Source organism: Panthera tigris, chromosome B4 (genome assembly GCF_018350195.1).
Source record: "Panthera tigris isolate Pti1 chromosome B4, P.tigris_Pti1_mat1.1, whole genome shotgun sequence".
Taxonomy (NCBI): Eukaryota; Metazoa; Chordata; class Mammalia; order Carnivora; family Felidae; genus Panthera; species Panthera tigris.
This window is the reverse complement of record NC_056666.1, coordinates 2,070,058-2,214,236: the sequence shown is the minus strand read 5'-3', so window position 1 is coordinate 2,214,236 and position 144,179 is coordinate 2,070,058. Positions and strand designations below refer to the sequence as shown.

General features: G+C 43.3%; 3 long non-coding RNA genes across 5 annotated transcripts; all 3 read right to left on the bottom strand.

Annotated features, from left to right (window-relative positions):
• Positions 1-35,409: 35,409 nt before the first annotated feature.
• Positions 35,410-85,818, bottom strand: LOC122240552. Its single transcript, XR_006220333.1, has 6 exons — positions 85,732-85,818; positions 83,448-83,567; positions 81,016-81,070; positions 37,061-37,317; positions 36,076-36,158; positions 35,410-35,439 (listed from the first exon to the last, which is right to left on the bottom strand). It is a non-coding gene; the product is annotated as an uncharacterized LOC122240552 (long non-coding RNA).
• An 802-nt stretch (positions 85,819-86,620) lies between these two features.
• On the bottom strand, positions 86,621-101,448 carry LOC122240196. The gene is made up of 5 exons (XR_006219567.1): positions 101,110-101,448; positions 100,659-100,845; positions 93,051-93,131; positions 87,732-87,821; positions 86,621-87,339 (listed from the first exon to the last, which is right to left on the bottom strand). It is a non-coding gene; the product is annotated as an uncharacterized LOC122240196 (long non-coding RNA).
• A 15,649-nt stretch (positions 101,449-117,097) lies between these two features.
• Positions 117,098-142,881, bottom strand: LOC122240195. Of its 3 annotated transcripts, none has more exons than XR_006219564.1 (8): positions 142,616-142,881; positions 142,271-142,342; positions 119,978-120,117; positions 119,713-119,885; positions 118,918-119,091; positions 118,620-118,785; positions 118,117-118,253; positions 117,098-117,252 (listed from the first exon to the last, which is right to left on the bottom strand). It is a non-coding gene; the product is annotated as an uncharacterized LOC122240195 (long non-coding RNA). The 3 variants fall into 3 exon arrangements; XR_006219565.1 differs by having other exon boundaries at positions 119,718-119,885; XR_006219566.1 differs by having other exon boundaries at positions 120,006-120,117.
• Positions 142,882-144,179: the final 1,298 nt, after the last annotated feature.

Genomic DNA, 144,179 nt, shown 5'->3' with positions numbered 1-144,179 from the left:
GGAAATACCTCACCCTAGTCCATTTAGGCTTCTGTGACAAATGCCAGAACCTGGGGGCTTACACACAACAGTCATTTGTTTCTCCCAGCTCTGAAGGCTGGGGGCCCAGGGTCCGGGGTCTGGCAGTTGGGTGTCCAGTCAGAACCTGCTTCCTGGCTCGCTAAGTTTTCTGGCTGTGTCCTCACATGGTGGGAGGGGTGGGGGGGGCGGTCCCTGGGCTCTCTTATGTGAGGACACTAACCCCTTGGGGTGGGCGGGGGTCTCACCTCCTAATACCATCACCTTGGGGATTCCCTTTCAACATAGAAATTTTGAGGGGAGGGGCACCTGGGTGGCTCAGTCAGTTAAGTGTCAGAGTTCAGCTTGGCTCAGGTCACGATCTCACGGTTCCTGGAAACTGCTTCAGATCCTGTGTCTCCCTCTCTCTCTAAAATAAATTAAAAAAAAAAAAAAGAAATTTTGAGGGGACACATTGAGACCATGGCACATCCTAAAGGGACCTAAGGAAGTAAAGGCCACCAAAAATTCACCATTCTCCTGGCAAGTCTTTTTCAAATTGGAAAAATATACAGACACTTTATAATTTTAGAAAATTACTGTTTTGATGTTAATTTAAATTTTTTATGATTTTTAAAAATTTTCCATGTTTATTTAGAGAGAGAGAAGGTGAGCATATGTGGGGAGGGGAAGGGGCTGAGAGAGAGAGAGAGAGAGAGAGAGAGAGAGAGAGAATCCCAAGCAGGATCCATGCTGTCAGTACAGAGCCCGATGTGGGGCTCTATCCCACAAAGCATGAGATAATGACCTGAGCCAAAATCAAGAATCAAACACCCAACCGACTGAGCCACCCAGGCACCCCTGTGATGATCTTTCTTGATTAGTCATACAAATGAACATATATATATATGGGAGCTGTTACTGAACTACAAAAAAAGAAGTTAGAAATTGACTCTAAAAGATGTTCCCTCTTCCCTTCTCTTCATCTATTGAATAATTCTGACCTAAGCCACGAGGCAGGACAGACAGAGAAGCCTGGGCACAGGGAGGGTCAATGGGTCGCAGGGCTGGGGCTTGGGGGAAATCCATGACAAGCCAGAGCATCACCCCACAACACGAGGAGGGAAAGGAGGGCCCCCGGGCGGGCAGCCACCTGTTTTGGGAGAAACAGCCTGAGCGGGAAGAAGCCAGTGTGCTCCCCATGGGGTGAGCAGCCAGTGTGGACGGTGCCCCGGCAGGGGGGCCGCTTTCCTACAGTCACTGTTACACACTGCCACAACCGGCTGCTGAAACCACACAGACGTTTCCTCCTCCAGCTCAGAGGCCAGGAGTCTGAAATGACTCTCTCTGGGCAGGCAGGGCACGCTCCCTCCCGAGGCTCCAGGGAATATCTGTGTGCTCCCTTTTCCGAACATCCCCTGGCCCCAGGGCCTTTCCTCGGTCTCCAAGTCTGCAAGCAGCATCTCGCAGAATCATCCCACCTTCTCTTTCTGGGTAGAGTCTCCTTGATGACCCCCAGGGTGCCAGCGAATCTCTCCAAGTGGCGATCTGTCATCACGTCTGCAGAGTCCCCATCACCACGTAAGGACCTTCATCTTCACAGGACCTTCTGTCTTTGGGGCTCATGATTCAACCATAGCAGCGAGCAGCTGGGGTGCCCCCCGCCCCCTCCCACTGCATCTTAGCTGGTCATATAGGATTTCCCAATCATACCACTAACAATAGCAACACGTGCTTTTAAATTCATGGCTGATTGAAGATATCTTTCCTAATATCTGTACAAGAAGTGCCTTCCTCCTCTGGACACACAGCCTGTAGCTACTTGGGCCAGGTTTTCGGGTGACGTGAAGGTATCTGCTGTGTAGCACGATCCTTCGTCAGAGGTGCCCGGCAGATTTCTTCTTCAAGGGAGACAGGACAGAATAAAATGAAACACTCACTCTTAAAACTAAGGCAATGTCTGTTCAATAACACTTACTGAGTGAGGAGACACATTTGCAGTATTAATTCCATTCTAAGGATCCTGAATTTCTTGGGATGCTCTCATCCACCTACTCCCGAATACCGGGGGACGCGCCAGTGTAGCAGAGGAAGAAAAGAAGCTGTGGCTCAGGCGGAGGAAAACACAGAGGAGGGGAAATCGGATTCCCGTGTCGGGGACTTCACTTAAGGCACGGCTCAATGGGGACGGTGATGACCTGTATCACCCTTTCCTCGGGCCCTGCTGCCCACCATCTGGGGTGAGGAACACTTCATTTCTGGTCATGGATTGAACCTCCACGCCTTCTCAGATGGCATAAACTCAGGGCTTACAACAACGTACTCCTTACGGCCCTCTACAGTTTGCAAAGCTCTTGCAAACAAACACATGGTCTCATCAGCGAGGCATGTCTGAAGCACGGTATGTGGTAAAGCCGAGATTCAAGCACATGTGTTCGTCTCCAAATGTCGACACTATAAACGATGCCAGAGAAGCAAGAGACACACAAACTCACATCCTGCTTAGAAATCCCACAGTATCCTGAACTAGACCGGGGGCCATACACAAAGTCACCTTAAGAAGAAAGCAAGCCCTCACAGAACCCAACTGAGCATAATCTGATTAAGAGGATTAGCATAGCAACAGAAAGAATGTGTCAATAAGAATTAAGAGATATGAACTGTGTCCATTCTTCCAATCCTTGGGTTCCTTCTGGCTCTGAAATGATGGGTTTATGTGGCACATTCTAACTGCTGTGGGGAAGCGTCTCAGCCTAACCCAATCTCTTCTGTTGAAACCTCAAACCACACGGTTAACTCCCTGTGTCCTGATCCCATCCAAGGAAGAAATCATCCAGCATTTTGACTTCCCACAGCAATTCCTCCAAGGATGGGGCATTCAGGCGGACTCCCTGCCCAGAAAGACCACCGCATTTTGCCTCGTAAATTAGCAAAACGACTCTGCTTTTCTGTCAGTCCTCGGACAAACCCGTCACCTTCTAACGTCTAGAGTTGCTTCCATTATTCCACAGCACCCCACGGTCTGATGTGCACCCACTTATTATAGTTATTATTATCATTTTAGTTTGGTCTTACAAGATTTAATTTTGTGCTTGTGAAATTTTCCACTGATGTGATGGAATTGACTCAACCATTACCCTTCCAAATGTACGTTAGACCCCACCTGGTTTACTGCCTTTCTAAGTATAAAAAGACATCCTTTAACTTCTGTGACATCATTTCCAGAAGGTAAGTCCCCAGGGGAGGGATGAATGCATCCATCATGTACTACCCCATAGCTGCCATAACATCAGCTATTGCTGCATAAAGCATTGCACGGAGTTAGATGTGTGGATACTTCATGGCCAATTCAGGCCCCTTCACCTTGCTGTCTTCAGGCATTATCATTTAGCAAATACAAACCCCTGCCACCGGTGTACTTTTATCTTAATTTCTTCAATTATTATAGACGATTCAGTTTTCAGTTTCACCTTGTGTGGATTTTCTGTAGCCTTTCAAATGGCCTCGTTACTTATTTGACCAGATTTCTGAGTACTTGGATAGAAGCATGGCTTGAGGCAGAAATGATGCAGCTGTTATAAGTTCCACGACACAGTGAAGATGACAATGTGGTTCAGGGACTTTACTGAAGTCTTTACATCCTTCTCTGATCACAGATTGAAGTATTTGGAAGGTCTGTAGGTAAATCTCTCACGGTATTATTTAGGACGGCAATGTTTTTGCAGAAATGATCCTAATTCAATGTGCACTGAGACAAATGACCAGAAATGCCAGTAAAATGACATAAAACCACACCAATGACATTGCATACCCTTTTATTAATGTTTTATTAATTTATTTTGCATATATTGATCAGAACTTGGAACTCTACACTTACGTTGATAATCCAGTATCTTCTTATAAACTGGAAAGGAAATTCTTTTTCATCTTTTTATGGCTTTTTCCGTAACTTAAAGTTAAGTCAACAACTTAACCCGCTTACTTGAGTCTGCTCACATGCTTGGGAGCTTCACAGAGTGTTTCACGCACCTGACTGAGGTCTCAGAGACTCACCTGTGGGCTGTGCCTTCCCTGGTGCCTCCTGACCTCCTAGGTAATTACCCACCCCCCTAAACCCCCTCCACTGGACACGGTGTCCTGTCCTCTGGGCGGGTTACCACACACACAGTGAAAAGTCTCTCTTGGGCACAGACAGATTACATGTACGGTCTCTCCTGTGCAGACCTGCCCCTTTGCTACGGAGGGAAACTAAACTGCTCTGGCACATCCATCCCTCCCCGAGCACAGCTGACTATTCTCCACCACCTCACTTTCTTCCAGGTGATTGCACACGGATTCCTTGAAGGTGTGTTCCAATTCCTTCCCAACTCTAGAAAATCTAAGCTGACCAGTTTATCATTATGAGGATAAAACTTCTTTAAATTTATGGGGTGCTTGGGTGGCTCAGTCAGTTGAGTGTCCGACTTCAGCTCAGGTCATGATCTCACAGTTTGTGAGTTTGAGCCCTGCGTTGGGCTCTGTGCTGATGGCTCAGAGCCTGGAGCCTGCTTCAGATTCTGTGTCTCCCTCTCTCTGCCCCTCCCCCGCTCATGCTCTGTCTCTCAAAGATGAATAAACGATAAAAAAAAAAAAAAAAACATTAAAAAAAAACTTCTTTAAATTTCTAGAATGAGCCTGTCATCAGTGCCCCCTGTGGCTTCAGGGACTGTGATTGCTGTGGGTTATCAGACACCTGCTATTACCTGAGAGCCTGCGGTCAGGGCTTAGCGTATGGGTCCCCTCCCTGTAAACACTCTCTCGTCACTTTCTCTTTGCTACAGCCGACTGCAATCCAGCACGTGGCCCTCCATTGTTAGATTTTCTTGTCTTTGTTAAATGTACTGATGTTCGCACATAGAGAGAATCATCCATCTGATACCAAAAAAAGAGGGGTCAATTGGAGGAGTTAAGAGCTTTTACAGCTGAAATTCTTTCAGGCACTGGGATAGAATATTCACGTTAGAATTGTGCATATTTTTTTCCAGCGCTGCCTGACTTCCCAGATGACTGCTCAATTGACTACATATGTTGAGATTCAGATCACCAAATAATTATTCACAGATTGTAAGGAAAAGACTTGCAGGGTTTTTATAGAATCTGTGATGAGGTGTGATGATAGGATTTCAGTTGTGTGATAAAGCACTCTAAAGTCAACAAATGTGTTCAAAGTAGTTAGCCAAATATTCTTGAGAAGAAGGCTCCTCTTGGATTTTTGATTAGGGACCTTGGGAAACCATATTATTTTTCCAGTCTGTTGCCATCCAGCGGCTGCACCAGGAATAATTTGCTGAATGGCACATTTGCCTCCTGAACCAAGGGAAACAAGTCACAAAAGCACAGGACATTCACTACTCCCCAGGAAGGGTGGGACCACTGATACCCTCCAGAGCCAATACAAGCTACTGATGTGGTTCCCAACACAGCACAGCCCTGGAGACCAAATGGTCTTCAAAACCTACATCCTTGCCAGAGTGGGATCTGAAAAAGAACACGAGTTTAGCGAGTAAAATCCTGCCTTATTCATTTCAAGGGCAAAATATTTCCATCATCTCTGAATCCAGTGTCTAACATGGTCACTGAGGCCTGGAAGACCTCCCTGAGAGCAAGAAAGCTGTGTTTGCACACAACTGGCTTCACCCAGGAATAGGCACCACCATTTCTAAGAAAGCTGAGTTACAAGGCCAGGATGGGTGGAGACATTGACACAGCAAACAGGGAGAAATCTTAATCACAGTCCATCAGCAACTGCTCATTGTGTATGCCACTCCCTTCTTTCTGTGCATTTGGTGGGAATACATTACAGAAAACCCAAAAGCACTCTGTTGACTACGGAAAAGCTGAACGGTCATGTTTTTTTTGCAGGGGCATTTGTCCAACCTCTCCTTTGATCACCAGTTCCTGCCTCATTTGATGGGTTGGCGGTGAAGACTCAGCCTTCGACCCTGAGAGCAAACAAATTCCAACCAACCCAGTGACCAACTACACGCCCGCAGGCGCACACACACAGCAAAATCAAGAGAAATGGACACTAAGAGCTAACAGGTGTTGGGTGGTCAGAGAAGCTGCTTTTGAGGATGCACTATTTCAGACTAACAGTAAAGTTTATGAGGAGTGGACTGCTGAGTCGTGGAAGTGTTGTGTAACTTGGACAGAACCGCTGACCGTTTTCCACCTCCACTGTGCTCCTCAGCATCCCCACAAGCAACGTGGGAGAGACCCAACTGTTGTGCATCCTTGGGTCATTTGCACTCGAAATTGTCAGGCATGTGCTGTGTTGTTTGTCATCTGTCCAGGTATACAGTGGCATTGCATCGAGGCTTCATTTGCATTCCCCTAAAGGCTGACAAAGATAAGCAGCTTTTCCAGTGCTTATTTGCCATGTGATTCTCTTCTCTGCTGCAGTGTCTGAATTGTTTGCCTTTGTTTTACTGGGTCATCCATTTCTTACAGGTGTATAGTGAGAGAGTTTTGTGTACTGTCCACACAGGTCCTTCCTCAGAAATGCATTCTGCAAACACTCCCAATTTGTAGCTTGGCAAATGGCATAGTGTGTGTTTTCATATGGTTCGCTGTATCTTTGAAGAGCAAAAGTCTTTAATTTTGATGAACTCTTGTGGCATAGGAAATACTCAACAAATATCTATTAAATGGATAAATAACCCACTATTTCAAATCAACTCTTACCATTGATTTCCACCATTTACTTATTAAAGTTTTCCAGATATGGGTCGTGCTTTTTGTGTTATAGAAATTTTTGCCAAAATCCAAGGTCATAAAAATTTTGTCTTAGGTTCTCTTTTCAAAGTTTTAAAGAGTTTTTAGTATTTTGGGATTTACTATTGTGGAAAGTATGTGTTACAGCTCACTTGCTTTGCAGATGGCTGTTTTGTTGTCATTGTCCCACACCATTTATTGACAGGGATATCCTTTCTTGGTTAAACTGTGTGTGCGTCTTCGTTGTAAATCAGTTGACTACGTATGTAAACACACATGTAGCCATATTTGAAATTCATGTTTGTGTCTCTGCCTTCATCAATATCACATTCTCTTGACGACCGTGGCTTAATAGTAAGTCTTGAAACAAGGTATGAATGATCTACACATTTGTTACTGTTTTTCAAAGTTCTTATGACTATTCCAACGTCTTTGACTTTTTTTTTCCATATGCATTTTAGAACCAGCCTCTCAGCATCTACTCATCAATCATGCTGGAATTCTGACTGGTATTGCTGTGAACCAATAAATCAATCTAGGGAGAATTAATATCTTAACACTATTGAGTCTTCCAACCCATAAACATGACATCTATCCATGTGCCCAGTCAGCTCTCAACATAGGAGTGATGTACATACTTTGTGGGATTATTATCTAAGCTTTAGGGGTTTTGGTGCTATTGTAAATGGTACTGTATTTGCATTTTAATTTTTTTCTAATTTCTCACTGTTTGTATATAGAAAAGATATTGGTTTCCGTATATTGACCTTGTATCCAGTAACTTCATAAACTTACCAGTTCTATGAGAGTTTGCAGATTCTTTGGTAAGTACTATGTAGTCAATTATGTTGTTTGAAAATAGAAACAGTTTACCTCTTCTCCAGACTATTTAAATTTCTTACCTTTGTCTTGCCTTATTGCACTACTTAAAACTTTAGGCACACCACTAAGAGTGATGAAACAGACATCTTAGACTTGTTTGTGATGTGTGTTTTCATTTTTACCCAACACAAAATATTTTTTTAATTTTCTTTCTTTCTCTTTGACCCATTGGCTATCTAGAATTTATTTATTTATATATTTAATTTATTTATTTTTTTAGAATTATATTTCTAAATTTCCAAATATCTGTGGGCTTCTCAGATACCTTTTGATTTCTTCATTTTTCTTGTCGGAGAAAATACTTTGAATGATTTCAAACATTTCATAGTCGCTCTGGGTTGTTCTCTGTGACTCATGATAAGATACTTTGGTGAATGTTCTGTGTGTCCATAAAAATAATGTACATTCTAGTGGGGAGGGGCTGAGTGTTGTATACATGTAAATTAGGTCAAGCCAATAATTTTTTTGTTCAGATAGTCTTAATCCTTGCTGATTTTTCATCTGCTATTACTTGGATTCCTGAGACAGGAGTGTTAAAGTGTTCGAGTGAAATAGTGGATTTCTCTATTTCTCCTTTCCACTGTGATGATGATTGTTTCTTTTTCAAAATAATTTGGGGATAACCATTTGCTTTGTTCCTTATTAAACAGGGATATTTGTACTGATGGAGAAACTGATTTATACCCACAATTCCTTCTGCGAAACCCTGGGGGCCAGATGACTTCTGAAGCTCAGAATTTTGGGTGTTTTAGAAAGACGATATGGTGCTGAAACAACTATCTTGTAAGGCTTGGAATCAAACACATTAATATCTCTGCAGGGAAATACACAGATATTGGCACTCAGTGGGTACAGAAAGACGTTCATAAACAGCCTCATTTAGCTCAGTCCATGAGTGTTCCCAATGAATTAAGACAAAACTTCCAGTTTTCAAAGATGTTGGATTTGGGAATTAGAGATAAGGGACTGTGGGACTGAAGCAGCTTATATTTATAGATATTAATACTATAAATTATAATTAGATTGCTTGCTATTTATTAAAAGCACAGGAAAAAACAACACAAAATAAAGATTAATAATAAAATGATTGTATCAAGGTGGCTGATGGGAAATACTCATGAGCCTGTCATATCCATGTGCTTATATCCAATATACATATATATACTTTTTTTTGCCTTTATTATGCCTATATATCAATTCAAACCTATTCATACCTCTTGTTTTAAAGTGAGAGTTGGGTGTCCAATAATGGGGCTATTAAATCTGGTCAATATTAAATTTTCATCGATCATTAAATAACCGGAATTTCCTTTTAGGCTATTAGGGGCAAAAATTATTTTTGTAATTGAGTTAGTCTTATGAAAGCAACCAAAAATCTTTTATTGTTTTACCAGTCTGCCAGTTTATTATGGGGAAACATTTGATTTAACTACATTTAATTGAAAACCACTTTCCAAAAGAAGAATTCTTCGCGCTGTATGGAAAGGAGAATCAGGTCTCACCCATGCACCGCCCTCTTTAGATATTTGATGCTAATGACATTCCCTTACCCCCTTCCTTACTGTCAGTGCCAAGACTGGCTGTTTCTTGGCCTGGTCTACTGACCTTGTAATTTGCTTTATAAATGCAACTTCTGTTTCTTGCCATGTTTCTGTGACATTTGAAGAGTTGAAATGAGAAGGAAGCAAACTGATCTCGTGTAAATGCAATTAAGCATGTACAGATTCTCTGCTCTAATGAAAGTATATTGCCAAGTCAATCTCACGTTACGTTTTAACCTAAAAAGCAATATTTTCCCAAATCTGTTTAATCTTCAATTAATCATTCAGAGAGTCTGATAGACTTAAGGCTTAATCCACTCATACGCTTGTTACCTACAAAATGCCAGGTTCACAGGATCTTATTGATGACATCGTACAGGTTATTAACTAATTTAAAAGTTCTTACAAGTTAAAAAGTTTCCCTGATCTTCGCTCATGTGGAAGCTAAACACTCAGAAGTTCAAAAAATGTTCTTGTTGCAACACACACACGCACACACACACACGTGGCTATGCACAGGGTCATACAGGCACACGCGTGGGCACACACACACACCATGAGGATTAAGTCCTTCATGTTTTCTGTGAAAATGAAATACCCACATTCTTCTGATTTCTATACAGGCGATTTGGAAAACAGTTTAAACAAACAGCTTTTTCAAGAATAAGAATCCCTGATGATTTAAAGCTTCCGAAATGCCAAGAAATGACTTAACACTCTTCCTGCACTTAACACGTATTAATTTTTTCTCAAGATTTTGGACTGTCACTTCTGTGACATTTTAATCAAGTTAATGTAAAACCGAAGGACCAAAGAATGCTTTCAGGAAAGTAGATCTAATATTAGTATTTGGAAAATAATTTATTTTCTGTTATTTCTTCACAACGGGTCCTAAGCCTCCATGAATTATTCCTTACCGCGTAGTTGTGACAACAGCACTGTGTCTGAGTGTCTGTTCGTCTGTGTCTCTGCAAGGGTGACGACAGACCCTTCTTTCTCTGCCAACATGGGAAAAGAAAGCTCAGCAGCTTCGAGAGAAAAAAGACGTGCGTGCTGAGCCACATAGACGTCGGATCATTTCCTCACTTGCACACAAAGCATTTTTGCCACCTGAAGGTAGCTGACCTCGCAAGTTTTCCGTTCTCCGATCTTCTCCACGTGCAGCTAGAAAGTAAGTACCTGATAAAACCGACCCCGACGGCCTCCATTTGCTGTGAGGACCCCATCCTCGCCTAGGGCGCAGATTCCCCGCCTCTGGGGCCAGGAAACCGAAGAGGGATTCAAGCGATGCTCTCCAGACCTCCAAGGGCCAGAGACACCTGCCGGATGGATTGTAATTTCCAGGCCAGAAATCTGCCTTGGGCTTCCGGAAAGTACACCAGTCGTTTCACAAAAAGCATTTCAAAGCCATGATTTTTAAAAGTAAAAGGAGCATCTCGTGCCAAAGCCCGGGATTACAGAGATTAAGTAAAATAGTGTCGTAGAGCAGTTGGCACGGGTAACCAGAAGCTGGTACCAGAACAAGGGTTGAGCATCGCGGCAGCGATGTCATCGCGATACTAATGGCAGCGACAGTCGTGCGTGAGGGCGGTGGCTTCTCCCTGCCCTGACACACACAAGGGCGCACCTGTGGCTGGGGGGAGACACGCGGGAGCCCCATGCCCGCAGTCTGCGCTCCCCAGCTTCCAAGTTTCTACTCCTCAAGCCCTGTGTGTTGCTCTATTCTGGATTCAGCGGGTTGCTGCAAGTCTGGGCCTTTTTTTCAGTGTTCTAAAAAAAGTTATTTCTGACAGTTTCTGCTTGTTTTCCGAAATTTCTGTGGAAGGATGTGTGTCTGAGGCTGTGAGCTGTGCCACGGTGCTAGCATCCTCCTAAATTTATTTTTAATGCCTAGTTTATAAAAGGAAGCTTCTCCTGTACCCCAGGCCCTGCCACCCACTACCTCCAAGTGTGGTATTCACGTCCTAAGTGACACTTCCTTGTGCTCCCAGAGGAGGTGACACGATTCTCGATTGGTGCCACACGAGCCTTTGCAAACCGCTTTGTGGCATCAGTCACGCTGCATCAGAATTACGGATTTCAAGTTCTGTTAGCATGCATGCCCCTTCGGCTCCGGTCCTGTGTCTTATCCACACGTCCCTAACTTTGCCAGACGCAGAACACCTGCTCCCCAGATATGTGTTAGGCTATCAATACATGGAAATATGCTACATGTCCTTCAATCAAAAGCATCCTGGTCTTAGTTACTTTTGCTTTTCTAACAGATCCAAAGGAATCAACCAGAAATACGTTACCCGTAATGATATAATTCAATAAGTTGTCCATAATGAAGGTAAACATATGCAAACTGCTGTTTCCTCATAGGAAACTGAGGTTTAAAAAAGTTAAGAAATAACTCTTTACACATGCAAACAAAATATAAGAAACGTCTTGTTAAAATATATATTAAAACTATAACCACAGGGGCACCTGGGTGGCTCAGTTGAGTGTCCGCCTCTTGATTTCAGCTCAGGTCATGATCCCATGGTTCATGAGTTCGAGCCCCACGTCGGGGCTCTGTGCTGACATTTGCGGAGCCTGCTTGGGATTCTCTCTCTGCTCCTCTTCTACTCACATGAGTGAGTGCACTCTCTCTAAAATAAAAAAATAAATAAACAAAAAAACCCTATCACCACACTAGTAATAGGATGATAAAGTACCTAAGGAATATGCTTCCTGATTTATAGGAAATACCTGTATGAAGACAGTTGTACAAACTTACTGAAGAGAAATGAATGAAAAATGTTATGTCTTCCTTGAGGGTAGGACACAAAATTTAAAAATAAAAATTCTTCCCCAATTCACACATTAATTCCAATTAAATATAAGCATACCTTTCAATTAAAATACCATTTTTATAAAGAATGTAAGTTTGAGAAACATTTCTTAAATTGAGCTATAACTTAACAGCATGAGAACAGTATTATCTTTACAGTATTCAGAACTATTATTAATAAAGTTTTCACCACAAAGGAAATGTGTTTCTTCAGTATACCCCAAAAGCAATCACTTAACATTTTAAAATTATTTTTGAAGTTGTTACCTTCCCTTCTGGAAATAATATCAATACTCCTTGGCATAGCAATTGTACATCACCTATGATAGAAAAGGAATCAATTAAATTCCCTTTCCCACCAATTTCAATCATTTTATTATTTTGTCAGCATTTCTATTTGATCTCTTGTATGATACTGTGAGCATCTATCACTTCTTTTATGAAATTTTGATTGTACCTATTGACTCTCTACTGTGTAATACAAGAACTTTATTATCCTTGGTCTTCCTTCCACATTCTCTATGTAACAAAAGTTGTCTGCTGTAACTGTGTTTACGTTGTCACAGCAGATGCCCTCTTACTCTAACAGCAGTAATTGGCACATAATAAGCCTCGATAAGTGGCATGTACTGTTATGTCAGAAAAGTTTAGCAGGGAAGACAGACCTTCATCCCGATGACATAGGAAGTGTCGGAATGTAAACGGTTAAGAATTCCACAAAAGAAAGCAGGACAGGGACACACGTACAAGCAATTGGTGGTGCCACACCTGTGAGGAACAGTGCGGAGGGTCCTCACAACATTAAAAGGAGCACAGTCATAGGGCCGGCAATCCCACTTCTGGGTGTCTGCACAAAGGAATGGAATCAGGATCTCAAAGACACACTGCCCCCACCCCCCCATGCTCATCACAGAACTAGTCACAGTAGCCAGGACATGGGGCAACCTGAGTGCCCATGGGCACGTGGAAATGTGCAGAGAAGGAAAAGTCTCTCTCTCACACACATACACGAATACTATTCAGTTGCAAAATCTTGCCATTTGCAATAACATGAATGGACGTAGAGGGCATTGTGTTCAGACACGGGAGAGATATGGCATGGCCTCACTTACATGTGGATTCTAAACATGTCAAAGTCACAGAACCAGAGAGCAGTATGGTGGTGCCAGGGGCTGGGGGAGATGCTGGTCAAAGGGTGCCAAGTTTCAGGTAGAGGATGGATAGGTGCCGGGGAGGTACTGCAGAGAATGGAGACCAGGGTTAATAACACAGTGCCGTGCACGTGAAATGGGCTAAGATGGTGTTCTCACCACACATACTCACACACACCTACACACATGGAGAACCATGGAAGCTGATGGATGTGTTATCTAACTTGATTATGGTGATCATTTTCCAGTGTATACAGATAGCAAAATGTCACATGGCATACCTTAAATATATACATTTTTTTTTTGTTTGGTCAAGCAGATCTCAACAAACCATTAAAAAGAGAAAAATAAGGGTTTAGAAAAGTAGGGTGTGGGAGCAGGGGAATGAACATGTCCAAATGTCCTGAGGTAGTAGGAGGCATGAGGTGTTTGAGTAACAATGTGATGATGCATGGCTGGATGCCAGGGACAGTGGGGATGAAGGTGACAATGAGAGCCTGGAACAAACCAGCCAAGTCATGGGAAGGGTTTGACGCTCACACGACGAGCACCGAGCGGACACAGGAGATCACAGCCAGGCTTGGTGGCAGAACAGCACGCGGGCTCTGCTGCGGTGTGCTTGGAGGAACAGGAACGTGGGCACTGGTGAGCAGGCAACCGCAAGTGAAAGGAGCTGAGATTTATCTAGAAGGAAAATGTTTTTCATGTTGTCAAGACCCGAGATCAACTCCAAGAAGCAGTAGACAATAGTGACTACATTGACTCTTCAGGTGAATCCTGTTTCATATACAGCTGCTTGGTGAGGTCTGGTTTCCTTCATGAAATTGATGCCACTTAAGTTCCCACAAGTTGTTCAAAATCCTGATTCATCTTGCTTTTGTTTTTGTTTTAGAAGACATAATGACCTGTTCTTTGTTTCTGGAGCTCTGTGTGGTCCCCTAATGACCTGCCTTTTATGTTTATTCCCATTATCTTTGCAGTTCTTACTTATCATCACTGTTGCTTGGACTGTATTTCATTATTATTTTTGAACTTATTCTTTTTAGAGAACGTTGACACTTTTTTTCTTATTTAGATCAATTGCCTCTCAGGCCCACACACTCCCTCATACCAAAGTTGCCTTTCATTGGATTCTTGTTATTTCTACAACTTTTTCTATGTCACTTTTTTTTTTATTGGTTTTCTTTTTCCACCTAGCAGGATCAAGTCAAATTTTTTGTTATTTATTTTTCAGAAGGGCAGCTTGTGAGCTCATATTCCGAGCCCTTACATGACTGAATACGAGTGTATCTTTTGAACTTGATAGGTTTGCTTGAGAGAAACTTCTAGAAGAAACTATTTGCTCTTCCACATTTGAGGGTCAAAGTCCTCCCTGGTCCAGAATTTATTATTATGTGTGAACACCTTATCCCTTTTCACTGGTAAGGATATTTTCCACCCCTAGATGCTTTTAGGGCACTTCAAACTTAGCGTTCTTTAAACTCATAATGATGGAGCCCAGGGATTTCTGTTTGCTATTACTACAAAAACGTTCTGTAGCAAATCTATCCAGAACTTCAGTGATTAAAAGGGCAATCATTATCCTCATGGTTTTGAACGTTGAGGGAAAGGTCCTGTAGCCTCTGCTTGGCTACATGGCTCTGCTCTATCCTCCTGGTGACTGGTGACTCTCTACGCAACCCCAAACCCCTGCCGGACAGGTGCCTTAATGCACCTGGAGGGGCACACAGTAGCAAGTGCAATCGCACAGGTGTTCTTCAAGTCATAAGACGTGCCTCACACTCACCAGGGCTTGACCAGCCACAGCAACTCACATAGCCATGCCGAAAATTAAGAAGGAAAATACGTTCAACCCCTTTCGCGGGAGGAACTGCAAAGTCAAATGGAAAATACCACAGACCCTGGTAAGGGTGAGGATTTGAGGCCATGACAATACCCCACTGGATAAGGTTTCCCCCACCTCCACCCATGAACCTAAAAACTACCCCATGAATCTGGAAAAGCAGATGTTTCTAATGTTCAGCGTTCTCAATTTCCACATTTATGGATGACTCCTTCAGCTTGGAGTAATTTTCTTGTATTTTTTTTTTCTGTATCATAGGTATTTTTCTTCTCTGTTCTGTAAATGAAGTGTATCATAGTTATTGACATGCAGATATTGAATCATCCTTGCCTGTAGGGATGAATCCCACTTGATCTTGGTGTGTGATCCTTCTACTGTGCTGTGGGATTCAGTTTGCTGTGCTTCTACTGTGCTGTGGGATTCAGTACTGTGCTAGGACTTTTGCATTTATGTTCAGCAGGACTATCAGCTGGTGGTTTTCTTGTGTCCTTGTCTGGCATTGGTATCAGAGTAATGCTAGCCTTGTATGATGGGTTTGGGATTGTCCCTCCTTTATCTTTTGAAAGAGTTTGAGATGCGTTGGTGTTAATTCTTCTTTATATGTTTGTTAGAATTCACCAGGGAAACCATCTGGTCCTGGGCTTTTCTCTGTTGGGAGATTGTGGATTACTGACTCAATCCCCTTACTCATTACTGGTTTGTTCAGATTTTCTTTTTCTTCACGAGCCTCCTTTTCATCCATGAATTAAAACATATTAACGATGTTGTTGTTTTATCTTGAAATATGCCTCATTTTGGAAAGTGCTATAAACCAGGTCTCAGAATCTCCTGGAATCACATGGCATCTCGCCTCTGTCCCAGATGCTAATCAGGCAGTGCACTGAGTTTCCAGAGAACATGTGTCTTTTTTGTCACTATGGTGATGTTGTCAGTGGCATGGAAAAATAAGATGAGAAAAATGAAATAAATGAGAAAGAGAGGATGCAGGAAGGAGGGGGGAAGGGGAGAGAGAGACAAAGCTACCGCCTGGTCTGGTCCACAACTGATGTTTATTCCAAGATGCTGGCACTAGTAGTAAGTCCCAGGGAGTGATGAGGTGAGGGAATGCAAAAAGTAGACCCCTACAGATAAAATTTGACTAATAAAATTAGCTCAGAGCAAAACGGTTCTTTAGAGAAACCAAAACAGATGCATAATTAGAGATGGAAAAGTACTGCAAAGAGAGAAAATCAACTTGAAATAACATCATCTCTAATGGGTTGTGTTGATGTTTATAAATTGGATGTAAGCTATTTTAAAACACACACACACATTTTGTGACTTAGAGTAGCTAAGTGCCCTAAGGAATTGGGCACACAAATGGAAATATCTACAGTGCAAAATACTGAACACTAAAAGCCAATTACTTCACATTTAAAATAAACACATCTTAAACAGACTGCCTGCAAGCCTATCAGTTTGGTGCATCTGACGAGTCATGTGTGGTGTGCAGTTAGTTACTGAGAGGATGTGAAGATTCATGGGGCAGTTTTTAGGTTCGGGCCACTTACCCGCTCTCTTCCCAGTTTTTGTACTTTGTTAAACAGTGGAGAAAGTTCAGCCTTACACATTACAGAGCTGCATTAACTCATATAGCTAATAATCTCAACTTACCTTCTACAATCCTTTCTGCTCAGTGTTACGTGCACTTTGAGGAAACTTTCTGAATACTGCTTATGAAGGTGCAAAGGGCACATCAAGAATTTGAGAATAGGGGCAACTGGGTGGCTCAGGCAGTTAAGCGTACGACCCTTGAGGTGGGCTCAACTCATGATCTGTAAGTTTGCGTGTTTGAGCCCTGTGCTGGGCTCTGTGCTGACGGCATGGAGCTTACTTGGGATTCTCGCTCTCTCCCTCTCTTCCCACCTCCCCCCCATCCCCCGCTTGTGTGAGCTCTCTCAAACATTAAAAAAATTAAAAAAAGAATTTGAGAATAGAATTGAATTCCACATTCTGCTCTTCAAGAACCTCATAACATGATGTTACTTTACTCATCCAAATTATTTCCTAATTTAAATTGTTTCCTCCTCAGTGCCAGGATGACCACAGGGGTGCTGTGCTGTTACACACCTCTTCCCTGGAATATCTGAGGCCCAGTCGTCAAGGCCTCACCTGTTTGGTAAACCTCTGGAGCCTCTGAGCCCCTAACGATTTCCACGTCCATGTTACAAAGATAAAGAGGCTGAGAAAGGCAACCCGCCCTCTGTAAGTGTAGGAACTATTCAGTTGGAGGACAACACAGAAAAGTAAAAATAGTATTGAATGTATAATAAAAAATATTTAAGAGCTTTGGGATTTCAGATATTTCCACCGTGTGCACACCTTCCCAGTACATCTTAAAGACTAACCCAAATAATGCAGTTAGTTTTGTCACCCTATTTTACAAAGTAAAAGTGCACACTGGAAGATTTTTAATCTATTGATGAAAAAGGCGGATCACTTATTAAAACCCAGACACATGTCCTTACAAATGATCTTGCCCTCTGGAGTGGTGCTCACGATACTGTTATAAGCCCAGGTGGGCTTTACAGAAGAATCAACACAGACAAATGTCATACACGATCTCTTGTTTCCACAAGGCAGCACGCAGTTTGAAGAAACAACTGACACATGAGTAGAGCCTTTCACTTTTTTTTTTTTACTTATTTTTAACTCAAACCAGTCCATTTCCCTGATAATCCAAAGGTGTGGGGAGAAAACAGCAAACGATGAGGTCACCAGACACCATGGTTAGCCTGGAACCCAAGTCCATATAGCACTTGCTATTGCTTCCTTTTTCCCTGTGGAGGGTTTCAGAAACCACGTCCCGCTGCTTAATTAAATGTAGGGAATTTTAGTAGCTAATTTCTTCAGCTTACAGTACAGAGAAAATATATATTTACTTCATTGGTGACAACATGAAATTTGTGGGTGGAACCTCTTTACAAATTCAAATGTGCACTGTGGAAAGTTCAGTTGATTTAGCGTCTGAGATTGGGAAGACTCTGGAAGTTAGGGGAAGCTAGCATGCCTTCTCCTGCTAGGAGGGACCCTCCCCTACACACATGTGCAAGGAAGGGAGGGAGGGAAGGAAAGACAGAAGGAAAGGAGGGAGGGAGGGAGGGAGGAAGACTAGGACAACTTTTTTTTAATGTTTTTTTTTTTTTTTTTTTTTTTTTTTTTTTTTTTTTTTTTTTTTTATTTTATTGTTGAGAGACATCAGAGGAGGGGCAGAAAGAGAGGGAGACACAGAATCTGAAGGAAGCTCCAGGCTCCGAACCGTTAGCACAGAGCCTGATGCAGGGCTCGAACTCACAAACCGTGAGATTATGATCTGAGCCAAAGTCGGATGCTCAACTGTCTGAGCCAACCAGGCACCCCAGGACAGGACAACTTTGAAGCAAATGCCGAAAACCTAGCCACTACACCAAATCCACAATTACTGCCTTTTCCTCATTGCTCTCCAGGCTTTGTCCTCTTGCCTGCATTTCATCACCCAGCTGCAGGGACGCCTTGTGATTTCTACAGGCTGGTTTTCACTAGAGTTTGTGACATAACCATGACCTTCTCATGTTGCCCCATTCACTCAACCCTGGTACACGATGGTGAGGATTTATTTCCGTTTCCTCACCTGGCGTAGCAGATCAGCACATTTTCAACTACATCTGTGGGTTTGTATGTATGGGTGGCATCCTGCTGCTTTTAGGGTTCGAGACCTACTTCTTCCATGGGGTTGGCTGGAAATTTGAACAGATAGGAGAGGGTGGTGGAAGCTGCCAGCTGCTGCCAAAACCCCGGTCCTCTCGGCATCCAAGCAGCCAGCCCTCGTTATGGAGCCTCACCGGGGGCTCTCAATGGCCATGGAGTTAAGCTTCCCACCACAGACCATGAACTAGAATGATGGTCCCCACGTCCACCACACTTGGGAGGAAACACCAGCCTGGACTTCTCTGCCCGTTCCCCACCCTGAGCCCCAAGAATGGCAATGACTAAAGCAAATGGAAAAGGCAGCAGTGAGCGTGGGTAGGTGGTGGTCCACTGGGACCTGTTGTATCTGCACAGGGAGGAGCCACCAGCTTCCTCATCAGAGTGTCCTTGCGCCTTGGGTCCCAGAAGCTCACTTCCATGTAACTGATGTACAGGGCCAATAAACGTCATCTTTGGGTTGAGTGTTTGACAAAAATTATTTGTAGTTCTTTCTTAGGATCTGCCTATGAACCCATCTAAATCTCAGACGGATGTGTCTATTGTCAAATCTGGTTGTATTTTCCTCTCACCTGTGTATTATTCTCTATCCCCCAGGCACAGGCTAGAGAGAACATGAGGAGGAAAGACTGCTGTAGGTGGCTGAGCACCTCTCGGGTCCCAGGTGCCATGTTTGTCTGCAGGAATGGGCACAGAACAAATGACCACCTCCCCCACCTCCCTCATTCCTCAGGTTTGTAATATTCTTTTACCATATTTTATTTTATAAACAAATGGACACATATGCACATGTTTCTAATTATATAAACAAAGTCCTATCAACTATGTATTTTTCATTTTTCTTTTCTGGTTGGGCTTCCCATCTGCTTCTTGCCCACACATTACCCTGAGATAACTCACGCTAATAACCAAGCATTTATATTTCCCAATATTGTCTTTATGTTCATACAATTATGTAAAATCTTGTAACAATACAGATAAACACACGCATACATCCACAGTTTTTGTTTTATGAACTTTCCTATTTTATACACTTTTCTGCATGTTTTTTTTTTTTTTTTTAACATTTTTGAGACAGAGCACGAATGGGGGAGGGTCAGAGAGAGAAGGGGACACAGAATCTGAAATAGGCTCCAGGCTCTGAGTTGTCAGCACAGAGCCTGACGCGGGGCTCAAACTCCGGACTGCAAGATCATGGCCTGAGCCAAAGTCGGACGCTTAACTGACTGAGCCACCCAGGCGCCCCTCTGCATCCACTTTCTTAACACTGTCCTGAAGGAGGAATTCTAGGAAATTTTAATAGGTCTAATCAATTCCTTTCAGTGACTGCAAACTATTTTACCCTATGAAATCTCCGTAATGTGTTCAACCCACCGCTGTTGATGGGAATTTGCTCTAGCAGGTTAGCAAGTGCGGGGCAGTGGGGAAGTGGAATTTAGGAACAAAGTAAACGTGACTAAAAGCTGGGCTGCTTCTATGCTGACGACGTCTGCTACTTTCAACAAAGCTGGTGACAAGGACCTCCCCTTGCTGGAGGTGACAGCTGCCACCACTGAGACCTCATGGTTGATCCTCACTGATGACTAGGTTCAGAGCTGAATAGAGTGTGCTAATCACACATGGTCACTGACAAGTCATGCTGGCATGATTGCAGCAGAGTGGGACTGTCAGGTCAAAGGCGTATGCATTTTCTATAGATCTGTTAGAACGTCCACACGCACTAGTTCCATTTCAGTGACCCCAACCAACAATGGGAATTGTTGTTTTAACTTGGGCCAGATGGACAAAAAAACTACTAAAAATTTAAGAGCATTTAATTCCCTACCAATGAACTTGAACATGTTTTCACACATTTGACGGCCATTTATTTGGACTTGCTTGATGATTTTTTTGTAGGTGTCAAATTTACTTTTAAATTTCACATTTGGTTAACTATTAAGGTGTAACTGATATGCCAAACGACACATATTTAACGTGTACAGTTTGATGCATTTGTACATATGCACACATTTGTGAAGCCATCAGCACAATCAAGGTAATAAACATATCCATCACTTCCAGAAGTGTCTCCTGTCCTTTGGGGGTGTGTGTGTGTGGTAAGAACACAACACGAATTCTACTCTTCTAAGCTTTAGGTAAACAAGACGTATTGTTAACTACAGGCTTGACTTCATTTCATAAAGATTGCTCCCAAATCTATCACGTTTCTGCTTTGTTGATGATACATTTTGCTAACCCAACAGGTTACAGTTTTTCTATGAATATGTCCACCTTTTCTGGTATTTCTTCTGTGTCTCCAGTCTTGGTCTGAAAGTTCCGCACCCTGAGATTGTCCATCTTGTCCCTTACGTGTCCTCGTAAGAACATTCTCGAACTACTTCTTTTGCCTTTAATCCAACTGGAACGTCTATTAATGTAGGTCATAAATTTTTTTTTCCTGGCGATCAGTTGCCACACCACCTTATAAATTTTCAATCTCCTATAAATAAATGTTTTGATGCATAACTTACCTCCAACAAAAGGCACCTGTTTTAACGAACGATGAGTTTTGACAAATATTTTCAGGATACCATGGCCACAATCAAGGTACAGACCATTTGCCTCGGGCCGAGCCCTAACATTCCCTTGTTTGTGATTTTGTGCAGCCAATCATCCCTACCCAAGGTCTCGGGCAATTTACTGATGAGATTCGTCACTGTAAATTAGAATGGTTTCTTCTAGAACTCCATGTAACTATGTGATGTGTAATTCATTCTTTTTTATTGCTAAATGGTCTTCCATGACCTGACTAGATCTCATTTGTTTTTAACCCCTGCTACACTGCTAGATATTTGGGTTGTTTACATTTTTGGCTATTATGATAAAGCTTCCATAAACATTAATAAAAAGAGTGTCTAAGTGGACCAATGTTTTCATTTTTCTTGGGCAAGTGTCTAGAAGTCCAATTGCTGGTTCATACGTCAAATACGTATGGAATATCGTAAGAAACCACCACGCTGTGTTCCAAGGTGTCAGATCTTTTCACCTTCCCTCCGGCAATGTGTATCAACCCCACAGTGTGCAGCGGCATCCCACCAACATTTTGATCTGTGCTTCTAACAGGGTTAAAGATGCTAAGTATCTTTTTCTGCTTATTGGGCTTCTGTATATCATTTTTGCAAATCATCCATGTGCTGTGTGTATTCTGAATAAAAATCCTTTATCAGATACATGTCTTTGCAGACATGATCTCCCTATACGTGGTTTGCCTTTTCAGTTACTTGATATTATCCTTCAGAGAACAGTTTTTATTTTGATGAAGTTCAATATAGAACATTTTAAAAATGAATCCTGCATCTGTATAATACAAACCACAGGTTTGGCTCACTTTATTTTTCATTTGGCTATCCAATTGTTTCTACACAATTTGTCAAAACATTTTTCCCCACTAGGTTACTCCCATATCTTTGTAAGAAATCAATTAACTCTGTATGTTTGGATTTCTGGACTTTATTCTACTCGATTCATCTGAAGACCTAAATTCATGCCCTTTACAATCTTAATAGAGTTTTGTAGTGACTCTTGAAATTAGGAATTGTAATTCTTTCAATTGTGTTCATATCTTTCAAAATTGTATTGGTTATTCTAGGTTTTTTGCAGATTCATATGGATTTTATAATAGACTTCTCAGTTTCTATCAAAGGATTCTGAGATATTTTGATATTACATTGGATTTATAGATCAGTTTAGGGAGAACTGATATCTAGGCAGTACTGAGGCCATTAATCCATGAACATGGTCTTCCCAATTTTTAAATTAAAAAAATTTCAGCAAGGTTTTGTAATTATCAGAACATAGGTCTTATACATGTTTTGAATTAATTGTGAAGTATTTTATGTGCATAGATACTATTGCAAGCAGATATAAAAATATATTTTCCAAATGGTTTTAATAATATTTATAAATAATTGGTTTGCGTATGTTGGGTATCGTGTCACAGTAAATTCACTTGTTATCTTGGCAACTTTTTGTTACTTTTAATTTTCTGTGGCCAATAATCATATAACTTGTAAATAAAGAAATCTTTATTTTTCATGTCCAATCTATAGGACTTCTCTTTTTCTCTGCATGTCATAGGCTGGCCCATCCAGAGCAATACCAAGCAGACGTAACAAGTAGATAGGACTGTCTGGGTCCTGATCTTAATGGGAAAGCATGTAATCTTTCACTCTGTAAACTGTGGGGTTTTCATATAAGACTTTTATCATGCTGAGGACATTCTCTACCTTTCCCCATTTTTTAAGAAGAATGGCTGTTGAATCTTATAAAATTGCTTCTGTTGAGATGATTAAATGATTTGTATTTATTCTCTTAATAGAGTGAATTATATTGATTGATTTTAAAATGTCAAAGCAATTTTACATTTCTAGTATTTATCCCACTTGGTTATAATACACCTTTCTATTTATGTGGCTGGATTCTATCAATGAAGGTTTTGTGAGGGGGAATCCTGTTTGGACTCACAGGGGATGTTTATCCTTCCTTTGTGTATTGTCTTTGTCCTATGGAGTCAGGATAACACCAAGCTCATAAAACGAATTAGGAAGTATCCCTTCCGCTTTTTTTCTGAAAGGGTTTTTTTTTTTTTTTTTTTTAATGTACAATTTAGCAGGAAATCAATGATGTTGAGATTTTACTTGTGGGAAAATTTTAATGATGAATTCAGTTTTTCTAATTGACTTGGGGCTGATCAAGTTTTGTATTTATTATCCACTTTTATTAATCTATATCATGCAAGAAAGCCTGCTGCATGTAAACTGTCAAATTTATAGAAAGAAAACGGTCTTAAATATTCCCTCAGTCTTTTTCCAAGTCTTTAATGTCTTTATTGAGGATTCCTCTTTCATTCGTGATCATGGCAATTTGAGTTTTCTTAAGCTTTTCAACGTAACTGAAAGTTTCTCATTTTATGAAGTTTGTTCAACATTTGAGTTTACGTTTCCTTGATTTTATGTTTCCTGTTTCAATGTTTTCCAATTTTGTTATTATGTTATCCCTCCTACTTACTTTGGGCTTAATCTTCATTTCATAGCACCGTTATGTGGAAGGTAATCTTACTGGGTTTCATTAGATCTTTCTTCTTTTTGAATGTAAATATTTGAACCAGGTTTTTCAAAGTGTGGTCTGGGGTTTCCTGACAACTCTCTGAGGGGTTCTGAGACACCAAAACTATTGTCATGACAGTTATGTCATCCGCCCCATCGTAGAATTATTGACTCTTGTACCTCTGGTCCAAAAAGAAACTGGCAGGTGAACTGTTGGTGCCTTAGCAGATCAGATGCTTTACAATAGCATCACTCAGTGCAATGCACCCACGTTTAAAGAATGACAGTATCAGTTAAGGTTGTTCTTGTAAGAGCAGTAAAATTACTTATTTTGTTAAATGCCAGCCCTAATACACATCTTTCCAAATAGTCTATGGCATGAAATGGGACGTTTGCATAAACACTTGCTGCGTGCCAGAGTGAGATGGTCTTGAGAAAAGCAGTGTGTACTTGAATCTGGGGCCAGACGGGCAGAGATTTTTTTCACCGAGCTCCATTTGACTTCAACCCCTACAGAGCTATAGTTACTCAGGCTTGGCTATTTTGCATTTTTTTTTCCAAAAAAGAGCAAAATGAATCTGTCACTCCAATAATAAAATTAGTGTCCAGTGATGAAATTTTAAAATTTGAGTGCTTGTCAGCTTCTCAATATTTAAAGTCTTTCCAACAAGAACATAAAGGGTATTAGCGACAATGTGTCAACATCTGGGAGATCTCGGTGACCCTGAACAGATGTTAACTGACCTGTGAATGAAGTTATAGGACCAGATGCTGGGAGAAGACTCATTTCTGGAGGTTGAGGGTCTCTCCCCGCCCCACCCACCTCACGGCAGCCTATTTAGTGCCCTTCACCGTGACTGCGACCGCGAAAACACAGGGTTCTCAGTCTGTGCTACCAACTCCCGTGGTGCATCCGAGGGGGGCCTCCGTGGTCTGCATTCTCCCCCAAGCCCAGAGAAAAGTATTCTCTTGGTGGTATTTAAGTGACAAAACAATAACCCCTCCCTACATACACTTCTGGTTCCTGAAAAAAAATCTAGTGTTTGGCAGCTCAGGAGTAAAGATTTACAATCTGTTTAATGAAATCTTCTAATATAGGGTGTGTTGTGTCCAATTTTTTTTCTTAAGTAAACAAGCAGATTAATTAGTTTTGTGATCAACAAAACGATAAATGCCAAGTAAGACCCTTACGGAAACAAATATATTATTCTGAAGGGGGCAGCCAGTTTTTCCCCCTATCATTTTAATTTAAAATTACATAATTATTCATTATTATAATCATTCATCCTCAATATGTCATCATTTCTTTTGTAAATCCTGTCATCAAAAACTCCTCCCGGTCAGACTTCCTACCAGGAGTGTATTTGTGTATGTAACTCATGTGACAGAAAGTTACTTTTCAGGAATATGGAAAATGAGAATTTGACAGTTATACGTGATTGTCCCTTCATCTTGTGCATATCGATTTCTTTCTTCTGCAAAAATACAAGAGAAAAAACATTTAAAACCTAATAAACACTGCCTATACTTATGTCTTGGCCATCTTTTACTGAAGAAATTTGGGAATTAAAAACTAAAGACCAAAATTGAGTTTTAAAACACAGCTCATCATTTTGCACAAGTAATTTATCCATATATACCCCCTTAATGTGCATAAACTATCTTCATATTGTATTTTTGTCACAGAAGACAATTCATTCAGTTGTCCTGAGTGCTAAGAAAGCCACCTCAATCCCTCTAAATGGCCTTTGCCACAATCATTCCTCCCTAATCATTCTCTTCTCTCTTTCCTGCATGGAAATTTGTCAGTTTACATCAATGTATCCCACACCTCCTAAAAATGACCCTCGAGAAAGAAGAAACAACAAAGCAGAAAGGTGAGGGCGGGGTTACAAAGGAAGGAGGTTTTGAAGGTGTATCGCAATCAGGAAAAAGCAAGTGTTTCAAGTGAACTTTGGAAAATCGCCAGGGCAGGCTCAAGGGACCTGGAAAGGCTTCTATGAGAAACACTCTTGTTTTTGTTTTTTTCAAGAGAGTATAAAACTAACATCTGGAGGCTATTAACAGAGAAGCGATGCTCCATCTGATTTTTTCTTGTCCTTCATTCACAGAAAACCAAAGTGGCGTCCCTCGGGTGGGCACCGTGCCGAGGACAGAGTTGTGGTCTGATGTTTCTGGTCCCGTCCACGCAGGAGAATACTGGGATTCACAAATACTCATGTGAACACACTGCTGTCATCCCAGGGACTCCACAGATCAGATTTTCTTAGGTCTCTTGAGGAAAAGTCCAACCACGGCCAGGTTTCTCCCGGGTCCGTGGTGAGAGAGCACGTCTGTACCCTGGCAGAGTAGATGTAGTCAAGTGCCTTGTCTTATCCTGGAAGGTATGAGCAGAGCTGGACAACGTCAGAGCAGGTGCACGATCTTCCACACTTTCTCTTCCCCCTCTGAGGGCGACCAGAACTGCTGCCGATGGCATCTGTGACGGACTCGAGAAGTGAGGGAGAAATCAGTGCTGTGCTCGGAGATGGTGAGGTTTTAGGGCATCCACTGCAGCACATCTAAGCCTATCCTGGTGGCCACAGAATCTGAATCAGGCGGAAGGTGCACAGACTCATGGCAAACTCGCCTAAGATCTCGTCTTACCCCATTAGTCTGAACACCTGAAGAGATCGAGTCACAGAAGAATGAAGTGGTTTCCCCGCCCCCCCCCCATTCATCCATTTTAATTCTGGTATTTGGGATTGTAAGCAGATTCTTTTGACTTCCATCCCAGCTTGCTTATCTCTCCTGGTGATACTTCTCACACTCTTGGTAGGAAGCTATAAGCATGAGCGGCCCGTCAGCTGTCCATCTGACACGCCATCAACTTCCCCACGACCCCCAGTTCTCCCGGAGCTGGGTGGACTCCCTCCGACTAGTTTCAGCCAATGAACTCCAGTTAGAGGCGACGTGTATTTTCTTGACCCTCCAGCCTTCTCTTCCCACTTCATGAGCACCCAGGTGCAGAAAGGAAGTGGAACATCGGTGAGCCTGGGTCCTTGAAAGACCGTGTGGCATGGAGCAAAGGACCACGGGCCACTGACGCATCTGTGAGCGAGGCACGTGCCTTAGTTCTATCAACCCTTGGCGATCCGGTGTTATCACTGCAACTTAACCTAGTCACAACTGACAAACACGCTGTGTGAGGGTGTCTGAGAGGAGTCTGTGCACACCTGTGTGCTTGTGCCTGGTGTGGGGTACTTGCTGGAGGTGAGGGTGGGGCAAAGTCGGGGATACAAGTGAGGGACAAGATTTGCTCCCCAGAAGAAAATTATCTACACCCTCTAAGCAGACCAAGACTAGTGTATACGAACAGCAGGGCAACTGCAATGGTCTTGCAGACATTGGGACACTTACCACTACGGGGTGTTAGGTTCGAAAATTAAGACGTTTGAGGTACCTGGGGGGCTCAGTCCGCTGAGTGTCCAAATCTTGATTTTGGCTCAGGGTATGATCTCAGGTTCCTGCAGAGCCTGCTTGGGATTCTCTCTCTCTCTGTGCTCACTCGTTCTCTTTCAAGATGAACAAACATTAAAGAAAAAAAAATAAAGATGTTTAACAAAACCCATGTTCAAGTTGCCCTTTTGCAGGAATGAACATAGTCTTCACCATAGCCAATGTCTGATTATTTTTGAGAACAGTCTTGGAAGCCAGAGTTTTTAAAAATGTAGTTTCACTGAATTTTTTTTTTCCCACTATGACTGGAAACCATGTTGTAGGTGAGGGCAGGTGAGCTTAGATTCAGGTGTGGTTCCTCGGGACTTTGTAAGTTAAGGGAAACACATAGAGAATCAACCATCCATGGAAGGGTATCCAAATGCCACATTCTGCTGGAGGAATCCAAAAGAACTCTGGGGAAGGTCGTGGGCAAATGACAGGGAAGGGGCTGCGGGGAAAGGGCTGTCGGAGAGCTCTGCCTGATTGTGGTAGGAGGTGTATCTCTAGGAGCAGAACCAGAAAGGGAAATCGCAGAGTGAGAGCACAAAGAAAGCCCAACGGAACACTCGTATGACCCGTGAGGAACGCCACAGCGCAATCTGAATGTAGGTTCCCCCTAAGTCCGGAGTGAGCCACATTTCCATTCTCCTTGGTTGTGATTGCTGTAAGGCCGCGGCAACTTCCCTGAGCCTCCTGTGTCACGGCACACAGGAGTAGGACTGGTGACAATACCTGAGAAATACCCCTCACGAGTGAACAGTTGACGGGGACTTAGCATGTTCTGTGATCTTCTGCAGGCTTATTAGTGGAAAGAAAACCTTCCCCCCGCCCCCTGTCAATCGCTTTGAGCCCAACTTGACATATTTCACTTTCAAACATTTCACTTCCCTTTGTACCATCACTTACAATTTACAAATGATGGTCTCGATTCAAAAATAGTACAAGTTGGATAATAGTGTTAACACATTGCACTAATTCCATGCCCGTGGCATGGTAGTGTGCGATTTATTCTGGTCTTGCAGATCGCTATTTACCCTCTGTTGTATTTGCAGATACACATTTAGTAGTAAATGCTAATTGGAAATGTCAGGATTTTTCAATCTAATTAGTATAATTGCTTACACAAGAGGAGCAGAAGTCTTTACATTTTTGATGTAAATCCATTTTCAGTGATTGCCAAAAAGGCTAGTGTTGCTTCTGTTTCCTAGGTTACCGGTGAGAGTCGTGCTTGTCAAGCCTCTGAGTCTCTTGACATACGAAAGCATTTGCAGAGATGAAACTCTGAGGAAGATGCCAGGCGCTTGTCAAAGACCCCCCCCCCTTTTTTTTTCTTGTCTCATATGCTCCAAAAAGAATTTGTAAACTTGGACTTCAGATTTTTCTGCTCTAATTGTGAATCCAGTCATGTGTGAGTCAACCCCTGCTTAAACTGTGTTTTAACTCGGAGAGATTTTAAATCTGTCAGAAAGACACAGCTCAGTGTCCGCCGATCTCCATGTAGCAAGCATGCTGTGGTAGGAAAGATGGACATCACAGGTGTGTGTTATTTCTGGGGCTGCGGAAAATCCGAGTTGGCGGTGTGAAAGTCAAGCTGTCTTTTGAGAACTTCATTTCCAAATCGCCAGTAACGTGACAGAAGTTCACTCGGAGAATTTTTTCTGCAAATAGTGTAGTTTTAGGAACCTACAGAACCCGGTTCGGCTACATTTTTTTCTTCCCGAGCACCGTGACCTGACACCGTGGATGACAAAAAGGACACGACAAATAATAGCCCCTACTAATATTTCATCAGTCTGACCGGTGAAGACATTAACTAAAAGCAAAAGAAGACAGGTATTTGATGAGTTTTCGGGCTACAGAGGCTTTGGCTGGCACCGTTGTTCCCGCCCCGGGGAGAGGCCCCCGCGTCCTGTCGTGTGGCCAAAGTGGAACGCACTCCCTTGTGGTCAGGCAGCGCTGGGACCTGCCAGAAGTCTCCGTGACAGTCTCCGTTCCTGAGCAGAAGCTCAAAATATGGTTTGTTGGGTTTGTCTTGACTTGTTGCTCTTGTGAAAGAAAGTCTCTTCCCCATGAGAATTGTGTGTTCCAGGTAAAGGATGCTTCCACCTGGGTTCTAGGAGGAGAAGGCTCAGGGACAGAGCGGCAACCTTGGCAGAGCTGAGAACCACACGTGATCCCAGGGAGCCTTGCAGGTGATTTGGGACAAGCCTCTGAGGTTGGGGGGTGGTTTTGAGCCTGGCAAAGTAGGCTGTTCTTGCCCAGAAGTCTTCAGAGACCCCCTCCCACCTCTGCTGCTGTCCAACCTGCATGGACTTACTCACCACTTACTCTCAAGCCATGCTTTTGCTTTTAAAAAAAAAATTTTTTTAACGTTTATTTTTGAGACAAAGAGAGACAAAGCATGAACAGGGGAGGGTCAGAGAGAGGGAGACACAGAATCTGAAACAGGCTCCAGGCTCTCAGCTGTCAGCACAGAGCCCGATGCGGGGCTCGAACTCAGGACCGCGAGATCATGACCTGAGCCGAAGTCAGCCGCTTAACTGACTGAGCCACCCAGGCGCCCCACACTTTTGCTTTTTAATGCTTTATAATCTTCTGCTTTGAATCCTTCCCATGATCAAATCTTAGCTCAGACGTCCCTTTCTTAGCCAAGGTCCCTGCCTGTTTATAGGTAAGACGACCATGAAGTCGATTAGGATTCGGGGACCGGGGTCGGTGTCCAGGTCTGTCCTGGGACTCCTTGCTAGTCAGCATCTTTATCTCCAGACTGTGCAAAGTGGAGCTGGATCCTCGGTTTATTTTCCACTCATGAGTCTTTCCAACTCTTCCTTCCTGAACCTCACGTTTAACACAGTCATCTTAGAAAAGCAAACTCCAATGAGACAATTCCATTTCTTTCATCATTCCTATTTTGCCAGGCTAGTCATGAAGGAAAGCTCTGAACTCCTTGGCCGTAGGAGCGTTTCCCTACTGGTCCGCTCCCTTTGCAAGTACAGTGCACCTACTGGGTGCCACTGTTGCTGCAATGAGCCGACAAAACTCAAACGCTCCACGAACGTCTGAACTGGGACAGGCTCCTCGGACTCGCTTCCCACTCTGCTTCCCACGGAGCTGACAAGACAGCCATGAGCAACCTGTTCTCAAAAGCGGTCGGTCTTAACTGCCTGGAAAGAGAGGGAAATGCTATCCCAGGGCTGGGGGGCACCTCCAAGCCCGAAAACCCCACTGAGCGTGTGTCAGGGGAGAAAATAAACTGAGGAAGGGTAAATCCAGCTTGGGAGGTGAGGTTCACAACTTGGCTAGAGACCCGTGTCGAACTTGTAATCATAATGCCATCAGCAGGATCTGGCCGTGGTTTCATTCAACTTGTAGTCCCTGACCACGATTCAACCACTGGTCAACATACTAAGAGAAGCGGTCACTAACTAGCTGGCTTGTCGTTGGGTAAACTTTGCTTCTCTGAACTTGGCCTCCCTCTGCGTGTCTCGACTCACAGATAGTTACAGGTCATGTGGTCTGGCACATACCCATTGCTGCTTTCCGCCAAAAGTTCATCATGTTTTGGCATAGGGAGCACGGAACAACTCCGTGAAATGAGGTCTTTCATCTGAGGAGCCAAGCGCAAGACGACAGGGAGACAGGGGCTGTTTGCGCTGCCCTACAGAGTGAAGCCACACAAACACAAGTTTGGAGAAGCAGCTCTGTGTCAACCTGCCAGCAGCCATGCCCAGTGGGGGAAGCTCGGCGGGTGGGGGGGGCGGGTAGAGGGGAGATGGGACGGGATGTCACGGGACTGCTGTTGGAGGATGATGCTGACAACTGGAAAAGTCACTAATAACCAGATGGAAAGACAAAGCTAGGGAAGGGCATAGAGGGGTCACCTGCCGGTCTCAGCGGCTGACGGGGGAACAGGGTCTATGTCACGTGGAAGATGAGGTCAAGACCAGTGGGAAGACACTCACCTACAGCCACCTGTCCTTCTGTGAAAAGACAAATGGACTGTGAAGAAGCATCAGAGAGCACCAGGACTTCACGTTCTCGGAAACCACTTGACTTAGATTCGTCTCAAACGCTTCCGATTCACCGGACGCAAGGCAGTAAAGCTGAAAGACATCTGGAAGCGGTGTGATGCGACAGTGTGTCCCCCCCGGGTGCGAGGGTTGGGTGGGGATGGGGGACAGAGCCCTGTGGGTGAGGTGGCTGTAGACCAGGAGCCAGGCTCCGGAAGGAGCTTCTCCTGCAGCTCGCTGGGGCCAGAGGCGGTTCTACCTGGGAGTATTTGTGACATGTGCTATGTCCGAATTCTGCAATTTGCCTTCCAGAAACGTTTAGGTCACTTCTTGGCCAGAAATTGAAAGGACACTGTTCACAAAGAATGGATCACGGTATGCCCGCACCTGAAATTCTGCACTGTCGGAAGCTGATGAGGAGTTTCCAGCCAACCCTGGTTCATGCCGGCAGGGCCGTGGATACGCCCGGAAGCCTCCAGAACAAAGGTGGTAAACAAATCGTGCGTTAAAGGGTCACTTTCAGGAAGCACGTGGAAAAGCTCAGAAGGTGTTTTTGGCGATAGAAAGAGTGGGCTTTCGTCCCTGCCCAGAACTATACACACGAGGCCGATCCCTGAAGCAGGTCTCCTGAGAGGCCTGGCGTGAAATGCCAGCCTGATAATTGTCACCATGAGTCACTCGGTTCACGGTATCTTTCAGGTCCAGTTGGCAAATGTGCTTGGGAGGAACGATCTTTGATTGAGGTACACAAATTAGCATTTCTTCTCCTTCTACAGAAGGAGGGAGACAGGTCTGACACACGAAACAAGTGGAAGAATGTGTTGAAAAGAGGGATGACTCTCTTTGTCTTCAAATACACAGATTTTTTTTTTTCCTGGCTTTTCGAGACCCCGGGGATGAATGTGCAAGAGGTACTCACATCAACACTGGTTTTGCATGAATTGTACTTGTATTTAAAATACGATCACCTTTAAAACTAAGTAGGGGGAGTCAGCCTACAAATAACACATAGCACAGCGGTGCTCTGGGCAGAAGTTGGGCACATCCAAGTGTGAGAATATAATCTGTCTTTCTTGCATTTCTGCAGAGCAGAACGGCCTCTGACTGTTCAGACCCCTTCTGAAGAGTGCTTCTCTACCTTCCTTCGCAAAGCGTTTTGGCAGGTTTGAGTTTCTGGCTGAGTGGTTCTGCTACTGTGCTTCCCATTCAGGACTTTCTATCAAGTTCTACTGTCTTGCTCATCAGAACCAGGATATTTTGTGAGACTTGTATTTGTCACTTCACATTTTAGAAGTTCAGAAAGGGTAGCAGGTAAATAGATCTTTTTCTAAAGAAAAGAATATTAGATTTTGGGGGGGGGTTTCATCACTGATAAAAGCATGGAGGAAGTTTCTCTCTTGTTTTTTTAGAGTTAAAAATCGATTTCTCATGCCATTTACCTAAAATACCATATAGGGTTATGGGATGACAAAGCATCTGTCAAAGCGCAGCACTTATGTAAATAATAGGAGGAAATCTGGGAGTGAGATGTGTCTGCTTGGAGTTTCGCTGGAACGTCTGGCTCTTGTACTGGGCGCCCGGCTTCATTTCACTTGAGCCACATCCATCTGACAGCCTCTCCTGGCCCCTCACGCTACTGAGAAATAAAATTCCATTTCACATTCACAGCGTCCATCACTCCATCAAGTAAAGCAAATACCATGGCCTTTGTAAGAACTTAACGCACAGACTTTTATGGACCTGGGTCACATCATGTTTCCTACAACCTCCCGTCAGGGACCTGGTCTCCAGTGATTAGGCTGTGACACGTATTTAATCCTGCCCCCGGCACCAGCGACACACAGGAGAGACTCAGTATTTCAGCTTCCTCAAGGAGAACACAAACACAAGAACAACAAGGGAAACCATTTAAATTATTTAGAAGAAAGGTACTTCAGGGCTTTAAAACTACTAGTCTCAGAACTGTATTATTACTGTTAAAGAATAATGAACATTTAAGACTTCGTATAAAGCCACGGTAATCGAGACAGGGTGGTATTTATGAAAGGACAAACATAATACTGGAACAGAATAGACCCTCATAAATACAGGTGACTAGTCTTTGACAAAAAAGCAAAGGCAATACATCAGAGCACAGTCTTTTCAACAAAGGGCACAGGAACAACTGGGTGTCCACATGCAAAGAAATGAGTCTAGACCTGGACCTTCCAGCCTTCACAAGAATTAACTCAAGATGGATGGCAGACCCAAATGTAAAATGCAAAACTATAAAACTCCTGGAATGTAGAAGGAAGTCCAGAGGACCCCAGCTTGGATGATGACATTTTAGATCCAACACCAAAGGTGCAATCCATGAGAGAGAATGGACAGGCTGGACATCATTAAAATGAAAACCTTCTGTTCTGCCAAAGACACTGTCGAGAGAATGAGACAAGACACAGACTAGGAGAAAATATTTGCACAAGACACGTCTGGTAAAGGACTGCCATCCAAATACAGACACACACACACAGACTTACAACTCAACCGTGAGAACACAAACAACCAGATTAACAAATGTGCCAAAGACGTCGTGCCAAAGACGACATTCACGTGGCAAGTAAGCACGTGAAAAGACAATCTCCATCACATGTCGTCGGGGAAATGCAAAATAAAATGACTGATATCACCACACACGTATGACGATGTCCCAAGTCTGGGAAACTAAAACCACCACGTGCTGATGAGGACGTGAAGCAAGAAGGATGCTCAGAGCCGGTGGGAACACAAGATGGCACACACCTGGGAACAGTTTGGTGGTTTCTCGCGAGACATACTCTTGGCATACGGTCTGGCAATCACTCCCCTTAGTGTGCACGAAAGGAGCTCTACACTTATGTGCACACAAACACCTGCACGGGGATTTTATGGCAGCTTTACTCATAACTGCCAAAATTTGGATGCAACCGAGAGGTCTTTCAGTAGGTGATGGATAAGTGAACTGTGGTCCATCCAATGATTATTCAAAAAGAAGTGAGCTCTCAAGCCGAGACATGGAGGAAGCTTAAATACTAAGTGAAAGAGTCCAACCTGAAAAGGCTCCATACTGTAGGATTCCTACCACAGGACATTCTGGGAAAGACAACTTTGGAGACAACAAAAAGTCAAAAGATCAGTGACTCTCAAGGCAGTGACACTGCTGTGTGTGATCTTGTAACAATGGATACTGTCATTAGACACTTGTCCAAACCCATAGAATGCACAGCAGGCATGAGCTCTGATGTCAACTATGGACTTTGGGTGATAATGACGTGACATTGTAGGTTCATGGATTGTAACGAATGTATCATCAGGTGGGGGAGGTTGACGGGGCGGGGGGGGGGGGTGCTGGGGTTATATGGGAAATATTTGTATCTGCCTCTCAGTTTTGCTGTGAACCTAAAACTGCTCTAAAAATTGTTTATTATTTTCTAATTGCAACCACTTAAGGTCCTGGTCTAGACTTTCACTGGACAATGGATCTCCATCCCACATAGATGCTGTCTCTCTTGAACAGGGGTTTCCAACCTGGAGACCATGGTTTTCACTTCCAGGTGAGGCTGACACGATGAATCAGATTTTGGAACCTCACCTCACAGAACAATGGGAAAGAAACTGGAGATGCACCAGGAACTGGCAGAACTTATCTTTGAATTTGCTGGAGTTTCAGAGTAGTGCAGATGTGTGCCTCTGGGGTCCTTCCTCAGACCCTGCTTCAATTAGCTGAAACGCTGTGGCGATGAGACACAAGGTTTACTACCTCGGACACGGTACGTGTTGGTATGTAAAATAGTGAGCGATGGATTTTCTGACCTTACAATTGCTGTCCTGTCATGGCATTGAGAATAACAGTACAGAGGGTGAAGGCTTAGTGGGTGTGTGAGTGACTGGCTCTTCACAAATTAGAAGAATAAGAACTTTTATAGAAGTTGTGACTATGATAAAAGTCAGAGTTTGTAGGGGTACCTGGGTGGCTTGGTTGAGCGGCCGACTTCGGCTCAGGTCAGGCTCTCGTGGTTCGTGGGTTCGAGCCCTGCGTCGGGCTCTGTGCTGACAGCTCAGAGACTGGAGCCTGGAGCCTGCTTCGGATTCTGTGTCTCCCTCTCTCTCTGCCCCTCCCCTGCTCGTGCTGTCTCTCCTCTCTCAAAATAAACATTAAAAAAAATTCATTAAAGTCAGTTTGTAAATTGGAAGAGAAAAATCAGACTGAAATGCAGACATGTAGAGACTGTAGGTGATTTTAAATTTATATTTCTACTTTCATATTTAGCGTTATATATATATTTTTTTATTTCCTAAAATGACTATGCTTTTTTATCAGGAAAAAAAAACTTCATTGTATATAAATTACCTTTATATACAGTGTTATTACACATAATATTCTCTAAATATGTTTTCATTTTGCTAAAATGTATAAAGACACGTTATAAATAGCACACAGGTATAACCATACAAACATGCTGATAAAGTACTTATAAGTACAGGAATTGTTGGTGTAAGCTGAACATCGAATGTTATTAGCATACGTCCTTTCCCTGAACATAATCACCCTGATGTGTACGTGAATCCAATAGAATCAAGATTAGAATTTTAATAAATTACATTAATAAACTCTGTCAAAATTACACAGGTCTTCTTTTAGCCTTATATTAATTTTTTTTTTAATGGAAATGCTTTCTAAAGCATTTCTCACATCAGGCTGGTTTTATAATTTTGGGACTCTGGGTATAAAGCGGGAGACTGGGATTACAAGCTTGGATATACTTATTCTTACCCACCTGCGTGTGTTACTGGAATCCGACATCCAGATCAGCACAACAGCAGCACCTCTACACCACAGACCCAGGTTGGAACAGTCCTCCTTGAGTAAAACCAAAAAGATGCCCAGTTTGTGTGTGGCCTCCAGCAAAAGGAGATCTTAAGGTAAGCGACACGCGACCTCTAGGACTAAGGTTTATGAAAAGGAACTGGCAAAGATCAGTGGGGGCACAAGTCATGGAGAGCCAGGAGGGGGCAAAACCAGGCACCAGCTGGTTGGCGGTGAAGAGTCCTGAAGAGGCTCACACGAACCCTCACGAATTCCCATTTTACACTGCCACTTAGAGAAAGCTCAGGAAAGATGGAAAAACAGAAGTACAGTTCGTCAGGGAACAACTGACCCGACGTAAATATTACAACCCACGCCATTTTGACTCTAATTACCCAGGAGCTTTGGAATCGGCACGGGGAAGAAATGTCAGCCCTGCTCTCTCCTCCTGCCCCATTCCGAGGGGGGCTACTGGGGAGGGCCATCTGGGGGGCTTCGTTCCTGGGCCTCTGCAGTCAGGCGGGGCCAAGTGACAGAGAGGGGCTTGTGCGTGGTGGACACGGGGATATACACCAGTGTGGGTGGGCCACCAGACCCCAGGGTTCCCTCATCTCCCACCCCTGGCTGGGCATGAACACTGGGCTGGAAAGGTGAAGGAACAGCCACCAGCCTGGGCCTGAGTTATTCCGTGATCAGGTACCACTTGCCCAAAGTCGTTAATAGGCCCAGATTAACGTCAGAGGCACTTAGGGCACCCGGGGGCTCAGACAGGTTGAGCATCTGACTTCAGCTCAGGTCACAATCTCGCAGTTCATGAGTTCAAGTCCCGCATCAGGCTCTGTGCTGACAGTTTGGAGCCTGGAGCCTGCTTCAGATTCTCTCTCTACTCCTCCTCTGCTCAGGTTCTCTCTCAAAGATAAACACTTAAAAAAAAAAAAAGCATCGGAGGCACTTACATTTCAAGGTTCACGACAGCATCCAGAATTCAGTCATGTAAAAACGGGAAGTAGAGTGCTGACACAGAAAGACGCTGAGGGACACGGCGTTGATGTCAGCCAGAGGCGTAAGGCACTGGTTCGAGATCGGTGTTGCACCGTGGCCAAAGCATTTGGTGAGTCTGCACAACCAGAGGCTGGCCAGGCCCAAAACTCCCAGGAAGAGACCAGAAAACAACTGCATCAGCATGTGCCGGTTGGTGCTGGCTGCATTCAGTCTGGGTTAGAAAAATCAAATGAATTCAAACACGAATCAGCAGCTTCCCATCAGAAGTGAAGAAAACAGGGAGACCAAACGCTGGGGGCCCTGCAGGGTTGGAAAAGGTGGTTGCTTTGAGGACCCAAGTGAAAGGGCAAACTGAGAAAGGTTTCCAGTGACCCCTCGTGGGCTACGCCAGGCAGCTGAGATCAGACGGAAGGCGTAGCTGCCTCACCTGCTTGCCCCCTACCTCCCAGCCTCCTCCGCAGCGGGGTGGCTGTGTGATTCAGTTCCTCCACTGGAAGGTAGACAGGTGGGTGCCAGCACCCCCAGACCGGAGCCAGCATGCTTTCATCCCACCCTCTGCTGCCGGAACGTCAACACCCAGTGTGGTCTGAGAAGGCAGAAGTGCCTCTGTCATTCTGGGTCCCTGAGTGTCTGTGTGGGGCAGAGACCCACCCCTGTCAGCCAGACTCCCATCTACTCGGCGTTAACTCTGATTGTATCAAGCCAGTAAATCAACTAACACTCAAATTCCCAAGACTAATGACACGGATTTCTTTCACAAAGGTTTTTAAATTATAAAAACAGACAAGCAACATTGAGTTCACCCGTGTGCTGTTTAAATACGCATATGTCCGGGAGATCGCTGAACGCTTCATGCCAGCAGGGGGATACCATTTATTTACAATTGTTGGGACTAATTCTTGTTTTGTGCTATTTTCTAAATTGTGAATCAAGCCATTTCAGAGTAATTTCCGCAATGACAATTTGTATTCAGTAAATACCGTTATTTAAAATAAAGATCCAGGGCGCCTGGGTGGCTCAGTCGCTTAACCGTCCGACTTTGGCTCAGGTCGTGATCTCAGAGTCTGTGAGTTTGAGCCCCACGTCACGCTCTGTGCTGACAGCTCAGAGCCTGGAGCCTGCTTCGGATTCCTTGTCTCCCTCTCTCTCTGCCCCTCCCCCACTCACACTCTATCAAAAAATAAACATTAAAAATTTTTTTAAAATAAAGATCCTCCTAGAGAACACAAAATGCCACACATACGTATTTTTGTCTTTGTTCATTCTGCCACAGGTGAACCACTGTCTCCACAAGTTAACCAATCAGCAAAGTCCACGAAGTCCCACCATTTTGTTTCCTCTCCTGCTTTTCATGCCTTGGTTCCTTCAGATCCTCGTATTATCACTATTTTATTTTTTTCACCATAAGCACACTCTTCCATCCCCATCACCTATTTCCCCATCCCTTCACCCACCTATCCTCTGGTGACCATTAGTCTGTTCTCTAGAGTTAAGAGTGTTTCTTGGTTTGCCTCTTTTTCCCAACATTCGTTTTCTTAAATTCCACATTTAATAAATCATATGGTATTTTTCTTGGACTTATTTCACTTAGCACTACGCTCTCTAGCTCCATCTGTGTAGATGCAAAGAGCAAGATTTCATTTTTATGGCTGAGTGATATTCCTGTGTGTGTACAGGTTTCAATTATTATAATGCAACAGAAAACACAGGGTGCATGTATCTCTTTAAATTAGTGTTTCTGTATTTTTTTTTTGGTAAATACCCAGTAGTGCAATTCCTGGATCATAGGGTAGTTCTATTTTCAACTGTTCCACAATGGCTGCACCAGTTTGCATTCCCACCAAAAGTGCACAAGGGCTCGTTTCTCACCACATTCATGCCAACACCTGTTTCCTGTTTCTTCTAGCCATTCTGACAGGTGTGAGGTGATATCTCATTGTGGTTTTGATTTGCATTTCCCTGATGATGAGCGGTGTGGAACATCTTTTTGTGTGTCTGTTGGCCATCCATAGGTCTTTGGAGAAATGCCTCTTCATGTCTTCTGCCCATTTTCAAACTGGGTTGGTTTTTGGGTGTTGAGTCAGTTCTTTATAGATTTTGGACAGTAGCTCTTTATTGTACATGTCATTTACAAATATCTTCTCCCATTCAGTAGGTTGCCTTTTAGTTCATAATATTTCAATAGTTACTTTTCGGTCTACACTACATAAAAGGTGAAGAACAACAGAGATGGATGAGAGCAAGTCATGGTGTGAAGGCATCCTAGATGAAGAGAACAAAGTCTGTCTGGAATCTGTAAAGCACCCTTGGTGAAATGGCTGCTTCAGCTAAGTCTTAGTCATTGGTTTCATTCTGGAGGGTGACGGCATTATCTAGTCATTAACTTACAAACTTTTTTTTAATCTTTATTTTTGAGAGAGAAAGAGAGAGGGAATGCAAGCAGGGAAAAAATGGAGAGAGGAGAGAGAGAGGGAGACACAGGACCCAAAGCAGGCTCTGAGCTGTCAGCACAGGGCCTGATGCAGGGCTCAATTTCATGAACCAGGAGATCATGACCTGAGCTGAAGTCAGATGCTCAACCGAATGAACCACCCAGGTGCCCCTACATGCATACATTTTAAAACAGAAGAGTAGACTTGGTGGCCTAAGAATCCTCCTGGCAACAGATGAGGCACCTAGCAAATGTGGTTGGTGGAACAGGACTGCTGGGCTTGTTGGTTTTGGGGGGAGGCTTGCCACCAGAGTGTAATGGATTTGCTTCGAGAGGGGCTACCCTGTCCCTGCTACATTCAAACCCCGTCTGTCATCTCCTCGCCTTGCCCTCATGGCACCAGACCATCACAATGTTCTTTGCTGCTCATTCAAGCACATCAGAAATGCTGTGAAAGCAGGGCCTGGAAAGTGAGAAATCTGCCTGCCAGTGGGAAGGAGAAACAGAAACCGTTTTCTGGAGACGGAACCCAGGCTCAGTCAGGAAGGGGAATCGGGGAGAAGGGCACAGCACAGACACAGACCAAGGCCAAGCCGCGTCCGGAATGCACTTTTGGGTTCAGCCTTCGTGTCTTTTGCATTGGAATCCATTTGCTCCCAGTTTACAAGGCAATTTGGGCACCTGTCCCCTTGTTAGGGGAGGGCAATACCATCTGCTCAGACGCTTTGAGAATTCTCGCTGTTGTGTACCATGTACAAAACCCCCACAGCAGCAGAGTGGATGTCTGGTTTCAGATAGCTGACACCTTCCACGGTGGACACCTGATTCTAATCCCAGCCACCCCCACGTGTCTCCTGGAACATGGCAACGTCACTGGACTTCCCTGTCTGGGGTCATGGCTGCTCTGGGTCCCCCATCTACGCAGCAGCAGGAGCTCCTACAGACAGAATTACTCAGTGGGACTCACACTCCACACCATCCGACAGCTTCACAGCTCAGAACAAGGCAAATATTCCCACCGTCTTCACCATCAGGATGCAGACCCCCCCCTCCTCCACCACCCATGGTTTCTTCAGCCCTTTGCCACTCATTTGCTTGAACTTGACCTGGGTCCCATTTCCTTACCTCAGGGATGGGCTCACTCCTCCCCCTAAGGTGAGTGCCTCCCTCTCGGGTTCCCACACCTGTGCTCTAGGCACCACACTGGACAAGCTGCCGACTTCTCCCTGAGGTGGCCACCTCACTCCTGTCATCCGCTACAGACTGTGCTTGGTTTTCCTCTGCCACACTGCTTCCCTGACCGAGCGCAGGCAGACCAGTCTGTCGATCATTCACCCCAATGATGAAAACTACATCCCTATAAGCGCAGACACATTCTTCTCTTTACTGCATTCTCAGCACCTACAGCCAGTTATGGCAAATGATGTTATTTGTCAAAGATTATGAAGAAATGCCTGTTCCACAGATTCAGGACAGGGAATTTTTTTAGAAAGTATGGAACATGCTTACTGGCCAACAGAATGGAAAGTAGCCTGAATTATATCAACAGGTGAAAAACGTATGCTGCATTAGAAAGAGTCGTCTTCAAACTATTCAGGAAGGGCAGACTGGCCTCGAGATTCCTCAGGGACTCCGAACAGCCAGCAGGATTAGGCTCCACTCACACTCTCAACGACATGTACCTTCCAGCCTCGCTGAGGCCCGTCAACTCTCCGAAGGAACTAAAAGGTGGTGTGTTAATGCTGTGACAGTGGTGGTCTGGGTGCCATCAGAGCAGAATTACAAGAGTTGAAGGCTGATTCTGTTCATGGTAGCAGAGGGAATCCTCAGAAAAGGGGGGGGGGTGCTATGCATCTTCCTGCCGGGGTTTTTGGTGACAGGCACCGGCCTCGGTGCCAGCTCACAGGAGGGGGACCCCTCAGGTCAGCAGGGTGGGTGGGCTGGCCTCTGGCAAGGACGGGTTAGGGGTCCGCTCCTGGAACCACACATGTGTGGCTCCATCACGGACCCGGAAGAAATGAATGAGCAGACGTGGAACGGCTGGGAAAGTGGGTGATGGGCTTGAGAGGTGGTTTTGGTGCAGGCGTTCGTAACGGACCACAGGTGGTGGCCTAGGTGGACCGGTTCTCGTGACTCTGCCCTGGGCTCACAGGGCCTGCAGATGACACCTGCTCCCTGTGTCCTCACCTGTGTGCTCTTCTAAGAGGCTCTTGGTCCTCTTCCTCCTCTTTGGAGGGCACGATCTACAGGATCCGTTCCCCCCATGACCTTTGACACCACCTCACAGGCCCAGTGTCCAAACACAGCAACCCAGGGGAGGGCCTTCTGCACAGGAACATGGGGGCACACTCGGTCCATAGGAGGCACGTGGTCCCAACAGCGTGGAGAATGGCCTCTAGGGAAAGATACACGTGAAGGGAGAGCCCTGGCCGGAGTCTGTAGGAAGGAGTGACTGACTTGGGCTTCTGAGGTCCCATCCCCTTCAGACGCTGCACCACGGGTTTGTGTCACTCAGCAACACCAACTGTGCTGACTTGTGGCCTTTTTCTTTTTTCACGAAAAGATTACCAAGGTTTTACATAGCCTTTCATTGTGACCAACGGTCTGGAAAAAACTTTCCATGCACACCCGTCTTCCTTCCCCATCTCGTAAGTTTTATGACCTCCTGATCACCTTCTAGGCCTCCTTCTGTCTTGTCTTCAGTCCCTGTTCACACCCTCTCCCCCAGACATACCTCTCCCACCTCATCGGGGGTCCTTTGTCAAACCAGGCACACAACGAAGACGGGACTTTGTAGAAATGGACTGGCCCGGGAGAGCAGACACCTCACTTCTGAGAATCGCAGACGGTGGACGCAAAGCTTTACTCATCATGTAAAGACCAAACCCAAAACCCACGTTCATTACAGTTGCTGATTTTCACAGCCAATTTACTCGCATTCATTCTTTCGACTTCCTCCTATGCAGAATTCAAACTCCAAACTTACTAAGAGCAGTTTAACTTTTATAGATGACCATACAGCCCATCCTATCAGAACAGTGATCACTTGAGCATCAATGGCTTTTGGTAAGCCAACGCAAGTGCCCAGTAAAAGTTATAGGTTTCTTCTGATATATAAAAATTTTTGCCCCTCATGTAAATGCTTCACCTATTTTGGGAAAGATAATGTTGATACTATCAAATGCACACTGTGCTCCCAACCTGCCCCTTATAAAATGAAGGACGCATCAAAATTCAAGGAAAATGGAAGCTAAAGGCCTTATAATTTGGGAAAAAAACAAAAGTTGAGTGTAAACCTTATATTGGTAAAGTTTTAAGTGTGCAGAATAGTACATAAAGCATTCAAATATTTTTTAAACCCTAGAGAAAAATAGTACATATATAACTTAAAATCTGCCAAATCTCAGGGCTTTAAAAGGAAAAATTATACGATATAGTAAAAAAAAAAAAAAAATCACAATGGATCTTCTGGTGGGGGGACTCAGTGGGAGCTCTATGCAGAGGTGGGGATCCCAGATGTTACACACGTGTCCATTAGTCAAACATGTACCGTTAAGACTTGGGCATTATGATGTATGTACATTTCATGTCAAAGGTTACAAAATACAACCCTCGTCATCGTCTTCATCAGTGAGGGGTGGGCAGCAGACAGAGCCATTAGAAGCTCGCAGAATGTGAGGGATCGTGGAGACTGAGTGATGCAGATTTTCTGCCTGCATTTGTTTAAAATTTCCCATAATAAAAATTTTTTGAACTGTCAAAGCTCTGGTAGGAGGAAGATTTTCAAGGTTTTGCAATAATTGAAGAGGTCATAAAAATGTGCATTAGAAAAATATAGTAGGTGGATGTGATAAATAAGTGAACAGGGAGAGAAAATCTGGGAAATAGGTTTAGAGCAACACACAGTAAAGTACGTATTTTCACGGTGTGAGAAGTTCCTGTGAATTAAAACACACACCGAACCCTCACTCAGAAGGAGCAAAAAGTTAACGGACTTCACACGATAGAAACATACTGGTAAACAAACATTGATAGACCCCTGCAAATAAGCAAATGCCTGTAAATTAAAATTTTCCATCTATTTTGTGAAATTTGTTAAAAAGCTTAATACTTGGTGCTGGTAATGATGAAATAAAATGAGCATAATTTTGAGATGAAGATTCACAAAGTTTTGGAAGGAAGATGGGGATTTTGTTTTGTAAATATCAAAAGTCCTAAATACATGAAACATTTTTACCCAATAATTTGAATGCTGGGAAATTAGTCTTAGAAAATAAAGCTTTTAGCCTAATTGTGGTTCCATCAACATGTTGATATTTAACTACAATTTGGTTTTTTATTTTTATTTTTTTTTTAATTTTTTTTAACGTTTATTTATTTTTGAGACAGAGAGAGACAGAGCATGAACGGGGAGGGTCAGAGAGAGGGAGACACAGAATCTGAAACAAGCTCCAGGCTCTGAGCTGTCTGCACAGAGCTGGACGCAGGGCTCGAACTCATGGACAGCGAGATCATGACCTGAGCAGAAGTCAACCGCTTAACCGACTGAGCCACCCAGGCACCCCTATTTAACTACAATTTGGTGTTAAACTCTGGTGCAGACACACTGACAGAACGTGACGTAACCATCAAAAAGACTCTAATAAAATCCAGTCACAACGTGAAGCGTACTTAATCCCCAACAGTTTCAAAAGTTGAAGAAATGGGACTCCACTCACAAGAAAGGAACAGAGTAGGAGGCGGAGGGAGCAAATGACCAGATGGGCTCAGTGGCCAGGGAGTCCCCAACAGAGGGCATCCGAGGAGAGAAACAAGACACCAGTGGGACCACACTATGGAGTCTTGAAAATCTCCATAAGAGGAGCACCTTTGATCAAGACACTGTACTGATCTGGCACATCCTTGACTTGTCGGAAGCCTGAAAAGCAATAATGGTTCTAGGAAAGAATTCTCCAAGACATGCTACTTCTAATTTCCATTCACTTAGGGCACCAGCTTACCAGCTGTTTACGGATACCCAAAACATTCTTTAACTGGGGACTTCATGAAAAACCCCAAGAAGTGTTAAAAATGACCGGCCCCAAACTTTAAATACCTATGAGGCTACAGTGAAGATTACTTTGCTAACAATTAAAATCCTTGAAATCTACAACAGCAGTAGCAGCCATCAAGGTTTTTTTTTTTTTTTTTTAAGATTTTAAGGTAATCTCTACATCTGACATGGGGCTCAAGCCCACAATCCATATACTGAGTTGCACTTTCCACTTACTGAGCCAGCCAGACGCCCCTATCGATATTCAGTCCTTTCTGATGCGAGTCTTGGTTACTAATATTGTAGATAAAACAGAGATAATAGAATAATACGGCAGATATACAGGCAAATGAACTAGATTATAGAATGATAATCTTTAATCTGGAATATTTCCTACACCTGTGTTTTTCACAACACTGACATTTTTAGGTGTAACAGGCACCCGATGGAATGCAGATTTTAAGCATACAATTCAAATGAGTGTCGAAACATCATACACCCTGGTTACGGCCACCCTAAGATGCCAAGATGCCCAGCACACCTCTTCCCACCCTCCTCAGGAAATCGCTGGTTTCTACCACGTTTCTTCCAGCTGTTCTTCAGCCTCATATAACTGGGACCCCACGTGTGCTCTTCCGTACCTGACTTCACTCAGCAAAACATTTTGAAATCCATCTATGTCATTGCGTGTGTCATAGTGCCTTCCTTGTTCCTGCTGGGGAAGGGTTTCTCTGTACGAATAAACTGCTTCATTTATCCATGCGACTGCTCAGTGGACATCCAGGCTGTTCTCTACTATTATAAACAATAAATGCTATTTGTGTTTATCACATGGGCATGCACGTGCACTCGCGTCTCCACTTTTCTGATATCCAGGGATTGAAGCATCATGACATACAGATGTGTTAAGCTTTACAAGAAACTGTGTTCCCAAGCAGTGTCCTCTCCTCCTGTCTGATGGAGGGCGTGGTGGTGGCACTAGAAGGGCACAGAGAAGCAGGCTCCCCGTGTTGTTCTCTGCGTGGCCACTTCCTGTTTGGATTCTAGGCTCTGGGAACACAGGGGTAGAGCTAGGTCACCTCTGTTTGTAGGACTCTTCACAATTAAACCTAAACCTGTAACGTCATCTCATTGTGCTCTGCTCTGGCATTTCCTGCCAAATGGCAAAAGTTCTCCCCCCATGTCTCTAGTTAATTATGTCAACAGAGAAGAAATGTAAACAAGAAATCGGTTAACTATGGATGCAATTAAGAGTACTTTTTTTAAAAAATTATTTGCATTAGATTTTTTAGTGACCGTACACATTTATATAGAACACTTCTTCTAAACAACAATATGCAGGCATACCCTGCTTTGGGTGGTACATGTCATATTGGATGCGGATTTTCTTCGGTAACACTCTGCCCTGTGACAACCATGGGGACAAGAGGATTGGTATTTGCATACATTTGAAATTACACATATAAAACATGCATCACATGTATACCTCAATCCATCAGGACCCCCACATGGGCCTTCAAGAAAAAATGATTTCACCTGACTACTCATGTACTTGGGCACACATAATCTAGGGTTTGCCTAAACTGTGCTAATTCATCCATACACTCACCTCTAGAAGTTCCGGATAAGTTCCCAGAAGGCAGAGATTGATTCAATCTCCCTAGTAGGCTACTAGCTGCCTTGAACAAATCATCTCCGTATCGCTCTTGTACACTTGGATTCAATTTCCAAGAGCCTTCAGTTTAGTTATATGATGTCCAGTTAAGGGTTACACAGAACTGCACGTGTCTTCTCAAGGTGTTTTTTTAAGTTGCTAATAACTACTTGGAAACAAATCCCGTCAGATAATTAGAGCATCTGTTTCTCATTGTTAGTGCCTGTTCTTTGATCTCATTAGAGTTAAGATGTTCTGTTTCTTGGTGTGCAACTAATCTTCACTTGCACCCTGGACATCTCAGGCATTGTGCTCAGAGACCCTGGGTCCTATTTAAATCTTTTACTCTTCTCAGGCCATTCAGCCTATTTAAGTCTAGAATACATGTCCTGGCTGCTTTGGGGACTATGGCTGAAAGGTCCACTTGCAAGGCTGTTCTACCATGCTGGTGCTTGTCCCTGTTCTTAGGCGCCAAACCTTTGGCAGTGTTGGTTCAACTCCAGGGTGGCCTCAGACTTCATACGCTGTCTTAAAGGACCCTGTATTGTCCTAATATTCCTCCCATTCGGGGGGGGGGGGGGGAGCAGCTCTACTCCCCACTGCCAAGCACGCATGGGCACAGGGCTCGACTCCGCTCCCTGTGAGATAGGAGCCCACTGGGGAAGGGCGTGAGTGGGGCATTTCCCGGTGCTCAGTTGGGGTAGGCTGGGCACCACTGACGACCCATCCTGGGGTCCTAGCAGGTCCTTTGGCTAGACAACGTGGGTGTTCCTTGGGCTTTTTCACCTCTACCCACTGGGTTTCAGGGTCAAGGTACATAAGAGGCAGTGCTTCCCATGGTCAGAGGATCTAAAAAATAAAAATCCCTGTGTCTTTCTCACATCCCAATGCCCTTAGTCTCATTTTTACCCCACCTGTAAGAATTTTGTGACATTTGGTTTTTATGTTATTGAGTTTTTAGCTGTTTGGAAAAGGAGTGGAATGCATTTACTCCATCTTGCCTAGAACCGGAAATTGCCATTTTTTTTTTCTGTATGTACAAACAAATCTTCAAAGTATCAGGAATCCTAAAAGGGAAGGACAAGAGGTAGAGTGTTTTTGGGTTTAAAGCTTTTATTCCAGCCTCTGCCTCTCTCATTGCAGACAGGGGGCTTCTGGAAAGCCAGACACTTAGGGTAAACGTTCTGGACCGTTGTCTCCGCATGACACTAAGGCAGCTCAGGGACTAGAAACAGAGAAAAGTGCCAAGAGCAGAGACCAGAGCAGACCTTTTAGCTCCAAAGTGACGTTGCATCTTTAGGAGCAGGAAAGGCAAAGAGTCCAGAATGTGGAGAACTCAGCTCGTGGGCTTGGGCGTTTCACTGTGGCTTCCAAGTCCTTTGGGTTTCCTCTGGCTCTTCAGCCACAGGATGCCAGCAGTCAGGGTTCAGAGGAAGACACCCCTCAAACACAGAGAAGCACAAACGTGAAGAGGGCCCACGGACATGAACCAGCAGAGGGCTGCACCTCCTTCCCCCTCCAAGACAGGCCAGTCTCTTATTCTCCGCACCTTCTAGCAGTAGGATGATAGTTTTAGAGAATTAACATTTACTTGGTAGTAACTGCAGATCACCCCTCGTGGCTCCTCCCTCTTCCTTACATTACCAAGATTCCGGAACGATTTCTTCCAGGGAGCTCAGCTGAAGGTGATTGGTTCAGATTGTATTTTCCTGAAAAGATCTTTATTTGGTCTTAACTTTTTAAAGTCCGTTTTCACAGAGTATAGTATTCTAGTCCTGTAGTTTATTATTTCCAGTTTAAGTCGTCCATTCCATCCTCTCCAGTCTGCCCTCATTTCTGCATCAGTCCCTTTAAAGGGAACCACTGGGGACTTTTTCCCTCTCCATCTTTGTCTTCTGGAATGTAACCATTGTCTCTCAAGACACAATTATATTTGGCTGAATCTGATTTCTTAAATCTGAATTTTTCAGATTTGGAAAAATTTTGAACTTTTCTCCAAATATTGCTACTGTCCTTCGGTCTCTATTATGCTGGGAATCAGGCCACACATTTTTCACACCTATACTTCCCTTGTGACCTCTGTTCCGGGGTCCCCATCTTTTCATGGTACAATTATTGCATAAATTTGCTCCTGACCTGTAATTCAGTTTATGAATGCCCCTCCCTATAGTTTGAGGTGTTTAATAACACCTCAACTGGATTATAAGTTAGTAATTACAGATCTATACATTCCTTCTGGTTCCATCATCTAGATTCCAATTCTTGGGTAAAATTTTCCACCTTGCCATCTAATTCCCTAACCATATTCATTAGAGTTAAGAATTTGAGACATAGGAATAACATGTGCTTTGCCTGGAGCCTTCCCCTAGGATGTCAGGTCACCGCCACTGAGGGCTACACAAGAGAATAGAGCCCGTTGGTGGTCTTCCAGTCACAAGCATCGCAGCTCACTGGGATGCACTTAGAGATGGAATGTCTTGTGTCTGCCCATTCTCAGGGTCGTGGGCTACTCTTGAAGCACAGCCCTGAAGAGTCTCTGTGGGAGCTCGTGGTTCTACTTTGCTGGGCTTAGGGTTTAGCTTCCTAGCTGTTTTCATTTCTTGGTCATTCACACCTTAGCAGCTTAGAATATGGTGATTTCAGAAAGGAAATTCCATACAGAATGCCAGGCCTTGTATTTTGTAATCTTCTGGTCTCCAGGGTCTTGCCCCCTTAAGTCCTACTTGCCTTGACAGCTTTCTAATGCTCTCAAGTAGTTGGGGACTTTGTGCAATTTATCCAGTTACTTTGCTTGTTCTTGATGAGAAAGTAGGTCTGATAGAAGCTGTGACAGAGGTGGAAGCAGGAACATTTTTGAGAGTGTACACATGCAAGTGTGCAGGGGAGGGACAGGGAGACCAAGAGAATCCCAAGCAGGCTACACACTGTCATCAAAGAGCCCAACATGGGGCTTAATCCCACGAACTATGAGACCATAACCTGAGCAGAGACCAAGAGTCGGATGCTTAACCAACTGAGTCACCCAGGCACCCCTGCTTTGTCTTAAATATTGATTTCAATGAAGTCAGGAGTCAACTCTTGTTTATGATTAGGTCACCAGCTACGGTCTTTGATTCTACACATGGCCAAGGTCCCATGTGCTTGAACTTGCTTAATGTATACCTTTTAACAGAGAAGACTTCGTTTATTTTATTGCATTTCAATTTACACATTACACATTTATGTATTCAATATATTCATTTATATTTTATATGTAGATAAGATTTAAACATTGCTTTTAATTTTACATTTATTTTTGAGAGGGAGCAAGAGCACAAGCAGGGGAGGGGCAGAGAGGGGGAGACAGAATCTGAAGCAGGCTCCACACTCCGAGCTGTCAGCACAGAGCCCGACGCGGGGCTCGATCCCACAAACTGCAAGATCGTGACCTGAGCCAAAGTAACCAACTGAGCCACCCAGGTGCCCCTTAAACGTTACTTTTAAATCTATGATGGAAAAAAATTTATTTTCCACTCATACTCCACCCCCCACCCACCATTATTTTCCTTTTGCAGAAAGGTAGTTTCTATTATTTGTCCCCATGTTCCTAAGTAAACTACACCTGCTACTTGGGCAAAAGTAATGAGTTTACTAGAGACAGGGTTATAAATGCAGATAAGTCAGTATATATAGATTTGTATATTGGTATCCAAGACACCTTCCAGCTGTCACATCCAACAGGAAAGTTTAGTCCTTCCCTGAGTTAGAGAGATTAATATAAAGAAACCCATCGTGTTTGCAACATTACAGTGATCATGCCAAAGCAAGGTTGATCTCAGCATAAGACTTCCAGCATCTGGAGACAGATCTTTTCAAAGTGGCTGCAGTCCATGGCGACGTTACAGACACAACCCCTCCAACCTTCCATCCTCCGCTATTGTGATCCTCAAACCCCAAAACACCCTGGGTTCTTTCTGAAGCCCTATTGTCCCAATCATTCTTTCCCACCTCCTGTAAGCCAGGACTGGATATGCACATAGGCTAGACCATGGTGTCACCACCTTACTGCTGAGCCATTATGCCTCCACTCTTTTGCAGAAGTCCCAAAAGCAAACAAGACAGCTGCTGTTCCATGCATCTATCATTCTTTTGGACCCTGACTCAGGAAAGGTTTCACCTGCAGACCCAAGTATGGTCCTCTCTATCCTAGTCTGGGAGGTTTTTTCCATTTGTTTAAATACAATGTAAACTCTAGAAACCAGGTGCTTATTTTTGCCACTGTACCCCAACATTCGATGTAATGTCTATCACAGGACTAAATATTCCTCTGAAAGGGTATAAATTAGTATAAACCATCCATTCAACAGCACCAACCTATGGCTCGCCAGTGTCCATACATCTAGCTGTACACCTGTCCCTTCTTTTCTGTTTCCTCTTGGATTTCTGCAGGTTTTCTCTGGATCCCTTCCATGACTATCGCTTCCCTTCTCTTCCTCTTTGCATTGAAGTACACTGAAGTTCTTTGGTCTTAAAAGTCAAAACCAAATAAAACCACCAACCCTTAGAGTCCACATGGCACACTGGCTGCTCACGTAAGAGATGCCTGCATATCCTAAAATCCTCCACACCCTTCTCCCTACCGTCCTCCATCCCAACTGATAGACACACCACACAGTGTAAAATATTGTGAATTCATGCGGGCAAGGTCCTGCAGAATGTGTGTAGGAGTGGATCCTGGGAGTGTGCGACCTGAGGACAGAGTTTAGATCAGGCTGAAATCACTTGCAGAGGATGGAGTCACTGGTACCCATCGCTGAGCTAGCCTGAGGTGCTCAAATTTGCTCTCAAGTACACAAAGTGACCCAAAGACTTTGACAGAATTCGTTTATCATTTGTGATCAGTAATCTCTTGTTCCCCCAAAGGGTCTAGAAATTTACTTCTTTTATGAAAACCTTGATAAGCATTTTCTGAAGGGAGTTGCATGATCCTTGAAAAATACTTGAGTTGCTATTGGGCCAAGGCAGAAGACACAGGTGAGAAGAGAGGGTATCAAAGTCATGGGTTGTATTTAATTGTCAGAAGGCAGGTCAGCATGTTCATAACAATGGGACAGGATGGACATAGCGACTCCCTCAGTGTGTGATGCCCACTATGCTCTCAGTTATCTTAGAGAGTTTGTAGACCTGAATAAATATCCCCACCTGATAGATGTTGAATTAGGTATTTGTTCTTCTACAGAAGAATTGGTTTTCAAACTAGCAGTATTTTTCTAAGTCTAAGAGGGTTGATCAATTCAGTTGAATTATTAGAAGGGGTGAGATGAAGGTTCCAGTTTCTGGAATAAATGTGGCCCATGTACCAGCTACTTGGGTTATGCTGCATTTAGCCTCCCCACCGGCTCTGAAGATGATGTCTATCCCTAAACAAGGAAATGGAGACTCAGCACATGCACATCTAAGTGTGCGCAGTTAATGTGGGACATGGCAAAGCCCGGCTAGAGCCCGTGTCTGGGACCCCCGAAACCATCATCCTCTCAACAGTGATGCTTCTGCCATTAGACTTTGCCTGGAGGAAATTGTTGGCTAACACTGCAATGCAACATTGAAGTGCATCACCTCATAATCGAGCAGGTCCTTGATTTTTGTGTGTGCATGTGTGCAATGCAAGTACTCTTGTTAAAAGAAACATCAGGGGCCCCTGGGTGGCTCAGTCAGTTAAGCATCTGCCTTCGGCTCAGGTCACGATCTCATGGTTTGTGAGTTCCAGCTCTGTGCTGACAGCTCAGAGCCTGCTTCAGATTCTGCGTCTCCCTCTCTGCCCCTTCCCCAACTCATACTCTGTCTCTATCTCAGAAGTAAACAAAAACAAAAAAAAACAAAAAAAACCACATCTTTAATGGGGAAACATGGAGTTTTCCCCCTAAAAAGGCAAGAACATCCACTTTTACTCAACATAGTACTAGAAATCCTAGCTGCAGCAACCAGACAAGAAAAAGAAAAGGCATCAAAGTTGGTAAGGAAGAAGTGAAACTTTTGCTATTTGCAGATGACATGATACTACATGCAGAAAACCCAAAGGCTCCACCAAAACGCTGCTGGAACTGATAAGTCACAGGATACTAAATCAATATACAGAAACATTTTGCATTTCTATATGCCAATAATGAAGCAGAAGAGAAATTAAGAAAACATTCCCATTTACAATTGCACCAAAATAAAATACTTAGGAATGAACTGAACCAAAGAAGTGAAAGACCTATACTCTGAAAACTATGAAACACTGACAAAAGAAATAGAAGAGGACACAAATGGAAAGATACTCTATACTCATGGATTAGAATATTAAAATGTCTACCATTTAGGGGCACCTGGGTGGCTCAGTTGAGCATCCGACTTCAGCTCAGGTCACTATCTCCCAGCTCATAAGTTCGAGCCCCGCGTTGGGCTCTGTGCTGGCAGCTCAGAGCCTGGAGCCTACTTCGGATTCTGTGTCTCCCTCTCTCTCTACCCCGAACCCACTCGTATTCTGTCTCTGTCTCAAAAATAAACATTAAAAAAATGTCTACCATTTAGTAGACCACTTGGTCTACTACCAAAGCACTCTATACATTTAATTCAATCCCTATCAAAACACCACCAGCACATTCACAGAGTTAAAACAATCCTACAATTTATATGGAACCAAAAAAGACCTGGAATAGCCAAAGTAATCTTGAAAACGAAAAGCAAAACTGGAAGCATCACAATTCTGGACTTCAAGTATATTACAAAGTGGTAGTAATCAACACAGTATGGTACTGGCACAAAAAATGACACCTAGATCATTAGTACAGAATACAAAAACCAGAGATGACCCACATATGGTTAATTTTCCACAGAGGAGGAAAGAATACCCAATGGGAAAAAGACCATTTCTTCAACATAGGGTGTTGAGAAAACTGGACCACTTCATTGTATCTTACACAAAAATAAACTCAAAATGGATTAAAGACCTAAATGTGACATCTGAAACCATAAAAATCCTAGAATATAGGCAGTAACTTCTTTGATATCAGCTGTAGCAACATTTTTCTAGATATGTCTGAGACATAGGAAATAAAAGCAAAAATAAACTACTAGGACTTGGTCAAAATAAAAAGCTTCTACATAGTGAAGCAAAGAATCAACAAAGCTAACAGCCAACTGATGGAAGGGTAGAAGATATTTGCAAATGACATCCCTGATAAATGGATAATATACAGCATAAAGAACTTAGAAAATTCAACACCCCAAAACTAATAATCCAGGTAAAAAAAAAAAAAAAAAAAAAAAAAAGGCCAAAGACATGGACATTTCTCCAAAGACGACATGCAAATGGCCAACACATGAAAAGATGCTCAATGTTACTCATCAAGGAAATGAAAATTAAAACCACAATGAAACAGTACCTCACACATGTCAGAATGGCTAAAATCAAGACAAACAACAGGTGTTGGCAAGGAAGTGGAAAGGAAGGAACCCCCTGCACTATCGGTGAAAATGTTAATTGGTGCAGCCACTGTGGAAAAAATACTCAGCTTCCTCAGAAAGTTAAAAATGTAACTACCCTATGACCCAGCAATTGCACTCCTGGGTATTTACCCAAAGAACACAAAAATATGGATTTGAAAGATAGATGTACCCTGATGTTTAGAGCAGCAGCATTTACCATAGCCAGGACATGGAAACAGCCCAGGTGTCCACCATTTGATGAATGTATAAAGCAAAGGAGAGATACATACGCCACAGACTACTATTCAGTCATAAAAAAGAAAGTTTAGGGCACCTGGGTGGCTCAGTCGGCTCAGGTCATGATCTCGTGGTTTGTGAGTGTGAACCCCGCGTCGGGCTCTGTGCTGACAGCTCAGAGCCTGGGGCCTGCTTCAGATTCTGTGTCTCCTTCTCTCTCTGTCCCTTCCCTCCTTGTGCTCTCAAAAATAAACCTTAAAAAAGTTAAAGGAATGAGATCTTGCCATTTACAACCACACAGAGCTAGAGACTATAATGCTAACAAAATAAGTCAGAGAAAGACAAATACCATATGATTTCACTCCTAAGTGGAATTTAAGAAACAAGCGGGGGGGGGGGGGGGGAGGGAAAGAGGTAAACCAAAAAAAAAAAAGACTCCCTCTATAAAGAGAACAAATTGACGGTCACCAGAGGGGAGGCAGGGGGATGGGGAAAATAGGCGATGAGGATTAAGGAGCGCATTTGTCATGAAGAATACTGGCTGCCGCGTGTTAGTGTTGAATCACCACATTGTACACCTGAAATAGAACACTGTGTATTAACTGGAATTAAAATAACGCTATTCGGTGATGCGGTTGAAACTCAAGCACACACAACAGAAAGGGGAATAGCTACAAGTGCCTTTGGAGTGGATGGTTTTTTGCCTCCAGCAACATGCCAGCCAGGATGAGGAAAATCCTGAGTCGCACAACAGCAGGGGGGAGAAACGGGAAGACAAAGGAGCCTGCTAATACGCGCACCCCACGGTGGAGAATCCTTTTCTATTTTGGGTTCAAAGTTTCTCCAAACCCTTATGGTCTCACACGCTCGTGCACACCAAAAACAATCTGATCTTGTGTTGCCCACGGAGAAGACCTGTGCCCAGCTCTCTGACAGCTTCTCAGCCACGGTCAGGCTTTGGTGTTTTCTGGAATTCCCCAGACAGGGAGCGAACCATGCCACATAGACGGCCGTATGAGCTGCCCAGAACATCTTCGTGGGGATGCCTGTGCACCATTCAGCCTCCTGAATGATCACGTCTCCCCATCTCTGCTCACCTCTCCCCAAAGGACAGGCTATCAAATGCACAACACTTCCACTGCAAAGGGGAAAATGGACTGCTTTTTCTCTCCAGGGTTTGAGAAAGCCTTCCTGTCAGCCTGAGCGGACTCAGCATGGTTGCCTGGATACTCACTCTCCTTCACTCTTACTCTGATTAAATAGCAATTTAGATTTTTTTTTTTAAACTGATCTGTCCTCTAGAAATATGATCAGCCCTCCCTTACACTGATTTGTCAAGTGGTGGGTTGAGCATCGCTATTCAGAGATGGTTTTTCAATAGGGTGAAGAAATGGACTCCCCAGTTCCTTTATCCCCATGGAATGTATACAAACTAAATGGATTGAAGCTTCTAAGGGTAAGTGGGTCCAGCAGATTTTGGGGTTTCTAGGGAGTAAGGAGGGCGCAGGTGTGAGCCAAGACATTTTATTTTACAACTTAAAAAAAAGCATTGTGAATAGATGTCCATCGGAATAGTTCTATGGGTGGGGGAAGGACAGAATCCCTCAAAACCAACATTTTTAGAGGGCTTTCAAAATACTGGTCTCTGATATTGTTATCGACAGACAAGGAAGTCAAAGCCCCAACGTCCAGATTTAGAGGAAATTCGGGATATAAAAATTCATACCTGCAATCAACATATTTACACAATCCAGTTTGAGGTAAAATCTGCATGTGATAGAATATACACATTTAAGGTGCACGATAAACCGTGATAGGATATCGCCTGTGAAACCATTACCATGGGCCAGAGAACACACACTCAGCGTCCCGTGTTCCTGTGAGACCTATCCCTCCCACCCTGCTCAGGACCCTCATCCTCAAGCACGAAGGGTCTTTCCCTACAGATCCCTTTGTTCTCTCAATGGGTTTTCATAACAGAAACAGAGTGTGCGCTCTTTCTTCAGACTTCAGATCACTTGGACAATCATTCATGCTGTTGAGTGAAGTAACAGCGCACCCCATTCCAAGGATACAGATCGTGTTCATTCCCTTCAACTGTAGAGACCTTTGAGTTATTTTCAGTGTTCAGCTATTACAAATGAGGCATTTATAGGTCTCCATGCTCATTATAAGGACATATGGCTACGTCCATGGGAAGCGTAGGCTTAAATTTTAAAGAAGTCGTTAAATCCTTTCTCACAAAGTGGTTGTAGGATATATTCCCACCAACAACACAAGAATGCCAGTAGCTACATATCCACGCTAACATCTCTTCTGGTCTTTTCTAAACTTTTAGTCATTCTAGAAGCCATGTGCATCACGGCTCTGGTCTGCAGTTCCTGAATAATACATTTGAGTTTTTTTTTTTTTTTTAATGAATTTGACATCTTTGATGAAATTTGTTGAACTCTTACATGTTTACTAACTGCACTATTTTCTTTGACATTTGAGAGTTCTGTGTATATTCACACATCTGGAAACAAATCCTCTATCAGATAAAGAGGGCTTGTTCTTTGTAAAAATATCTTCAGGTCTAACGTTTTCACTCCCCTAACAGTTTCTTTCAAAGAATAGTTCTTAGTTTTGGTGTCTAATTTACAGAGGTTTTTAAAATATTACAGACCATGCTGTTGGTACATTAAACTCTTTAAACCAAGATGTAAAGGATTTTTCCATTAGCTTCTAGAATTGTATAGCTTTCGGTTTTAAAATGAGATCTTTCTGGGGTACCTGGGTGGCTCAGTCGGTTAAACATCGGACTTCAGCTCAGGTAATGATCTCACGGGTTTGTGAGCTTGAGCCCCGTGTCGGGCTCGCTGATGCCAGTGTAGAGCTGATCCTCTGGCTCTTTGGATCCTCTGTCCCCTTCTCTCTGCCCCTCCCCTGCTTATGCTCTCAAAAAATAAATGTTAAGAATAAAATGAGATCTTTTCAATTCTTAAGTTTTTATTCCTACCTTCTTTTTTGACTCAGGTCTGTTCTAGTTTTTCTTTTTTTGCTATGTCTAGTTATCCCGGCTGGCTGTCAGACCTTGTGGGTATTTCTCGAGTGCTGAATTAACAGTTTTCTTATAATTATATTTTGTTCTAGGATACAGTTACATTGCTTGGAAGCAGTTGGATTGTTCTGCCTCTTGCTTTAAGGATTTTTGGACAAGCCCAGAGCATGGGACATTAGTCTAGGTAGATCACCCCCCCCAGGACAGAACACCATCCCACATTCCTCCACACGGCACCCCGAGTTATGAGGGTGTCTGTGCCATGGCAGCAGCTACACCTTCTGAACCGGAGCGCACCCTGAACATGGTTCTTTGATCTTCCCATAAGGTCTTTTCCAGGTCTTAGTACTTCCCTCCAACACGTGTGGTCCTTTACACTTTCCAGAGCACTTCTTGGGCATTTTCAGCACCTATGGAGAATTCGCAGTCCTGCAAACTGGAGCTGTTCTCACTGCGCTGGAATCTCAACTTCCTCTCACCACAGGGAACCTGCTTGGCTTCAGTTCCCACTCCCTGGACCCCAGCCAGAAAATTCTCTGAAGGCCATAATCTCAGAAAATCATGGGCTCCTTTGTTTATAGTCACTTAGGAAGGAATCCAGGGTTTTTTCTTTCTGTTTTTATATATTCATCATTGTGGGCAGGATCATCAACCTAGTCCCAGTTATTCGTCTTGGCCAGAAGTATAGGTCTTTTTTTTTTTCTAAGAGGAGATTGCTATAATCGAAGAGTAATTATTAAATACCTCTCCACATTATAATCAGCTAAAACCACCATAAATGTTGCTCTCTGCAAATCACTGTGCTTTTATGCCAAATCACTTTGTGGGTTACCTCATGTTGAATGTTATGAGCTCCAAAGTAGGTCAGTTCTGACATGCTAATAATTTGTCTTGGGAATAAACACACAAAATCCGAGGGAACAGTTAGCAAGAGGCAGTATGTGCTGAAGCAAAGGTGTTGGGAGAAAGCCAAAGGAGGGACAGAGCCAGCGGACAGGGGCAGGAAGAACAAACAAGAGGGAGAAGGAGACAAAAGTAATCTTTCCACTCTGGGGCTCTTAACACACGATGCAAACCATGGAATGCCTGAATGATTAGTCGTTGAGCATTCCTGATGCTACGCTTGTACTTAGCCATTTCAATTCAATGTAGTACTTGTCCATTTCAATTATTGACAAACGACATGGTAAGAGGAAATAGAAAAGGCACATTTAGGGGGAAATGTCTGGATTTTAGACAATCCCCCATGGAAAGCTTTAAAAAAAAAAATCATTTTGGTAATAGTTTCCTAGCCCATATGCCAAGTAAGAAAAGTGGATGGATACTTTTCATTTAACTGCTTTAAGTATAATTTATACTCTGTCCTATCCCATATTGTTTTATGAAGTCAGCACTCACCAGATGGCATCTGAGAACTAGTCCAGTATCACAGTTTATCTGTAAATTAAATATTCTCATAGAAGTTCTAGGCAGATTCAGAACCCAATAAATCCTAAAGACACAGGTTTCTAAACTTTTTCAGTATCCCATCTCCTATTAAATTGAGTATTCTTCCCAGATTCAGAGTTCCCATATGAATTCGATGTAACAGTTCTCCATTAGAAGGGCTTTAAGACATTGGGGTCAAGTGAACAACATTCTATTAAGGTGAAGGATCATTGTCAATAAATAATTTTGAAGTGAGCTGGATTTAGTTAAGCAACCATGAACTGGACAGCTGCATTTTATAATTGACAGTACAGAAACCAGAATAGTAAAGATAATCAGAGATTAAAGGTAGGTACTTCTCGGCCTCTATGTACCTGAATTAAGACATCAGTTCCTGCTCCTAAAGAAGTTTAGGGATCAAAATTAAGAGACGTGCCCACAACTTTGCAAAATTTCAACAAGGTCCCTCAGTTCTGCTTTTTGAAAAGCTCAATTTCTATTCCAAGACATGTAATTCATCATCAAAATTACATCATTAAATAAAGACATGATGGCTACGTCAAGCACTGGTCGACTTTAATTTGGTGAGAGACTAATTTAGAAGTTTCAGGATATTAGGGACAGGACAGAGAGGCCCACAAAACATTGGAGTGGACCCTGAGGTGCAGGGACCTTAATATCATCTAGTGTTAGGAACTAGTTTTATTTGCTGCTAGGGAGGAATTACATTCAGCCCAAACTCCATTTAGGGAAAAAGAAAAGGCTTTTTCAAGGTCAGATCACAGGGTACAGAAGCAGTGGCCATCCCAAAGTCTCAGATCATTTTTTTTTTTTTTTAAACGAAGCAGAATGTTCCAGCATGGAGATAGGTGACCCCTGTGTTTAACCACAACCCTTCAGCTCTTGGAAAGAACTTTAATCATGAATACAGAAGCTTGCTGGGGCAACCTGGGCTAGATGAGGCATACAGTGGCATGCACACAGAAAGCATTAATGCAACAGCCAAAAGGAGAATTAGAGAAAAAAAAGCAAGATGAAACTGAAAGATCATCACCTAAATCAGGCCTCTACCATACTTTGCACTAGTAACAAAACAGAATTCTAACCATTCTGACCGCCTCCAGTAGCGGCCCAAGCCCAACCCATTCTCCTCACGGACCTGTGTTCGTTTCTACAGACAACGTATAATACCACCCTGATCTGGAAATCAGGGCAGTGTGGCCCGGGAAGGCAACCAGAAAACACCATGGAACGTTGGTTTGCCCAAACTGACAAGATCCAAGCGTGTTATGAACCACACACCTAGGGACCAGGACTCTGGACAATCAGGCTTGTTTGACTCTACTCCACCTGGCATGTTGCCATTGAATACTCGAGTCTCTTCAGGCACAAAGTTCAGGGACCAAATTTAAATGATCTGGAACAACACTAGTAATTCTTCACTCGTGTGCACTTTCCTCTGACCTGATACATGGAAGGCCCAGACTCAGGCACAGGCAGTGACCACAGAAGGGGCTTGGGAAGGAGGGCGGGGACAGGGATGGGCACGAATGTCTGCCACACTTAGGCTCAGGGGCTCCGTATCTACGCTTTCTGGACCAGGGAACTGGAAAGATCTTTGTTGTGGGGGCAGTCCTGCCCACCGTAGGACTTTTACCAGCATGTCGGGACTCTGCCCCCTAGAGGCCAGGAGCACTCCACAGTCGTGACAACCCAGAGATCTCCAGATAAAGCCAAACATCCCCCGGGGCAGCGGAGGGACACTTTTCGTGTCGCTCATTAAGACTTCCTGAGTCTCAGGGATGAGAGCACTACCTGAGAGCTGGGAGAATTCTCAGCAGGTGATCCCGGCTTTCCTCCAAGAGCATTCGTCATCTGTGTTGGGGTGAGGCGTTCTCACATCCCTAGGCTTCCTTGATGCTTAAGATATTCGTCGCTGGGACAGGGTCTGTACCCAGATGGCTTCATTCAGGAGGTAACGTCAGACGTCCCTGTGGCCACTGCAGCAGGGAAAGCGAGACAGTGCCACCCCCCACCACCCTGGCTTGAGGGGTTGGAAGGCAAGAGGAGAATGACCCCCCGTGGGTTATAAAAGGCGTTCTGAAGATACTCTCTCGGGGTAACTTACACATTCCCCAGCTGGGCACTGAGCACCTTGAAGACGAAGCCAATATCACCCTTTGGAGTTCCAACATACACAACCTCATGGCCCACACGATGCTTGGTGAGGCTTACATTTGTTGACGTCATAAGCTTTTGAAACAGTTACTGAGAAGATGACTGCCACCGAGAAAATGTACCTTAAACCCAGGACTAGCTACTGGGTCATGAATCAAAAAACCTCCAGAATGTCTTCCCACTAGCCAGACATAAAATTACAGACAGGGTAGGTCTCCTCATGTCTCCTTACTGTCACTCTAGAGTAATGCACAGAGCATGGTACCATTTCTTTCCAGTTAGGAAATAAGAATCACACACATGTACAACCAAGTTTCTACCATTAGAAACAACCAACCATCTGTGAAGGGATAAATTTACTTTCTTTCTCGATAAGGAGAATGAAAGTAAGTATAAACAGTCTCTGTAGTACTTCATTTAAGATACAGAGGAATAAAAAAGATTGTTGATAATTAAGAATATGAGTTATACCAGTTGGGGTTTACAAAATGAAACTAGTTTAAAATACACAAGGTACCTTCAGCTCGTTATGAGAGGCTAAGAGAAAAATTACCAGGTGTACTCACAACTGCAAAGAAAAGATCCCCCCCATAACCAGCCAGGGTGTGCCCAGTTGTAGTCTGACATAAAGGCAGGAACCAATCAAGTTCTGCTGAATGGTTTAAAATAAAGGCGGGAACCAATCGAGTTCTGCTGAGCGTTCAAATTTAAATGTTAACCAACAACAGCTCTGTAACCTCCAAAAAAGGTCCCTAACTTGTTTGTGCCGGGCTATAAAAGCAGCTGTAAGATCCTTGCTCGGGGCCTCTTAGTGTCACCGGCAACGAGTGCGCGGAGGACCGGGTTCGAACCTGCAATAAACGACCCTTGCCACTTGCCTTTGATTCTGGACTCTGGTGGTTTGTTTTCGGGGGGTCTCTCGAATCGGGGCATATCACCTGGGGGCTCATCCGGGATCCCCCCAAACCCACCTGACCCCAAGTCAACAGGTCGTCCCTGAGACCGATCGGTAAGTGAGCCGGCTCTGTCCGTTTCTGTTTGTTCGTTTCTGGCTCTCCCGCGCGGGATCTGTATCGGTGACTGACACGGCCCTAGCGGACGCGCTATAGGGCAGTCGGTCGGGTCCAGTAGGAGACGTCCACTGGCACCCGTCTGGGGCACATTTTGGGCCCATCGGAATTTTTCTGTTCGGGTAGCAGACACCCAAAACGCGCTAGCGATCTAAGTGTTGTGTTCTCTATTCTATAACCTTTAAGTGTTAAACTCCTTCTCTTTCACAGGTGACCTGGCCTGGCCCAGCCAGAAATCCTCATAACTTTACTGTTTCTCCTTTTAATCCTTTCCTCCACCTCCAGGATACAGATGGGCCAATCTCAAAGCACTCCTCTTTCTCTCCTCATTGCTAACTTCAGGGATGTTAGAACCAGAGGACAGAATTTGAGTTTAGACATCCGGCAGGGAAAATTAATAACCCTCTGCTGCTCCGAATGGCCAACCTTTGGCGTTGGATGGCCAACTGAAGGAACTTTCTGCCTCCTTAAAATTGCCAAGATGAAATCAAAGATTTTTCTACTGGGTTGCGAGGGACACCCGGATCAGATTCCCTACATTCTTGTATGGCGGAGTTTAGTGGAAAATCCACCCCCCTTGGTTGGCCCCCTTCCTATCCTCGGGAACGTGTAAGGTCCTTGCCATGCAGCCTGCAGGTCCCCCCAAATCAAGGACGCCAGCCGCGCCCTTGTATCCCATATTGCCCGATAGTCAGGACCTACTATCCCTAGACCCTCCACCCTATCATCCCCCTCCCCTCATACCCCAGGCCCTGCCCGCAGCAGCCGCCCCACCAGTCGCCCCGCTAGTTGCCCCCCTAGGGGAACCGGGAGGACGGGAAGCGGCAGCTGCACCGGAACCAGCAGCCGCGCCGAGCCCCATTGAAAATGAAACCAACCGCGAGGGGCCAGCTGGCCGAACCCCTGGGCGCACCCAGCGTGAGCCAAACTCTCGCCTCCCCGACTCCACTGTGGCCCTACCCCTGCGGGAAATAGGACCCCCCGATGAAACAGGCAACTCCCGACTCCAGTATTGGCCCTTTTCCACCAGTGACCTTTACAACTGGAAAATGCAGAACGCTCGATTCTCTGATAACCCTAAAGATCTAATAGCTCTTTTAGACAGCGTCATGTTCACCCACCAGCCCACCTGGGACGACCGTCAGCAGCTCCTCTGCATCCTGTTCACTACAGAGGAGCTAGAGAGGATCCAGTTAGAAGAAACCTGGTTCCTGGAGACGACGGTCGGCCGACATCTAACCCTGACCTCATTAATGCGGCTTTCCCCCTAACCAGACCTCCACAGGACGAATGGGACTACAACACGGCAGAAGGTAGGGGAAGGCCACTCATTTATCGCCAGACTCTGATGGCGGGTTTCCGGGCTGCAGCTCGCAAGCCCACCAATTTGGCTAAGGTATATTCGGTCGTACAGGGAAAGGCAGAGAGTCCAGCTGCTTACTTAGAGTAATGGAAGCCTTTAGGCAGTTTACCCCCATGGATCCAGAAGTCCCTGAGAACCAGGCTGCAGTCGTTATGTCCTTTGTAAATCAAGCAGCTCCTGACATTAAAAAAAAAAAAAAAAACCTCCAAAGGCTAGAGGATTTAGAAGGTAAACAGATCCAGGATCTACTCCTTATAGCACAACGGGTCTACAACAACAGGGATGCCCCAGAAGAGAGACAGATCAAAGCCACAGAGAAAATGACTAAAGTCCTGGCCACTGTAGTCCAGAAAGAACAGCCACCCCCAGAAGGCATTCAAACAATACGCCCTCCCAGGCGGCACTTAGATAAAGATCAATGCACCTATTGTAAAGAAAAAGGCCATTGGATACGAGAATGCCCTAAGAAGAAACAACCCCGCCCCAGCCAAGAGCAATTGTAACCTAAAATAGCCCCCATACTGCTTACCCAAGATACAGAATAGGGAGGATGGGGTTCAGATCCCCTCCCCGAACCTAGGGTAACACATTGCAAGTGGAGGGGACCCCGGTCCAGTTCCTAGTTGATACCGGGGCACAGCACTCAGTTCTGGTCAAGCCCCATGGAAAAGTATCTGAAAAATCATCCTGGGTACAAGGAGCCACCAGAATAAAGTACCACCCCTGGACAACTCAGAGGACTGTGGACTTAGGAACTGGGAAGGTAACCCACTCCTTCCTGGTCATTCCCGACAGCCCCTGCCCCCTGTTGGGGAGGGATTTGCTTACCAAAATGGGGGCCCAAATTCATTTCCAACCGGGGTGCCCACAGTGACTGACTTCCACAACCAACCCATATCTGTACTCACTGTGAAACTAGAAGATGAATATAGGCTCCATCAGGAACCCACTCCTCTGGATCAGGGCATCGAGCACTGGCTTCAACGCTTCCAGACGTGTGGGCAGAAACGGGTGGTATGGGGTTAGCAAAACATCGCCCAGCCCTATTTATAGAGGTTAAGCCCGGGATGGACCCCATCCATGTGCGCCAATACCCTATGCCCACAGAAGCCAAAAATGGCATCTCACCGCACATCCGCCGCCTCCTTGACTTCGGGGTCCTACGCACCTGCCACTCAGCATGGAATACCCCCCTGCTGCCCGTGCGCAAACCCAACAGCAGGGAATACAGACCAGTGCAGGACCTGAGAGAAGTCAATAAGCGGGTGATGGACATACATCCAACCGTTCCTAACCCCTATACTCACTCTCCTGAGCGCCCTCAGCCCAGAAAAACAATGGTATACTGTTCTGTATCTAAAAGATGCTTTTTTCAGCCTCCCACTAGCACCTAAAAGTCAAGAGCTATTTGCATTCGAGTGGACAGATCCAGACAGGGGCATAAATGGCCAGCTCACTTGGACCAGACTGCCACAAGGATTCAAGAACTCTCCCACCCTGTTTGACGAGGCTCTACACGAAGATTTGAGTACAGGCAACAACACCCTAATATAACTCTCCTACAGTATGTTGATGATCTCTTAATAGCTGCCGAGACACCCGAAACCTGCATCCAGGGAACCGAAGGTCTCCTATGAACTCTGGGAACCTTAGGCTACCGCGCCTCAGCAAAGGCAGCTCAGATCTGCAAGTCAGAGGTAACTTACCTGGGTTACTTACTGAGAGGGGGGCAACGCTGGCTAACGGATGCCCGGAAGGAGACTGTCCTTCGTATTCCCAGACCGCAGACACCACGACAGGTGAGGGAATTCCTAGGGTCGGCTGGGTTCTGCAGACTATGGATACCAGGGTTTGCTGAATTAGCAAAACCTTTATACCAGGCAACAAAAGATCAACAGCCCTTTAGTTGGATGGAAGAAGCCGAACAGACCTTCCAACAAATCAAAACTGCTCTGCTATCAGCACCTGCCTTGGGACTCCCCGATGTCTCCAAACCCTTCCACCTATACGTAGATGAAAACCGGGGCATAGCCAAGGCAGTGCTAACCCAGCATTTGGGCCCTTGGCACAGGCCAGTAGCCTATTCCAGTGGCCGCTGGATGGCCACCCTGTCTCCGGATGATTGCAGCCACTGCCCTAATGGTAAAGGATGCTGATAAGCCGACCATGGGCCAAGAGCTACAAGTCACCACCTCGCATGCCATCGAGGGAATCCTCAAGCAGCCGCCTGACCGATGGTTGAGCAATGCCTGACTCACTCATTACCAGGGACTGCTGTTGAACCCCCTCAGGGTCGTCTCCACCCCCCCCCCAACGGCCCTGAACCCAGCATCACTGCTGCCAGACCCAGACATGGGAACCCCACTTCATGACTGCGCCGACATACTGGCTCAAGTTTATGGGGTCTGGGAAGACTTGCAGGATCAGCTATTATCGGACGCAGATGCCATCTGGTTTACTGATGGAAGCAGCTTCGTTCACCAAGGACAAAGGTATGCGGGGGCGGCCGTGACTTCAGAGACCAAGGTGGTGTGGGCAGAAGCTCTACCCCCCAGAACCTCGGCCCAGAAGGCTAATAGCCTTAACCCAGGCCCTAAAGTTAGGAAGAGACCGCAAGCTAACCGTGTACACTGATAGCCGATATGCCTTCGCCACCACTCATGTACATGGGGCAATACACAGAGAACAGGGGCTCCTCACAGCTGAAGGGAAAGACACCAGAAATAAAGAAGAGATTCTAGCCCTGCTAGCAGCCTTATGGGAACCCAAAAAGCTAGCGACTGTGCATTGCCCAGGACACCAGAAGACAACCGACCCAATTTCCTGGGGCAACAATTTGGCCGATCAGTCTGCAAAAAACATAGCTCGGCCCCCAGTGCAATTGCTGACCCTACAGCTGCCGGACCCCGGACCCCGGGAATTGCCCCCCAGCCCTGAGTATTCAGAAAGCAAGATTCAATGGATGAGTAAACTTCCTATGACCCGAATCAAAGATGGCTGGTGGAGAGACTCTAAAAGCAGCATTAATACTCCCAGATAAACTAGGATGGCAAGTTCTAGAGTGGATCCATCGCAGCACCCACTTAGGTTCCCGGCAAATCTTGGACTTACTGAGACAGACTGGACTAAAAATCAGAAATGTCTCTGATAAGGTCGATCAAGTAGTCACTAAATGTACAGTGTGCCAACTCAACAATGCAAGTAGCCATCCTCAGACAACAGGAGTAAGACAAAGAGGGAGCAGACTGGGGACCTATTGGGAAGTAGATTTCACGGAGGTAAAACCAGGAAAATATGGATATAAGTATTTGCTAGTTTTTGTAGATACCTTTTCAGGATGGACTGAAGCCTTTCCAACCAAGAATGAAACGGCACAGATTGTAGCCAAAAAGATCCTAGAAGAAATCCTGCCCAGGTATGGTTTTCCAGTAATGATAGGGTCAGACAATGGACCTGCATTCGTCTCTAAGGTAAGTCAGGGACTGGCTTCCATACTTGGGGCTGATTGGAAATTACATTGTGCATACCGACCCCAAAGCTCAGGACAGGTAGAGAGAATGAACAGAACCTTAAAGGAGACCCTAACCAAATTGACCATGGAGACTGGCGCTAACTGGGTGGTCGTTCTTCCTTACGCTCTGTTCAGGGTGCGTAATTCCCCATACAAACTGGGACTCACACCCTATGAAATAATACATGGTAGACCACCCCCCATCATCCCTAACCTAAAAGATAATCTTGTCAAAGCTGAGAACGATAATAGTCTTGAATTCTTGTTCTCCCTATAAGCCTTGCAGAGGCATGAAGATGTATGGCCCCAATTAAAGGAACTCTAGGAGACTGGACCCCCACCTATTCCACATCAATTCCGGCCAGGGGATTGGGTCCTCGTCAAACGTCATCGGCAGGGAACTCTGGAGCCCAGATGGAAAGGACCCTTCCAGGTCATCCTGACAACGCCTACTGCCATCAAAGTAGATGGAATTGCCACCTGGATCCATCTCGCCCACACCAAACCAGTGGACCCATTCTCAGACCTCATCAGACCTTCAAAGACAACCTGGACTGTTGATCGGACTAAGGACAATCCTTTAAAATTGACCCTACGCCGCCAACAGACTGAGCTGTAACTATGGTACTTGCCCTTCTCTTGATTGTTCTGCAAATTCTGTCTGTAAATTCAAACTCCCACGACCCCTATAATTTGACATGGGAAATTACTAATTTAGAGACTCATGAAGTCTACAACAAAACCCTAGGAACTGCCCCATTAAATACCTGGTGGCCAGATTTATATTTTAATTTAGAAAAAATTAGTCCATTAAAAGAAATGGAAGGAGGTAAATGGAGGCAACTGCAAAGGAGGGTATCAATAAGCAGAAATGGATTTTATGCATGTCAAGGATTTAGGACAGGGGCAATGAGGCACACATGTGGAGGGTTTGAAAACCTCTGTTGCGCAGCCTGGAGTTGTGTCACCTCCAATGATGGGGAATGGAAGTGGGAAGTAAAACCCCAATTTATTGAAATGTCCTATGTCCAGCCATGTACCCGCACCAGGTATGATGAAAACTGTAACCTTATTCAAGTGAGATTTACAGAGGAGGGAAAAAGGACAGGCAGTGGGTCTTAGGACTCACTTGGGGACTCTACTTATATCAATATCCCCTCTTTGGGACTGCCATTCAAATAAAATTAAAAGTCTCCCCTCGTGTACAACCAGTAGGGCCAAATCAGGTATTAGAAAAAAAAAAAGAGACAAGTCTATCCCAGAAGGTATAGACTCCCTATGGAAATTGCTAACAGCAGCGTATGAGGCCTTAAACCGATTGGACCCTGAGGCAACAAGGGCATGCTGGCTATGTCAGGATATAAAACCCCCCTTCTACAAAGCCATAGGTCCAGCTGCCCCTTTTTCACAGTCAGACGAAGAGTCGCCAGCAGCTTGCAAGTGGGATCAAAAGGGCCCCCGCCTCACACTACAAGCAGTCACTGGCAATGGGACTTGTATAGGAAAGGTCCCCTCTAGCCATATCCAGCTCTGTGCCCAGACTAGTTACCCTATAGGTGAATCTAAATGGATGGATTCCAGCTCCTGACAGTTGGTGGATTTGTTCTAAGACAGGGCTCACCCCATGTGTTAGCAGGGATGTTTTTGTCACCCGAATATTGTATCATGATATTAGTATTTCCAAGGGTTATTTACCACCGAGAAAATGTTGTATATGATCTGTGGACAGAAGGGACGGAAGCAAGAGAGTCAATAAGAACAAAACAGGAACCCTTTACGACCATAACTTTGGCCACCTTATTTGGCCTCGGTGCCATAGGGGCAGGAACAGGGATCTCATCACTAGCCATCCAGCACCGAGGGTTCAATAGCCTAAGGATAGCCATTGATGAGGATATAGCCAGACTTGAGGACTCAATCTCACACCTCGAAAAATCTGACCTCCCTTTCTGAAGTGGTCCTACAGAACCAAAGGGGGCTAGTCTTCCTCCAACAGGGAGGTTTATGTGCAGCCTTAGGAGAAGAATGTTGTTTTTATGCTGACCACACCGGAGTAGTCCAAGAGTCCATGGCTAAAGTTAGAGAAGGCCTGGCCAAACAGAAGCGTGAATGAGAACAAGGCTGGTTTGAGTCTTGGTTCAATCAGTCCCCATGGCTAGCCACCCTGCTTTCTTCTCTAGCTGGGCCCCTTATACTCCTCCTTCTCCTCCTCACCCTCGGGCCTTATATTAATAAACTAGTTGCCTTTATCAAAGACCGAGTTAACACAATCCAACTGATGGTCCTTAGGACCCAATACCAACCCGTCATTACCGAAACATTTGAGTCAGACACATAAGATCCAAGATTGGCTCTTAAGGCACCAAAGAGAGGGGGGAATGAGAGGCTAAGAGAAAAATTACCAGGTGTACTCACAACTGCAAAGAAAAGATTAACTGAACCCGTCACTCTGGCATATGTTTAAGATCAGTTTTGTCCACTGGGTCTCACAACTTAGGCTTCTGAATCTTCAGTATTAACCTCACAATTGGAAAAGTTTTTGTGTTTGTTCTTACCCAAATTAACCTATGAATCTGGGTTAAAGTCCAAAGCCAAATATTTAATTGCCCTGGCTTTACATTTAGAATATATTCCTGTACTAAAGAACATTAACATGTGGACTATTCCCCAATCCTGCATCTACTATCAGAAAAGATGAATATTTCAACATTTTCTTGTTCAAATGTTTCAAGTTCTACAAACAGAGCCTGATGTGATCCTGGATTGGAAGCATCACAGTCTCCTCATACTATTTACCCCATTCTCTTTGAACTTTATATAGGATTTATTTTGATAGAGGTATTTTGGAGTTAAATGAGAAAGTAAAAAAGTTGAAATCTGACAAATGTGTGAAAGTTGGATGACATATACATTTGAGTTAGGTGAATTTGGAATAAAAGGAAAGTGTGAGTTAAAAGTTTTACACACATCTCCCTCTCTCTCTGCCCTTCCCCTGCTCATGCTGTCTCTCTTGGTCTCAAAAATAAAAACATTTTTTTTTTTTTTTTTTTTTTTTTTTTTTACAAAATTTTACACATAATGTAAAATATGTAAATCATCAACCCCAATGGTCTGGTGTACAGGAGAATGGATGGAATTATAGACTGTAGTCAATATTAGTGTGACCTTGGTTGTTTGTTTGTTTGTTTTGTTTTTTTTTTTTTTTTGCTTTTCTCTCAGTCTATGCAAACCTTTAAGAACCATTCGGAGGGGCCAACATGGAGGAGAAGTAGGGGGAATCCATACTTCCCGCGCCTCTCAAACAAAGTAGTGTAGAAGCCAAAGGACTGAACACAGGAGCCTGGGAGGAAGAGAGACTAAATCTACTAGGAATAAAATGGGAAAGCTGGAAAATTAAAAAAAAAAAAAAAAAAAAAAAAAGGCTGCATGGGCACAGAGGGGAGGGGCCCCCTTCAGAGAGACAAAGGGAAGAGAAAGAGGGGCTAGGGTAGTGGAGGAAAGTATCTGGACAGGAGAAAGACCTCTGACACTGAGAGAGATCTGATCTCTAACTGCTGGATTTCTTTGGACTGGGGCTGGCTCCCTGTTCACACACCTGGGGAGGAGGGGAGCCAGGGGCCTGGGTGCAGGTGTAGGTCAGGGGCTCAGTCCGCAGATGGAGAAAGCAATTCCCTCCCTCGAGGGCTGTGCAACAGTACAGAACCCACCTCTGCATAGAGGACAGCAGAGAATCTATTGCTACAGAGATCGACGGACTAAAAAATAGTCATGAGGAATTAAAAAATGCTATAAATAAAGTGTAAAATAAAATGGAGACAGCTACAGCACAGATTGAAGAGGCAGAAGAGAGAATAGGTGAATTAGAAGATAAAATTGAGAAAAAGGGAGCTGAGAAAAAGATAAAAAAAAAAATCCAGGAGTATGAGGAGTATGAGGGGAGAATTAGAGAATTAAATGATGCAATCAAACAGAACAATATCCATATCCTAGGATTTCCAGAAGAAGGAGAGAGAGAAAGGGGCTGAAGGTATACTTGAATAATAGCTGAGAACTTCCCTGATCTGGGGAAGGAAAAAGGCATTGAAATCCAAGAGGCACAGAGAACTCCCTTCAGATGTAACTTGAATCGATCTTCTGCATGACATATCATAGTGAAACTGGCAAAACACAAGGATAAAGAGAAAATTCTGAAAGCAGCTAGGGATAAAATAGGCTCTAATTTACAAAGGGAGACCCATAAGACTACTGGCAGACCTATCTACTGAAACTTGGCAGGCCAGAAAGGAATGGCAGGAAACCTTCAATGTGATGAACAGAAAAAAAAATATGCAGCTGAGAATCCTTTATCCAGCAAGTCTGTCAATTCAGAATAAAAGAAGAGATAAAGGTATTCCCAAACAAAAACTGAAGGAATTTGTCACCACTAAACCAGCCCTACAAGAGATCCTAAGGGGCACTCTGAGTGAAATGTTGAAAGGACCACAAAGTACCAGAGACATCACTACAAGCATGAAACCTACAGACATTACAAGGACTCTAAACCCATATCTTTCAGTAACACTGAATGTAAATGGACTAAATGCTCCAACCAAAAGACACGGGGGGATCAGAATGGATATAAAAACAAGACCCATCTATTTGGTGTCTACAAGAGACTCATGATTGACAGTGAAGGAATGGAGAACTATCATGCTACTGGAAGTCAAAAGAAAGCTGGAGTAGTCATACTTATATCAAACAAACTAGACTTTAAAGGCTGTAACAAGAGATGAAGAAGGGCATTATATAATAATTACAGGGTCTATCCATCAGGAAGAGCTAACAATTATAAAGGTCTATGCCCCGAATAAGAAGCCCCCAAATACATAAAACGATCACAAACCTAAGCAACCTTCTTGATAATAATGTGGTAATTGCAGGGGACTTTAATACTCCACTTACAACAACAGATCATCTAGACACAGGATCAATAAAGAAACAAGGGCCCTGAATGATACATTGGATCAGATGGACTTGACAGATATATTTAGAACTCTGCATCCCAAAGCAACAGAATATACTTTCTTCTTGAGCACACATGGAACATTCCCCAAGATAGATCACATACTGGGTCACAAAACAGCCCTTTATAAGTATAAAAGAATTGAGATCATACCATGCACACTTTCAGACCACAATGCTATGAAACTTGAAATCAACCACAGGAAAGTCTGGAAAACCTCCCAAAGCATGGAGGTTAAAGAACACCCTACTAAAGAATGAATGGGTCAACCAGGCAATTAGAGAAGAAATTAAGAAATATATGGAAACAAATGAAAATACAATCTAAATGCTTTGGGATGCAGCAAAGGCAGTCCTGAGAGGAAAATACATTGCAATCCAGGCCTATCTCAAGAAACAAGAAAAATCCCAAATACAAAATCTAACAGCACATCTAGAAGAAATAGAAGCAGAACAGCAAAGACACCCCAAACACAGAAGAGAAATAATAAAGACCAGAGCAGAAATAAACAATACAGAATCTAAAAAACTGTAGAGCAGATCAATGAAACCAAGAGTTGGTTTTTTGAAAAAATAAAATTTATAAAACTCTAGCCAGCCTTCTCAAAAAGGGAGAGAATCCAAATAGATAAAATCATGAATAAAAATGGAATTATTACAACCAATCCCTCAGAGATATAAGCAATTATTAGGGAATACTGTGAAAAACTGTATGCCAACCAACTGGACAACCTGGAGGAAATGGACAAATTCCTAAGCACCCACACACTTCCAAAAATCAAGTAGGAAGAAATAGAAAGTTTCAACAGACCCATAACCAGTGAAGAAATTGAATCAGTTATCAAAAATCTCCCAACAAATAAAAGTCCAGGACCAGATGGCTTCCCTGGGGAATTCTACCAGACATTTGAAGCAGAGATAATACCTATCCTTCTCAAGTTGTTCCAAAAAATAGAAAGGGAAGGAAAACTTCCAGACTCATTCTATGAAGCCAGCATTACTTTAATTCCCAAACCAGAGACCCAGCAAAAAAGACCTACAGGCCAATATCCCTGATAAATATGGATGCAAAAATTCTCAAGATACTAGCAAATCGAATTCAACAGCATATAAAAAGAATTACTCACCATGATCAAGGATTCATTCTTGGGCTGCAGGGCTGGTTCAATATTTGCAAATCAATGTGATACATCACGTTAATAAAAGAAAAGATAAGAAGCATATGATCCTGTCAATTGATGCATAAAAGGCATTTGACAATTCAGCATCCTGTCTTAATAAAAACCCTCAAGGAAGTCGGGATAGAAGGAACATACTTAAACATCGTAAAAGCCATTTATGAAAAGCCCACAGCTAATATCATCCTCAATGGGGGAAAAACAGAGCTTTCCCCCTGAGATCAGGAACACTACAGGGATGTCCCACTCTCACCACTGTCGTTTAACAGTGTTGGAAGTTCTAGCATCAACAATCAGACAACAAAAGGAAATCAAAGGCATCAAAAACTGGCAAAGATGAAGTCAAGCTTTCACTTTTTGCAGATGACATGATATTATACATGGAAGATCCGACAGACTCCACCAAGTCTTCTAGAACTGATACATGAATTCAGCAGTCTCAGGATACAAAATCAATGTACAGAAATCAGTTGCATTCTCGTACACTAATAATGAAGTAACAGAAAGACAAATACAACTGATCTCATTCACAATTGCACCAAGAATCATAAAATACCTAGGAATAAACCTAACCAAAGATGTAAAAGATCTGTATGCTGAAAACTATAGAAAGCTTATGAAGGAAATTGAAGAAGACATAAAGAAATGGAAAAACATTCCATGCTCATGGATTGGAAGATAAATATTGTTAAAACGTCAATACTACCCAAAGCTATCTACACGTTCAAGGCAATCCCAATCAAATTGCACCAGCATTCTTCTCGAAGCTAGAACAAGCAATCCTAAAATCTGCATGGAAACACAAAAGACTCCGAATAGCCATAGTAGTATTGAGGAAGAAAACCAAAGCAGGAGGCATCACAATCCCAGACTTTAGGCTCTACTACAAAGCTATAATCATCAAGACAGCATGCTATTGGCACAAAAACAGACCAATGGAATAGTCTCCAGAATTGGACCCACAAATGTATGGCCAACTAATCTTTGACAAAGCAGGAAAGACTTTCCAATGGAAAAAAGACAGTCTCTTTAACAAATGGTGCTGGGAGAACTGGATGGCAACATGCAGAAGAATGAAACTAAACCACTTTCTTACACCGTTCACAAAGATAAACTCAAAATGGATGAAGGACCTGAATGTGAAACAGGAAACCATCAAAACCCCGGAGGAGAAAGCAGGAAAAAAAAAAAAACCAAAAAACCTTCTTTGACCTCAGCCACAGCAATTTCTTACTTGACATGTCTCCAAAGGCAAGGGAATTAAAAGCAAAAATGTACAATTGGGACCTCATCAAGATAAAAAGCTTCTGCACTGCAAAAGAAACAATCAACAAAACTAAAAGGCAACCGATGGAATGGGAAAAGATATTTGCAAATGACATATTGGCTAAAGGTCTAGTATCCAAAAATCTGTACAGAACTCACCAAACTCCACACCCTAAAGACAATCCAGTGAAGAAATGGGCAGAAGACACAAATAGACACTTCTATTGAAGACATCCAGATGGCCAACACACATGAAAAGATGCTCAATGTCACTCATCAGGGAAATACAAATCAAAACCACACTGAGATACCACCTCACGACAGAGTGGCTAAAATGAACAAATTGGGAGACTAGAGATGCTGGCGAGGACATTGCACTGTTGGTGGGAATGCAAACTGATGCACCCACTCTGGAAAACAGTGTGGAGGTGCCTCAAAACATTAAAAATAGAACTACCCTATGACCCAGCAATAGCACTGCTAGGAGTTTACCCAAGGGATACAGGAGTGCTGATGCACAGGGGCACTTGTACCCCAATGTTTATAGCAGCACTTTCAACAATAGCCAAATTACAGAAAGAGCCTAAATGTCCATCAACTGACAAATGGATAAAGAAGATGTGGTTTATATATACAATGGAATACTACTTGGCAACGAGAAAGAATGAAATCTGGCCATTTACAGCAATGTGGATGGAACTGGAGGGCATTATGCTAAGTGAAATCAGTGAGGCAGAGAAAGAGATACCATATGTTTTCACTCTTATGTGGATCCTGAGAAACTTAACAGAAGACGGGGGGGGGGGGGGGGGGGCAGTTACAGAGAGGGAAGGAGGCAAACCATGAGAGACTCTTAAAAACTAAGAACTGAGGGGTTGATGGGGGGGTGAGAGGGAGGGGGGGGTGAGAGGGAGGGGGGGGTGAGGGGGGGTGATGGGCACAGAGGAGGGCACCTGTTGGGATGAGCCCTGGGTGTTGTATGGAAACCAATTTGACAATAAGTTTCATTAAAAAAAAGAGAATCCTTTGGAATACACTTGTTTTAGCATATTTTCCAGTACACAATATAGTATACCGATAATCACCATGCTGTATGGTAGCTGTCTAGGACTTAATCTCGAACAACAGATTTTGGAACCTCTGACCAACCCTATTCCTCCTCCAAGTTCTCAGCAAAAACCATATTGCACCTTCTGAGTTGGATGTTCAGATTCCTCATAGAGGTCCCACTGGGTAACATTTGTTCTGTGCCTGACTTATTCCAGCCGTTGTACTGTCCTCCAGTTCCATCATGCTGTCAGATGGCTGGCTTCCTTTTTTATGGCTGGAATTCCACCGTGTGTACACACATTGTTCTCTATCCATTCATCCATCAGTGGACGCTTAGGTTGTTTCCGTGTCTTGGATACCGTGAAAAACACTGCAACGAACATGGGCTATAGAGATCTTTAAGATCTGGATTTCATTCCCTTTAGATCCTTCCAAGTAGAATAACTGGGTCATAGGGTAGTTCTACTTTTAATCTTGTGAGAAACCTCCATTCTGTTCTCCAGACTGGCTGCACCAGTTTGCATTCCCACCAACAGTGCATGAAAGTTCCCCTTTCTCCACATACTGACTTTTTAATATCTGTAACAGCCATCCTAACAGGTGTGAGGTGACATCTCATTGTGGTTTTGATTTGCCTTTCCCTTATTAGTGATGTTCAACATCCTTCATGAACTTGTTGGCCACTGTAGATCTTCGTTGGGGGAAAACATGTTTATTCAAGCCCTTAAGAGTTCTTCGCCCATCGAACAGTTGTTTCTCTCTTGTGTTGTAGGAGTTCCCTACACATTTCAGATACTGAGAGGGTTGCATCAGATAGACAGGCTGCAGATATTTTCATCCACTACTGCTCTTTGGTGAAGTGGATGGAGGAGGTCTCACGTGGGAGTCAGGACATCCTGAATGGCTTTCACTCCTGTGCTGAGATCTGAACCCTGCCTCGTTTGCCAGAAGTTTCCAACAAGGTCCTTTTAGTTTTGAAGCAGGGGGCAGCCAACAAAACACAAAGGAAAAAGTTTTTCTCACACCCTCCTCCTCAAAGCACGCCTACAGTCACAAGACAAATGGCAAAGTCATACAACTGATGTCTGTAAAACCACGATGCTCTGTAACAGACGCTGGCCAGACGGTTCTCTATGGATCGCTTCCAACGAGCCCCAGATTGAAGAGCAAGGCTTTAGGTACCACAAGCCATGGTTTTCTCCTTATCTGGTGAAAGAGGATTTTTTTTTCTTTTTGGTAAATGTGCTTTTAAACTGTTGAATTGTGGTATTTCTCATTTTAAGCATCTTTTCATTATGTTTATTGCTGACTTATGGGAATAGTTCTCAGAAGCCGATTTTAGAAGCACAGCTCTGATTTATATTATGGGCAAAACAGAACACCAGGTAAAGTGCCTTCTCCACTCCTGTTTGCCTTGTTCAAGGTAAATGTTACTGTCTTATTACCTGTGTGCTCTTCTGAATTATAAGAGAACACGTTTTAATATCTTACACAGGCAGGTAGCTGCTGGGAGATAGTCAAAGGTGTGTGTTTTCACACACATATATACTCACCCAAGTGAAATTTTACTTTCATAATTGTACAAACGTGTAGTTTAAATGAGAATTAGAAAATGTGTGGAGGATCTAAAATGCATAGTGTCCATATTTCCTCAAAAAGAAATCCCTGAAAAGATTTTTGAAGAAATCTGCATAATGACTTTTAGCATACATTTTCTTCAGTAAGATTTTGAGCATCTACACCGGAAGGCAAAGAAATTAAATCTACAGTTTTAGGAACAGTTGAATTAAGTGGCTTTAAAAATTCTTATGATTTTAGATTAGTTACTCCTACATATTTGAAATTATAGATTTTCTGGTGTTTTATAAATGGATTCAGGTGGTGTTTTTCTATTTAACTTATTTGTAAGATTTTAGTATTAAGGCATGATCCCATCCTTCTCTCTCCTAGATATCATTTTAAAATGTGCTACAAGACCAAATTTGTAACCACTGAATTAAGAATTTTACATCCATGTTAATAGGAAGGGGTCTGTAAGTCATCTTCAAATCTGAGTTACCGGTTATTGTCTACCACCAACAAATAGGAAGCTGTACATTCACATGTGCAAGTGTCCTATGTAAACCTCTCCCAGGTGCACACACTTATTGCCTACATAGTCATGACGTTTCTTCTACGCTCTAGGAAATGGAGGTCTCATTTGGTCTTTCTCCCCCCCCCCCCCCCCCCCCCCCCCCAGATTTTAAGTTCCACGAAGCCATGAGCAACACCTCACCTTGCCGGCCATGGTTTCCTTGTTTCCTAAGCACAGAATGGGTGTTAATACCTACATGTTGAATGAGCAGAAGGTGGTGTGATGGAGGGCAGGTGACAGCTCACATAACAGACAAGCGAACACACCGGCTAAGGCTTTGCCAGGGTCGCAGACTGGAGCCTGGCAGACTTCAAACAATACACTGTCTTGTAAATAGCAGAGCTTTTTTATTTTTAAGTTAGTTACCATACAGTGTCATCTTCGCTTCAGGAAGTAGAATCTAGTGATTCATCACTTACATACGACACCCAGTGCTCATCCCAGCAAGTGCCCCTCCTTAGTGCCCATCACTCATTTAACCCATCCTCCCCATCCCCCATCCCATCAACCCTCAATTTGTTCTCTGTAAGAGTTGCTTATGGTTTGCCTCCCCCCCCCCCCCCGTTTTCATCTGGTTTTTCCTTCCCTTCCCCTATGTTCATCTGTTGTGTTCCTCAAATTCCACATATAAGTGAAATCATAGGATACGTCTTTCTCGGACTTATTTTGCTTAGTATAATACACCTAGTTCCATCCACACTGCTGCAAAGGTAAGATTTCATTCTTCTTCAAAGGAAATAATCAACAAAACTAAAAGACAACTGATGGAATGGGAGAAGATATTTGCAGATGTCATATATAAAGGGTTAGTATCCAAAATCTATAAAGAACTTACCAAACCCAACACCCAAAAAAACCCAAATAATCCAGTGAAGAAATGGGCAGAAGACATGAACAGACACTTCTTCCAGATGGCTAATAGACATGAAAAGATGCTCAACATCACTCATCATCAAGGAAATACAAATCAAAACCACCATCAGATACCACCTCACACCCATCAGGTCTAAACAACTCAGGCAACAACAGGTGTTAGTGAGGACACACAGAAAAGAGACCCCTCTTCACTGTTGCTGGGAATGCGAACTGGTGCAGCCGCTCTGGAAAACAGTGTGCAGGTTCCTGAAAAAATTAAAAATAGAACTACCCTACGACCCAGCAATTGCACTACTAGGCATTTATCCAAGGGATACAGAAATGTTGATTCAAAGGGAAACATGTACCCAATGGTTATAGCAGCACCATCAACAGCCAAATTATGGAAAGAGCCCAAATGTCCATCAACATACGAGGGGATAAAGAAGATGTGGTTTATATATACAATGGACTATTACTCGTTGCAGGTTAGAAAATTAGCATAGTTTATTTTTTTTTTATACTTTTTAAATTTTTTTTTTTTTGAGAGAGCAAGCAAGCTGGGGGAGGGCAGAGAGGGAGATAGAACCCAAAGCAGGCTCCACACCATCAGTACAGAGCCAGACATGGGGCTTGAACCCATGAACCAGATCATGCCCTGAGCTTAAATGATGAATCAGATACTTAACTGAGCCCCACCACGTGCCCCCTAAATATCAGAGTTTAGACTACATTCAGTCTTACAGGTCTGTGCTCCCTTCCCCTGTTAAAGGCACATTGAGTCGTAGCTTGTGAACAAAATACTCAAAAACAAGACACCACAAACGACCTTTCCAACACCAAATTTTCCCCATCACATTGACAGGCCTCCTTCAATTGATTTGACCAACTGCCCCACCAATGGTTGGTAAGCAGCCCGCAATTAAGCCTTAGCACAACAAGCATGCAGTATTTGTTCTGAACAGATACAGAACCCCTAGGAGGCCTACAGAAAACCCTTGAAAGTCTGGTGGCCCTGGAGGGGGAGGGAGTTCTGTCAGATGCACCTCTGAGCAGTCCTGCATCCTGGGCATTAAGGTACACAGCACCCAGTCAATGGTGGTGGCACACGGGTGGCCCATGACTGCATGCCCTGAGTGGTAATGCAACAGGAAATGATGGTGCCTTCCTCCAACACTGCATGGAGGACTGAACCACAGCAAGGCACTGAGAATGACATGTGTGTTCATCCCGTAACATGCACAAAACCTAACATACTGACACATTAGCTATGGCCACCCGAGTTTTGTACAGAGGAGGGAAGTGAAATGGACCATTGAGCTATTCATCATCACACTAAAAATGATGAAGAGTAAAAGACACCATAGTGAATTTTTTTCTTGGGGGGGGGGGCAGATAGCTCATCTGGAGTCAATTGACAGTGATTAGAAGCTTATAAACACATGATCTGTATACATAAAATAAAAATACCTATAAAAAATGAAAACCATCTCTCCGAAGGATCCTTATTTCCTCTTTTGTATTCCCAGTGATAAATACTCAAATCCATTATTTCTGGCTTTAAATCATGTCCCTAAATACAAGTTTTATGTTGTTTAACATCAAACACTGTAAACAGCATCCCTACATTTTCAGGATTCAATTAACTTTTCCTTTCTGTGGATTCCTCCCTAAATTAGAGGTATGTTACTTTCCGGTATTTTCAACTTTTTATACTAATCCTAAATTTTATTTGTTTCATTATTTATAGGTATTATCTATTGACTATTTTGTAGGATGGTGACATCAATACCCCCCCTTCACTAGGAGGGCTCATGAAAACTGTATACCTATCACCTATCTATGTGATGTGATAGGATCACATTTTCTACACAGAGGCCCACTAGATAACCCGACAAGAAAATAGCCGTTGGTAAATAAGAACACTTTTAATTAGGGTGAGTTTTCAGATTCTGTCCTGAGTCAAAAATTTGATGATTTTTGAAACTTAATTGTGAAGCAGGCACCCTCAGCTACCACACTCCATCAGAACAATAAATGGGATTTAAATGGAGAGCTCTGCTCCCAAATATTCCTGTTTTCTGTCCATTTCCCTGTTTCTCAATGCTTCTGCTCAATTCTTTGTATGTTAAAAACTAGGCTATCGAAATATAATGCCAATTTAAGGTACAACAATTATTTATATCAGCATTACTGGGAGAAAAAAATGCGATGTGGTAAATTAATCTTTGTGTGGCAAAGTACTTCTTAAAATAGGTTTTCAGCGTGCATGGTAATGAACTATTGCTATCTCGGCCGAACAGACATCTTGAAATAACTATGTCCAAAGTTGTTTAAAATCCGTTCCTGAAAATTTCAGTTTCAGCAACGCAGGGAAGACGGATTTCTCAGTTATAGCACCCAACAACACGAGCCCCCCCCCCCTCCCAAATCCTTCACTCCATGCAGGGACTCAATCAGCAGTGACTTTTACATGCCTCCCTTTGACCTTCCCATGATCATGATGGTGCCCGGCTGCCAAGGATCAATCAGCCCTTCATAAAGGCGGCAGCCTCCGGATTCATTTCCTATTATTAATTTTACAAGTTAAAAAGACAAGACAGGATTGCTTTCAGTGCTGTTTGCTCCCCTAAAATTACTTCCTGTGGACAATAAACAAACAAATTTCCAATTTGGTGAGGCTATAAACGTGCAGACTTCATAAAAATTAATTTAAATGGATGTGATGGAGTTCGGGATTGTACAGATTAGGCAGACGCCTGTCGTTCTAATTGCCTGCTCCATCCCTCTGTCACTCAAGACCACCGCAGCTGCAGCCGCGGGCTCATCACTGCCTAATTCTCAGATCAAATTCCCATCTTCCATATACCCTTTAATAAGGCTCTCATTCTCCGTCTTTTAGCCTTAATTACCACTCCCTGTCTCCCCTGACAACCAAATTAGAAGGTACATGCTACAGCTCCATAATGATCACCATCATCATCATAATACTTTAAAAATCACAAACTACTCGACTGTAAACCCAGACTAACCTTGTCAAGGTTGGAGGTCTTCTGACAACTAGATTTTCTATGGATAGCTTCAGCACTGGAAGATAAGAAATACAATTATATAATCTCCTATTGATTTTTTTCTTCTCTCCTCCCCCCCCTCACTATTACGTACAATTACCTGAGAAGTTGAAGATAGAAGTGGAAAATTTACAGAGTCACCCGGAGCAGGTTTTGACTCATGGTTGAGTACAGGAAATTTCTATTGGGTGGGGGCAGGGACTAAGCCATGGCCACCTGTGTGATGAAAAGACTTTTGATTTTGTCACGGGGCCTTCTGAATCTCCACAGGGACGAAGGTCAAATGTCACCAGTTCGCCACGGTACCTTTACAGATACACCAGGATTCTAGTTTGGGGCTGCGTCCTAACAAACAGGTGACTTCTATTTCTCAGGTGTTTTCAACCATGGTTATAAATTTTCCATCATGCTGCTTGCTTCTAATATTTTGGTTTTGAGATACATAACCTTCAGATCTCCCCTGAGCCCCTTGCATGAACATCCAAATTCGGTTTTTATTCTCTTTATCAGCATCGGGACCTTCCCTCAACCACCTGTCTGAATTCCTACCACCCAGGACTCCCTCCTGACCAGCACCATTTTCCATTAACTCCTACATGGAGGGTGGTTGGTGGCAGGGAGGGTGGTGGGAGAGGCTGGTTGTGATGGTGCTCATTGGCAGAGACCCGTTCGGACGCTAGTGGTGCGCGGGTGGTGGCAGTCAGTGATGGGGCAATCGTTGGCCATGTTGTTACTTTTGTCAAGTCACGTGATAGTCTTGACTAAAACCATGTTTCCTTTTCATTGCTCCTCTCTCCATTTTCTCCTTAATTTCCTCTCCCCCATTGATCCTGCCTGTGGACTCGTAGTGATGTAGAAACAATCTGGGCTTTTAGAAGATTAAGTCAGATCTTACTGACATCCTGCATAATTTATAGCAAACCTTCCAGCCTCCGTGAGTGGAGATGTCAGAGGAAATATGTCTGAAGTATTTTTCAGCTTCTCACGGGGCCTCACAAATCAAAGATCTCCTCAATACCTAAATATAACTACAGAGTTGGCTTTCGCCACCAGATGTAAAGTAAGGCAATTTTTATAATGCTTTGGGATATGTGTAATATCACATATTCATATATTTTGCAGTCGTGCCTATGCTTGGCTGAATTTTTCATTTTTAGTGGAGATATTGATCATCACAAAGGTAGAGCCAAAGCAGAAGCTTCTGAAACTTAAGGGGATTTTCCAGAGTCACTCTGTCAGAAAGCTAACAGATAGGTAAACATAATTCAACAGGAATGCATTTATTCCTCCAGAAGAGATTTACGAGGAGTCGAAGGGAATTCGGTTTAGTACTAGGATAAGAACACAAAGCAGCCGGTGCCGTCCAGTATTACTAGGGTGGGCCGTGGTAATGATCGTGGGAGCAAAGAGCATTCCCATAGTACACCTGACATAGTCGATCTGGAATAAAAACCAGCAACGGGATCGTTGATTGTGGCTGAGGAAGTCAAGGACAGTGGGAGATGTGCAAGGCAGTGTTTCTGCAGATAAGGGGAGCCCGCCAGAAGGCCAGAACTTCAGACCTGCGAGCCTTTAATTACCACGATGCCCATATTGATCCGGGCATCAAGTGCAGAGATGAAGGCTGGGGAGCAGACTGGGCAAGCAGGTTTTTTGTTTGTTTGTTTTTAAGCAGTTTATTGAACTATCTGCATGGTCTCAGGCGATTCTCACCCTAATCCCAGGCAATTGGAGGAGCCTTGGGGAAGCAAAAATGCGATGAGACCTTGACTGAGGAGAGGCTTCCCTTAGAGATGATTTGTGGTGAGAAAACACACACAGTCCGGGTCAAAAAGCATCGAGAGAGATTAAAAGTTAAAGTGCTACTCACAAGTGACTGGGAAGCCATCTGAAAGTGACGGGGCATTTGGAAATCACCCCGTGACAACTTGAGAATCACAAACTTAACTCTGGGATAATTGAAGGGAATGCGCCAGATGAATACTAAGAAAAGCCACCAAATACTGGCCTGGCCACCAGACAGGTCCCTGTTCAGGAACATCTATACATTAATGTAAGTCTCCCTACCGGCTTATGAATTAGAGTCTCTCGCCCACATGCGTTAGCAATGAAGTTAATGGATGTTCAGCCAGAAGAAATTTCCCCACGGACGTAGTTAATAGCCAAGATGGGTTTTTAAAGCACAAGCTGCTGCCACATGGAAAAAAGCTGACCGGGTAGGAAAATGCCGAGGCCTTGACAGCTCAGATTTCCGGATACTATGGTTACAGATGGTTTGAGCAACCAAGGGTCAAAGATGGTCTTATGTAACTGCGGGATATGGAGCTCCCTCCTGTTTGCGTCCGTGTGCACGGGCATTTGACAGACAGGATACACGGGGACATCAAACTCACCTGGATGGAAGTGCGAGCATCCCCGTAGTCTAGCCGGATGGCCTTGTGAAGTATTTAACTATGCTGTACCTCAGTGTCCTCATCTGTAAGCCAGAGGATGATTACGGCTCTCTTGCTGCACTGCAACGAGAAGTTAGCGCCTGTGGGGCATTTGGGAGACCACTCATGCTCCGCGAAGGGGACAAGGCCGTCCTTGACGGCCAAGTAAAATCAGCCGCATCAACACTGGTTCCAGGACCTCAAGAAACGATGCAGCACCAGGAGGAAACGTTTAACTTGCGCTCCTCTCTGAAACAAGATGGTTGAGGAGGGGGGTGGGGACCAGTTCAAATCTGGCGATTTTTTGCATCAAAATTAGCAACTTGTCTTTCATTTGAGCCTCATCCACTCACGAACAGGGGTGGTCATAGTTACTGCAGAGATTTTGAGCCTCCAAACCATGATCTGAAATTACTAAAATGCCAGCATAAACATATAGGCATTATAAATAACCCAGCACATTAGTAAGCCCACTGAAATACCAGCACATGCCCTCCCCATCCACACATGATACTTCATTTTGATTCAAGGGGGGGGGGGGTAAATTCTAATTATCCTTGTTGAATAATCACCTAGAATTAGAGACCTCTCCGATGTTGAGAATACTTCGATCCTGGTAATAGAAAGCAGAGGCCAGGAATCTGAGAGGGACTGCCAGGAGAACTCTGTTCTGACAGCTACACGGCATCTCCAGGCCATTTTAGGGGCCCAGCACAGGGCCTGTAACTGCTGCCCACAAACCCGCATTTAGGAGGTCTGGGCTGGAGCACAGGTCTCCGTTCTCAAGGAAGTCTGAGGGGGACTATACCATCAAGGTCACAAAGTTTAAACCACGGGGAATTTTCTAGAACACCCGCCACTTGCAAGGCCTTGGCAGAGGCCCCGTCAAAGGACATACTTGACCAGGTACTTTGTGAGGTTTGCTAAGGCAAAATATTCTCTCTCCTCCTGCCAGTGCCCCCTGCTCTGTCAGAGGGCTGGCCGCCAGTCTGAGCAAAGCCTCTCCTGTGCCACATTTCTCCCAAGTGGGGGCTTTGGGGAACCTCAGGTTCAGGGGGATGTGGCTCTGTGAGAAGTCCTCACATCTGCAATCCAGTTAGAAGCTAGGGACAGCTTCTAGATCGCTTACTGCCCCATTTTTCCCCGTGGTTCTACAGGGCCAGACCTGGAGTGTGTGTGTAGGGCCGGGCAGGGCGGCAGGGAGTGCAGTCAGCAAAAGGTGGTGATCCTGCGGCCCAGACCTGAGTGAGCGAGCACACACACAGAGAAACAGGGTTTGCAACGCAGAGAGGCAGAAGCCAGCTCACAGAACTAACAGTCCAGAAATACTTGTAGGACATTACCAACATTGTTAAAGTTTTGTAATGCTCATTTCTGGGGGAGAGAGACAGAATCCGAAGCGGGCTCCAGGCTCTGAGCTGTCAGCACAGAGCCCAATGTGCAGCTTGAACCACTGAACTGTGAGATCATGACCTGAGCCGAAGTCAGACGCTCAACTGACTGAGCCACTCAGACGCCTCCTGGACAATACCAACATTTAAATGATCTGACACATTTCAAAAAACTTCTATCAATGGTTTTAAGACCAAGCTTCTAACTCCCTGTGTAGAAAATCCCGTGAATGGAGAAGCTAGTCCAGACGGCAGCACACACAGGGGAAGTGGGCTCAAGAGGTCTGTGAACACAAGGACTTCGTCACTTCATGTTGTTTGGCGTTCAGTGTGACCTCACATGCTGGATCCCAAATGTACTGCCCTTCCTAAATAATTTCACAGTATGATTTTTCTTAAAGGAACCCCCTTCCAGTTATAATGCTAAGAATGAGACCCACCCTTTAAGAAAACCTGGAAGGTTTTAAAACAGAAGACAGTTATCTGAAAACCAAGGCTACAGAACAAGGGTTGGCAAACCACAGCCTAAAAAATAGGCCTCCCGCCTGCACCAGTAAATAGTTTTATTGGAATACGGCTGTGCCTATGGCTGCTTCCTCCCCACGAGGACAGAGCTGAACCATTGGAGCAGAGATCCACCCCAGGCCTGCAAAGCCCAGACCATTTCCCATGCGGCCCGTTTTCTGAAAAAGTTTGCTCATCTCTGATAGCATGTGACATGATCAACGTCTACGTACAGGCTCTCACTCCTGGGAAGGACCATTGAGAGTCTGCTCAAGTTTAAAAATAACGTTTAAATAAAATGTGTAAAATAAACACCGTATGTTAAATAACCATGCCCCATTATACCTTACATTTATTTAAGCAGAAAAGCCAGGGATGCTTGGGTGGCTCAGCTGGCTGAACCTCCGACTCTTGATATCAGTCATGATCCCAGGGTCGTGAATCGAGCCCCGTGTCAGTCTCTGCACTAAGCACAGAGCCTGCTGGGATTCTCTCTCCTCCTGTGCTCTGAACTCACTCTGAAATGAAAAAAAGAATAAAGAGAAAAACACACTCAAGAGCTTGTATTTAGAGCAGGTAAGTTGATTTCCATAGCAAAAAAAAAAAAAGTTTTTTCCTCAAGATACCTTAAGGTCCTTAGATTCCTGCCAGCTTTAGACCAATTAATTCCATGTTGCCTTTTAATTAAAGGTCTTGTGATTTCCAATCCGAAAGTTTTTTTCATCCAATATTTTTATGGATTAAAACTCACTTTGCATTTTTTTTTTTTGAGAGAGAGAAAGAGGGGGAGGGGCAGAGGGAAAGAGAATCCTAAGCAGGCTCCGAGCTGTCAGCACAGACACCAATGCGGGGCTCAAACTCGTGAAGCGTGAGATCAGGACCTGAGCCAAAACCAAAGTCAGATGCTTAACGAACTGGGCCACTCAGGTGCCCCACTTTGTATTTTTTTTAAATCCAGCACGAAGTCAAAGATGGATATTTGTATAATACTAAGAAAATACATTTTTAATCTTAGTTAAGTGTTTATAACTCTCAAAATCCCCAACCAAGTCTCCTTAATGGTTTATTCAGGAGGAAATTAGAATTTTCAGTAGAGAAAACACACAAACATGTGACAAACATGGCCCAGCATCCACACACTCCCACACATGTGGTCCTGAAATCGTTCTTTATTGCTCCTGAAAATAGAGAAGAAAGATACCTTCAGAGTGTGTCCCTAATTAGTATAGGCCTTGGCTTTCTCTGCATTCTCAATGTGATGTTAATAAAGGGTCGCTGCTTTCCGACAAAGACATCTCCCGCACTTGATACTGAAGCCATAATTAAAATGGAAAAATAGCCCAGCCATGAAGAGTAAAGCAGAATATAGGAGAAAACACATTTTTTATCACCTTGAGGTTTGGTGAGATGAAAAACAGTATTCTTCCCAGAGCCAGTCTCAACTGGTCACAGGACAGAGGACACTTTTGCCCACAGATGTGCCACAGGTACCATTCGGTTTGCCGTCCCAGGAACACAGGTGGTTTTCTGAAGGTCTGATCACAATCCTCTCAGTGTAACGTGAATCCTTTTATGTGACATCTCACCCATCCCGGGCATTTGCTGAAGGATAGCACAGCCTCAAGAAACAGTCTGACTTTAGGAAAGCCATTAAAGCTTTTACAAATCCACTGGGAGGGCTCTCTTGTTCAGACCCGCAGTCAGAGTCCTTCTGGAAGCTCTTCACAGGTAATTCATGCTCCCACATGGCAGCTGGTCTCAATATCCCACAACAAAACCCTCTCCTTTCTCTGGGAAGGAGTCCAGATTGGGTTGCACAGCACAAGAGTATGGAAACTCAGAATCAAGGATGTGCCCTTTCTGCACTGAAAGTATTTCTGGAGACTTGACACAGTCCTGATCAACAGTGGGTCAGTATACAAGATTATATAGGATTGTATTCAATCCCAAGTGAACAGCTAGAAAAGAATTTAAGAAACAAGGGATTTTGGGATTTCTGAAAAATATTTTGGGCTTCTGGGGGAAAAAAGGCAGAGTAGGACCCTAAGCTTGCCTGTCCCATGGATATACCTAGAGAACACTCACATCAGTGTAAATAACCCAGGAAATGACTGAAGATGGGAGAACTGCCCACAGCTACATGTGGAGAAGAGGGCAGGAAGGTCAGAGACACAGTAGGCAGCTACATAGAACCACGGGACAGTGTGTGGGAGGGGCTGTGCAGGCACAGGGAGGGGTGATGGGAGAGGACCAGACCCCACCCCAGGCACCAGGATCTGCACGGGGAAGAGGAATCCCCATAACATCAGGCTTTGAAAAGAAGAGGGGGCTTAACTTCAGGGGTTCTCACCATCAGTGGAATTAACACCATCAGAATTTTAAAAGTCAGCAGGCTCAGCTCAGGCAGAGCCAGGCGGTGAGAGGAAACGGAGTCCGCGCCCTTAAAAAGACAGAACAAACAGCCCTACTGAGACACAGCATAGAAGCAGCAGTTTGAAAAAAATGCCTGGGGTCTACAGGAGGGATATCGGTTTACTAATCTCAGATCATGTGCTGGAGGGGCAGGAATCTTTGGGAGACTCTTCCAAGAAGAAAAGGGCTGGCTGGCACCATTCCCCACCCCCACTCCCAGCCTAGATACACCCACACCTGCAGGAACCAGCACAATGTGAAACCTTGCTAACACTGCCCACCCAGACCTTGTTCTCTTCTGTGGACCCACCCCCTTTCCCAAAGCAGCCTGCCTCTGTCCCCTCTGGCAGTAGACACTTCACAGACCCTGAAGACGGTCTGCCTCTATCCTCCGCACCATGGACACACTCCCCCGAGCACTGCAGAGCTTCCTCAAGCAGCTCCAGCACACCCCCCCACCCCCAACAGACCTGCACAAATCTTGCCAACACCATGCACTCTGCCCTTGTGATGTCCTGTGGACCCGCCCCCTCCAAGGTGACCTTGGCAGGAGACCATCCAAAGTCGTGCCACAAGCATGGCAGTGTGCAGGCAGCCCCAACAGGGACCAACACCACAGGGACCCAGGCCTGGGGGAGAGGGGAAGAGAACCACACACACCAGTCCAACTGCAGCCCCACCAGGGGGCTGGGGGCAGACATCTGGTGTGACAGCAGGCTGCACCCACCGACAAAAGCCTCTCTAGAGAACAAGGAAAGCACGCTGCAGCTCTGGCAGACATCTGGTCAGACTCCGCTCAAGCCCAATGCATCCCCAGGCTGGCCCCTGCACGCAAGGACAAAACCCTCCCCATAACAGGCAAAGGGAGCCCTTGTAGAGGACCAGACTCCAGGAAAAGTCCACTCAGCCAAAGCTCAACTAAAAGAGTAGGACACACACACAAGACACTCCTGAAAAGCCAGGTTCTGGTGAACAGGGGAGACTACACTCCAGGGCAGGACAGGACCTCATCTTCAGAATGATGCTACTTTCAAGAACAGGGGCCAGAACTGACTTACCTAACACACAGAAACAGACAAAATGAAGACACACAGGAATATGTCCCAAGTGAAAGAAAAGGACAAAGATCAAAGAAATAGCAACACAAAATAGAGGTAAAGTAATATGAGTGATAGAGAACTTAAAGTAATGGTCAAAGACACTTCCTGGACTTAAGACTGGAGGACATCAGTGGGACCCTCAACAAAGAGAAAGAAAACAAAAGAACTAGAGACCAAGAACTCAATAAATGAAAGTAAAAATCCACTAGAGGCAATAAATAGACAAGAAACAGAAAAAGGGATCAGCAACCTGGAGGACAGAGTAATGGAAGGCAATTAAGCTGAACAGGAGAGGAAAAAAAAAAAAATGGAAACAGATTTAGAGAACCCAATGACTCCATCAAGCAAAATAGTTGAAAATTTACTGAATCTGGGTGAAGGAAACAAATCTAGATCTAGGAGGTACAGAGCTCCCGCAATAAAAATCAACCCAATGAGGTCCACACAAAGACACATAATTAAATTGGCAAAACAGTGATCATTTTTAAGCAAAGAAAAACTGTTACATACAAGAGAAACCCCATAAGGCTATCAGTTGTTTTTTCAGCAGAAACTGCAGGCTAGAAGGGAGGGCCATGACATACTCAAAGTTCTCAAGCAAAACAAAACCCTGCAATCAAGAACACTCTAACAAGAAATTCACCAGGACTAAACCAGCCCTATAGGAAATGTTAAAAGGATGCTGAGTGGAAAGAGAGAGGCAATAACCAGATTAAGTTTGAAGCACAAAAGCATTAAAGTTTATCTACAAACATCAGTCAAGGGATTCACAAAATAAAATGATGAATAGGACACCATCTACCTAAAACATGGTGGGGCCAAAATAGGTTCAAACTGAAGTAACCATCAACTTCATATAGACAACTATATGTATAGAATATACAAACTAAGGGATACCCACAAACCAAAAACCACTGATAACAAACAAAAGAAAAAAACAGTAAGGAATCCTCCTACATCAGTTAAACAAGCCAGCAAACCGAACAAGGGCAGGAATGGAAGGCACAGAGAGGAACCACAAAAAACAATCACAAAACAAGAAATCACACGATAGTAAGTACACTCCTATCAATTAAGTTGAATGTAACCGAAATGAACCAAAAGCTTCAATCAAAAGACACAGTGTAACTGAATGGATTAAATAAAACCACCTATATGCTGCCTACCAGAGACTCCTGGCAGACAAAGTATACTTTAAAACAAAGACAGTAACAAGAAAGGAGGAAGGACACCATATAAAGGGAACAATCCAACAAGAAGAGAGAACAATGTTAAATATTTATGCACCTAGCATGGTAGCACCTGAATACATAAAGCAGCTAATAAGAAAGTAATCAATAGTAATACAATAGGGGACTTCATCTAAACAAGAAATCGATAAGGTAACGACTTTGAATGACACATTGGGCCAAATGGACAGCACATATATACGTTCCATCAAAAACCAGCATACACATTCTTTTCAATTGCACATGGAACATTCTCCTGAATAGAGCATCTATCAGGCCATAAAACAAGTCTCAAATTTAAGAAAATCAAAATCGTACTATGCATCTTCTCCAACTACAATTGTATGAAACTAGAAATCAAAAGATAAAAACAACTAGAATACACACCACATGGAGATTAAACCTTAGGATACTAAGTAGCCAATAGGTCAAATTAAGCAATCAAAGAAAAGTGTCCGACTTCGGCTCAGGTCACAATCTCACACTTCACGAGTTCTAGCCCTGCACTGGGCTCTGTGCCGACAGCTCAGAGCCTGGAACTTGCTTCAGATTTTGTGTCTCCCTCCCGCTCTCTGCCCTTCCCTGCTCACATGTGTGCATGCTCTTTCTGTGAAAAATAAACATGAAAAAATTAAAAGTACATGGAGACAAATGAAAACACAGAGGTCCAAAATCTTCGGGACACAGTGAAAGCATTTCTAAGAGGAAAGGATATAGCAATATAGTCCGACATCAAGAAACCAGAAAAAACTAACTTTATGCCTAAAAAGGAGCTAGAAAAAAGAACAAAGCCCAACGTGAGAAGAAGGAAATAAAGGGCAGAAATAAATGATGTAGTGACTGAAAAAATAGAAAATAAGTTGATGAAACCAAGAATTGATCCTTTGAAAAGATAAGATTGACAAACTCTTAGCCAGACTCAGCCAAAAAGAGAAAGGACCCAAATAAAATCAGAAATGAGAAGTAACCACTGACACCACAGAAATACAAAGGATCATAAGAGAATATGAAAAATAATATGCTAACAAACTCGGCAATCTAGAAGAAACACGCAAGCTACTAGAAACATGCAATCTTCCAATACTAGACCAGGAGTTAATAGAAAATCTGAATAGACCAATTGATTATAAACAAAGTTGAATCAGAAAACAAAAAAACTACCAGACATTGAAAGAATAGTCCATACCCATCCTCCTCAAACTAGTCCAAAAGAGGAAAGCAAGCTTCCAAGTACATTCTATGAGGCCAGCATCACCCCAATACCAAAACCAGACACCACACAAGAAAACTACATGCCAATATCCCTGATGAGCAAAGATCCTTAGATTAGCAAAAATCCTTAAAAAGAAAAATTAGCAAAACACCTACAACAGTACATTAACAAAATTATCCAACACAATCATATGGGCTTTATTCCCAGGACGCAAGGATGGTTCACAAATCAATGTCACACGCCAAATCAAGAAAATGAAGGACAAAAGTCATACTATCATCTCAACAGAGAAAAGGCATTTGACAAGACACATCTGTTTGTGATAAAAACCCTCAACAAAGTAGATTTAGGGGACAAATACCTCAACATAGTAAAGGAGATCTAGGAGAAATCCACAGTGAACATAGATATTCATTGATGAAAAAAATTCGTTCTTCCCCTAAGATCAGGAACAAGACGAAGACGTCCATGCTGGGAACACTGAACAACCACATGCAGAATGAAACTGAACCACTTTCTTACACCATGCCCAGACTCAAAATGGATTTGGAACCTAAATGTAAGACCTGAGATAATAAAAATCCTGGAAGAGAGCACTATAGGCAGTAATTTCTCTGATGCATCTTTCTAGAGGCCTCCTGAGGCAAAGGAAACAAAAGCAAAAACTATTGGGAGCACACCAAAACAAAAGCATTCTGCACAGCAAAGGAAACCATCAACAAAATTAGAAGACAACCCACAGAATGGAAGAAGGTATTTGTAAACAACATAACCACTAAAGGGTTAGCATCCAAGAGTGATAAAGAACTTACACACAGAGGACCTGAATAGACATTTCTCCAAAGACAACGTTCAGATGGGCAACAGACACGTGAAAAGATACTCCACATCACTCACCAGGGAAATGAAAATCAAAACCACAATGAGGTCTCACCTCACACCTGTTCGAATGGTTAAAATACAAAACAGTAAGTGTTGGTGGGGACAGAGAGGGAACCCTCTTGCACTGCAGGTGGCAATGGAGACTGAGGCAGCCTATATGGAGGCTCCGCAAAAAGAATAGAAATACCAATGGACCCAGTAATTGTGCTGCATATTTATCCTCAAAACACAAACATTGGGGCACCTGGGTGGCTCAGTCAGTTAAGCGTTCAACTTCAGCTCAGGTCATGATCTCACAGTCTGCAAGTTCAAGCCCTGTGTCAGGCTCTGTGTTAACAGCTCAGAGCCTGGAGCCTGCTTTGGATTCTGTGTCTCCCCCTCCCTCTGCCCTTCCCCTGTTCATGATCTGTCTCTCTCTCTCAAAAATAACATTAAAAAATTTTTAAAAATACAAAAACACTAATTCAAAGGGATACATGTGCCCCTATGTTCATTGCATTATTTGCAATGAACCAAGTCATGGAAACAGTCTAAGTATCCGTCAATAGATGAACAGATACAGGAGATATATACACACACATAATGGATTATTCGCCCATTACAAAGAATGAAATATTTCCATTTGTAATGACATGGATGGATCTAGAGGGTATAACAGGAAGTGAAATAAGTCAGAGAAAGACAAATACCATATCATTTCACTTATGTGGAATTAAATGAAAAAGACAAACCAAGAAACAGATTCAACTCTAGAGAACACACTGATGGTCGCCAGAGGGGAGGCAAGTAGGGGGTGGGGGCAGTAAGTGACGGGGATGAAGGAGGGCACTTACCTTGATGAGCACAGAGAAATGTACAGCATTGTTAGATCACTGTGTCGTACACGTGAAATAGAACACGGTAGGTTAACTACACTGGAATGACAAATGAAAATATTTTGAAGCAACATTCACATTTAATGCAAGTTAGGTAACAGTCCTTTTTGTGACTAAGAACCAGGAGTCCACTGAAGAAGGCTCTCTCAAATATTCCAATGGTAATATAAAATATACCATGCAGCTATCATCTTAAATAGAAATATTTCTAATTCTGGATAGCAAATTCAGATTTTGTGAGCAATTTAAAAAAATTTTTGAATATTTTTGAGAGAGACAGACACAGAAAGCATGAGCAGGGGAGGGGCAGAGAGAGAGGGAGACAAAGAATCCAAAGCAGGCTCCAGGCTCCGAGCTGTCAGCACAGAGCCCGACGTGGGGCTCGAACTCACGAGCTGTGAGATCATGACCTGAGCCAAAGTCAAACACTCAACCAGCTGAGCCACCCAAGTGCCCCTTGTGAGCGCTATTAAATTTAACTATGTTTCTGCTTGGTAATACCGAATAAACATTAGTTTATGCTGTTAACATGCAGTCTAACTTGAAAGTCTTTTACTCAGCTATTTCTAAGTCCTTAGTAACACTTTACTCACTTTGTGGAGAGAGAAAAATTTTTTAGTAAGGATGAATTCAGACTAAATACACAGAACATAATCTTAAAATGGGCCAAGTCTCTCAGAGTGTCAGGATCATGGCACGAATTTAGTGTTTTACTGAAGATTTCCAACAGACATTTGTAAAATATCCGGTAACAGTATCTAATTTTAATTGTTTACATTAATTTCAATACACAGTCCCTAAGCAAGAGCTTCATGGTCCCCTCCAACACAGGGACAGAAAAGTTTCCAGTTAGTGTTTGTTGATCAAATGAACAACTCTCCAATTACATCGGCTGGTTCTGAAGTGTTTACCAAAGTGATTGTGTAGAACAGCACATGTGGAAAGCCAGTACACATTTCGTCTTTCTAAAATTTAAGAGGTCACTGTAGGTTTTCCATTAACAATGAAACTTCAGCTGGCCTGTTTTCACAAGGTTTCACTCGCTTTTGCTGAGTTTTCTCTGATAAGCAGGCATCAGCCTTGCAACGTGACGGAGCTAAGTAACCCTGCTCAAGAAAAGTATTGCAGAAGCTTTCCGTCTTCACACATTTCTCTCCAAGTGATTGAAATGGAAAGAAAAGGTCTTCGGGGCACCTGGGTGGTTCAGTCAGTTAATCTGGATCCTCAGTCCTGCTCTCTCCCAAAAATATTTTAAAAATTTTAGGGGTACCTAGGTGGCTCAGTTGGTTGAGCATCCGACTTCGGCTCGGGTCATGATCTCGCAGTTGACAAGTTCGAGCCCCGCGTCAGGCTCTGTGCTGACAGCTCAGAGCCTGGAGCCTGCTTCAGATTCTGTGTCTCCCTCTCTCTCTCTGCCCCTCCCCCTCCTCATGCTCCCTCTGTCTCAAAAATAAACTTAAAAAAAAAATTTTTAAAGGAGGAGTCTTCAGAAACCTGGTCTCTCTCCATACAGCCCTACACAGGGATATGGTTTGGGGCTGGCTTCCTCCATTATGGGTGTGGACCCTGAGCCGCTGTACTAGACACACAGATGGGCCCTGGGCTGAAGCACAAGGTCTGATGCTGGTTTGCAAACTGGGCCCCACAGGAGGAGGCTGGGAGAGATGTAAGAGGCAGGCCCACCCAGAGGGTAGGTGGCAGGTTTAGTAAGCCAGGGAACTTGCATACAACAGTGTCCTGGGCAGCAAGAGGGAGACATCACTGTCTCCACATAACAGACAATTACAGAGGCCTTGATGGGGTCTGGTCCCCTATACCAACTGCGTGGCCTCAACAGCACGTTGCTCTCTCAAAGTCGCATCTGTGGAACAGCACCGGCCATGGGAATAGTGGGCAGTCGTGTCCTGTCAACGACCTCCAGCAGTCCACCCCTCGTGACCAGCTCCTGCAATCTCAGATGCCCACCCCTCCTCATCTACAAGGATGGCCCTGAGCTGTCAGCAGCTCTTACTAGCTAGGAGATGCTCATCTGGTGGCTCTGTGGCCGCAGCAGAGGCACAGCAACAACACAATGTGCGAGAGAAAATACAGATCAAGATCGTGATTCCCCAAATACTTCCCTTCCCACCAAGAGTCCCCATGACCCAAATCAGGGGTTTATTAAGTCCCTTGAGCTGGGGGTCAGAGGACTCGGGGGATTCTTCTGTGTCCTCAGGTGAGGAAGGAAGGAAGGAAGATACATTACACCCATCAGGTACGCACACACCACATCCTATTTGAATAGCACAGGTGCCTCTTGGGGAGGCAGTGATAACGTCCAAACCCGACCTATTTTGGAGGACAGCTCTTCTCTTAGACATTTCAGTGCTCGGAAATGACGAGCTTTGTGGACTCTCATTCCGGGTTTGCTGGTGGATTTCGTAAAGGCTTCCATGAGTGCTCTAATGTCCTCCAGGCCAGCGGGGGAATATAGTGGCCAAACGATCCTACGAGTGAACCAGCAAAACATCCCCACCCAGCCTTGTGGGGAAAAAGGTCAGCATCGTTAGGAATCTGACCAGGTTGCTCACACCATACCTGCTGGTGCAGGGGGGCGGGGGGGGGGGGGCTGCATGCCAGGTGTGAGGGGACTGGGGACAGGACGTGCAAGACCAGGACCCCCTCCTTCTCCCTTCTTTTGATGGTGCCCATTCCATTGCACATCTAGTACGTTTCCATAGGACCAGCCTGCAATGGGACAGCGGGAGCCCAGTGGAGACTCACGGACGGGTACCGAGTAACTCACCCCTCCCAGAAGGACTTCCCAGTACAAATTCCAGTAGATGAGATCTTTCCCAGGCATGAGGAGGCTCACTGCTCCCAGCAGCATAGCACATCAAGCCATGGTTTCTTGGGACTTCCCGAAGTTTATGGTATCAGATGCCCAGAAGGGGTCCCAGTCTGGCCTGTGGGGCAACAGCCCTGATGCTGGTTGTGCAAATGCACTGAAGCCTGACGTGCTTTGGTAATCCACTCAGTAAAAGTGGTTTTGTGTATTGGTAATTCAATCTGTAGTGTTCCATTTTTCCTCCTCTCCATTAATCCTGCTTGCAGGTTGTAGGGGAGACAGTACTTCCCTTCAAATGTCCAGGTTTTTGCCCACCCTTGTACATGATGATCTTTGAAATGTGAAGCCCCCAATTCATTGAAGGCACCCATATATGGCACTCTGCTTTTCTCATCTCCTAGTTTGTATAGTGAGGAAAGCTTGGGTTGGTGCCCATGTAGCATCCACACAAACCAAGACCTATTTAGAACCCTCACTTGGGGGGAAGGGGAAGCAGAACCAAGCTGTCAATCCCTCGCTGGCTCGGAACTCCAGGGGATGGTCCCACACACCTTGAGCACCGGTGACAAACATGCTGTTCCTGCATTAACCAAGTCTCTGCTTCAAGGGCAATCTGGCATCCTTGGCAATAGGCAATCCCACCTGGGTGTTACAGTGGCCACTCCTTCTATGTACCTGATCGGCTGAATCTACCAAAGGGTCAGTAGCCAGGACTCCTACCCAATGTACGGCTTTAGCTTCCTGACCTCAAGGCAGGGTCAGCAACTTATGAGCCCTAAGGCAGGGAGGATGCCTAAGGCTCTTGCAGAGGAACACAAATGTCTTTCCACATACATCCTGGACCCACGAGGGCTTTTTCAGGATCATCTACCCCTCCATTTTCCATTATCCACGCCATAGGGTCAGTCCCTTTAGAGCTGTCAATGCAACAGGCCAATGGCCAGGGTTCATTGGTGACCACCAGCCAGACCGCTCTGAGCTCAGCTCCCTGGCCGCTGCACTGGCTGCCGTGTGAGAGGGGAGCTCCTGTTCTGTGGGGGCAGCTCAGGTTTCTGTCCCCTTCCAGAGCTGGGACTCAAGTCCCAGGGGCACACCCTCCTGTCTCTGCCACAGCGCCTGACCATATCCTTCCAGAGTCACAGACGCATCTAACTCACAGCAGCCCTGCTCAGGAGCTGCCCACAGCTTTAATCTGTTTTACTAGTTGTGCCCTCTCAAGGTGGCTTGCTACTCTGATCCCATGTCCCACATGTGCCCTCTCTTTGCCAGGCGGTGTAAGGGACGGGAACACTGTCATGTGGGGAAGCAAAGTCCATTAACCCCCTCAAATCCCTAGGACAGCTTGCACCTTAATCCCAGCTTTTGGGCCAACAGGGGTCTTACCCGGCCAGATGACACCCCAAATCATACAGCAGCGCACATACCTTTGATTTTCCACATTCACCACCTATCCTCTCTCTCACAGAAGTTCCAGCAAAGCCTGGAGGGTGTCCCACAGCAGACACAGATCTTCTCATGTTAACGTTAGATCATCGGTGTAATGGGCCCATTTCACTACATGGGGCAGAGAACAGGTCTGGGGCCACCATCCCATGACACATGGGGGTGGGGGGGGGACTTGCAGGTGGTCCTGGGGGAGCAATGGGAAGTACATCACCACCCCTCCCACATCAAGGCACCAGGCATCTCCCTGAAGATGAAGCTACTTTGCAGGCAGACTTTTGCAAAAGCATCTGAGTACAACGGTAACTGCAAGTGACAAATCTTAAAAATGGCCATAATTAAAGATCTGATAAGTTCACCGTAATGCCATGGATACCGGAATTTGATCTCTGCGCTGCAAAACACTGAGATCACGGAAATTATAACTGGTAACATACCAGGACCATACTAGATTTTCAAGAATTTCGCATAAATATAACCTAAAGAAAGCTTAGCATTTCTTATTTGACAATGCTTCTCGTGTAATCTAACAAAGAAACCTAATTAGCTCTCTTCTATATTGACACAATACAGATTTTGAGATATTCCAGGGACCTGGTGGAAAAACCCCAAAGTTAGTCCAAGGTCAACAAGACTATTTAAAATCTTTTTTTAAAGTTATTTATTTTGAAAGCAAGAACAACCAGGGGAGAGGCAGAAAGGAGACAGAATCCTAAGCACCGCACCATCAGCACAGAGCCCAACACGGGGCTCGAACTCATTACTGGGAGATCATGACACAGCCGAGATCAAAAGTCAGACACCTAACTGACTGCACCACCCAGGCACCCCCTATGTAGGGTTTGACTTTTAAAAATGTTCAAAAAACATCAAGAGACTTTAAAAACTTGATTAAGTAGGATCACAAGGCACTGTTGTTTATCCACTTAACCCAAACGACAGACTTGGCAGGCAAATACGGAAAGTTACCTCGTGTGAAAAGAAAATTAACTCTTTCAATAAAGGCTGTTTTGCAGAGTCATCAGGCTCTCAAGTCAAGAAAACACAAAGCACAGGAAAAGCACACAAGACATGTGATCTGTTTCCCAGGTATGTTAACGAGAAAGCATTCACGCTCCATACACATAGTCCGAAACACATCCATAGTCCAAGAAAGCTTCATCCTTCCAGCAGGTAAAAAGACTCAGCTGTAAATATGTACAGTATTGGTATTAAAGCTTATTTTTCCATAAGTCAAGTCAGCAGAGCGCCTTTAAAAACGGATTTTGGGGGCGCCTGGGTGGCTCAGTCGGTTAAGCGACCGACCCTGGATTTCGGCTCAGGTCACGATCTCACGGTTCATGGGTTCGGGCCCCACGTTGGGTGTTGCCCTGCCAGTGCAGAGCCTGCTTGGGATTCTGTCTCCCTCCTTTCTCTTCACTCCCTACTCATAGTTTCTCTTTTTCTCAAAATCACCTTTAAAAACAAAAGTTGAACAAACAAAACCTGGTTTTGGCACCCGGAGGCAGAAGATCGGATGTGTGGCGTCTCCACAGGTGTTCACGAGCACACGGACCTCAGAGCTTTTGTTGCAAACTTTCAGCCACGAATCAGCTGCGACGACACAAGCGACTCATCCCTTTAGGACAGTCGGATCCAAACGGCGCGCCTGGTGGACAGGAGCGTTTGCGGTCGTCTGCGGAGGGCGCCTCGGGTTCTTGCTCGGCCTCCCCAAGCATCGGGAGGCCGCAGACGGTTTCAGGCAGGTGAGCTGCGGCCGCCGTCTGTGTTCTCCGAAGCCTCTCTGCCCTTCAGGCCTCGGGCCACCCTGGGTGACGCTTTAATTTGCTCCTGGCTGCTTACACTTCAAACGCGAGACGCACAACTTCCAGACCGCCAAGTTCCCTCGCAGCGGTTTGGGGCTGTCGCTCTACCATCAGAGGTCCAGGGTCTTTACGTTAGAAGCGTCCTCTTCCGTTGGGGTGGGGCAGCACGGAGCACCGTTTTCACTTCCTCCTCCACCCGCGCAAAGACTGCCCCCCACTCGTACCCTCCCAGGGTCCCCGGCCAGGACGTGTCCCACACACATACTCCCTTCGCCCGGGGCAGCTTGCTCGTGCCAGCCCCGCACACTGGGCCCCCAGCTCACTGCCCTGCCCCTCTCAGGCCAGACTAGCAGACGCCCACGAGGCCTACGGACCTCAGCTCTTCTCCCGACCTTCTACTCCGAGCCTTGGTGTCCAGCTGGGCATCGGCAGCTGGGCCGACACCCATCCAGGGCCTGCCCGCTGTGCCACTTCTCAAGCACGTTCCACCGGCTGGCACCAGAGGGGCCCCCGTGCTCTCAGGGTGATCCACAAGCATCCAACACAGAAGCCGCCAGGGCTGGACGGCCACCTCAGGATGTTCCCCGCAGCTGCCTCTTCCCCGAACCGTGTCTTCGCTCTCCAGCCTGGCTCCCACTGGCCCCTATACGCAGAAGTCAGGGAGGCACCAGAGAGGGGGTCACTCCAGACTGGTAGGTGGCAGGTTTAGTGGGCAAGGACACTCACATACAAGGTAGTCTTGGGTGGCCACGAGAGGAGTGTTGATCCACCCTTACCAACCAGAACCTGAAGCTTAGGGACCCCTTCCCCTGGGTTCAGTCCCACATACCGTACAGGTGGTCCTGGCACCTTGCTCTCACAAGGTGCATCAGTGAAAATGGCTCCTGCTCTGGGAACGGTGGGCAGAGCTATGTTCCAAGGATGGAGAAGGCAAGGGGCCTCCACCTGCCTAGGACCAGCTTGTGGGGAAGGGTGGTCACGTCCTCTCCGTGACCCTCAACAGACCAGAACATAAGCTATGGACTTACCGTTCTATCAGACCTTCAAGAGGACCGAGTGTGTCCACACAGTCCTAAGCTTGGTCCCGAGGGCCCCTGGCTTACGGCCAGCTCTCTGGTCACCACCACCACCTCCCACAAAACCCGACGTTCAGCTGTTTTCCTAGACACTGCCTTCACTCCGGGTTTACGTCCCCAGAGGCATTCCCGTGGGATACCCCCATCATTCTCCCAACTTCTTTGCTGTAACGGACAATATAAAAGTAAATGTCCCTACAAAATCCAAACAAGGGCCTGATTTATCTCCTGAAAACACTGGTATTAGGTAAAGATAAAGAAAACAATGTAAGTGCATTAATACGGCAATTACAAGGATCAAAAGTTTTAAAACTTTACACTGGGAGATCAATGGAGTTAGATTTTTTTTTTTTCTTATAAATGGCATATGGTGTTTGGCAGGGATCATATAGATGAGAGACATGGAGAGACTTACCTTCAGACATGGTGGTGTGTAATTATAAGTCGGAAAAGCCAAAGAAATTGAAGAGAATCCAACCAGCACATTAATAGCGTTTGAAAAGTTTTCCATGTCTTTTCATTTCTGCAAATTTTGTAGTTTTCTTTACTTCTGACTGACCTGAAATGCTCATCTTTTCTTATCTCCAAGAGCAGCTTGGGACCTTGAGGCAATTAAAATATTGATTAGCCATTGCCTAAGTTTTAGCATTACTGTTAAAAATGGAGGCATGTTAAAAATTTTAAGAGTTTATTTGAGCAGAAATCGATTGAAATAGGGCAGCACAGAGCTGTGAGTGGGTAGGAGCCCCCCACCAACAGAAGACTTCTGTAGAGAAAAGGCAAAAGCAAAGGGGATTATTGACTGACTACAGCTGGAAGCCTAGCCCACTGTGATTGTTTGTCCTTCGGGGTCTCCGTCCAGTTACCTTGAGGGATCACAGGGCTGGGGTTCAGGTTTGTGCAGATAGTTGGCCACGGCCTTCGAGCCATCTCAGGCTGCTGGGCTCTTGGACGTAACTTAATTGTATTTCCTCATAAAGCCTCCGCATACTCCCACGAGCACTGTATTTTATGTCGTTGGACAGGATCCACAGAACATTTGCTTTGGCAAAAAAGATGAAAGGTTGGCTGGAAACAAAACCTGATGCTCCTTCTGTCTTCAACTGGGCTGTTATCAATCACTTCACCCATCATTAGTGCTAAAGTGTCTGCCGGCTTTCACATGTGCTCAAAGGGACGTGTGGATCCATATGTAACCAGGGAGGACACTGGAACTGGGCCTGTGGCAGCAATGAGATAACAGTTACTGAGCGCTTGCTGGGTGTCCAGAGCAACTGTGTTTTTCTTACAGCAGCCCATTTAAACAACAAACCGTGTGAAGGTATTTGTCCCAATTCATAAAGAGAAGCAGGGAGGGACTTGCAAAGTCACATGTCTAAATTGGAGTAGGAAACATCCGATACCCTTTAGAGGTTTAGTTACTATTTAAATTTTAATGCTCAAAACAAAATCTCATGCCCAAGCTTTATGGGGGAAGGTCTGACCACGTGTTCAAGCTCGTGTTTCAATTCCAACTTGACCACTTTTGATTGAATTATTTTCCCCTCCAACTCACTCATTCAGTACTTACCAAAGTTCCATGCTAGAATTAAATGGGTTTCCAGAAAGGGCCTCCAATTCTAATCCCCAAAGTATCGCATTTTGGGTCCCAGATTCCAAACCTCCTGAGAAGTTAGATATTTTTTTTTGGTCTGATGAATACGTTAGTGTTTTGGACTGAGCAAGCCCCGTTATCCCTCGGAAAAACGGCAAGTGCTGGAAAACCAGTGAGGTCATCCAGAGTAACTTTGATACAGATGTCCCTTAAGGGTCTCGCAGACTAGGGAAGATGTGCTATTTAATGGATTTCTTGGTTTTTTCTTTCGCTTTGCTCCATCCTGTCCTTGCCATATTCCCAAGAATTACACCATTGCTGTAGGAGGATTATGACGAGCTCCCTGGAGGAAAGACTGATTCCTGGGGCAGGTTTTCTGATGCCCTGCTTCATCTATACTTTTACAGATTCCAGCAGGCAGCCCCTACCACTTGAGGGGGGGATGTTGGGTCCTAATAAGCCTCTTTTGGTGGGACTCCTTATATCCTTATCACATAGCTTTTTATTTCAGTTGACATATTACATTAGTTTCAGATCTACCAACTAGTGATCCAACAAGTCTAGGTGTTATGCTCCCAAGGGTAGGAACCATCCATCCCCACAGAACACCTCTACAATCCCCGACTCTACCCACCCCTTGTATTTCGTGAATTACTCACTCCCTAATTAGAAGCCTGTACCTCCCATGCACCTTTACCCATTTTGCCCAGCCCCCAACCCCCCTTCACTCCGGCAACCCAATTCTCCTCTATAGTCCAATTCATGCTTTTTGTTCATGGTTTTGTTTAGACCCCGCACGTAAGGGAAATCACACAGGTCTTTTTTCACTTACCATAATACCGTTTAGGTCCATCCATGTCGTTCCAAGTGGCAGGCTCTCCTCTTAATATTTGCATAATATTCCATTGTGGGGTGTGTGTGTGTGTGTGTCTCCCCAATCATCCATATAGGCTTTTAAGCAGTCTTCACTGCCCTGGTTTCTCCTTCCTGTCATCTAAGATGGTTGTACCTTCCAACACTTTTCCTTAGACAATCACTTCAAGAGTTCATTCTGTGCTTAAAATCATGGAAAATCTGTAAGAAGTTGTGTTAGTTGAAGCTCTTTCTGTAATTTTTTCTTTGGACATGAATTATCTGCAATTTAGTAATTTATGTTCACCTCCTGCTTGTAGCCAGATTATTTCTTGCTCCAGTGGAAACAGCCTATGGCTGAAAGTAGGATTTTTATTATCTCAATGACTGTTTAGAAATTTACCTTTATAAAGTTATGACAAATTTTACTTTTATGTAATTAGCAGATGAACACCTCACTTAACCTTTCCAGACTATTTCTTTAAGCCATGAACAGGAGCACCACCTGTTTCCTGGTCTCAGTTTTTTTATTTTGTTTTTTGTTTTTGAAAAACCAACGACATGAGAGTAAAAGCAAGTCTGTGTAATATTTATTCAACATAAACAGAATTTTGATAAGCCTCTAAGATCCTTTTTGATCAACAAATAGGATTCTGGGTAAAGGAGCCGAAATAGTTGAAATAATGTGAAGGATTTTACAAAATCTCACTTTTGTAAGTACTATTATTTCAACCAACACCATCTAGACTACAAAATGTGTAACATGAACCTCTCTCCAGTTAAGGTCAGTTATATCATGACAACCTTGTTTCCATCAACTTTCAGTTTCTTACTGTCTTATTCCCTTCTGGTTGCTATAACAAAATACCACAGGCTTATGGATAGAAATTTCTCCGTTCTGAGGCTGGAAGTCCAAGATCAGGCACCAATATGGTGTCTGAGAGCCCCCTTCCTGGTTCATAGGTGGACTCCTCACGGTGTCCTCATATGTGGCAAGGGGACACTCTGGGCTCTCTCATATCTAATCCCAGTATGGGGGCCCAGCTTCCTGATAGAATCACTTACCCAAAGCCCCTCCCTCCTATACCATTACTGGAGGGTGGGGGGAAGGATTTCAACATGTAGATTTGGGGAGATATAGGGGCCTGAAAGTTTTCCCTTCTCCCCTCCCCCAGCTTCTTTTGCCAGTCTAATTAAATTGGCATGAGACCAAATAACAAAAACAAATTTCATACATACAGGAGCCTCAAAAACAGGCTCTCAGCATCCAGGAAACTGAAGCCTATGTGCTATCCCAAGGGGAAGAGTTCCGAGGCTTCCAACAGGAGGAAACCCATGCTCAAGGAAAGAAACAGATCTGCGAATCCTACATGTCCAGTCATACACACAGGTCTTCCTGACATAAGCCATTTCCGGGAACAAGGTCCCCTAACTGAATTCTTTTAGGCAATTAATGGAGAGGTAAGTAGCTTTTCCCGAGTCTACTGGGTGTTACTTGCCTTCAGCTCAAAACAATCCACACGTCAACGTGGAACCACTTGGGGTGGCATGGTCAGTTCCCCCCTAGCCCCACCGTTGAAACTTCTCCAAGAAGAGTCCTAGTCCAGAAGCTGAGGTGGCAGACTGCTTCATCTCACTGAATTAGTCCTGACAAGAGGTCAGTTCAACTCCTCTCAAGAGGTGGTGATTTAGGCAGGCTCCCCAAAGTAGGCCTGTATCACACAAGCAAAACAAAATGATGATTCGTGCTCAAAACCATACATCCCATACCAGACCAGCATCCCATTTAAGGCAGTCAAAATCCATTTTAGAGGTCAGGCTTGAACCATCTTCAGGTGGAGTGGGGGCAGGTATGGCAAGGACAATGTTCTTTCTTTGTAGTTTGAAGGTCTCCAACGACCAGAGCAGCCACAAAAATCATCTGTACAGGAGCAGTTTGGATGGGTTCTCCCAAGTTTGTATCAAGTTGTCTAGCTATAGACTTGCTGGGCTTCAGGTAAAGGGCAGTTGTATTTTGTGATTCCAAGTGAGGAAGGTTGGGGAAGATAGAAATGGTAGTTTGAGGGGAAGTAGAGCCAAATATTGAAGAAACTAGGGGAATTCAGGATCCAGTTACTTTATGGTCAGAAAACAAAACCTCACAACAGTACTAGAATCTAATATCCAGAAAGTATTATGGAAACACTATCTCCCTCCAGTTACCCAGACTGATTTCTTTACAAAGTCAGTCCAGTCTCAGTAAATTTGGCCTCAAAGTGCAGCATGAATACTGAATGTCCAAACAGGCTTTTCTAGCTCTGCTTTGCTCGAGATTTTTTTTACATTTATTTTTGAGAGACAGAGCACAAGTCGGGGAGGGGCAGAGGGAGAGGGAGAGGGAGACACAGAATCAGAAGCAGGCTCCAGGCCCCGAGCTGTCAGCACAGAGCCCAACGCAGGGTTCGAACCCACAAACTGTGAGATCATGACCTGAGCCAAAGTCGGACGCTCAACCGACTAAGCCACCCAGGCACCCCTTTGCTGGAACTTTTCACAAGAGGTCAGATTGGCTTGGCTTCCCAGCCTTGAGAGCCTTTTAAAAATCCAAGGACTTACCATCAGATTTCACCTATCATATATACAGATTTAGGTGAATTCCTGTCTTCTCAAGGTCCCCCCAACATCCTGAAGTCCCAGGGTCTGTCAAATGGAGACTTCACCAGTTGTGAAATATGCATCCAAGGCTTGATATTTTGTATTTTGGCAGCAATGTCAGTGGTCAAGAGTTCTTCTTGGCGGGGTCTTTTCCATGATTCTCACTTTTGCCAAAGCATCTAAGTAAAACTGTAAATAACACTTTAAAATGTTCATGGTTAAAGTTCTGATGAGCATTCATTTTGCAAGAAAACGTACAGATTTCTGTGGCATACAACCATCTAAGGAACTAACTAGTATTGACAAGCTTCTATAAACTCCCAACAGTTTCCAGACTGTCTTAGTGGCATATCCACACATATAACCCTAACAATACTTCCCACCTAATATAACATACCCAATAAACCCAAGTTATGTAAAATCTCAATGTTAGTTTGAGGTCAGAAACTCCACTTAGAATTAGGTTTTGGGAAAATGTCAAACTCTCTGAACATGTAATTAAGTAGGATCACAGTTCATTAGGAAATAACATTTAGTTATTTAACCAGAGTGAGAAGAAGGTGGTAAGGCAAATACAGAAGGCTATACAGATGTGGAACTACTCAGCCGCCCCCACATTCAGAAGATTGGGTTTTCTTAGGAAATCAAAGGCCTGAGAAAGACTATGCAAAGCACAGCACCTTATTTTAATAAGTAATCTCCCAAGACAGCAAAGATTTTGTCTTAAGAAAAAACTTCAGCTATAGTTTAAGAACAGATCAATAACCTAAAAACCTTGTCCTTTCAAAAGAATCTTCTAATTTTGCACCAGTGTTCTTTTGAAATTAAAACTCATGCTTTGCAAACTGAAATCCATTCCAATCTTAGTTTGGCCACACATAACATTCCTTTCCCCACAATTCCTTGGCTATGAACCTTCTACAACTTCTCTCCATATTTTGTTATAGGTTTTTTTCCTTTCGACTTTTCATTACTTTTCCTCTTTTTATTTATGCAAGAACACTGTTAATGTTAAGGCTTTAAGAAAAAAAAACAAAACAAAACATGAATTTCAGTTAGCTTGACCACACAAGAAAAATTCTTTCTCCCCTGGCCATCTATCTATATTTAATTGATTGTTTTCCTTTCTCATCTGAAATAGTCCGTGTACTACTCTTTCCTTTAACAAAACATCTTCCTAACTCAATGTTTCTTCTCTAAAACACATCCCACTTTCCTCACAAAAATTTTCCCTTTTTAGTAATCTTAATTACTTTATTACAATAATTAGCTCTTCAGAGTTCTTTATCACTAGTGAGAAGTCAGCAATTTTGAACTGTACAATTCAACATTCTTGAAATCACCAAATATATTTTCCAATTTCTGGAAGCATGTCCTCTCAGTACATTTTTTTGAAATATGGCACAAGACCTGTTTACTCAAAGTACCCCAAAGTGGATAAGACTATGCTCAGTACTAATACATCAGTAGGTTATTTAGATATCCTGTAGATGTTCCACGAATTTCCATCATTTAAATTAGCAGCCCTCGGGGCACCTGGGTGGTTCAGTTGATTGAGCATCCAACTCGATTTTGGCTCGGCATTGGGTTCCTCACAGCGAAAAGCCTACTTGGGATCCTCCCTCCCTCCGTCTTTCCTCCACACACACTCTCAAACGTTAAATAAAAGTAAATAAATTTGCAGTCTTCTAAGGGCAAAATTCACAACAAAAAAAATGGGGAAACTAAGACATGCCATAAAACACATTAAGTGTTAAAAAGTTCATTTATAAACTTTTATTCCACTTACATCTACATAATTAACTTGTTCTTTTATTCCACTTACATCTACGTAATTAACTTGTTCTACTTTGATTACTCATGAAAAGTTCACGAGACTTTCAAATGTGAACTATCATGTTACCTTTCTTGTGGACACATTTTGCAGCAGAGGTGACAAGCTTATTTGATGGATAAACGCACGTGGAATGGGAGTTGTAGGCCTGCATTGTATTTCCTCTTGAGAACTCTGAAGACATGTCTGTTTTAATTAAGCCACCCAATGAACTAGATTTACTGAGGATTATCCCAAATAATGTTCTTAAAAAAGCAATTGGGTTAGTTCCCATTGTACTTCTGAGCACCTAAAAATAAGTTGGTGAGCATGTATGCTTCTTTAAGCTACCTAAAGGCAAATTAATTTTGGTGTTACTGTCCAAAGGTAGAAAACACTAGCACAGGCATACCTTGGAGATACTGTGGGTTCGGTTCCAGAACACAAAGCAAATGCAATAAAGTGAATCCAAAGAATTTTGGGGGGATGGGAGGGTTTCCTGGTACATATAAAAGTTATGTTTATGTTATACTGTAACAATTCTGTAGTCCATGATGTACTATAACAGATCTTAAATACCTTAATTACTCAAAAAAGCTAATCATGATCTGATAGTTCAATGGTCATTTTCACTGGTGGAGGGGTCCTCCTTGCACGTTGATGGCTGCAGACTGACCACAACTGAGGGTACAGTTGCTGAAGGCTGGGGCAGCTGTGGCAATTTCTTAAAAACAAAACTTGCCACATCAATGGACTCTTTCATGGGTTTCTCTGTAGTGTGCAATGCTATTTGACAGCATTTATCCACAGAATTTCAAAATTGGAGTCAGTCTTTTCAAACTCTTCTGCTGTCTTAACTGAGCTTTGGAATATTCCAAATCCTTTGTTGACCTTTCAATGATCCTCTCAACATCTTAGCCAGTAGATTCCGTCTCAAAAAACCACTTCCTTTGCTCCTCCATGAGAAACAACTCCTCACGTGTTCAAGTTCCATCCTGAGATTGCAGCCATCCAGTCCCACCTTCAGACCCCACTTCTGATTCTGGTCCTCTGTTTCCACCTCCTCTGCAGTGACTCCCTCCCCTGAGGTCGTGAGCCACTCACTGTCATCCTTGAGACCTGGAACCAACTTCTTCCCAACTCCTGTGAATGTTGATATTTATACCTCTTCCTGTGAATCATGAGTGTTCTTACTGGCATCTGGAATGGAGAACGCTTTCCAGAAGGTTTCAGTTCACACTGCCCAGATCCATCAGAGGAATCACTATCTAGGACAGCTATAGCCTCATAGAACATATTTCTCATGACTTGAAAGTTGAAGTGACTCCTTGATCCACGGGCTGCAGAATGAGGTTAGCAGACATGAAAACTACATCAATCTCATCCATTTCCATCCGAGCTCTTGGGGGCACTGTCAACAAGGAGTCCTATTTTGAATCTTTTTCCGAGCAGGTCTCAACAGTGGGCTCAAAATAAACCATGTTGTAAACAGCTGTGCTGTCATCCAGGCCTTGTTCCATTTACAGAACACAGGCAGAGCAGATTTGGCAGAATTTTGAAGGGTGCTGGGATTTTCAGAAAGGATGAGGAGCATAGGCTTCAACTTAAAGTCACCAGCTCCATTAGTCCCTAACGTGAGTGAGGCTGTCCACTGAGACTTTAAAGCCAGGCATCGGCCTTGCCTGTCTGGTTGGGATCCTCCTGCACCACTGTCCACCTCCACCCTCCGGCTGGGATCCTCCTCTGCACGATGACAGCCTCCGCCCTCCGTCTGGGATCCTCCTCCGCACCACGTCCGCCTCCACCCTCCGGCTGTTTCATCTACGTTGATCATCTGGGGGAACTTGCCGCTTCACCTCTCACTTTTCTCTTGTGGAGGAAGCTTCTTTCCTTAAAGTTTAGGAGCCAATTTCTGCCAGCTTCAAGCATTTCTTCTGAAGCTTCCCCACCTCTCAGCCTTCATGGAGTTGAAAAGAGGTCAGGTCTTGCTCTGGATGAGGTTCTGGTTTAAGGGAATGTTGTGGCTGGTTTGATCTTCTATCCAGATCAAGCTTTCTCTTTATCAACAGGAAGGCTGTTTTGCTTTCTCCTTATTTGTGTGTTCACTCCAGGACTTTTCATTTTCTTCAAGCGCTTTTCCTTTGCATTCACAACTGGGCTGTTTGTGCAAGATCCCTAACTCTTGGCTTACGTCGGGTTTGACACGCCTTCTTTGCAGAGCTTAATCGTTTCTAGCTTTTGATTTAAAGACGAGTGACCCCACTTTTATGTGCAGACCCAGAGGCCGTCGCAGGGTCACGAACTGGCCCAAGTTCATCATTACTATAGCTCAGGGAATAGGGAACCTGAGGAGACAGGCAGAGATGGGGAACAGCCAGTGGGCAGAGCAGTCAGAAACGTCTCCCCCAAGTATAGTAACGTCCGATAGCACAGATCACAGGCGACTGTAATGAGTACGAGGAAGTCTGAAATACAGGACAATCCCCAAAACACAACAGAGCCCAATGCTAGTAGAACAATGGTGCCGACAAACTGACTCAAGCTGGTTTGCCTTAAGTCTTCACTTTTTAAAGAAAGGCTCAATCTGTAAACCACAATAAAGTAGGACCCGGCACAGGAGTATGCCCTTCTATGCAGGACACACAAAGCTGAAAATGCAGAGACCCCACAGCTCCCGTGGCAAACTCTCACCACAGAGCAGGTACAACATGCAAAGCACACAGTTTACAATCACGAACTGAATCCACCTTGGTCACTGGCAGACGTGACCATACGTTCACACAGCTAATGTTTCAGTTTTTACTAGCACTTACAGAGCTGACTTTTCAGGTAGGTATTTGCCTCCTGCCACTAATCTTATGGAGACTGGCTTAGGATTTTGGTAGTTTTTATTTTTAAAAAGCCTCTTTTTCCTTTTTTATTCACTTATAGGTGATGTTCTCAGGGCTTTAGTTACCTCCTGGGGTATTTATATTTCAAAGACCTGGGGAGATTTAGATCTTCAAGGAACAGAGAAAGAGTGTAAGTGTACCCCTAGGAGTTTTGAGGTGTAGTTCTCTATTATGGGAAATCTAGGGGGATTGGTCTTTAAGGCTCTATTTCTTAAGAGCAGTGTAGGTCTGTCCCCAAAGTCCTCCCTTTTACAAGGTCTACAAGCATGGAGTGCAGAGGGGTGGTTTTAAGGATGGCAGCAACTGCTCTGAATCGTTTCTAGAGCTGGATTTCTGGTTTTGTAGCAATTTTGAGAAGGACAGTTACTTTGGATTCCTGAAAGCACTGGGCTGCAGCCTGAATGATACCAAGGGCTAGATCTCCAACTACATTACCTTCCATTTGCTTCTTTAGATCAGGGAGTAGATCCCCAAACCTGACAGAAGTGAAAGGATTTCTGGGTCTTGGAGCTTCAGGGTTTGAGGCAGTCCACCTTTACGAGGCCAGAGCCTCTCATTTTCCCTTTTCCAAGTGTTTACCTCAACCTTGGAACAACTCCCCTCAGGAGCAAAAGCCTCAGCTACTGCTTCTATCAGTCCTGAACACTGGCCTCCAAAATGATGCATTTCCTGACATTTGGAGGAGGGCCTGGGAGATTCTGGTCCTGGGTCATATGCTTCCTCCATGAGGTGGGGGCCACCTGGCTGGTCTCAACTTCAGTATAATCGTGATTGTAGAGACCATTCTTTAAACAGCTAGTCAAGTTCCCTGGATACAGTAATGAGACCCTGTCATTTTAATTCTTCTCTGGATAGAGGAGGATCTTCTGAGAAACGTGTAATTTCAAAGATCTGCTGCTGGCCACAGGTCACAAATTCTTAAAACCAGGGTTGGGGGGGAGGGAGGTCCAGGAAATGCCCATGACCACCACCTGGGAAGTCCTGGGTTACTCCTGTCCTAGAGCTTCTGCTCAGCGCACCCCTGAGCTTTTAGCACTGACACAAACACCTGCCTCCCCAGGCGTGGAGATCAGCAGGAGCTCTCTGAAAGGCCTACAGGGAAAGGGGAAAACAGGCAGCTTGTAAGGGACCATCCGGGGAGGGTGGAGGACTTCGGGGGCTACGGGAATTTGCTTGGACATGAGAAGGATCTGGAGGAGGGAATGGACATTGGATGTAGACTTTAACTGTTACTCTATAGTGTCTGTCCTTTGGTCTTATGGAGTCTCCCTAGGCTAGTGATTAAATGTTCATGCCCATTGTTATTTTGGTCTTTCCACTGGAACCAATAAGACACTAGTTTAGGAGACAAGTGTTCACAAAATGGTTCTCAAACAGGTTTTTCCAATTCAGGGATTCCACCATCTGGCCATTAGAAAGTAGGATATTTTCTTTTAAGCAGTTTTTTTTTTGTTGTTGGTTTTTTTTGTTTTTGTTTTTTTTTTTTTAACAGTTCTTATTGAGAATTTGAGGAGAGACAGAATCCGAAGCAGGCTCCAGGCTCCGAGCTGTCAGCACAGAGCCTGACATGCGTCTCAAACTCACAAACCGTGAGATCATGACCTGAGCTGAAGTTGGACACTTAACCGAGTCAGCCAGGCACCCCGAAAGTAGGATATTTTCTTAACCTCAATGCAACTCCAACCAGTAGGATAACAATTGACACAAAGGGCATCCCAGAAGGGTGCGGAACCTGTAGCCTCAGAAGATGTAAAAGCTCACGTGGCATAGGTAGTAAGAATGACATCCTATAAATGGTGCCCCCCGTCCCCCAGAGGGTGAGACACCCCTCCAGTCACAGACTCGCCAACCTGGGACCCTGGGAAGGTGGTACCGGGATAGAACCTTCCCAGCAAGACGACAAAGGCCCTTGCAGACTGGGACCCTTAGGACAAACCCCCGAGTATCAGCTTGGCCAGACAGAGTGCTACTGGTGACTTCCTGTCTGGGATCTCAATCTACTCAACTGGCCACCAGAGTCACCCCAGTAAGCACACCTTCCAGATGACAGGGGCCAGAGGGCATATGCTCCCTGATCACGGAGCCCAGCTCAGACACAAAGCACATGGAAAACTTCATCTGGTTTTGACAGAGGGGACCCACAGCAAAGTTGGTCTAAACAGACACCTGTCTGGTGAGAACTGTGAACTCACCAGTATGGGGCCCAGCTCCAACAACAGGCTAATGGGGGTGTGCCTGCCTTCTGCCCCATGGTGTCCCTCCCTCGTGACCAAGGACACAAGACAGAGACCAAGGAACAGGGTGGCCAGCTCTGGGAGGAAACCATAGTAACTCACTGTACTCTGACTTTACTGGAGTCTGCCTACCCAACACACTGGTTTCCCCAAGTATTCCCTCCAGCTAATCCTGGTTTGGAGAGAAGGAAAAGGGACTCTCAGCACCCCCACTGCCACCAGACCCTGCAGGCAGAGATCCAGGAGACCCACATGGCAAGAGTTCTTGCTGTCTGCCAGCAGTCCCAGGATGCCTCCGCCTACAGCGCCCCAGAAAGAGGGGTCCCTGGTGGAGAGAGAGAAGTTGCCCATCTGTAGGGGTGGGGAATTTTTCCCTTTTCCACTAGGCTCTTTGGTCTAATCAGGAAGACCAACTGACAGGAGATGAATTCTGCATGTATGGGAGACCCCTACAGATAGACTCACCAGCACTCAGGCAACTGAGCCCCATATACCATCCTTAGGCAAGAAGGGGTAGGGGTCCAGGGGGTACGTGGTGGGGGAAGAATCCTCAGGAAAAGGAGAAAAGCCGATGTTTGGAAATCAGACATCTGCCACCCAACCCCACCTCCCAGAACTGGGATCACAAAAACTTCTGATAACAGCTCCTCCTGGCAGGGAGTGAGCTGTAAATTCCTTCAGGCCATCAAGAGCCAGGTAAGCACCTTTTCCGGAGTGTGCTGGGTCTTCGATGCCTTCAGCTCCCCAGCAATCCACATGCCAGCATGGAAACCCTTGGGGTGATGTGTTGTGCTTCCCCCCCAAGTCCCACCTTTGAAACTTCTCCAGAAGCCCAGAATGCAGATGGCTCCATTTTGTTGACTCAACCCCACAGTGCTAATAAAAAGTCACTTCAGGAGGGGCAGGTGGGCTCCCAGTTTCGGTCTATACTATGCAAGCAATCCGGTGTCTAATAAACCACATTCTATGGAAACAAAAAAAACACTAATGATTGAAACAGCCCATAACCCAGGTTCTGAGTCCTGAGTACAGCCAGTCATGAAGCACCCCAGACGTCAGGCCAGAAGCATCTGCATGTGGAATTAGGGCAGGCAGTGGCCATCTGACAGATTTTGCTGGTTCTGAGTTTGGACTGCTCTGGTGATCTCTGGGGGTACACAGAACAGGCATGCAAACGGTCTATACAAGAGTTGTTAACTCACGTGGTTTTGAAGTTCATATCAAGTCTTCCCCTTCAGAAAAAAGGCATTCTTTATTCTCAGCAACTTTAAGACATAGGAGAAAATTAGAAGTCTGGGGAGAGTTAGATACAAATTATTAGAGAAACTTGTATAGGAAGAAAATGGTACCCCCGAGAGACTATTAAAGCCTTAAGGTCATTAAATAATTTTTCTACAATTACACTTATGCTATTCAAAGATAATCAAATTAACAGGATTGCTGAACAGCCAAACATGGCCTAATCATGTGTATAAATGCAGCAAAGAGAGTGGTTGACCATATAGCTGCTCTTAAATCTGCTTTGCTGGATTTTTAAGGAATGTCAGATTGGAATTTTTAAGTCTCAAGGGGAGGGAGCCGATCCAAGGAGACTCACCATCAGACTTTGCCTGCAACAGCTATAGACTTGGGTTTTCTTCAAAGTACCCCCAAATATCCAGAGTTTCCTGAGCCTGCCTGGACATGACATTCCTTATTTACTTTGTCATGCTGCTGGGAACCCTGTAAACAATGTACCAGGCTGATTTTTCCAAGGGGTATTATTGGCTCCAAAATTCAACTTAGTTCCTTAAAACTGTCAGGTCACTGGAGTATGGATCCTTTCTCAAACCGGACATCCTGGTCAAAGTCTTGCCAACATAACCGATGTTTCCATTTGTGTCCTGTTAGAGGACATATTCTTATTGTACTTTTGCAAATAGCTGTATCATCGTGAAAATACTAAGCTTCTGCATTCTGGAGAGATCAGGAAAGAAAGAAAGATAAATGTTCTGTCTTTGTTCACATAGGTAGACTTCACCCAACTGTTGACAGCTTGAGAGAAAAATGGTTTCTATAGTCTGGAAAAACAAAAGAACCAACAATGCTTTTAAAAAAAAAAGTCCTACGTATTTTAATCTTTATCAGTTCATTCAGGCTCATGTAATTAATTCTTGTTGATCTTCACCTTTTGTTGGCAATTGTACAAAGCCCTCAGTTTCTCCACTGGGGTTCTGCAATCCCTTATCCACTCAGTGGTATGATCTGAGAGTTTTCAGAAACCTGTCCTTGTCAGGGTCCTTTCCAGGAGTCTCCCTGAAGACAGAATAGTTTACATACACACTTTCCCAACAGTATTGGAGTAAAAGTCACTATAAATGACAAAGACTTTAGAATGGCCATGGCTAAAGTATTGGTCAGAGTTCACAAGATAAAGGAGTTATTTCTGAGGCAACAATTAAGCAGCAATTTAGGGCACTAGTTGGACAACATCAAGTTTGTATGAACTACAATTTCTAGAATACCTGTATTAGTAATATATCCACATATAGAACCACAGGTTTATCATTACTTGACAATGCTTCCTACATAATTTAGCATACCAAATAAATCTAGTTAATCTAACATCTCTCTTTGACACGTGAAAGACAAATCTTTGAGATTATCCAGTGGGTCCCTGGAAAATCCCAAAAGTTAATTTGAGCTCAAAACAACTATTTAGAATTTGACTTAGGAAAAAGTGAACACTTGATTAAATAGCATCACAGATGACAATAATCTCTTTGGCTGAAGTGGCAACATAGGAGATTGTAAAGGCAAATACTGAACTAAGTAGGTGTGAAACTACTTAGCACCCTTAATCGCAGAGACTGCATTTTCCTTAAGAAATCAGAGGATAAAAGACATGAAGCTAAATTATTAGATAAGACACAAATTTTTTGCTGTCCAGATTGCTTAAAAGGAAAAAAAAGGGCTCCTATTAAGGGAATATCAATAATCTAAGAAAACTTTTAATTAGAAAAACCCAAATCCTAATTTTGCACTAGCATATGGATATCAAAACTCTTCTTGAAAACTTAAAATCCAATCCAATCTTCACTCAACTACACATAAAATTCCTTTCCCACAAACCTTCTAGAGTTTTTTTTAATGTTCATTTTTGAGAGAGAGAACACAAGTGATTGGGGCAGGGGGGTTGGGACAGAGACAGAAGGAGAACAAGAGTATCCGAAGCAGGCTCCAGGCTCTGAGCTGTCAGCACAGAGCCTGACGTGGAGCTCGAACCCACAAACTGGGAGATCGCTACACCTGAGCCGAAGTTGGGACAGTCAACCAACTGAGCCATCCAGGCACCCCTACAGCATTTTTATAGATGTTCAGGGGTGTGTGTTTCTTTTCCCCTTTCTCATTCTGGAACAAGCCATCATTCCATCATTGTCTTCCTGTACCCTTTTCATATACAGGTTTCCTTTCTCTAGGATTTCAAGGTGGTTTTAAGTACCTATATGGACTACAGTTTTTAACTCTTAAAATCCTTAATTCCTAGTGGAAAATAAGAAAGCAACTCTGGACATCACGCTGTGTTCTGTGGACTGGCAAACTTATAAGTACATTTCTGGAGTTGCACAAAAGCACGTAATTCCTCACAGTACATTGTCCAGTGTGGCCCTATTTTGTGATTTTAGCCTTTCAGTAAATAATGTCGTGGCTGGACCAGCCCTTGTGGTTCTATGACTGCAAGACCCCCTTCAGCAATAACCATCAGGAAACCTTGAAAAAAAAAATCCAGGTTTATTCCTTACAAGATCTGGAAATGACAGAACACACTTGGGGCCCCACAAAGAGGCCACAAGCTGAGGGACAGCACACCCATGGGCCTGCAGCTCTGCCTCTTTTGAGGGCAAGGGTGGGGACCTAGGGCTTCCCAGGCACTTGGTTTAATGGTAAATTTAAAACCTAAGAGCAGTAATTTAAAGCATGGGAAGAAAAAAAAAAAAAAAAAGCCCAAGTGGCCCAAAGGGTCAGTTATCAACATCAACCAAGATCTCCAAATAGAGGAGCCTCACTGTGGCAGGGAGCCTGGCTCATCGAGTCATGTGGCCGCAGTGTGGTGAGTGGAGAGCACCAGCATTTCCGTGTCTGAAGGCAGGCACTCACGTTATAAGAACGGAGTGTGCACAACTCTCAGGGCTTACACACCCGGATAGACTTTGCTCCTCTGTAAAAGGAAGCCAAGAGTGGATATGCCTATTAACGTTTCAGTAGCTCATTGCATTCAGAAATAATCGACATAGTCAGCGACTAGAACTCTAAGGCTGAGTCACCAGAAAGAATTCTGAAACTCTTTCGAGGCGACCTACCACAAAGTTTAACTGTTGAAAAGTTTGCTTGTGAATTTCCACCTTTCAGCTATGTAATTTACTCGTTCACAATTAGGTTTAGATTGGTCATGAAAGGGTCACATTAAACAGCCAGCTATCTTTCCTCCTGAAAAACAGAATAAAATTCAGTTTGATGCTGGTAATCCTGAAGACACACCCATTTTTAATTAAACCAACTTAAACTAGCTTTTATTTACCAAAGATTATATTCTAGATCACAAGATCCTGAAAAATATTTGTGTTTCCCTATTTGACAGTACAGTTGGTTTATAAAAACACTTGTCCTTATGCAAATTAAATGGAACTCCTCACAAGTTTTGGTGAACCCATCCAGAGGTGGAAATCACATGTATTATCCACATAGCCATATAAAATTATATAAATGGAATCCGATTTCCTTTCATTTTAAAATTTTAGCCATGAGACATTTACAATAATGTACAACTCACTAATTTATAAGAAACAGATGGCTTCACACTTCAGCTTCTGGCAGATAGAATAAGTTTACCCGCATAGACAGCTAATGCTTTTTGGCTAGTATTGGTGGAAGAGACTTAAGACATTTCATAAGGCCTCATTTTTCAAGCATCCTTTTCATTTTTTAAGCTTCTGGAAAGAATAACCTTGTTTCTAGAAAAAAAAAAAAAAAGGCACAGAGAAAGAATGCCAAGTTCCATCAAGAAGGACTTTTGTTCCCCAAATTCAGATCTTTTATAATACCCGAAAACCTTTTGATAGGAGTAAGGGAGGTTTTGGCAAGAACGCCCACCGAGCCAATTACGCGATTCTTCAGTTGGCTTCCTTATATCAGGGAGAGGACCTCAGAGGGAAGTCAGAAGATTCCTACATTCTAGATGTAGAGCTGGGTTTCTTTGTAAATCTTAGGAAGTCTTTCCTCAAAAGGCTTAGAATGTTTTTCCTTCCTTCTTGGTTGTACAAAGTTTTATTTTAGCTTAGGGGACAAGACAGAAAATAAAGTTCTTATCAGGCTGTGCATGTAAGCTTCCAGTCTGGCCCACTTCTGACCTTAGAGCCACTTACCAACAAAACGAACACCTTTCAAAACAGTACAAATTCCTGGCGATATTCAACAACTCCTTGGATGCAAGAGAAATCCCTAAAGAGGATGCAAACATACTACCTTCCTCAGACCAGAGCGACTCCCAATGTTACCCAGAACGATTCAGATAATTCCCCTGGTGGGGGTGGGGGGCGGCACAATTCGGTAGGGCCCCAGCACAGATGTAATACAACTGACCTCCCTGTTCAGCCAGATTTGGGGGGCTTCCCCCAACCTAATGGTTATCAAGCCAAGTTCTCAGTACACAAAGCAAGTCAAACAAGGTGGCAGTAACTGTATCTGGGAGTGGGGTGCAAAACGACCAGTGGCTACCTGAAGGCAAGTTCAGGAGTCATAATTCAAAGATCTAATTCTTGCAAGTTCCCCCACCGAACCCATGTGAATTTGGAAAGGAGGGACAACAGGAATCTTACCTTCCTCTGGTGGCCAGGCACCACCGCAGAGATCCAGGAGAGCTGGCTTGAGTAACAATGGTCACTTTTTGCTGGCTTCTGCCATTTTTCCCCACAATGCCATCAGGAGTGAGTGGTATGTCCAAGTGGGTCTCATCCTGGTCAACCAAAATATGTGGAGAAGGAAAAATAATTTTCCCTCTTTTCATTATGGTGTTTTGCTAAGACCCCTTTACCCCTAGGATACCTCAAATAGGGAGTAAGCTTATCCAGGCTGAACATTCTCCACTGTGGCCACTCTAATTCAAGATCTTTCATAACGTTGACCTGCTTGTTCACCTTAAAGCAAAATTTCATTCACTTCAGGCTTCACAGTGGATCCACCCTGTGTAGGATATGGTCTTTGTTTTTAAGTAGGACCCAGTCTCAGATGTGGAGCTAGGATCCAGGATTTGCCAGACTTACCCGTGACCTCCAGAGGTGGTGAGAAAGCACTTAGCTCAAGGGGCTCAATGGGTACCTACCTTTGCATGGCTGCTGGCCACTCCTAGGGGCCATGGGGAGACTCCTTTGGTGTCCTCTTCTGACACCAGGATGGCTTTAAAATGAAGCATCTTAAAATTAAATCCATTTTTGCTCAAAACACCCTTCAAAGCAGTCAACATTCCATCTAGCAAATAGGAGTTCAACCTGTTACATAAAATAAAAAAACTTTTATAGGCATAAGGAAGGCAGAAAAGTAGGTTGGTGAGTGCAAGGTCACTTTCCTTGGGGATAGGAGTCTGTCAGGCAGATGACCTAAGTCATGCAGATCAGCAATACCTGGTTGAGAGGTTTAAGATTCCATTTCTGGAAAAGGTACAACTTTAGTCTTGATTTGGTGACATGGAGTTCAGCATAAGGTACTTCACTTTGGGTCTGCCATCTTGTTTTTAACAAGGAAACGTTCACAATCTTAAGAGCAGGCCAATAGTCCAAGAAGTTCATCTTTCATCCCTGAAAGGACAGAGTTTTAGTTTATAAAATACATTGACACTAAAGCTATAACAGCCCTGGAGCAGGGACCAACCACCCGTGGTGCCCCAGCTGCAGGGGGACCAACTGTTCCCCACTAGCTCCTTTGGGCTGATTATTAGTGGTCATTAACAGACGACAAAACAGACTCCTAGGTGGCCAGGCTGATGTTGGCCCAGCCACAAAGTCCAATATAAGACGTTAAGCGTTGGGAAGACCCTCTTCCTCATATAGGCCCCTCGTCTAAGCTTTTAGGTTTTTAAGGGGGGGGGGGGCAGAGAAGGGGAGTTAACAAGCTCTTCCTGAGTTTGCGGAGTCTTAATTGCTTTCGCCTCAAAGAATCCATGTTCTTTGAGATCCGAAGTGACACATCTTGGACAGTAGGTCGTACTCTCTTCTCAGGGGACACCACGCTCAGTCCCTAGTCTAGTGTTGCATGCACAGAATACAAGCAGCAACGGTACCCCTCCCACACGCCCTTCAGGTTTGAGCACACAAACTTAGGGGTACTTTCCATCTACAGCACTTAGATTTTAGGAAATCTAGTTCCTGTTTCAGCCTAGCACTAAACATTAACAATACCATCAAGGGCAAAACATTTACCTTACCCGTGTCCCAAGGTGCTGTTGTCAGAATTGGTCACTGGTCCAATGAGAATTAGTCATTGGAAATGTGTGAATACAAGATGACCTCTATTTTGGATTACTACAGGTCCTTCCTTCATCTGAAAGAATCTCCCAAATAAGATACAAGCATCATGGTTATTTGAGAAGACGCTAAAAGAAAAAAAAAAAAAACAAAACGTGATGCATGGATTTTCTGTGAGGCCAAACTTCCCAGCTTAAAAAACCAGCTTGCCAGTGGCTACCTTGGAGCTGCAAGCAGCCTCTGATTACCGTCAGGAAAGGGTCACTCAGCAGGCATCTTGTGGAAGGAGACCAGCTTCAGCTCCGGGCTCCACTGTTCCTGGCTTGTTTTGGAGGCTTCTCTAGGTCTTACTTTTGTCATCTACAAGTTTAAGGACAGGTTACAACAACAGTATCTTAACTCCTAGTTAAAATAAGTAGGAAAAAAGCCTTGTACAAGGTCTGTTGCAAAAACGATCTATTTTAGCTATTAGAGGAGGTAGCCTAGTGGTTTAGGATTGAGACCCTGAGCCAGACACAGCTCCATACGCAGGGCCTGCCCTTCACTACACATGTGGTGATGAGGTTACTTGGACCTTCTGTCTCTATGCTGGTTAATTCATACAATGGAGACAGTAGTAATGAAGCCTACATCATAGGACCATTGTAAGAATTGTGTTAATATCTGAGCTCTGAGAACAAGGTCTGGCAGGTGCTATCCAGTATATAAATGCTAACTACATGGTTGTTCACAGGAATCCATCTTGAAGGAAGGTCCAGAGGATCTTCTACTTATAGAATACCAGCAAGTATGCAGAGTAGAGACAGCACTCCCCATCCCAACCTTGTAAGGATAAGAACACCCATAGATCGATACAGATATTAAGATCTAGAGCTCTATATTGATATCAATAGGTATATCACTATATATGTGAATATACGTGTATATACACCATATAAGATACATATATATATATATATATATATATATACACACACACACACACAGGACTATATCAACATACATATATACCTATACATGTGTATCAGCAAATGCTAGAAGAGGTCTGAATGTGCAGCAAAAGGGCAAGATCAATTCTCATAAACTGTACCCTCACAACTAGAGAAATTCATACAGTAATTCAATATGCCTCAGTGAGAGTAAGCTTCTAAACTTCTTTAAAAGCTGAAACATGCTAGAAAGTATATAGGAGATAGTCCTACTTATAACGTAGGTCTGAATCATAAGATATGACAGTACACAAAATCATATTTATAAGAAATACCTGAAAGCAAACTTACTACACGAATGTGTTCAATATCAACTCAAATGGTGAAAATTCTAGTGTAAGAGAATCGGGAACTTTAACGCTTTCTGGTGTGCTTCTGGGGGGAAATCGGATTGGTTTCACTGAATTTTTGCCAGGAAAAAAAACTATGTAGGGAAGAATGCTTGGTGAAGTAAGAGAATCCAAAAGCATTTTGAAAACGTGCCGAGGGTTTACAAAATCTCCCCAGACTAGAGAAACAGGACATCCCGAATGTCAGAGACCCATAGTGACACGTTTGCCCTGATTCTCCTTTCGTTCAGTTTCAAATGTGTGCCTTCAAATTTTAATCCTTAACGTAAATGTACTCACCTTTGATGACACTTAAATGTTGGGCAATACTTGTCATGGAAAACCCCCCCAAAGGCTTGTTCATGACCATTCAATCTGTTTCTTGATTTTTATTAGACTCACCGTATCTTTTAAGATAGAATTCTCTGTTTTGAAACACAGAAGGTTTTTGATATTCCATAAACCACTGTAATTTAGGTCATATATGTCTTTAGGGGTTTTTTTTTTTGTTTTTTTTTTTTTTAGCCATTTAAAAAAAATTTGACATGCCTAGGTCCTTAGGGTTTAAAAAGCAAAAGGCTTTAAGTTAGGAAGTTAAGACAACAGTGATAATTAAACCCCAAAATCAATTTATTTTTTTTTTTCAACGTTTTTTATTTATTTTTGGGACAGAGAGAGACAGAGCATGAACGGGGGAGGGTCAGAGAGAGAGGGAGACCCAGAATCGGAAACAGGCTCCAGCCTCCGAGCCATCAGCCCAGAGCCTGACGCGGGGCTCGAACTCACGGACCGCGAGATCGTGACCCGGCTGAAGTCGGACGCTTAACCGACTGCGCCACCCAGGCGCCCCCAAAATCAATTTAAAACACACCAAAGTTTTACAGGCACCGGGGTGGCTCAGTCAGTTAAGAGTCCAACTCCAGATTCGGTCATGATCTCGCAGTTCACGAGTTCAAGTCCCACAAAGGGCTCTGTGCTGACCACTCGGAGCTTCGGATTCTGCGTCTCCCACTCTCTGCTCCTCCTCCACTCTCTCTCAAAAATAAACATGAAAATTCTAAAACACACCCAAATTTTAATGTACAAAATGAATGAATTCTAGCATCCAACTATACAGCCATTCATCAATAACTCAACTACAGCCCAAATGTCAATGATCAGTACCCCTTGGATTTTGAGCACCTGGATGTGGGCTACTTTACCCTTTACGTTAGAATTATTCTTGGCAAGCGTGTAGGACACAGGAAAAAAAGTTGGTCTTGATTAAACAGCATCACTGGATACACATCAAATTGGTTCTTGATTTCATACGTAGAAGGTACAGCAAACACCTTTCCCCCCATACATTACTACCTATGTATGCATGGGGGGGAATAGCTGTTTAAGGAATAGAATTAGAAGTACACCTCTGAGGGGCACCTGGGTGGCTCAGTTGGTTAAGTGTCTGACTTTGGCTCAGGTCATGATCCCACAGTTTGAGAGTTTAAGCCCTGTGTCGGACTCTGTGCTGGCAGCTCAGACCCCAGAGCCTCTTCAGATTCTGTGTGTCTCTCTCTCTCTGCCCCTGCCCCACTCACACTGTCTCCCAAAAATAAACATTTAAAAAATTTTTAAAAGCACACCTCTGAAACTCCTTGTTAACTCATTTCTATCATGACCTTCCTCAGAGTCAAGGTGCACCATTATGAATTTTGGGTCAAATGATTCCTGTGTTTTCCCTTAGAGTTTTACTACCTACATATGCATTCTATTAATAGGTTAGAGTTTTAAGTTTTCTGTATATTTACATACATTTATGCCTGACATTCATATACACACGAGTTCATGCATATGTGCTTATATATACACACACATGTATGTACTTTTCTGTAAATATACACTGCATGAAATTTTCTACAGTTTTTTTCCCTCCCCCAGGGCTTCAGGATTCACTTATATCAATGAGGGAAGATGAAGTTCATGACTCATGCCCTTCTGGAGTTTTCGTTGAAGGGGTAGGTCAACTGCTTATTTTAGTACAAATATATTTAAGGCATACAGTGTGGTGACCCGATATGTAGGTTGACATGATCACGACTGTCAAGCTGATAAACACCTCCTCTCCTCACATAGTTACCACTGTGACGGGCGCACCTAAAACCTACTCTTAGCACATCCAGTGTTCGATACAGAATTGCCAACTGCCATCCTCGTGCGGTTTAGGAGATCCCAGGACTCGGTCATTCCACAGAGCTGCCACTTTGCGCCCATTTCCCCACCACCTACTGTCGGCTTCTACACGTTCAACTTTTTAGATTTCAGGGGAGAGGTTTTTCTTCTGGGTCCGGCTTATTCCACTTAGCATGTCCTCCACATTCATCCATGGTGCTGCAAGTGACAGGGTCTCCCTTTTCACAGCTGAGCTTTTCACTAGACCACAATTTCTGTATCCGTCTGTCAACAGGCACTTAAGTGGTTTCCTCATTTAAGCTATTAGGAATAGTTCATTTGAACTTGAGGGTGAATTCCAAAATCCCGATTTCATTTTGCCTGAGTAAATACCCAGAAGTGGTGGGCTAGATCACCTGGTAGTTCTAACTTTTTGAGGAACCTCTATACTGTTCTTCACAGTGGCTGCACCAATTTACACGCCCCCCCCCCCCAACAGTGCGTGAGTGTCCTTTTTCTCTATCTCCTCACCAACATTTGTGATCTTGTATTTTCTTAACGGCATGAGGTGATGGAGCTCACTGTAGTTTGGACGGACACTTCCCTTGATCAGTGGAGATAAGCCCCTTTTCATATCCCTGTAGGACATTTATACATAATTAAAAATGGGGAGACATTTCTCAAAATAAGTTTTTTCCCTCTTTACAGCTATTGATCCATAGGAGTTCGTTAGACATTTTGAATATTAACCCCTAATCGGTTACAGGGCTTGCAAGTATTTTCTCCCATCTTGCAGGGTGACTTCATTTTATTGACGGCTCCTCTTGGTATGTCAAAGTTGATAAGTTTGACGTAGTTGTGCTCATTTACTTTTGCTTTTGTTGCCCGTGTCTCAGTCACATCCCAAGAAGTTACTGCCAACACCAATGTCAAGGAGCTATTTCATGTTCTCTCAGGAGTTTTGACGGGTTACTATTTAAAGTCTTTATTCTGTTTTAGTTCTTCTGCATGGTTTAAGGGTCCAATTTCATTCTTTTGCATGTGGATACTCCGTTTTCCCAGTACCACTGAGGAGAATATATTGTGTATTTTTGGTGCCCTTGTCAGAAGCTGGTTCACCATATTTACTTGGATCTCCAGGCTCTCTATTCCCAAAGTCTATGCTAGTTCTCATGCCAGCGTCCTACCGTTATGATTAATGTTCACTTACAAAAAGCCCACAGCTAACGATCAACAATGGGGAAAGGTAAAAAGCTCTTCCTCTAACACTCAGCCCAAGGCAAGGATACTCACAGCACTTGTATTCAACACAATACTGTATTTAAGAGCAAGGGCTAGCAGGCCAAAAAAGAGAAGGTATTCAACTCAGAAGAGGAGTAAAACTATGCTTGCAGAAGACACGATCTCATAGGCAGAAAACCTTGAGGACTCCACACAACCACTAAAACCAAAATTCTATGAAGTGGAAGAACAGAAAACATACAAAAATAGTTGTATTTCTTTACATAAATTTCCATTAAAAGGAAACCAGAAAACAATCCCATTTAAAGTCCTATCAAGAGGAGTTCTGGCTTAAGATGGCAATATAGGAAGAGAGAACTCATCTCCACAGAACAAACCAAATTCCACCTACTAACAGACCATTCCTCCGAAGAAAAACCGAGGGCAAGACAAAAAGCTTCCCAACTGAAGAGAGAACTGCAAGAGATGTGGACATGGTAACAAGAGGAACCCCCAACACTGCCACTGGGGATGGACAGTACGTAGGGACCAAGAACAGATCCCTCCGTGCTTGGGCAAGAGAAAAAAAAGCTGCAGTATTCAAGAGAAAGTAGCATGCAAAAGAGACAACACTAGGAACTCTGGGAAGCAGTGGAGAAGTTGCAGGAAAGTTCTGCAGGTCAGAGGGACTAGAGAACTACATGGTTTATGACGGAAAAGCATTGGTCATACAAAGAGACGTGAAAAGGAAGCTGGGTTGCAATACGTGTATTTGACAAAATACTTTTTAAAAAAGGCTCAGGAGACAAAGGAGGATAATATATAATCCTGAAGGGAATAATCCAACAAAGATACAACAATTTTAAGTATTTATGCACCAATATATAAAACTAAGAAATAGCAATATAGTAATAAGAGACTTTAACACCCCCCACATACATCACTGGATAGCTCAAACAGAAAACAAGGAAATGGCAGCTTTGAAGGACACATTCCACCATATAGATCTAACAGATACCTTCAGAACCATCCATCCTGAAATAGAATATACATTCTTTCTGAGTGCACATAGAACACTCTCCAACATTCTCTAGAATAGATCACCTACTAGGCCACAAAACAAGTCTCAACCAGTTCATCAAGATTGAAGTCATACCATGCATCTTTTCTGACAAGGCTATGAAATTATCACAAGAAAAAAAGTCTGGAAAGAACACAAACACATGGAGGTTAAATAACAGTTTAACAATGAATGTCAGCCAGGAAACCAAAGAGGAAATAACAAAACACATGAAGACAAAATGAACACACAATGGTCCAAAATCTTTGGGATACAGCAAAAGCTATTCTAAGAGGAAGTTTATAGCAATTCAGGCCTACCTCAACAAGCAAGAAAGCTCTCAAGGTAAACTTACCTGAAGCAGCTAGAAAAACAAAACCAAGAACAGTAAAAGGAAATAAAGATTTGAGCAGAAATAAGCAAAAATAGAAACAAAAATGGACCTATGAAACCAGAACCTGGTTCTTTGAGAAGATCAACAGAATTGATAAATCTTTAGCCAAAATCCTGGGCTGGGGGGAACTACACACAAAAAATTCCACAAAACTCAAAATCAGACTAGACCACCACAAAACTACAAAAGCTTACAAAGAATTATTATGAAAAATTATATGCCAATCCAGAGAAATGGATAGTTTCCTAGAAAAATATAAGGTCCCCAAACTGAATTACTAAGAAATAGAAAAAATTTTAACCGTCCAATTGCCAGCAATGAAACTGAATCAGTAATCAATTCCCAACATCACCACCACCACCCCGGGACCAGACCACTTCACTTATAGACCACTTCAATTATACCAAACATTTAAAAAAGAATCCGTACTGAAGCACCTGGGTGGCTCAGTCAGTGAAGTTACCCACTCTTAGTTTTGGCTCAGTTCATGATCTCATGGTTCATGAGTTTGAGCCCCATTTTGGGCTCCATGCTGATGGTGCAGAGCCTGCTTGGGATTCTCTCTCCTCCTCCCCCCTTGTCCTCCCTCAAAATAAACTTTAAAAAATTCTTTTTAAATATTTCAAGAAAAATCTATACCCTGTTCTTCTCAAACTATTCCAAAAAAAATACAACAGAAAGAAAAGGAGAGCTTCCAAATTCACTTTGGGAAGCCAGCTTTACCCTGATACTAAAAGTAGATAAAGACACTGGAAAAAAAAAATACTACAGCAGGTCACTATTTCTGATGAACATAGATGCAAAAATCCTTGGTATTAGCAACATTTTAATAGATACAGAAAAACATTTGACAAAGTAGATCAATTCATGATAAAAAAAAAAAAACCCTCAACAAAATAGGTTTAGAGGGAACATAACATGGTGAGGACCATCTATGAAAAACTCATGACTATCCTCCTCCTCTGTGGTGAAAAACAGCTTTTCTCTCAAGATCAGGAACAAGACAAGGATCACATTCACCAATTTTTCTAAACATAATACTGGAAGTACTGGCCACATCCAGCCAAACAAAGAGGGATTTTGATAAAGAAACACTATCACTATTTTCAGATGACTGAATAGTACACATAGAAAATCCTGAAGATACTATCAAAGAAAACTACTGGAAGTAACAAAATCAGGCAAGTGGCAGGATACAAATTTAATGCCCAGACATTGGTAACATTTCTATCCCTTAACAAGGTTGCAGAAAATACAGAGACAATCCCATTTACAATTACACCAAAAATAATTACCTAGGAATAAACTTAACCCAAAGAGGTAAAAGACCTGTAACCCCAAAAACTAAAAACAAAATAAACACCAGTGAGAGAAATTGACACAAATGGAAAGATATTCCATCTGCATGAATCAGAAGTCATGATGTCAAAATGTCCATATTGCCCAATCTACAGATTCAATGCAATTGCTATCAAAATTCCAATGGCATTTTTCATAAAACTAGAACAGATTAATCTTAAAACTTGTATGGAACCACAGAATACCCCAAATAACCAGAGCAATCCTAAGAATAAAGCTGGAGGTAACAATTCTAGATTTAATATGTTACACAAAGCCATAATAATCAGAACAGTATGGTGTTAGCACAAAAATAGACACATAGATCAATAGAACAGAATGGAGAGCCAAGGAATAAACCTACAATTATATGGTCAATTTGTCTTTGACAAAGACGACATAGAGATGGCCTACAGACATGTAATGAGCAATATCGAGCAACTTCTCATCAGGGATATGTATAACAAAACCACAATACTACATTACCTCACAGCTGTTAGAATGGCTACAGTCAAAAACAACCAACTGATCCATCCATGTTGTTGCAAATAGCAAGATTTCATTCTTATGGCTGAGTGAAATAAAAGAAGTCAGGAATAGCATGATTTCACTCCTATGCAATTCAAGAAAAAAGAACCCCCCCCCTCAAAATACCTCGAGACTCTTAACTATAGAGAACCGATGGTTATCAGAAGGGAAGTGGGTGGGGATATGAAGTATGTGGAGGGTTTTAAAGAGTACTTTTCATGAAGATCACCCAGTAATATACAGAATCATTCAATCCCCAGATTGCACACCTGAGACTCATGTAACACTGTATGTTAATTATACTGGAATTAAAATTTTGAGACTGAAGTACTTAATACAGCCTCTTCAGATAACCAAAGTAGTTGTGCAGCAAGAGAAAATTAAATTGAAAGGAAATGGCCGTAAGTGGATATAAGGAAAATATGAATAAAAAGGTGTAAATTATGACAATGTATATGTAAGATGTGGAGAAGTAAAAAAGGGAAATTTTTTTTAAGAATAGGACTGAACTTAAGTCACTGAATTAATATGGACCCCTATTTACTTAGGTTATGTATGAACCTCATGGTCTCCACAGACCCAAAACCTAGGATATCCCCCTAAAAAAACAAATAAGTCTAAACATTATACTCATTGATTGGAAAGAAAAAGATGAAACTTTGTACAAAACAAGAAAACATTTTAAATGGTAATTAAGTACATATCAAAAAAATAGATTATCTAAATTCTCAAATCTAAAGACAGAGTGGCAGAATGGAGAAAAAGGGATCTGTATGCTGCCTATAAAAGGCTCACATCAGACCTAAAGATCTATATAAACAAAGTGAAGGAACAGAGGAACATTCACCATGCAAACTGAAGTACAAAAGGAAAGCAAGAGTAGCAATACTTATAGCAGACAAAATATACTCTAAAACAAAGACCATAACAAGAGACTAAGACAACCATTACACATTGATAAAGGGACCTAATCAACAAGATGACATAACATTGTAAATATCACAAGTGCTCTCCTTAATACCCATCATCCATTTAGCCCATCCCCTGAGGAGCACTGGGTCTTTTAGGTAAGAGATGAATCACTAAATTCTACTCCTGACATCAATATTACACTATGTTAGCTAGAATTTTAAAACTTGATACAAAAAAAAAAAAAAAAAAAAGATGTAAATGCCTATGTACCCAACCCTGAAGCATCTAAATACATAAAGCAAACATTGACAAAAAACTAATAGCAATGCAATAGTTTGGGACTAAAACTGCATTTACATCAATGGATAGATAATCCAGAGAGGAAATCAATGAGGCAACAAGGTCTTTGACACATTGGATCAGATGGACCTAACATATCCAGAACATTCCGTTGAAAAATGGAATACATATTCAAGCACAGACGGAACATTTTCCAGAATAATGTATTCAGCTGTAAAACAAACCTCAATAGATTTAAGTTTGAAATCATACTATGCTTTTTTCTGGTCACAACTATGTAAAACTAGAAGCTTAAAAAAATAATAGGACAAAAACCAAACACATGGATACATGGAAGCAACCAATGGGTCAATTGAGCAATCAAAGAAGAATTTAAAATATACATAGATACAAATGAAAACCGTCTGAAAAATCTCTGGGACACAGCAGGAATAGTTTCAAGAGGGAATTCTAGAGCATTACAGGCCTACCTCAAGAAACAAGTTCAAACAATGTAACTTTACACCTATAGGAAATAACAGACTAAAACACAGAAAATTAGTGAAATTAAGAGCTAATCCTTTGACAAGGTTGACAAACCATTAGCCAGACTCAAGAAGAAAAAAAAAAAAAAAGGACTCAAATCATATCACACAAAGGATTATAATACTATGAAAAATCATATGCTAACAAACTTGGCAACCTAGAAGAGATGGATAAATTCTGAGAAACAATCTTCCAAAAATGAACCAGGAGGAAATATATCTGGACAGATGGATTACAAGTAACAAAATTGAACTGGTAATCAAAAAACTACCAAAAAACTACCAAAAATCTACCAAAAAACGAAAGTTCAGGACAAGATGGGTTCACAGTGAATTCTACCATTTAAATATGAGTTCATACTTATTCTCCTCAAACTATTCTGAAAAAAATAGAGAAGTATTACCCTGATACCAAAACTAGATGAAGACCCCACACAAAAAGGAAACTATAGGCCAATTTCCCTGAAATAGATAGAAAAATCCCGAGGAAAATAATGGCAAAACACCTAAAACAATACATCAAAAAGATCATTCACCACAATCAGGTGGGATTTATTCCTGGAATGCAAGAATGGTTCAATACTCAAGCTATTGGGTATTTACCCAGGAAAAACAAAGCCATTAACTTGAAAAGATATGTGCCTCTACGTTTATTGCAGCATTATTTGCAACAGCCAAGACCTAGAAGCAACTTAAGGGTCCATCAACAGATGAACGGATAATGATGATGCATGTATATACAATGGAACATCACACAGCCTTTAAAAAGGAGGAAATCGTGGCATTTCCAACAACATGGATGGACCTTGAGGTTGCTATTCTAAGTCAAATAAATCATACTAAGACAAATACCATATGATTCTACTCATAAATGCAATCTAAAAAATAACAGAAAAAGAATGAGAACTATAGAGAATTGATGGTTGCCAGAGTAGAGAGTGGAGGGGGAGGGGGTGATCAAATGTGTAGAGGGAGATACAGGCCTCCTTGTGGATTAAGTTCCAGAAATGAGAAGCAAAGCATAAGGAATACAGTCAATAATATTGTAATAGCAATGTAGTAGGGCAAGTGATAGTTCTACTCATGAACACAGTATATGGTATAAACTTGTCTCATCACAAAGTTGTACACCAAAAAGTAACTGTATGAACTATACTAAAAAAGGCCATTAGCATAACAAGTTGTATGAAATGGACATTTAGGAGTCCATTTATCCAAGGAAGATCCATACACTGAAAATTATAAAGAACACTGATTAAAGACATTGAAGACACAAATGAAAGATCTCCCGATTTCATGGATTGGAAGAACATTATTAAAAAAGTCCTTCCTATGCAAAGCATTCTACAAACTCAATTTAGTTATCCAAATTCCAAAGAAATTTTTCACAGAAAATTCTAGAATTCATATGTAATCACAGACCCTGAAGAGGCAAAGTAATCCTGAGATAAAGAATTGGTGAGAGTGAAGATGGCAGAACAGCATGGAAATTTTTTTTGTGTGTCTCACATCCATGAAATACAGCCAGACCAACACTACTGATTTGAGGATTAACACAACAATCTGCACAACCTGAACCACAGAATTGAGAAAAAAGGTTTTCAATTTCTATTAAAAATATTTTTCAAGTTTTTACATTTTTTGCTTTTATGTAATTTTTTCAAATTCTATTTTACAACCATTTTATTTTAGTCTACTACAGTGTATTCACTTTTTCAAATTTTAAAATTTTTCTTTTTCATTTTTCTTGAATACAGAAAAATTCATTTTTTTAGTTTTATTAAAATATTCTTTAATTTTTTCCACTATATTCTTTACTTTTGTGTAAATTTTTTCAAATTCTATTTTACTCCCATCACATTTTAGTCTACTTCAGTGTATTCATTCTTTCAAATTCTGAAATGATTTCTTCCCCTTTTCCTGAAATCTTTCAAACCACTTTCAACACCCAGACCAAAGCACACCTAGGATCTAGCATCACTTATTCAATTTTGTGTATTTTTAATTTTAATATTTTTTTAAATTTTTTTAATTTTACTTTTTCTACCTCAATTCCTTTTCTCCCTTCAAAATGACAAAACAAAGTAATTCACCCCAAAAGAAAGAACACCTAAGAAACGACAGCCAGGGATTTAACCAAAACAGATAGAAGATGTCTGAACCAGAATTCAGAATCCCAATACTACTAGTTGGTAGTTGAAAATAGATTACAATCCCTTTCTGCAGAGATAAAAGTAAAAAAAAAATAGCCAGAACAAAATTAAAAATGCTATAACTGAGCTGCAATCACAGATGGATGCAGCGGCAGCAAGGATGGACGAGGCAGAACAGAGAACCAGCGTTATAGAGGACAGAGAATAAGGAAGCAGAAAAGAGGGAGATTAAGTCCAAAGAGCAGTATCTAAGAATTAGAGAAATCAGTGACTCATTAAAAAGGAACAGCGTCAGAATCATAGGCATCTCAGAAGAGGAAGAGAGAAATGGGGGTAGAAGGGTTATTGTGAGCAGATCATAGCAGAATACTTTCCTAACCTGGGGAAAGACACAGACATCAAAATCCAGGAAGCACAGAAGACCCCCATTAAACAAAAACCAACTATCAACAAGGCATATCATAGTCAAATTCAAAAAATACTCAGGCAAGGAGAGAATCACAAAAGCAGCAAGGGAAAAAAAAAAAAAAAAAGTCCCTAACCTACAAGGGAAGACAGATCACACATGCAGCAGACCTACTGACAGAAACTTGGCAGGCCAGAAAGGAGTGGCAGGATATAGTCAATGTGCGGAGTCAGAAAAATATGCAACCAAGAATTCTTTATCCAGCAAGGCTGTCATTCAAAATTGGAGAAAGTTTCCCAAACAAAAGTTAAAGGAGTTTGTGACCACTAAACTAGCCCTGCAAGAAATTTTGAGGACTCTGATGGGAGAAAGATGGAGAAAAAAAAAAAAAATATATATATATATATTTTCATGGGTGACACACACACACACACACACACACACACACACACACACACACACACACACTAAAAGCAGCAAAGATTAGACCACCACCAGAAACTCCAACTCTGTAAGAACATAATAGCAATAGATTCATATCTTACAGTACTCACTCTAAACATCAATGGACTCAATGCTCCAATCAAAAGACATAGGGTAACAGGATGGATAAGAAAACAAGCTCCATCTATATGCTGTTTACAAGAGACCCACTTTAGACCTACAGACACCTTCAGATTGAAAATAAGGGCATGGAGAACCATCTATCATGCTGATGGTCAACAAAGAAAGCCAGAGTAGACATACTTTTTTTCAATATATGAAATTTATTATCAAAATGGTTTCCATACAATACCCAGTGCTCATCCCAAAAGGTGCCCTCCTCAATACCCATCACCCACCCTTCCCTCCTCCCATCAACCCTCAGTTTGTTCTCAGTTTTTAACAGTCTCTTATGCTTTGGCTCTCTCCCACTCTAACCTTTTTTTTTCCTTCCCCTTTCCCATGGGTTTCTGTTAAGTTTCTCAGGATCCACATAAGAGTGAACCATATGGTATCTTTCTCTGTATGGCTTATTTCACTTACCATCACACTCTCCAGTTCCATCCACGTGGCTACAAAGGGCCATATTTCGTTCTTTCTCATTGCCCTGTAGTACTCCATTGTGTATATAAACCACCATTTCTTTATCCATTCGTCAGTTGATGGACATTCAGGCTCTTTCCATAATTTGGCTATTGTTGAGAGTGCTGCTATAAACATTGGGGTACAAGTACCCCTATGCATCAGTACTCCTGTACCCCTTGGGTAAATTCCCAGCAGTGCTATTGCTGGGTCATAGGGTAAGTCTATTTTTAATTTTCTGAGGCACCTCCACACTGTTTTCCAGAGTGGCTGCACCAATTTGCATTCCCACCAACAGTGCAAGAGGGTTCCCGTCTCTCCACATCCTCTCCAGCATCTATAGTCTCCTGATTTGTTCATTTTGGCCACTCTGACTGGCATGAGGTGATATCTGAGTGTGATTTTGATTTGTATTTCCCTGATAAGGAGCGATGTTGAGCATCTTTTCATGTGCCTGTTGGCCATCCAGATGTCTTCTTTAGACAAGTGTCTATTCATGTTTTCTGCCCATTTCTTCACCAGGTTATTTGTTTTTAGGGTGTGGAGTTTGGTGAGCTCTTTATAAATTTTGGATACTAGCCCTTTGTCTGATATGTCATTTGCAAATATCTTTTCCCATTCCATTGGTTGCCTTTTAGTTTTGTTGGTTGTTTCCTTTACTGTGCAGAAGCTTTTTATCTTCATAAGGTCCCAGTAATTCATTTTTGCTTTTAATTCCCTTGCCTTTGGGGATGTGTCAAGTAAGAGATTGCTACATAGAGTAGCCATACTTCTATCAGACAATCTAGACCTTAAAATAAAGACTGTATCAAGAGATGCAGAAGGACATTATATCCTAATCAAGGGGTCTATCCACCAAGAAGACCTAACAATTGTAAACATTTATGCACCAAACGTGTAGCACCCAAATATATAAATCAATCACAAACATAAAGAAACTCATTAATAGTACTACCATAATAGGAGACTTCAGCACCCTACTCACAGCAATGGACACATTATGTAATCAAATCAACAAGGAAACAATGGCTTTGAATGACACACTGGATCAGATGGACTGAACAGATATATTCAGAACATTTCATCCTAAAGCAGAATATACATTCTTCTCCAGTGCACATGGAATGTTCTCCAGAATAGACCATATACTGGGACACAAATAAGCCCTAAGCACAAAAAGATCAAGATCATACTGTGCATGTTTTCAGACTACAACACTATGAAACTCAATCAACCACAAGAAAAAGTTTGGAAAGGTAACAAATACTTAGAGACTTAAAATCCTACTAAAGAATGAATGGGCTAACCAAGAAGTTAATGAGGAAGTTAAAAAGTATACGGAAGGCAATGAAAATAACACCACAACCCAAAAACCTCTGGGAGGCAGTCATAAGAGGAAAGTATATAGCAATCCAGGCCTTCCTAAAGAAGAAAGATCTCAGATACACAACCTAACCTTATGCCTTAAGGAGCTAGAAAAATAGCAAAACCCAAAACCAGCAGAAGACAGGAAATTATCAATAAAGATTAAAGCAGAAATTAAGGCTATCAAAACCAAAAAAACAGAACAGATTAATGAAACCAAAAGCTGGTTCTCTGAAAGAATTAAAATTGATAAACCACTAGCCAGTTTTATCAAAAAGAAAAAAGACCTAAATAAAATCAAGAATGAAAAAGAGATAACACAACAGAAATAGAATATTATGAGCAATCATATTCCAATAAAATGGGCAATATGGAAGAAACATTCCTACACACATATACACTACCAAAATTGAACCAGGAAGAAACAAATTTGAACAGACCCATAACCAGTAAGGAAATTGAATTAGTAATCAAAAATCTGCCAAAAACAAGAGTCCAGGGCCAGATGGCTTTCCAGGATAATTCTACCAAACATTTAAGGAAGAGTTAACACCTATTCTCTTGAAGCTGTTCCAAAAAACAGAAATGGAAGGAAAACTTCCAAACTCTATGAAGCCAGCATTACCTTGATTCCAAAACCAGAGACCCCACTAAAAAGGAGAACTATAGACCAATATCCCTGATGCACATGGATGCAAAAATCCTCAAGGTATTAGCCAACCGGCTCCAACAATACATTAAAAAAATTACCACGACCAAGCAGGATTTATATCTGGGATGCAGGGCTGGTTCAATATCCGCAAAACAATTCACATGATTCATCACATCAATAAAAGGACAAGAACCATAAGATCCTCTCAACAGATGCAGAGAAAGCATTTGACAAAATATAGCATCCTTTCTTGATAAAAACCCTCAATTAAGTAGGGATAAAAGGAGCATACCTCGAGATCATAAAAGCCATGTATAAGACCTAGTGCTAATATCATCCTCAATGGGGAAAAAACTGACAGCTTTCCCCCTAAGGTCAGGAACAAGACAGGGATGTCCAGTCTTACCACGGTTATTCAACACAGTATTGGAAGTCTTAGCCTCTGCAATCATACAACACAAAGAAATAAAAGGCATCCAAATCAGCCAGGAGGAGGTCAAATGTTCACTCTTTGCAGATGACAGGATACTTTATATAGAAAACCCAAAAGATTCCACCAAAAAACTGCTAGAATTGATTCACGAATTCAGCAAAGTTGCAGGATAGAAAATCAATGCACAGGAGAATCTATCCCATTTACAGTTGCACCAAAAATCATAAAATACCTAGGAATAAATCTAATCAAAGAGGTGAAAAATCTATACACTGAGAACTATAGAAAGCTTATGAAAGAAATTCCACACTCCTGGACAGGAAGAACAAATATTGTTAAAATGTTGGTACTACCCAAAGCAATCTACATAGTCAACGCAATCCCTATCAAAGTAACACCAGCATTCTTCACAGAGCTAGAACAAATAATCCTAAGATTTGTATGGAACCAGAAAAGACCCTGAATAGCCAAAGCAATCTTGAAAAAGAAAACCAAAGGAGGTGGCATCACAATCCCAGACTTCAAGCTATACTAGAAAGCTGTGATCATCAAGATAGTATGGTACTGGCACAAGAACACTCAGATCAATAGAACAGACAACCCAGAAATGGACCCACAAACATATGGCCAACTCATCTTTGACAAAGCAGGAAAGAATATCCAATGGAATGACAGTCTCTTCAGCAAGTGGTGCTGGGAAAACTGGACAGCAACACGAAGAATGAACCTGGACCACTTTCTTACACCGTATGCAAAAATAAGTTCAAAATGGATGAAAGACCTAAATGTAAGACAGAAAGCCATCAAAATCCTCGAGGAGAAAGCAGGCAAAAACCTCTTCAACCTCAGCCGCAGCAACTTCTTACTCAACACGTCTCCAGAGGCAAGGGCAACAAAAGCAAAAATCAACTACTGGGACCTCATCAAAATGAAAAGCTTCTGCAAAGCAAAGGAAACAATCAGCAAAACTAAAAGGCAACTAACAGAATGGGAGAAGATATTTGCAAGTGACATATCAGATAAAGGGTTAATACCCAAAATCTATAAAGAACTTCTCAAACTCAACACCCAAAAAACAATCCAGTGAAGAAATGGGCAAAAGACATGAATAGACACTTCTCCAAAGAAGGCATCCAGACGGCCAACCAACACATGAAAAAATGCTCAACATCACTCATCAGGGAAATACAAATCAAAACCATAATGAGATACTACCTCACACCTGTCAGAATGGCTAACATTAATAACTCAGGCAACAACAAATGTTGGCAAGGATGTGGGGAAAGAGGATCTCTTTTGCACTGTTGGCAGGAATGCAAGCTGGTGCAGCCCCTCTGGAAAACAGTATGGAGGTTCCTCAAAAAACTAAAAATAGAACTACTCTATGACCCAGTAATTGCACTACTAGGCATTTATCCACAGGATGCAGTGTGCTGTTTCAAAGGGACACATGCACCCACGTTTATAGCAGCACTATCGACAATAGCCAAAGTATGGAAAGAGCCCAAATGTCCATCAACAGATGAATGGATAAAGAAGTGATTACACACACACACACACACACACACACACACACACACACACACACACACACACAATGGAGTATTACTTGGCAATCAAAAAGAATGAAATCTTTCCATTTGCAATTACATGGATGGAACTGGGGGGGTATTATGCTAAGTGAAATTAGACAAAGACAATCATGATTTCACTTCTAGGAGGACTTTAAGAGAAAACAGATGAACATAAGGGAAGGGAAACAAAAGTAATATAAAAACAGGGAGGGGGACAAAACAGAAGAGACTCAAATATGGAGAACTGAGGGTTACATGAGGGGTTGTGGGAGGGGGATGTGCTAAAAGGGTAAGAGGCATTAAGGAATCTACTCAAATCATTGTTGCACTATATATTAACTGATACAGATGTAAATTTAAAAAAGTTAAAATAAAAAAAAAAAAAAAAAAGAACTGGTGGGGTACCTGGGTGGCTCAGTTAAGCGTCTGACTCTTGATTTCAGCTCAGGTCACAAATGTCACACGATTCACAAGCTCAAGCCCCATGTTGGGCTCCACACTGATCATGGAGTCTGCTTGGGATGCTCTCTCTGCCCCTCCCTGGCTCTCAAAAAAACTTAAAAACAGGCTCTGTGCCATAGGTCTTGGTAATGAATCTTTAGGTCTGACACCTAAAGCATAAGCAACAAGGAGCAGAACTAAAAAGCTCCTACACAGTAAAAGAACAAAGTGAAAGGGCAACAGAGTGGCAAAAGATATTTTCAGACCATATCTGATAAGGAGTTAGTCTACAAAACGTATTAAAAAACTCCCACAAAAGCAGGGAAAAAAATAATCCAATAAAGACACTCTACTAATAGCCAACAGGTATGTGAAAAATGCTCAACCATTAGCCATTAGAAAACACATCAGAACCACAAGGAAGCATCACCTCACACCTGTTAGGCTATATAAAAGGGGTAACAGATGCCGGTGTTGAGAAACAGGAAGTCTGTTTTTAAGGTTATTGGGGGGGGGGCACAAAATCCCAAGCAGGCTCCACACGGTCAGTGCAGAGCCCAACGCGGGGCTAGAAGTCACAAACCGTGAGATCATGACCAGAGTCAAAGTCAGACGCTTGACTGATATGGTATACACCCACCTGCCTGTAGAGTATTGCTCAGTCCTAAGAAAGGAGGAAACACGGCTATTTCCAACAGCACAGACAGACATTGAGGGCATTACCACCAAGCAAAATAAGCCAGAGGAAAACCTACTGCCTGATGTCACAGTTTGCATCTAAAAACAAAAGCCAAACCCATCAGATTTGTGGTTACCAGAGACCCGGGCCAGACGTCAGGGAATGGAGAAGGTGGCAAAAAGGCACAGGGTTTGAACTGTAAGATAAACAGTTTTTATATTACATCGTGAACACTTGCTTATCACTGCTGTATGATGTATGCCCAAGTTGTTGGGAGTAAACCCTAAGAGTTCTCATTCCAAGGAAAGAATAGAAAACTTCTGGTTTTATCTTACCTATAGGAGATGACTGATGTTAGCTAAGCTCGTTGTGGTAATCGCGATACACGTTGTCAAACCTTTATGCTATATGGTTTATTAAATTCAGGATTGACCCTCATGACTCTCTGGAAACTGGCAAGACCAGGATATGGCTCACGGCACCATCACCAACGTCATCCATCACCAACATAGACCACACGTCAACAAACCCCAGTGCCAGCTTCCCAGAAGCCATTCTTCCACACCACCCCATCCTGACTTTTACAGAAATCACTTTTCAGGTTTTACCCCATCACAGGTGCTCGACACCAGTTCAATTTTGACTTTCGTGAAAGTGCAGTTCTGAGCTTAGTTTGCTGTTGTGCAAATCATGGATTTAGTACCATGAACTAATGTTTTACTGCAAATGCTAACACTCCACTGAATGTCCTACGACACAGGTATCTATTATGCTTTTGAGGCATTTTTACCCCAGTCTGTCGCTTTTGTAAATAACGCCTACTCTCCAACGTGTATACAGGCACATAGTTCTGTAGGGAAATATGTTTGAAAGGCTTTCCAAGTCAGTCTTAATTTATGCAACTCTAGTGGCCTATGCTAAATTGTTCTCAAAAGTGCTTGAAAATGATTCAAACTCCATTATTTTCTGCATATGAGAGCACTGCTGGTTCTATATACATATTGCAAATACGTGTTACCCCTGTGGTATGTCCCTTTATTCCAGTCTTTCCATAAACACAAGTTCTTAATTATAATGTCCAATTAGTTACTGGTTTCTCCAGACTTTTCTCCACGGTTTATGAAAACGTTCTAGAATTGAGAAGGCTATGCTGCTATTTTGTATCCACAATGCTTATGTTTGCAATGATACAGAGTAAGCAGCTTTTTAAAATATGGTTCTACAAATAACCAGTTTCTGCAGGCCCCCTACTACATTGTATTTTTCCATCCTGGAGTAATTTATCTTAATTACAGTAACTTAAAAAAAAAAAAAAAAGCTACAGTAGGAGCACCCTGGGTGGCTCAGTCGGTTAAGTGACTTTGGCTCAGGTCATGATCTCAGTTTGTGAGCTCAAGCCCTGTGTAGGGCTCTAGGGCTGACAGCTGGGACCCTGGAGCCTGCTTCGGATTCTGCATCTCCCTCTCTCTCTGCCCCTCCCCTGCTTGTTCTCTCAAAAAATATTAAAAAAAAAAAAAAAGCTACAGTAATCCAGTAGAGGAAGCTTTCCCACCAATTTTCTCCTAAATTTTTGGCTATTCTTGACTTTTTATCCCCATGTAGGTCTTAGAGTCATCTTATCAAGCTTCATAATCTGTTATTTTCATTAGAGATTCAAGTAATCTATATTTGGAGGGATAATTAACATTTTCATAATCCCCTTTGTCTTGTTTTCGTATTAAGGCAATCCTGGCCTCAAAGATGGGTGGGGTTTATTATCTGAAAGTTTCAAATTTGTCTTTATATTTTGTAGAGTATCCTAAAATATGGCCTCAGAAATTACTTCAGGTGTGTGTGGTGGCTCAGCTGATTGAGTGTCCGTCCAACTCTTGACTTTGGCTCAGACATGATTCACCGTTCACAGGTTTGAGCCCCTAGTCCAGCTTTGCTGACCGTGCAGAGCCTGCCTGGGATTCTCTGCCCCTCCCCACCATACGCTCAAAAAGAATGTTTTAGTTGGTTTAGATTGCATTTTTCTAGTTAATTACCTTAAATTTAGATCAAATATAGAACTAAGTCAGTCAAGATCTTAGTTTTATCTCCGTCCATTTGTATTTAACGTCACCACTGACGTGTTTAAATCTTTTTCATTCTACTTGCATTACTTGTTCTTTGTCCCCTGTTTTAGTCTTTTAAAAACTTTTCGGATTTTCCTTCTAGTCTATTAAACACAATGTTTGAAGAGAGCAGGGAGACGATTGGGTTATCTCACAACCAACTTCCACCTTTCATTTATCGAGCTGTAAATTCCATGGGACTTCTGGCTTGTCCAGATATTTGCCCAACCACGATCCATTCATCAGAGGATGCACTTAGAAAATCCAGGAACATTTAAAGTATAGAAAAACCATTTGCAGAGGGATCAAGAGTAGGAAGGCATCAGAGTTCTTAAGTTTACCTGAGCTTTTTAGATAAAAGATGTGAGGCAGACGTTTAAGAATGAACATCTTGTAAAGTTCTTTTCCAGGGAAGCAGGAGTACAGGGGAGGCAGTGTGGAGAAGAACCGATGAAGGGAGGTACTGAGCAGACCCCAGCATCAGGGACAAGCATGGCTGACTGCCCAGTGTTCCAAGACATTTTCACAAAGACCTTACACAGGAGATTTAGAACAGGCGATCTAGGGAAACCACAGAGAAGGCAGGCTCCAGCTCTGCCCTAATTCTCCCTCCTCCCATAGGTCAAAGGTCACCGGTCTACAATTTCACATCACACCACCTTGCCCCTTTCAGGAGGGCCCTGGAGAGCCCAGGAATCCACTAAGTGCAGGACAGCCAGGAGAGAGGGGCAGGGGTCTCACTCTGTCCATCTGCTGCTGCGTGTGGCCCAGATTCACGGCAGGAGAGGCCCAAACATCAACCCTGCTCTGACAACTTATCCAGAACACCAACTACAGTGGTCTGGCCAAAACCCAAGTCTCAGGGAGAAGGGGAGATATGTGAAGGTCCAGGAGCAGGGTTATGTGCAGGACTGTTCACACTCTTCCTCAGACCTGCTGGACCCTATATCACGCTTCTATCAGGGCCTTGAAGGGGATGCCCTCCATTCTCGCCCCCAAGAGACCTACGGATTCGAAGCCTCAAGTGATGGCATGCCGTATTCTCCTACAGAAGTCAGAAGACAGTCGGCAAAGCAGATGCTAGTTCCCCTTAGTGTAGGTGGTGCTGTGTTGTAAATGCTACCAGTTACCTTCCCCACCCCTGCCAGCTCGTTTAGATTTGCCTCACCTTTAACCAGAACTCAGGTTTGGGCTGCAGGGGTGATGGGAGCACAGTCTTCTAACACCCTGTCGCTTCTGACTGCCAGGATCTCCCTCTCTGTTATTGGTGAGCTGAGTACACAAGCACAGAGAGCTGGCCTAGTGAATAGCGGACTCCCCCCACGTCGGTCTAGAAGTCCTTGGTAAATGTGATGCTTGGCTGGGTTCTCTTCCCTGGTTTTCAGATTTTAACTAGTTTCTTCAGATTTTAAATTTCCCAGTTATGGCGAACTCTATGCTTTGCATTTATTCTGTACTTGACTCCTAGGACTTTTTGAATCCTGAGAGTATCAGCTTGGGAAAGTTTTTAGTCCTCTCCAATCCATTGTTCCAATTTACCTGCTTCTCCAACTACAGCAGGGGAGGAGCAGAGAGAGGGAGGGATACACCGAATCTGAAAGCAGGCTCCAGGATCTGAGCTGTCAGCACAGAGACTGACATAGGGCTCGAAACCCACGAACCATGAGATTCTCACCTGAGCCAAAGTTGGAAGTTAACGGAGCCACCCAGGCACCCGTTTGTCCTATTTTTAGACAATGTTTTGTTTCCAAATGTGTAAAAATGCTTAAAGGCCTTATCCTTCTGATTTGTTGTACTGTGTTTTTAGGTCATGTACCCTCAATGCAGACTTTTTGCCAAAACTCCTGGTCCTTGAAGTCAGATAGGAGAAATAGCAAATGTAACCCTTTATTAACTGTATGGTTACCTTTCCCAGTGTCCTTTGCAGATTCGAGTTCCTCTCTAGTGTCTTACTTCTGCCTCAAAGATTCCATTAGTTCTGGAAGAAAAGATTTAGCAACTTAAGCATTGGGCTATTTTCTCCATTTTTTAAAGTTACTTGTGATCCTTATTTTCCCCCCCCCCCACCCCCTCTGATCTTTGAATATGGCATCACAAGGACTCCCGGCCTCCAGAGTTACTGAGGAGAGCTAGGAAATAGGCTGTATCAGCTTGTAGGGGCTCCCTTAGAGACGAGGAGTCCTTTCCTCCTGGCTAATAATTGCTTCGGTTTTTGACAAGTAAATGCTGCATGTGTCCAGGTGTGACTCACTTTTGGTTTATTTCACTTGAGTTTAACATTTTTAAAGTTTCCAGCCATTTCCTTCAAGCATCCTGTTTTCCCTTTTCCCTCCTCTAATACTGCATTATTCACATGTTTATGTTGAATAAGATGTCATAGGTCTAAATCTTCATTTTCCCTCATTCTTGATGTTCTTTTGAATGAATAATGTCAAGTATCTTCAAAATACTGATTCTTCAGGGCACTGGGTGGCTCAGTCAGTTAAGCATTCGATTTCAGCTCGGAGTTTGAGCCCCGTGTTGGGTTCTGTGCCGACAGCTCAGAGCCTGGAGCCTGCTTCCGATTCTGTATCTCCCTCTCTCTCTGCCTTTCCCCACTCATGTGGTGGTCTCGGTCTCTAAAAAAATGAGTAAACATTTTTAGAAGTTTCAAAATACTGATTTTTTTTTTTTAACTGCTCAAATCTGCTGGTGAGCCTTTCCGTAAAATTTTTACCCCAAGTGTAGCTCCCATCTGTCACCACTCAAGGCTACTCTATATTCCCTATACTGTACCTTTCATCCCTGTGAATTAATTCCGTAACTGAAAGCCTTTACCTCTCCAGTATCATTTCCCATACCGCCCCCACACTTCAGGCCACCATCTCAATAGGATTCTGACTGAAACAATCCATTTGCTATGACCCAGTACATGTGATATACTTCATTGTATAAAAACTGAAGATTGAACACATGTCTCAAGAGGTGAATTGAAGTCCTTAAGTTCAACATTTGGGCTTCATGGATGATGGTTTTATTGATTTCCCCTTTGGGTAGTATTTCCCTTTTTAAACTTTTGGGAAAAAATCCTTTCAAATAGTACATAGCAGCTTAGAGATTTACCATCTCAAAAATTTTGTTTTTTATCAAGTGTCTTGAATCTGTTCCATGTCATTGTGGCCACTGAACTTTCTGCTCAGCTCATTGGTCATCTAATAAATGCCTGGAATCATGAAGTCTCCCAGGCTTAGTGGAATCTGTATGTGTACAGAGGTATGCTTTTAACACTCAGGGAGCTGAAAACTCTGGTTTAGCCTTCATTTCATCCTTATGTGCAACCACCAAACCAGAAAGCCTCAATCTTTCTTCTAGCTTTCCTGAGCACACAACATGGCCTAGGCATACACGAGACCTTCTGTGGTCCAAAGACTACACTGGAGTTTTTAGAGGATCCCTATGAATACTGCATTCCCCAGATTTTGCTTTTAGGGTTTTTAACCCATTTTTCTCTGAAGTCTTTCTCTCAAACTTAGAACTATGATGTTTAACAGCAAGTGTCAGTTTTGTAATCAACTAAGAAAAGGCTCTTTACATTGGGCAACATATGAATCAGGTCAAAGAAAGGGAAGACCTACAACTTGGAACTTTGAAGTAACCTCCAAGACAGGTCAAATGATGAGGAGTCAAAGAATGGGATTTTAAAATAGCTCCAGACCCATTATGAGCCTTCGGGTGGCTGCTGGGCTACTAGTTTTCACATGATTGCAACCACTTAAGACTGAAAAGGAACTTGGAAGGCTACTGAACAGAGCAAGTTAAAACACCACAAAGTTGAC